The sequence below is a fragment of the Pongo pygmaeus genome, chromosome 10 (assembly GCF_028885625.2).
Source record: "Pongo pygmaeus isolate AG05252 chromosome 10, NHGRI_mPonPyg2-v2.0_pri, whole genome shotgun sequence".
In the NCBI taxonomy this organism is placed as follows: Eukaryota; Metazoa; Chordata; class Mammalia; order Primates; family Hominidae; genus Pongo; species Pongo pygmaeus.
This window is the reverse complement of record NC_072383.2, coordinates 33,715,548-33,859,726: the sequence shown is the minus strand read 5'-3', so window position 1 is coordinate 33,859,726 and position 144,179 is coordinate 33,715,548. Positions and strand designations below refer to the sequence as shown.

Below are 144,179 nucleotides of genomic sequence, written 5' to 3'. Positions count from 1 at the left end.
GAAGGCCACACAATAAGTAAGCACTGAGAACACTAGCATTAGTATTTGAAGCAGGTCCCAAACTCCCAGCTCACTGATATGCCAATGGCTACCACCATGTCCTGACTGAGATCTGTTAGCCATGGCCAAGGAGAACTGGAGAGTTAAGATTAAGTTAAGGAGAACTGGAGAGTTAAGAGTTAAGTGTAAGTACTGAAAAAGCAACACCAAAGGTTAAAATAATAACGATAAAATAATACAATATTAATAATATCATCTATTGATTACTTACTATTGTACTGAGCTCATATTATACATATTACTTCATTAATCCTTACAATAATCTTCTGAGATAGCTATTATTAGTTTCCCCTTTTTGCAGATGAGAAAATCAAAACTTACAGAGTTTGAAAGACTTGCCCAAGATCACACTGCAAATAAATGATGGCATATCTGATTCTATAGGTTTTGCTCCTGGCCACTACTTTAAACTGCCTCTACTGATGAATCTGAGATCAAGACTGCTTCATTTGCAATATTCAGCTATTTCATTACTCAGGAGCTTGAACACCTGTTGGATAATGGCCTGCCACTGGGGCTAGCTTTACAGGTGGTCTGTGCCAATTTTCCCCACATGCCTCAATAGGATTTAAACATTCAACACCAGGCATTTTTAAAAAGAAAAGAAAAAATGCAACATACAAATAACCCAATTTAAAAATGAGTAAATGTAGCCAGGCATGGTGGCGGGCACCTGTAATCCCAGCTACTTGGAAGGCTGAGGCACGAGAATCGCTTGAACCTGGGAGGCAGAGATTGCAGTGTTGCAGTGAGCCAAGTTTGCGCCACTGGACGCCAGCTTGGGGGACAGAGCAAGACTCTGTCTCAAAAGGAAAAAAAAAAGCCAAAGGCAGAGAGAAAAATTTAAAAAAAAAATAAAGGATTTGAATAGACATTTCTCCAAAGAAGATATGCAAATGGGCACATAAAAAGATGCTCAATATTACTAATCATTAGGGAAATGCAAATCAAAACAATAACACCTTACACTCATTGAAATGGCTACTATTTAAAAAAAATGATAAGTATTGGCAAGGATATGAAGAAATTGGAACACTTGTGCACCACTGGTGGGAATATAAAGCAATACAGCCACCACAGAAAACAGTATGGCAGTTTCTCAAAAACTTGGAAATAGAATTAACACATGATCCATCAATTCCACTTCTAGGTATAAACCCAAAAGAATTGAAAGCAGGGTCTCATAGACATATGCCATTCATAGCACCATTATTCACAATAGCCAAAAGGTAGAAGCAACCAAACTATCCATCAACAGATGAACAGATAAACAAAATACGATGTGTATGTGCAATGGAATGTTATTCAGCATTAAAGAGGAGGGAAACTCTGACACACACTACACCATGGAGGAACCTCGAGGATATTATGCTTAGTGAAACAAGCCAGACACAAAAAGACAAATATTGTATGATTTCACTTATATAAGATACTTAGAGTGGTCAAATTCACAGAGACAGAAAGTAGAATAGTGGTTGCCAAAGGCTGAGAAGAGGGAGAACTAATTGTTCAATAGGTACTGTCAATCTAGAACAATGATGAGGCAAGTTTCAATCATTTTAGGAGGTTTATTTGCCAAAGTTAAGGACGCAGACCCAGGAGATAGGTCTATGCCTTCTCTGAAGATGATGTGGGGGACTACAAATTTAAAGGGGAAAGGGTGAGATATTGAGAAGTACACAATTTTCATGTAAGAGGGGGGCAAGGAAAAATACTCATTCATGCCTTTGTCTGTCTCAGTGAATCTGCATTTCTTACTTAAGATGACATAGACAAAGGGGGCAGAGGAAAAATCCAGGGAATCTGCATTTTTACCTAAGATAACATAGACAAAATGGGGCAGGGGAACAATCAGATATGCATTTGTGGCTGGTGGGCAGGGGGATGACTGTACCTGTAAAGATAAACTATCAATTTACATTGCCATGGTGAAATTTTAACAGAAACACCTTAGGGTAAAGATCTTGGAACTCACTAGGAATTTCCTTGTGGGCAAAATATCAGGGAGGTGTGTGTCTTTTCATCTTGTAGCCATCTTATTTGGGAACCAAAAGGGGAGGCAGGTTTCCATGACCCAGTTCCCAGCTTAACTTTTCCCTTTGGCTTCATGAGTTTGGGGTCCCTAGATTTATCTCTCTTTCACAATACAGAGTTTTTGTTTTGCAAGATAAAGAGCTCTGGTGATGGTTGCACAACAATATGAATGTATTTAATGTCACCGAGCTGTACACTTAAAAATGGTTAAGATAGTACATTTTTGTGTTACGTGCATTTTACCGCAATTCAAACATTTTTAATGAAGTTAAAATACAAAGCCTAAACACTTAAAAGAAAGGAAAGGAGATGATTTTGAGTGAATGGACAAAAAGCAAAAAAGAGAAATGGCATTCCATTGCTTACTTCCCACCCCTGACGCCATGTCTTTGCTCCTCTTGTCACTTTGCACAGCTCTCCCCTCCCCTCCATGTCAAATCACATTTTTCAAAATCCATCTCAAATATCATATCTTGATTTCTTGATTCATTCAAATAAAAATCCTTCCCACCTGTGAATTTCTTTTTTTTTTTTTTTTTTTTTTTGAGACGGAGTCTCGCTCTGTCACCCAGGCGGGAGTGCAATGGCACGATCTCAGCTCACTGCAACCTCCACCACCTGGGTTCAAGTGATTCTCCTGTCTCAGCCTCCGGAGTAGCTGGGACTACAGATGCACACAACCACACCAGGCTAATTTTTGTATTTTTAGTAGAGACGGGATTTCACCATGTTGGTCAGGCTGGTCTCCAACTCCTGACCTCAAGTGATTCGCCCACCTTGGCCTCCCAAAGTGCTGGGATTACAAGCATGAGCCACCGAGCCCAGCCCCCACCTCTAAATTTCTATAGTCCTTTATCTATACCTCTCATTTATCTTCTCAGTGCATTATACTTACATGCAAGCTTTAGCTCCCCTAAAAGATGAGATATTCTTCGATTGTCTAACCCTGTGTGGTTACTTCAATATCCTGTCATACCAGTGTCCATATAAACCTTAATTCTAAACTACTCATCCTCTTTCCTTAAAATGAATTTCATCCTGTACTTCATTCTCCTAGCTCCCGACTTTCCTGACCCTTACCACACATGTTAAATTTGACTCAGCACTGTCCCTTATTCAAGGGACTCAGCACTGTCCCTTATTCAAGATGTAGTAAGTATTTACTGTGATCCTGTGTGCCAGACATGAGCTAGACTTTGAGGACATTGCCTGTGTCCCTTTACTCTCAGCCCCCAACAATAATTCATTTTCTTCCACTCGCTGCACTATTTCAAACTTTCCTTAGTAAACAACCTCTCTGAATTGACTCAGCTTTGAAACTCGCCTTTTCCGCATCTAGCTACCCCTTCCCTCATAGACAAGGCTTCCATTAGGATACTTCCAGATACAAGTTACAAAAAGAAAAAAGTCTGACGAATAGAGGCTTAAGCCACAAAGATATAATTTTGTGAGCAAAAAGTCTAGAGGTAAGTGGCCCCAAGCAGTTTAGAGGCTCAAAGTTGTCAGCGCTCCAGGGCAGAGTCACTGAGATTCTCTTGGCTTTTACTGGAAGGTCACAAGATGGCTGCCATAGCTCCAAGCAGTACTTCCTCCTACTAATGTACTTAGCAAAAAGGAAAGGAAGAGTCAGAAAGTACCCCCAACCCCAATGTTTTCTCTATTATCAAGGAAATAAAACAATTCTCACAGACTTTCCAGAGGCTTGCCTTGTATTCCATTGCCATAACCGGAACTAAGCCCACTCCTTCCCACCGGCAAAGAATGAGGTTAACGTGATTGCTTTAATCGGTTAGGGGTTAAGACCTTGCACCATGGGGCAGGTCTAACTTCCTTGAGCCCACTGCTGCCCAGTACCTCAATAAAAGCAAGATTCAGTTAGCAAGAGGGAAGACAGGCCACCTTTGTTAGGTAGATGAACATTTGCATCTGCCACAAAACCATCTGAGACTCCAGGAGCAGAAATCAGCCCACACCAGCCAGTCATATCTGACTCACTTAACTTCTATCACTTTGTCACACAGGGTGCTCAGTCCTGTTTCAAATGGATGAAAGGCTTAAAGATGGCTTGAGAAGATGGCAAACCATAAGAACAATGTTTCAGTACCCATGTGTGGGGTCAGGGATGGTGTGTATGTGTGTCTAGTAAGAGATATTAGGGTTGGATACCATAAACATGAGTGATACTGATCTCCGAAAGACTAAATTTTTTAAAACTGCACATACAAAGTTATATAATAATTATTCATAATTCTAAAAAGTCATGTATGGGATACACAGAAATATATAATAAGATGATTATAGTTAGGAAAATCTTCATAGAGATAGTAAATGTTCAAAGGGAGTCTGAAGAAGAAAGGAAACAATAAGGAAATTAGTTGGAAGGGGACCCAGGAATGAGGACTGAACTAGAACAAGAAATGTCATGTAAAGGTTGTGTTTTCACCCTTCTTTTTTTTTCCCCTAATTGCATTATCTTCCACTCCTAGAAACCTCTCATCATTCTGTGCCAAACTTATTTTCTAAATAAATAGTCAATCCACACTCTTTCACTCCTCACTTATTAGTCACTCTTCCACCCTGGGCATTTTAGCTTTTACCCTCCTCATTCTACTAGAATAGAAAAGGAAACATGCTGGGTGTGGTGGCTCACATCTGTAATCCCAGCACTTTGGAAGGCTGAGAGGGGAGGATCACTTGAGGCCAGGAGTTCAAGACCAGCTTGGGCAACATAGCAAGACCCCATCTCTAGAAAAATAAAAAAGTAAAAGAGAAAAGGGAACATCCATGGACATTACCTACTCTACAAGCCATCTCTTCTCCCCCTGCTCAACTATCTCAACACATAGAACCTCATTCCAGTGATAAGATGTACAGAAGAAACTGCCTCTGCATGATGGGAGACACTAAAAGACATTTTGAACTTTAAAATTATAGAACTTGTTATATCCACAAACATGCGATGAGTAATGTTTTTCTCTTTCATCCCTCAGTGCCAGTTTTTCTTATCAAAATCTGCCTCTTAGATTTTCACATTCCCTAAATTGATGTGGTCGGAAAGCAGATTAGCAGGCCAGGCACAGTGGCTCATGCCTATAATCCCAGCACTTTGGGAGGCCGAGGCAGGTGGATCACAAGGTCAGGAGTTCAAGACCAGCCTGGTCAACATGGTGAAACCCTGTCTCTACTAAAAATAGAAAAATTAGCTGGGCATGGTGGTGCATGCCTATGGTCCCAGCTACTCAGAGGCTGAGGCAGGAGAATCGCTTGAACCTGGGAGGTGGAGGTTGCAGTGAGCCGAGATCGCACCACTGCACTCTAGCCTGGGCAACAGAGCGAGACTCCATCTCAAAAAAAAAAAAAAAAAAAAGAAGCAGATTAGCTCAGAAATTCTTTATTAAAAAAAAAGACAAATACAAGACACAAGTCTGAAATGAAAGAAATACAGAGTATTAGATAGCGCTCCTAGAGACTGGGCAAACCCCTCAAATTCTTGGGTGTCAGTTTTCCCAAGAAAACATTTCCCAGTTTTTTAAATGTGGAAAAATTGACACCCAAGAATCTCTAGGATTCTTGAAAGAATCCTAGAAGTTTCTCCTAGAAGGAGAAAGAGAGCTAGATCTCTGTAGGACCTTTCAGCCCCAAAGGTTTATAATTTTATGAAATGTCTGTCTCAAAAAAAATCACCAATGACTCTTTTAATTGTTACATATAGAATCCTTTAGTCTCTTTTCATTTTTCTTTGCATCTACAGTATTTGGCACTCTTAACCACATTTTCTTCCTCCCCTTGACTTAAATAAAATGTGATTTTCTTTCTTATTTTTTTTTTGAGACAGAGTTTCACGTTGTCACCCAGGCTGGAGTGCAGTGGTGTGATCTCAGCTCACTGCAATCTCTGCCTTCCGAGTTCAAGTGATTCTCCTGCCTCAGCCTCCTGAGTAGCTGGGATTATAGGCGTGCACAACCACGCCTGGCTAATTTTTGTATTTTTAGTAGAGACGGGGTTTCACCATGTTGGTCAGGCTGGTCTCGAACTCCCAACCTCAGGTGATCCGCCCACCTCAGCCTCCCAAAGTGCTGGGATTACAGGCATGAGCCACCGCACCCGGCCAGACAGACACTTTTCAAAAGATATACATGTCGTGAACAAACATTTGAAAAAAAGCTCAACATCACTGATCATTAGAAAAATGCAAATGAAAACCACAATGAGATACCATCTCACACAAGTCAGAATGGCTATTAATAAAAAAGTCAAAAAAAACCAGATGCTAGTGAGGTTGCAGAGAAAAAGGAACACTTAAACACTGTTAGTGGGAGTGTAAATTAGTTCAACCATCGTGGAAAACAGTGTGGTGATTTCTCAAAGATCTAGAGGCAGAAATACCATTTGACCCAGCAATCCCATTACTAGGTATATACCCAAAGGAATATGAATCTTTCTATTATGAAGATATATGCATGAATATGTTCATTGCAGCACTATTCACAACAGCAAAAACATGGAATCAACCCAAATGCCCATCAACGAGAGACTGGATAAGGAAATGTTGTGCATATACACAGTGGAACACTATACAGCCATAAAAAGGAATGAAATCATGTCTTTTGCAGGGACATGAATGGAGCTGGAAGCCATTATCCTCAGCAAACCACTGCAGGGATAGAAAACCAAACACCACATGTTCTCACATATAAGTGGGAGCTGAACAATGAGAACACATGGACACATAGCAGGGAACAACACGTAGTGGGGCCTGTTGGTGAGGGCAGAGGGAAAGCATCAGGAAGAATAGCTAATGAATGCTGGGCTTAATACCTAGGTGATGGGATGCTCTGTGCAGCCACCACCATGGCACACATTAACCTATGTAACAAACCTGCATATCCTGCACATGTACCCCTGAACTTAAAATAAAAGTTGAAGAAAAAAAAACATTGTTAATGAGGGAGATGACTCTGGAGGAAATATTTTGCAAAACCATCCAACAGAATGCCTCCTCATCCCTAGAGGACCTGGTTCCTGGTCCCTCAACTGCTTCTTATGTTTCTTTCTCACCTGAAAAAATAAAATACAGTGGACAGTAACCTTTTAATCAAAACGCAGCATGGTAGTTAGAGACATTAGGCCCTAACAGAGGATGGAGGTTGGGAGGAGGGAGATAAATCAGGAAAAATAACTAATGGGTACTAGGCTTAATACCTGGGTGACAAAATAATCTGTACAACAAACCTGCGCGTGTACTCCTGAACTTAAAATAAAATTTTTAAAAAATTGTTCAAAGTTGGCCAGGCGCAGTGGCTCACGCCTGTAATCCCAGCACTTTGGGAGGCCAAGGCGGGTGGATCACGAGGTCAGGAGATTGAGACCATCCTGGCTAACACAGTGAAATCCTGTCTCTACTAAACATACAAAAAAAATTAGCTGGGCGTGGTGGTGGGCACCTATAGTCCCAGCTACTTGGGAGGCTGAGGTAGGAGAATCCCAGGAGGTGGAGGTTGCAGTGAGCCGAGATTGCGCCACTGCACTCCAGCCTGGGCGACAGAGCGAGACTCTGTCTCAAAAAAAAAATTGTTCAAAGTTATGATTTTAAGATTAAAATTGAAGTGTCAGTAGTATGTGAGAAAGGTTAAAGGTGAAATAAAACTATGTGTTGGCCCTGACCAATTAGGAAGTCATTGCTACTGCCCAATCGAGAGAACAAAACTTGGGAACTTGTTGTAGAAGGCAAGAGAGGGAGAAAAGAAATGAACCATTGGGTCAAGATTTTGAGCCCGAGTTTCCCTAAGAAACTGAGAGAAGCATGAGCCACAGACAATTTTAGCAAAGTCAAGAGAAGGACCAAATGTTGATGGACACAGAATGAGTTTGGGCTTAACCCAGTGTGATGGTTTATATTGACTGCCAACTTGATTGGATTGAAGGATGCAAAGTATTGTTCCTGTGACGGTGTTGCCAAAGGAAATTAACATTTGAGTCAGTAAACTAGGAGGGCAGACCCACACTCAACCTGGGTGGGCACCGTCTAATAGCAGCCAGTGCAGCTAGGATAAAAGCAGGCAGAAGAACTTGGAAAGACTGGACTGGCTGAGTCTCTCGTGCTGGATGCTTCCTGCCCTCGAACATTGGACTCCAAGTTCTTCAGGTTTTGGACTCTTGGACTTACACCAGTGGTTTGCCAGGGGCTCTTGAGCCTTCAGCCACAAACTAAAGGCTGTACTATTGGCTTCCCTACTTTTAAGGTTTTTGGGACTCCGGCTGGCTTCCTTACCCTTCAGCTTGCAGATGGCCTACTGAGGGACTTGACCTTGTGATGGTATGAGTCAATACTCCTTAACAAACTCCCTTTCATATATACATCTATCCTATTAGTCCCTCTAGAGAACCCTGACTAATACGCCTAGCTATTAAGACTTGAAACTTCACCATCATCTTTGTTTCCTCCCCTCAACAAATAACCAGTATGCATTCAACTAACTTTTTTTTTTGAGACAGAGTCTCACTCTGTTGCCCAGGCTGGAGTGCAGTGGCATGATCTCAGCTCACTGGAACCTCCACCTGCTGGGTTGAAGAGATCTCCTGTCTCAGACTCCCGAGTAGCTGGAATTACAGGCACGTGCCACCACGCCCAGCTAATTTTTGTATTTTTAGTAGAGATGGGGTTTCACCACGTTGGTCAGGCTGATCTCAAACTCCTGACCTCAGGTGATCCACCTGCTTCAGCCCCCCAAAGTGCTATAATTACAGGCATGAGCCACCACACCCAGCCTCAACTATTTTTTGAGCATTCATTCTTTCTAAATTAAAACAACAAAAGACAGCAGTTCACAGAAGCCACACTTCGTAATTTCTACCCTCCTTTCCATTTTATCAGCCATGGCATTTCCCAGTCTCCCCACCTTTGGCCTCATCCTCCAGCAGTATGTCTTACACACCACTGCCAGTTACATCTTCCCAAAGCACAGGCCTGATGGTGTCTTTTGTTTCCTTGACAACTTCCATTTATTGCTGAAGAAAATATCAAGCCATCCACGATGTGCTCCCAGTCTACCTTTGCTGCTTTCTCTCATGTTTAGTGGGTGCTTAAGAAACACTCGTGGGTCATGGGGGTAGAGGGATTAGGAGTACAATGGTTTGGCAAAAGGACAGTCATTATTGGCTATGATACAAATTTTTATGCTCCAGTCTATAATCCAAGAATATGTAATTTTGTTCAATCCACTTTAGCATCTAATTGGGTAAAAGTGAAAACTCAGTCCTCTTATTTGGGGCTTTTAAACAATGTCTTAGGGATTTATAAAGTTCCCAGAGTTTCAGAGTTAGGAACACTCAGTTTAAGGCAAAGCCAGCTATTCTTTCCTCATCTTGGAACTGTTTCTTACTCAGAAGCTGAAGAAAAATATTCATTAATCCCTACCAGTTTTTCACATACTAATGTGAAATGCAGAGGCATTTTAGATTGATGCCTCATCACTTAGTCATTCATAAATGTTAGAACATTCAGCTCAAAAATAGATAAAGTTCTCGCCCTGTTTATTATTTCTGATCATTCCATTGTCTACAGCAGCAAGTCCATGGCCCACCAGATCAGCTGACTGCTGTTTTTAGTTTCTATACAAATTTTTCTCTTCACAGTTTTCTAAAATGTTCTGCCAACCACTGGTGACATAAAATTAGTAAGCATTAAGGAAATAAACTGAGGACTAGTTATTTCCCCCATATAGAAGATGGTAAAAGCTACGATTTAAAATGAAGGGCCACACGCGGTGGCTCATGCCTGTAATCCCAGCACTTTGGAAGGCCCAGGCAGGTGGATCACCTGAAGTCAGGAGTTTGAGACCAGCCTAGCCAACATGGTAAAACCCTGTTTTTACAAAAATATTTTAAAAAATTAGCCGGGTGTGGTGGCACATGCTTGTAATCCCAGCTACTTGGGAGGCTGAGGCAGGAGAATCGCTTGAACCCAGGAGGCGGAGGTTGCAGTGAGTCGAGATTGCACCACTGCACTCCAGCCTGGGTGACAAGAATGAAACTCCGTCTCAAAAATAAAATAAAATAAAACATTTCATTTTATGTTCAGATTGTAGAAGCATAGGACAGATATAATGAATAAAAGGTAAGTAAAATGACATTTGAGAAACACGAGGAGGAAAAGCAACCAACATTTCTCGGGCATTGAGGAATATGTCCTGCAGTTCCCACACTAGCCTGTGATTAGTGGCTAATCTAGCTGCATTGTCTTTAGCAGAGTGTCCTTAACCAAATCTGTTGGTTCCACCTACACAATGATGGTCCCTGGAACCAACAGTAATCCCATTTCCTCTGTGTGCTTTTCTTTATAATTGATTGTTCTTCCTCTGCATAACTACATATACTTCTCTGGTCTACTTGCCAGTTAACACCCTAACTTCCTCTTCTTTCTTTTGTTTGTAATTTGTGTGTGTCCATGTTACTTAGCAAATGTATTTCTTAAAAGTTTGTATATCAAATATTTATGAACTTAGTCATAGTATAAATGTACTGGTGAAATTGCCGTTTAAAGAAATCTTTGATGATGCTATTATAAGGTAAAAATCCTGAAAGTGGGCCTGGCACGGTGGCTCACGCCTATAATCCTAGCACTTTAGGAGGCTGAGGCAGGTGGATCACCTGAAGTAAGGAGTTCAAGACCAGCCTGGGCAACATGGTGAACCCCGTCTCTACCAAAAATACAAAAATTAGCTGGGCATGGTGGCAGGCACCTGTAATCCCAGTTACTCAGGAGGCTGAGGCAGGAGAATCATTTGAACCCAGGAGGCGGAGGTTGCAGTGAGCCAAGATCACACCATTGCACTCCAGCCTGGGCTGGAGTCATGAGGGAAGAGACCCCATGAATGAGATTAGTGCCCTCATAAAAGAGACTCCAGGCCAGGCATGGTGGCTCACACCTGTAATCCTAGCACTTTGGGAGGCTAAGGCAGGAGGACTGCTTGAGATCAGAAGTTCCAGACCAACCTGGCCAACATAGTGAGACCCCATCTCTATTTTTTCAAAAATAATTAAAAACCAAAAAATTATAATTAACAAAAAGGAGACAACAGATAACTCATGGCCCTATCTGCCCTGTCTGTGAGGAAGCAGGCCCTCACCAGACACCAGTCCTTTGATTTTGGACTTCCCAGCTCCAGAATTGCGAGAAATAGCTTTTCCTTATAAGCCACCCGGTCTATAGTAATTTGTTATAGCAGCCCAAACTAAGACTCGAGCTTTCCAAACCTACTTTTACTTTTTTTTTTCCTAAGCAACACATCTTAAGCATTGTTATTCTTTGGATACCTAAGTTTTAGCTCGCCACAGATGGTTATGAAGGGAGTCTCGACCTTCATCACAGACTCATTGAGTTTTCTTGGCATCAGTCTGCAGCATTCTTACTTTTAAGTTCACAGTACTCTCTTTTTATGAGTCACATAACTTTAAATGCACTGACAGTTTCATCATCATTATCATAGTTTTAGCATGTAGAGTTTAGTTTAGGCTTTCTTTCAATTCGCTGAAACCACCTGGTCCTAGAAACAACTAAACAAAGGTGTTTATATTGGAAGCACTCAAAAGATCAAATGTCAGGGTCAAATCCTGTTTGTTGTTTTCTTCATTCTTTTAGCATTTCTGGTGAATGTGGTATGCAAGAACTGAAGAATACATGCTCTAACTGATGGGAAAGAGAAAGAAGGCAAACAACATTTTATTTCAGTCATTTAAAAATCACGAAGTTTCAAATGAAAAGGAAAATCCCCTAAAACAACCACTTGGTGTCACTGCTGTAGCTCAGCCCCGCTTTAGAGGAGAAAAGAAGCCGGTGCCCTCCCAAATCAGTCGCAGGAAAAGAAAAACAAGGGGAATAAGGTTATATATTTTCATGGATATTTTTTAAAAGGTAATCTTTTATTTTATTTTATTTATTTTATTTTGGCTGAGTCTTGCTCTATCACCCAGGCTGGAGTGCAGTGGTGCGATCTCAGCTGCAACCTCTGCCTCCTGGGTCCTGCCTCAGCCTCCTGAGCAGCTGGGATCACAGGCAACCGCCACCACGCCCGGCTGATTTTTGTATTTTTAGTGGAAACAGGGTTTTGCCATGTTGGTCAGGCTGGTCTAGAACTCCTGACCTCAGGTGATCCTCCCGCCTCGGCCTCCCAAAATGCTGGGATTACAGGCATGAGCCACCATACCCAGCTTCAATTTTAAATTGGGTTATTCCATCATGTTTCTTTTTCTTGCTCTGTAGAGACAGGAGAATTACAAGAAGGGACTGAACAGATACTACTGGACACAGGCAAACATTTAGGGCCCATTTCTGCCATTCTCAAATGTAGATGTGCATCAAAATTCATCTAAGGATCTTTTTAAACACACAGATCACTGGATTCCACCCTGGAACTAAGAATCAGAGTCACTGGGGTGGGGTACGGGCATTTATATTTTTATAAGTTTCTCAAAGTGATTCTGAATATTAGTGAGGTTGAGAAATCTCTGTTCTACTTTGCCCTACATCTCTCTTAATTTATAATATTAGAGAATGAAAGCTGACCTCTCTGATTCTATAAAACCCAACAACTTTATATTTTCACATCCTCACATGTCACTCAAAATGAAGTTTTGGATGTACACTATCCTTCACTCATCCCTTCTTTCTTTCACCTTCTTTTCTTCATGTCACCTCTTTATTTTTCTCTTCCTTAATTATTATATAGTGTATACTTGCTTCATAACAATAATTATATATTATGCTTTACTTACATGTCTATTTTCTAACTGAAGGAAAACTGAGCTGGCCTCACATCCCTTTGTTATTTGGTTCTCTCTTCTATGATGAACACTATCTTAGTTGCTCATCAGCAGCATTATTCCTCATTAAAAAACAAAAAACATCCTTTGTTGGCCAATTATATGCCTGATTCTATATAAAACATTTCACATACACATATTTTTTCACAAAACTGTATGTGGATAGTACCATTAACATACCTTTACAGATGAAGAAATTTAAGCCAAAATAGTGCCTCTCCACCCTTAATTAACTCAGTCTTAAAGTCTGAAATACTAATGCAAATACCTTGTCTGGTTTTCACTCTCTCCTCTAGATGCTGCTTTGTCTTACTAGAACTATCACCTTGCTGCTGACCAATTAATTGTCCAGTGTGCAGACTTCAAGGAAAATTAGACTGAAAGTTAAATATAAAAAGCTCTATATAATGGCTGGGTGCAGTGGCTCACACCTGTAATCCCAGCATTTTAGGAGGCCGAGTGGGTGATCAGTTGAGGTCAGGAGTTCAAGACCAGCCTGGCCAACATGGTGAAACTGCATCTCTACCAAAAAATACAAAAATTTGCCGGGCGTGGTGGTGTGCACCTGTAGTCCCAGCTACTCGGGAGCCTGAGGCACAAGAATTGCTTGAACCCTAGAAGCCGAAGTTGCAATGAACTGAGATCATGCCACGCCATTACTCCAGTCTGGGCAATAGAGTGATACCCTGTTTCCAAAAAAAAAAAAAAAAAGATCTATGTAATGACATAAGATGCAGTCTTCTTGATGAGTCGTATTGTTTTTAGTTGCTAGGGAAGAAAAGCCAGGGGCAAGCCACAGAACTGTAAGCCAACTGCTCTTCAATAATCCAATAAACTTAAGATATTTCACAAAATTTTGCTGGGAGTGAGGGACAGAACAACCTGTACATTGGACAAAGAACCCAATAAGTGACCCCCACCTTTGGATAATAAATTGAAGGTGTTGAAGTTGATGCATTTTTGGTTGATAAATCTTGTGGTCTTTCAATAACAGTACATTTTAGCTCTTCTGTGGGAAATGTCAACAGTCTCAAATTTCTTGCTTGCTTTCAGACTTCAAAGGAGATGGGTGACTAAAAACAGACTCACCCAACCAATCATTTATGTAAGAAATACTGATTTGATTTTAGCACACTGCCTAATTCTGCCTTCTTCCTGACACAACAACTGGGAAGAATATCAAAGCAAAAATTGCATTGCTAAGTCTGATAATAGCCAAAATAATGATTATACTAGCACCAGATACTCGAAACACTGCCAACAGAAAGAAAACAGATATTGTTCATTTTGCTTACTTGAGTAAAACCGAAAAAGAAATTCTGAATCCCTGCCGAGTGCTAGGGCCTATATCTGGTGATCATCCAGCTGTGATTTTTTTTTTTAATTGAGGTGAAATTTATATAACATAAAATTAACAGTCTTAATTCAATGGCATAATTACACTCACAGTGTTGTACAACCACCACATCTAACTAGTTCCTAACTGTTTTTTATCACCCCAAAAGGAAACCCTATACCCATTGAACAGTCACTCCCCATTCCTTTCCCCTCCAGCCCCTGGCAACTGCCAATCTGCTTTCTGTCTCTATGGGTTCACCTATTCCAGATGTTTCATATAAATGGAATCATACAATATATGACTGTATTAGTCCATTTTCACACTACTGATAAAGACATACCCCGAGACTGGGAAGAAAAAGAGGTTTCATTGGACAGTTCCACATGGCTGGGGAGGCCTCAGAATCATGGCTGGAGGTGAAAGGCACTTCTTACATGGAGGCAGCAAGAGAAAATGAGGAAGATACAAAAACGGAAACCCCTGATAAAACCATCAGATCTCATGAGACTTATTCACTACCACAAGAACAATATGAGGGAAACCGCCCCCATGATTCAATTAACTCCCACCGGGTCCCTCCCACAACATGTGGGAATTATGGGAGTACAATTCAAGATGAGATTTGGGTGGGGACACAGAGCCAAATCGTATCATTCCGCCCCTGGCCCCTCCAAATCTCATGTCCTCACATTTCAAAACCAATCATGCCTTCCCAACAGTCCCCCAAAGACTTAACTCATTTCAGCATTAACCCAAATGTCCACAGTCCAAAGTCTCACCCGAGACAAACCAAGTTCCTTCCTCCTGTGAGTCTGTAAAATCAAAAGCAAGCTAGTTACTTCCTAATACCTGTAGCGGGGGTACAGGTATTAGGTAAATACAGCTGTTCCAAAACGGGAGAAATTGGCCAAGCAAAGTGGTTACAGGGCCCATGCAAGTCCAAAATCCAGTGGGGCAATCAAATTTTAAAGCTCCAAAATGATCTCCTTTGACTCCAAGTCTCACATCCAGGTCACAGTGATGCAAGAGGTGGGTTCCCATGGTCTTGGGTAGCTCTGCCTCTATGGCTTTACAGGGTACAGCCTCCCAGCTACTTTCAAGGGCTAATGTTGAGTGTCTGTGGCTTTTCCAGGTGAATGGTGCAAGCTGTCGGTGGATCTACCATTCTGAGGTCTGGAGGACGGTGGCCCTCTTCTCATAGCTCCAGTAAGTGGCACCCCAGTAGGGACTCTGTGTGGGGGCTCTGACCCCACATTTCCCTTCTGCACTGCCATAGCAGAGGTTCTCCATGAGCGCCCTGCCCCTGCCGCAAACTTTTGCCTGGGCATCCAGGCATTTCCATACATCTTCTGAAATCTAGGCAGAGGTTCCCAAACCCCAATTCTTGACTTCTGTGCACTCACAGACTCAACATCATGTGGAAGCTGCCAAGGCTTGGGGCTTGCGCCCTCTGAAGCCACAGCCCGAGCTCTATGCGTTGGTCCCTTTCAGCCATGGCTGGAGCAGCTTGGACAAAGGGCACCAAGTCCTTAGGCTGCAAACAGCTTAAGTTTCATGGGCCCAGCCCATGAAACCATTTTCTCCTAGGCCTCCAGGCCTGTGATGGCAGGGGCTGCCGTTAAGACCTCTGACATGCCCTGGAGACATTTTCTCCATTGCCTTGGTGATTAACATTCAGCATCTCGTTGCTTATGCAAATTCATGCAGCTGGCTTGAATTTCTCCTCAGAAAATGGGTTTTTCTTTTCTATCACATTGTCAGGCTGCAAATTTTTTGAACTTTTATGCTCCGCTTCCATTACAAAACTGAATGTCTTTAACAGCACCCAAGTCACCTCTTGAATGCGTTGCTGCTTAGAAATTTCTTCCGCCAGATACCCTAAATCATCTCTCTCAAGTTCAAATTCCACAAATCCCTAGGGCAGGGGCAAAATGCCACCAGTCTCTTTGCTAAAACATACAAGAGTCACCTTTGCTCCAGTTCCCAACAAGTTCCTCATCTCCATCTGGGACCACCTCAGCCTGGACCTTATTGTCCATATCGCTATCAGACTTTTGGAGAAAGCCATTCAACAAGTCTCTGGGAAAGTCTCTGGGAAGTTTCAAACTTTCCCACATTTTCCTGTCTTCTTCTGAGCCCTCCAAACTGTTCCAACCTCTGCCTGTGACCCAGTTCCAAAGTAACTTCCATAATTTCGGGTATCTTTTCAGCAATGCTCCACTGTACTGGTATCAATTTACCGTATTAGTACATTTTCACGCTGCTGATAAAGACATAACCAAGACTGGGAAGAAAAAGAGAAGAGGTTTAATTGGACTTACAATTCCACATGGCTGGGGAGGCCTCAGAATCATGGCAGGAGGCAAAAGGCACTTCTTACATCATGGCAACAAGAGAAAATAAGGAAGATGCAAAAACAGAAACCCCTGATAAAACCATCAGATCTCATGAGACTTATTCACTACCACAAGAACAGTATGGGGGGAAACCATCCCTATGATTCATATTATTTTCCACCTATTCCCTCCCATAACATGTGGGAATTATGGGAGTACAATTCAAGATGAGATTTGGGTGGGGACACAGTCAAACCATATCTCCGATCTTCTGTGTCTGGTTCATCTACTTAGCACAATGTTTCCAAGGTTCATCCATGTTATAGCATATATCAGTACTTCATTTCTTGTTATGGCTGAATAATATTCTAATGTATGTATGTATCATACATTAGATCTAATTAGATACATTAGATCTAATGTATCACAATTTGTTTATCCTTTCATCTGTTGATAGATATTTGGGTCTCCACCTTTTGGCTATTGTAAATAGTGTTGCTATGACATGTGAGGGCCGGGCGTGGTGGCTCATACCTATAATCGCAGCACTTTGGGAGGCCAAGGTGGGTGGATCACTTGAGCTCAGGAGTTTGAGACCAGCCTGGGTAACATGGCAAAACCCCATCTATACAAAAAATACAAAAAAAATTAGCCAGGCTTGGTAGCACACACCTGTGGTCCCAGTTACCCAAGAGGCTGAGGTGAGAGAGTCACCTGAGCCTGACAGGTCAAGGCTGCAGTGAGCCATGATCATGCCACTGCACTCCAGCATGGGCAACAGAGTGAGACCCTGTCTCAAAAAAAAACAAAAAAAGATGTGTGCTTATGTATTTGTTTGACTATCATTTTTCAGTTCTTTTTGGCATATACCTGCTATAGTCTGAATGTTTGCATCCCCTCAAAATTCATAGGTTGAAACCTAATCCTCAATGCAATAGTATAAGACGTAGTTGGAAAAGGGAGAAGTAGGTTTATAGCCTTTTCAGATAATGTGGGCATTTGCTTTAATGTTACATGAAAACTCAACAGATAGAAGAATCTTAAAGGTTGGTTGTGGCAGGGCACGGTGGCTCACACCTGTAATCCCAGTAAGTTGGGAGGTCAAAGAAGGCAGATCACTTGAGGTCGAGAGTTAAGACCAGCCTGGCCAACATGGTGAAACCCTATCTCTACAAAAAATACAAAAGTTGTCCAGGTGTGGTGGCACACACCTGTAATCCCAGCTACTCAGAAGGCTGAGGCAAGAGAATTGCTTGAACCCAAGCAGTGGAGGTTGCAGTGAGCCAAGATCACACCACTGCAGTCTAGCTTGGGCAACAGCATGAGCTCTGTCTAAAGAATTAAAAAAAGGTTGTTTGTAATGTGGAATCTGAAACTATATTTTCTTAATCAATTACATTAAAATCTATCTGTCTATTTTGCACTTTGAATAGATCTTTCAATCATGCATGATCATAACATTATAGATGTTGGTACCTTGAGTTATGTGTCTCCTCCACATGTTGATACATATATTATACAATGGCAAAAAAATCATATTTGTTAATACAACCATTAATCTCATTAGAAAAATATGGGAAGCTGGCTGGGTATGGTGGCTCATGCCTGTAATCCCAGCACTTTGGGAGGCCGAGGCAGGCAGATCACCTGAGGTTGGGACTTCAAGACCAGCCTGGCCAACATGGAGAAACCCTGTCTCTACTAAAAATACACAATTAGCCGGGCGTGGTGGCACATGCCTGTAATCCTAGCTACTCGGGAGGCTGAGGCAAGAGAACTGCTTGAACCCGGGAGGCAGAGGTTGCAGTGAGCCAAGATCACGCCATTGTACTCCAGCCTGATCAACAAGAGTGAAACTCTGTCTCAAAAAAGAAAAATATGGGAAGCTGAGCTTTCCAGGTCACAGTGGTGATAGATACATGTTGCTATGGTTTGGATGTTGTTTGCCTGTCCCCAAACTCATGTTAAAACTTGATTCCCAATGTGGCAGCGCTGGGAGGCAGGGCACACTGGGAGGTATTTGGGATATGGGAACAGATACTTCATGAATGGCTTGGACTGTTTTCCCAGTAGTGAGTGGGTTCTCACTCTTAAGAAACCGGATTAGTTCTCTTGGGAATGTAGTAATTCTTGTGAGAAAGGGTTGTCATAAAACCAGGATAGGGTGGGTGCGGTGTCTCACGCCTGTAATCGCAGCACTTTGGGAGGCCAACGCGGGTGGATCACGAGGTCAGGAGATCGAGACCATCCTGACTAACACAGTGAAACCCCGTCTCTACTAAATAATACAAAAAATTAGCCAGGCGCGATGGCAGGCGCCTGTAGTCCCAGCTACTCGGGAGACTGAGGCAGGAGAATGGCATGAACCCAGGAGGCGGAGTTTGTATTGAGCTGAGATTGCGCCACTGCACTTCAGCCTGGGTGACAGAGCAAGACTCCATCTCAAAAAAAAAAAAAAACAGGACAACGCTCAGATTTTCCCCTCTTTACACATGTCTGCTTACCTTTTGACCTTCTCAACCATGTTGTGATCCAACATGAAAGCCCTTACCAGAAGCCAGGGCCAAGCCTTTGGACTTCTCAGCCTGCAGAACCATGAACTAGATAAACCTCTTTTCTTCATGGATTGCCTAGTTTCAGGTATTCTTTTGTAGCAACACAAAATGGACTAAAGACACATGTTTTCCAAAATTCTAATTTTTTACTTAAAACCTTGAATCTTGCAATTTGTAACAAATATTTGTAGTTGATATCCTTGAATTGACATGTTTACTTCACTAATTTTCAAGAAAATACCTGCCAGTTACCCAAGCCTGAATAACTGTATTGTGTCAGTCATTCTTACAAGTAAAAATTGATATCAAATGAACAAAGGTGCTAGTTTCACTTAGAACTCAAACATTGTACAAATGCTTCTCAAAACAATCCTCACACTTCTAAGTGCAGCAGAAGTAATTCATGTGTAATTCTAAATTCATCATATAGAATATTTTTTAGTTTTGACACGGAGTTTCACTCTTGTTGCCCAAGCTGGAGTGCAATGGCATGATCTCGGCTCACTGTAATCTCTGCCTCCCGGGTTCAAGCAATTCTCCTGCCTCAGCCTCCTGAGTAGCTGGAATTACAGGTGCCTACCACCATGCCTGGCTAATTTTTGTATTTTCAGTAGAGACAGGGTTTCACCATATTGGCCAGGCTGGTCTCGAACTCCTGACCTCAGGTGATCCACCTGCCTCGGCTTCCCAAAGTGCTGAGATTACAGGTGTGAGCCACCATGCCCAGCCTAGAATTTTTAAAAGGTATGTACTTGAGGGTCAAGCTTTAACAGAATTAATAATTTGTATGGTTCCATCAAGGAGAACTCTAAATAAAACTGGTATCTCCGTTTTTACTGCAAGGATGTGGCAACGAAGAATACAATGACTACTAGTCCATTGCTAGCAATTTTACCCACCATTGCTTTTTATCATCAGGGCAAATGTCAACACAGGGAAAAAGGTAGATAAAGTCTCTGTATTATTATGAAAATAGTTTTACTTTGCAGAACTCTCTGAAAGGGTCTCAGAAATCCCTAAAATTCTGTGGACCATGATTTTAAAACCATTAATTTAAATTTATAGACTGGCTAGAAAAATGTATACAGGAATAGCTTTTTAAGAACAGGACCAGAAATTTGGAATTCCCAAGAAAATAAGTTGAAAAACTGTCTTCTATCAGTTAATTTACATATATTACATAGATCCACAATTCGTCTGTATTACAAGAGTTGCTTGTGTTAAGAGCTATAGGAGATTGAGACTGAGAAGGGAAAAGATGTAGTCTTTTTTTTTTTTTTTTTTTTTTTTTGAAACTGGGTCCCACTCTGTCACCCAGGCTGCAGTACAATGGTGTTATCATGGTTCACTGAAGCTTCAATGTCCCCGAGGCTGAAACGATCCTCCCTCAGCTGAAGGGATCCTCTCTTCTCAGTCTCCCAAGCAGCTGGGGCTATAGGGGAACGCCACCATGCCCAGCTAATTTTTTTCTACTTTTTTTAGAGATGTGGTTTCGCCATGCTTCTGAGACTGGTCTCGAACTCCTGGGCTCAAGCAATCTGCCTGACTCCCAAAGTGTAAGATTACAGGTGTGAGCCACCACGCCCAGCCTAAAAGAAGCAGTCTTTTTTTTTTTTTTTTTTTTTTGAGACAGTCTCGCTGTTTTGCCCAGGCTGTAGTGCAGTGGCACCATCTCCACTTGCTGCAACCTCCGCCTCCTGGGTTCAAGCAATTCTCCTCAGCCTCCCGAGTAGCTGGGATTGCAGATGCATTCCACCACACCCAGCTAATTTTTGTATTTTTAGTATAGAGACAGGATTTTGTCATGTTGGCCAGACTGGTCTCAAACTCCTGACCTCAGGTGATCCACCTGCCTCAGCCTGCCAAAGTGCTGGGATTACAGGGGTGAGCCCCGACACCCGGCCAAAGAAGCAGTCTTTACCTTCTAAACCACCAAACTTTTCAGGGGTCTTATGAATGGTGCTAAACATCCACCCTATATAACAAGTGCTTCTGCTACCATTCCCTCCTCTGTATCTGGCTGAGGAAACACAGGCTCTAGAGCCCTGAATTCTCTTTTTGATCCCATAATTCCTACACTGTACCTGTGGTCTCTTAGTTTATCAATCCATCTCCACTTTCTTTTTCTTCCAGCCCATTCCAGGATGACAAATAGACTGATATCTCAGAATTATACCTCTGAGCACGGTCAGTCCCCCAAAACTTTCTGTGACTCTCCACTGAATTCTGCGGTTTCTTATAGAGTCCCTAGAGACATTTTTCCCTTTAAACAATATCCATACATTACTAAAGTTTGAGAATGTTGTTAAATACAATCCACAGTCTTAACATTCAAGGCCTTTGGAGTTTGAACCTTAATTAAGTTTATTGCTTATAAACTACTAATCCTTTTTATCTGTGATTTCCAAAATTGGCTATTCCTTAGAATCACCTTGAAAGCTTTTTGAAGCTACAGATTCCAGACTCCACCCTTCAGAGATTCTAATTTATTTCATCTGCAATGGAGCTCAGAAATCTGTATAATTTTTTAAAGTTTCCTCTTTGATTCTAATATTCAACTGAGTCTGGGAACACTAGCTTGAATTACTCTAGTCACACTGGTTTCCTTGTTAACCTTCCAACTATTACCCTTTTCCACCTCCACACTTCTGCTCTCTCATACCCTCTACCCACTTTCCACCTAATCAAATCCTACCTACCCTCAAGCCCCTGCTCACTTAACACCCAACCATAGCCTCTACAAATCCTCCCTGATTACACCAATCTGAAAGCAATCTCTTACTCCTGGGACTTCAGAAATATTATTTATCTTTCCAATTTTTTGACACCCTGTACCACCTCCTTTATTTTTGCCTGAGTAATTTTTGACATACTATTGTTATTTCACTTTTGACATATTTCTGCTTTATGAGGAGACATATTTTGTCCCCCTATCTACAGTGAAAGCCCCTCCAGGGAAAGAATGTGACTTCTTCTCTTTGGATGCCAAGTTCATAGCTATTGTCTTGCATGTTGCTGGCTTAAAGAGAATCTGTAGGCTGGGCGTGGTGGCTCACACCGGTAATCCCAGCACTTTGGGAGGCCGAGATGGGTGGATCACCTGAGGTCAGGAGTTTGAGACCAGCCTGGCCAACATGGTGAAACCCCGTCTCTACTAAAAATACAAAAAATTAGTCGGGCATGGTGGCACAAGCCATTGTAATCCCAGCTACTGGAGGCTGATGCAGGAGAATTGTTTGAACCCAGGAGGTGGAGGTTGCAGTGAACTGAGATGGCGCCATTGGACTCCAGCCTGGGCAACAAGAGTGAAACTCTGTCTCAAAAAGAAGAAAAAAGAAATCTGTTACTCTGATGCCACATATATAAAAATTCTAAAATATACAAGATAATATTTAACATTAATATAGTATTTTATGATTTTTGTTTTTGAGACAGAGTCTCACTCCCTCACCCAGGCTGGATGGAGTGTAGTGGCACGAACTTGGCTCACTGCAACCTCTGCCTCCTGGGTTCAAGCAATTCTCCTGTCTCTGCCTCCCGAGTAGCTGGAATTACAGGCCCGCACCTCCACGCCCGGCTAATTTTTGTGTTTTTAGTAGAGATAGGCTTTCACGATGTTGGCCAGGCTGGTCTCGAACTCCTGACCTCAGGTGATCCACCTGCCTCAGCCTCCCAAAGCTGGGATTACAGGTGTGAGCCACCATGCCTGGCCTAATTTTCATATTTTTAGTAGACAGGATTTCGCCATGTTGGCTAGGCTGGTCTCAAACTCCTGACCTCAGGTGATCCATCTGTCTCGGCCTTCCAAAGTGTTAGGATTACAGGCGTGAGACACCACGCCCAGCCCTTTTATGATTTATAAAGAATTTTCATATATGTTATTTCACTTGTTTTATGATTTGTAAATATTTTCATATCTGTTATTTCACTTGTCACATTTACCCTATTAAACGTGTACTACATATTACCCTCCTTTTCAAGGTAGGAAAATAAGGCTTGGAAAAGTCTAACAACCTAACCAAAGTTAAACAAGTAGTAAGGGGCCAAGTAAGGAAAATAATTCAGGTTTCTGTAACTCCAGAGGCTATGGTCTAAACCATCATGCTATATTTCTTCATACCTCGTGCATTTATTATTCATTTTTAATACTCCAGTTTTTGTTTTCGGTATGTTATATATGCCAACAAACAAAAAAGGGGCATCTTTTTTCAGGACACTAGGCTGAGCTCTTTAAAAATGTTATGTCATCTCCTTTGATTATCAGGAAGCAAAAACATGACTCTAAAAATTCTAGGGAATTGGACAGGAGGAGCCCATGAGGGCAGATGAAGTCAGCCTTACTAAAGAGAGGAAGCATGAACTGGACCTTAAAAGATGGGCAGAAATAAACTATGTAACCACCAAAATAAAAGGAAATGAGCACCAATAATTTAGGGTATAATAAGAATTTTGGCCTGGCTGCTTTTGAATGTTTATGCTGAAGAGTTCCATACATTGAGATAAAGTCAGCTTGGTAAAGTGAGGCCCAGAAGGAAGGTCTTGGAATGCCATGATAATTAATGCTGTCTTGATCACTTAAGCAATGAAGACTTCAATGGGGTAACTTCCTCACTTAGTACTTTTCTGATAACATCCCTGACATTTTGTTTATTGAGTCAATAATTGCCTTGTTAATTCATGACTCAAAAGATCATTTTTTTCTGCTGAAGTCGACAAAATTGAAATATTCTCAAGGTTAATCAAAATAGCTAGCACATCATTTGAACCATTTTCTTTTTTTTTTTTTTTTTTTGAGACAGAGTTTCGCTCTTGTTGTCCAGGCTGGAGTGCAATGGCTCATTCTCAGCTCACTGCAAACTTCACCTCCCGGATTCAAGAATTCTCCTGCCTCAGCCTCCCAAGTAGCTGGGATTACAGGCATGCACCACCACGCCCGGCTAATTTTGTATTTTTAGTAGAGACAGGGTTTCTCCATGTTGGCCAGGCTGGTCTTGAACTCCGAACCTCATGTGATCCACCCACCTTGGCCTCTCAAAGTGCTGGGATTACAGGTGTGAGCCACCGCACCCAGACTTATTTGAACGATTTTCATAGAAGCTGTTGCCACAATCACAACTACAGAAGAATGTTCTTATATCCTCTTTTGTACCACAAAGTAACCACTCGGATTTCTATTTGACTTTGGCTCTGTAGCAAGAATATCCCTTCAAAAAGTTTCCTGCTACCTAAGCAAGAACACTTCAAGCTTAAAAAGAGTATAACTGAATAGGTTTTAAATTTGAACTAAGTTCAATCCAGTGAAAATATTGGAGAATTTCAGTTGCTGCAGGAAATCTTGGGCTATAAAGATAAAACAAATGACCTTGGGGATTCAGAAGTATGTATTGTTTAGACCTATCCCTGAAACCATGAAAATCCAGTTTCCCAAAAGGCCTTTGCCCTTTAGAGAATTGACACAGAAGCCCTAACTAAAGGGTAGTGGTTCTAGGAGATTTGCCAGAACTCAGCACTAAGCTCTGGGTTTCAGGTTCCAGAATCAAAACAGATTGGGAACACAGGTGATTGCTTAAACTTACCTTCACTTAACACACTGTTATTCACAGCATTAAGTAAAATAATAATAATGAAATCATATAAATGTCTCAGAATCTCATCTTCATTATAAACCATCTTTCAGAAAAATACGAAAAGGTTTGTCCCCAGATTTAAACTCTATTTAAAAAGAGAGAAGCAGGCCAGGCGTGGTGGCTCACACCTTTAATCCCAGCACTTTGGGAGGCCGAGGTGGGTGGATCACCTGAGGTCAGGAGTTCAAGACCAGCCTGGCCAACATACTGAAACCCCGCTCTCTACAAAAATTAGCTGGGCGTGATGGTGGGTGCCTGTAATCCTAGCTACTCGGGAAGCTGAAGCAGGAGAATCACTTGAACCCAGGAGGCGGAGGTTGCCGTGAGCCAAGATAGTGGCATTGCACTCCAGCCTGGGTGACAGAGCGAGACTCTGTCTAAAAAATTTTTTTTAAAAAAAGGAGAGAAGCACTAAAATTAAAATGTCTTTCTGTTATTATTCATTTAACACATCTTGTAAGCTTACTCTATGTATGGATTCTAAGAATTACAGAAGAATTGGTAAACAAGATACAGTTTCTGCTTGCTTAGATCTTACATTCTACTAGGAAAGATAATACATATGAACACATACACCTCTGCAAACAAGAACATTATCAGTCATGCTAAGTACTTTGCAGAGAGTGACAAGTTGGCTACTTCAGACTGTTGGCCAGGGAAATTCTTTCTGAGGAAGAGATATTTAAACAAATTTGAACAACAACAAGTGAAGCCCATGGAAATCTGTGGAAAACATATTCCAGGAAGTGGAAAGAATTAATGCACAGGTATATTTCTTCAAGAAATAATGAGGGAATCCCTACCTCTCAGCCTCACGTGGACAACTTTTAAATTAGGATCCTACTGCAGACCTAATAAAAGAGAACAAAACATAATGGGAAAGCAGTGTAAAATAATGGGATTGGACAAATAAATTGCTGTTATTCTGAAATACAACAGCTATACTCCAAATGAATAGCACACTTTCCTTCTTACTATTGTAAAGGTATCATGTATTTTTCTCTTATCATTGTAAGTAGGGATACCACAATAAGAGCATATTATTAATCAGTTTTGAGGTTCAATTGTGCATTTAGTATTTTCTATTATTAATAAATGTACTTTGAATAAAATACAAGATAGTGACTGTTCAAGCATCAGTGACCTTACTAAGACGGGGAACAAATTGGAACTCCACTCACTTTTGAACCAGCAGAGGAACAGCAGGGACTTCTTCACGTCTAGTAAAACGTCATGATTCCTAGATACCCAAGGTTCCTGTGAATAGAGCTTAAGCTCCACTGATATCACAGGCAGAGAGCTATGTAAGAGACAATGTATCTCATCATGGGTAAATCAAGATTGCCTTCCTTTGACTTATTTCCTCCAGCCATCAAAAAGTAATAATAATCCTGACAACCTGTGAGAGATATGCCAACTCTAAAATAAAAAATAATAATAATAGTTACCATTTACCGAGCATTAAGGTGTTAAGATGGTTTGCAAAGACTGCCACAATATCTCCTCCCATACCTACATGCATACCCCTTGTAATACAATTTTGTCTTTTCTCCCTTAAAAGGTGATGTCTCTTTCCCTGCCCTTTGAATGTGAGCTGGTCGTGTGACATGCTTCAATCAATAGAGTGTGGTCAAAATGAGGCCGGGCATGGTGGCTCATGCCTGTTAATCCCAGCACTTTGGGAGGCCAAGGTGGGCAGATCACCTCAGGTCAGGAGTTTGAGAACGGCCTGGCCAACATGATGAAACCCCGTCTCTATGAAAAATACAAAAATTAGCCAGACATGGTGGCAGGCGTCTGTGATCCCAGCTACTCGGGAGGCTGAGGCAGGAGAATCGCTTGAACCCAGGGGGCAGAGGTTGCAGTGAGCCAAGATCATGCCATTGCACTCCAGCCTAGGTGACAGAGCAAGATTCCATTGAAAGAAGAAAGAAAGAGAAGCAAGGAAGGAAGGAAGGAAGGAAGGAAGGAAGGAAAGAAGGAAGGAAGGAAGGAAGGAAGGAAAGAGAAAGAAAGAAAGAGAGGAAGGAAGGAAAGAAGGAAGGAAGGAAGGAGAGGGAGAAGGAAGGAAGGAGAGGGAGAAGGAAGGAAGGAGAGGGAGAAGGAAGGAAGGAAGGAGAGGGAGAAGGAGGGAAGGAAGGAAGGAAGGGAGGGAGGGAGGAAGGGAGGGAAGAAAAGAAGAAAAGAAAAGAAAAGAAGGGAGGGAAGGAAAGAGAGAGCGAGGGAGGGAGGAAGGACAGAATGAAGGAAGGAAGGAAGGAAGGAAGGAAAGAAAGAAAGAGAAAGAAAGGAAGGAAGGAAGGAAAGAAGGAAGGAAGGAAGGAGAGGGAGAAGGAAGGAAGGAAGGAGAGGGAAAAGGAGGGAAGGAAGGAAGGAAGGGAGGGAGGGAGGGAGGGAAGAAAAGAAGAAAAGAAAAGAAAAGAAGGGAGGGAGTGAAAGAGAGAGCGAGGGAGGGAGGAAGGACAGAAGGAAGGAAGGAAGGAAGTCTGTCAAAATGACATTTTGCTGGGAATCTAGACTTAAAGAGATCTAGATTGCTTCTGCTGTTGTTGTCTTAGAATGCTACTCCTACTCAAGACCACCTTGTGGAGAAGCCCAAACTAGCCTACTGGAGGATGAAAGGTCGCATGGAAGGAGAGGCTCAGTCCTCGTAGTTGTTCCAGTCATACCAGTTACAATCCCAGACGTGTGAGTATGGCTGTCTTAGACTATCCAGCCCCAGCCAAGTCACCTGCTGGCCTTAGCCACAAAAGTGAAAAAAGCCCAGGCCCACAGAACTGGATCAAACACAAAATCATGAAAAAGAGATCATTTTTGTTTTAAGCTCTTAAATGTTGGGAAGGTTTTTTGTTTTATGTGTGTATGTTTTTCTTTTGCAACTATAGATAACTGATACACTAAACTAGGAGATCTAAGTACCTTATATTTAGTAACTAAGTGAATGTTCTGCCAGTTCTAAGATGCCAATACTATTAATAATACCCTATTACAAACAAAAAGCTTGAAGCTCAGTGAATATAAATGACTTGCCCAAGGTCACATAGCAAAGCAACAAATCTAACCCAGCTCTGTCTGACATCAATAATATATTTTATCACTCTAGTATGTTATGATGATGTTTCAAATTTGTGAAAGAAAAAAGGGTGTCTGTGTGGGGCAGGGGGGCTTTTAGAATCCAATCCAGATTATTAGTATTACTTTTCTATATGAAATGTAATACTTCAGTTTTTTAATTTCAAGGAAATAATAGTGTGTATGGGGAAAAAATGAGACGTATTAAAAACGCAAATTATTTGAGAATTTATATACCTATATCCATCAATATATACAGATAATATCCAAACAATTCAAAAATATATACAGTGCAGTATTATTTAAACAATGCATGACAATGAGGTGCTATATTCTCTACAGAGTTAGGAAAATCAATCCTACTGAGTTTCTCTGATATTTTCATAAGCTTAGAAGTCACTAAACATTGTGTTCCCATAGCCGGCACTCAATTCACTTCGGCATATTGTTTCAGGCCAGGCCATGTCCTTCGGGATGTTTCCTTCTGCTCAGCTGCAGCTGGGCCCACAGGCAAACTAATTAATTGAAATACCTATAGGTGAGATATTACACTCAATTCACTATTCATTTGAGCACCTGCTAGCTATCTCAGTGCTGGGTTCTATGGTAGAGACAAAGGAGTTCTGACCATGGTCCCTATTAAAGCCAAGAACCTATGGTAGGACTTGTCCATGGTGTGCTCGCCCTTCAGCATCTCTGAACATCAGGTGAAAGATCTGACAACCATTAATGGGGCAGCTGTGGTCATCCATCCAGAAGGTATTCATTTTAACTAATGTACTGTGCTTCTGCATGCCCATGAGTCATGATTAAAGGGACTGTTTTGAAGCCTCCGTGACTATGAACAAATTGTTCATTGCCAGCCCTTAGGGTTGCCCACCTGATTTCCACCTCCTACACCACATTTGGGGTCTTTCAAAAAGAATAGGTTTCAAACCTACACGCCTACAATATATCCAAAATTGCAGACAAAATGAACATCTGAATGACATATAAACACCTTAACCCCCACTGCTGTTGAAAGTCCCCATCAGAGAGTGGTTTTCAGCATCTTACATGTGAATAGCTTCCTTTTCTAGCCCTGATCCAGTTTCATTACATGTGGTTAATGATAAAACTGCTACCGATTGCCTTGGCAACATATCTGTTTGCTAAAAGAGGGACTAAATTATGAGGTTTATTTTAAATTTTCTACCTGCCAGGTCCCTTACACTAATTTAGGAAACATTTTTTTAAAAAGCAATATATATTAATAGCCTAGAGATAGTAGCAGAAAATATTTCGAGTAAGTTAACATTCATGAGAATGTTAGTTTATTATTTTTAAAATATAAATCAAAGAGCTTTGGTGCCATTAATGTTCTTTCCATTAAAATATTCTTTCTGCTCCAACATTTATACTATATTTAGTCTTCTAATAACTTCCTGAATTTTTTGAATATTGAAATTTCTCATATAGGAATTTATGTATGGTTAAAGAAAATAAAGATTACTCTGTGGAAGCCCTAACTGTAGATTTTAAAACGATAAATGATTATTGCTTGAGGCTATATAGTGTATAAATCAAATAAAAATGCAAGGTTTAAACTCAAGAATTTCTGAATCTTTACTGTAGGTTCAAAGCAAAAGGAACTGTAGCCTCATAATTTGGTTATCTGTTATTTACATTCCAGTTCAACATTCCTGTGGTTTTGCCTTTTATTTTTCTTTTTTCAGATTCCGGTGGTAAATGAAAACCAAAGAAATGGAAGAGTTTTTAAAACTGAACCTAAATACTAAAAGGTGGCAAATCGTAAAACAGCCAAACACCACAAAAGGATTCAATAAAAGGAAGCATTTTATTCCATGCTTCGCTTTGTTAGCTAGAAGCTACCTTTCACTGTTATCTCAGGGTTTGCTCACAGTTTAGGAAGTTGGGTAGGCAGCTTTCCCAAGAAATGAGAAGAACATGACAGGGCCTGCTCGCTGTTGGAATATAAGCACATCTAGGCTACATTTAGGAGCACAACACTAGAGTCTGCATACATCCTCACCCTGTGGGTGAGGTTCTCACCTCTAAAAAGATCATTTTTTCTTTTTTCTTTTTTTGAGACGGAGTCTTGCTCTGTCACCCAGGCTGAAGTAATCACAGTGGTGTGATCTTGGCTCAATGCAACCTCCGCCTCCTGGGTTCAAGCGATTCTCCTGCTTCAGCCTCCCAAGTAGCTGGGATTACAGGCGCCTGCCAGCATGCCTGGCTAATTTTTGTATTTTTAGTAGAGACAGGGTTTTGCCATATTGGCCAGGCTGGTCTCGAACCCCTGACCTCGTGATCCATCCGCCTCAGCCTCCCAAAGTGCTGAGATTATAGGCGTGAGCCACCGTGCCCGGCAAAAATATCCTTTTACGTTGTTTTTCTGATTTTCAAAGGTATTGTTCTACTGAATCATTGCATTCTGTGAGTATTCAAAAATTTTAAACTTTATTTTGGTTTAGTTTGTTTTTTATTTATAAGGATGATTGCATAGCTAATTAGCAGACTACCTAGCATATAATGGTATCCATGTGACTTTTTGTTGTTGTTTTGTGGGTTTTTTGAGACAGGGTCTCATTCTGTCACCCAGGCTAGAGTACAGTAGCAATCAGGACTCACTGCAGCCTCAACCTCTCAAGCTCAAGTGATCCTCCCACCTCAGTCTCCCAAGTAGCTGGGACCTCAGGCGTGCACTGTCACCACAAGCAGCTAATATTTTTTTTTTTTTTTTTTTTTTGTAGAGACAGAGTCTCCCTATGTTGCCCAGGCTGGTCTCAAACTCCTGGGCTCAAGCATCCTCCTGCCTTGGCCTCCCAAAGTGCTAGGATTGCAGGTGTGAGCCACTACACCCAGTCCTAAGTGACTTTTTAAAAGATAAGAGTTGCCAAGAGTTTGAAAGCCTAAATCATTATTACTAACAGTTGTTAAGCACTTATTATATGCCATGTAAGATACTAAGAGCTTTTATGTATGATTCATTCATTCCATGTATTCCTATTGCCTACCTATTCTAGGTCCTGGAGAACAGCAGTAAGCAAAACAAAATCCCTGCTTTCACAGAGTTTATATTCCCCGCAAGGAAACAATCAACAATTAAATAAGTAAAACATAAAGCATGTGTGATTAAAATAAGTGCTATGGAGAAGAATTAAGTGGAGAAGGGAAAGAGTGACTGTATATGAAAGGGTCTTATCCAGTAAGTTGACAAAAAAGCAGAGACCTGAAAGAAGTGAGGTGGTCTAAAAGTGGATCTCATCCTGGGCAACATGGCAAAACCCGTCTCTACAAAAAAAATACCAAAAAATTAGCAGGGGGTGGTGGCACGCGCCTGTGGTCTCAGCTACTTGGCGATGGGGGTGAGGGTGCTGAGGTAGGGGGTTTGCTTGGGAGATGGAAGTTGGAGTAAGCAGAGATTGGGCTACCGCACTCCAGCCTGGGTGACAGCAAGACCTTTTTTTTTTTTTGGAGACAGAGTTTCGCTCTTGTCATCCAGGCTGAGTGTAATGGTACCATCTTGGGCTCACTGCAACCTCTGCCTCCTGGGTTGAAGCGATTCTCCTGACTCAGCCTTATGAGTAGCTGGGATTACAGGTGTCTGCCACCACGCCCGGCTAATTTTTGTATTTTTAGCAGAGATGGGGTTTCACTACGTTGGCCAGGCTAGTCTCGAACTCCTGACCTCAGGTGATCCTCCTGCCTCAGCCTCCCAAAGTGCTGGGATTACAGACGCGAGCCACCACACCTGACCTGAGACCCTTTCTCACACACACACACATGCACACACACACACATAAAATGAAAAATAAAAAAAGAAAAGAGGATCTCTGGCACCACTAAAGAACTTACTCATGTAACCAAATACCAACTATTCCCCAAAATCTTATGGAAATAAAAAATTCAAAAAAAAACAAAGGAAGTAGATGTCTGGGCTGGGTGCAGTGGCTCACGCCTGTAATCCCAGCACTTTGGGAGGCTGAGGTGGGTGGATCATCTGAGGTCAGGAGTTCAAGACCAGCCTGGCCAACATGGCAAAACCCAGTCTTAAAATACAAAAATTACCCGGTGTGGTGGTGCATGCCTGTAGTCCCAGCTACTTGGGAGGCTGAGGCAGGAGAATCACTTGAACCCAGGAGGCAGAGGCTGCAGTGAGCCGAGATCACACCACTGCACTCCCACCTGGGCAACACAGCGAGGCCCCGTCTCAAAAAAAAAAAGAAAAGAAAAGGAAGTGGATCTCTGGGGAAGTTGAACATGTCTAATGTACTACTTATTGTTTAACTTTTACAACAACACTATTGATATGGTTTCACTGTTTCCGCACCCAAATCTCATCTTGAATTGTAGTTCCCGTAATCCCCATGTGTCATGGGAGGGACTCAGTGGGAGGTAATTGACTCATGGGGTGGATGGTTTTATAAGGGGCTTCTGCCCCTTTGCTCGGCTTTCATTCTCTCTCCTGCCACCCTGTGAGGAGGTGCCTTCTTGCCATGATTCTAAGTTTCCTGAGGCCTCCCCAGCCTTGAGGAACTGTGAGTCAATTAAACCTCTTTATAAATTACCCAGTCTCATGTAGTTCTTCACAGCAGCGTACAAACAGACTAATACAACTATGTAGTAGATACTTTTATTGCTCCCATTTATAGATAAGAGAATGTACAGAGGTATAAAAATCTAAAGAAACTTGCTTGTGGCCATATACTTACAAGGGGTAAGCTAAGGTTAAAACCCAGATTTTCCTCACTCACAAGCTGTGCTTTTAATCACCTTCCCTCCCCTCAAATCACCTAACAATCCAACAAGATTTCTATGTGCCCAATTATTGGTACCTACCCAACAGGATAATCAATTCCAACATCACACTTTAAAAAAATTAATTTGAAAGGAAAAAAGTATCTGAGGTTTGTCTCATTAAAATAAATGAGAAAAATTTCTCTCTATTCTCCTGGTGAGGAATCTAATTGGAGGCAGAGCTGACATTTTAAGTCATGGCTCTTCAGGTACAAAATAACAAGGAATGCCCCAACTGACCCTGTATGGACAGATACTGAAATTGTCTCTCAAAGCAGCAGATTCTAGTCTGCCAGAAGAGGCCATGAAAAAAGAGAGAGAGAGAGAGAGAGAACCAGAACGTTGCTGGACGTTTCTATCATCACTTACCTTCAGTTCACCTCTCTTTTCAATTACATCTCAGCATCATGGTTGGATGTTTCCATCTGGCTATATAACCAAGCTTTACACAAGGTGTAATTTGCCTAAATAGTGGTCCATTCTATTGGGGTGGGAGCAATTGCTTCCAGGACTCACATCCATATGGCTCCCACTTAGTCATGTGGCCTGCTGACAAAGGGTGGCAGAACTGTCACTATTCTGTTGTCCACGCTTTCAGTCCTTTGGTTTCCTCTTTACTCCCTGGACGCTCAAGTAAAAAGGGAGGCCATATACCTGTGCACTGTGTGTCTAAGCATTCAGTGTGTGTCTAAAGGCAGAAGGGTGTGGGTAGGAAAACAAAGACGAGGGAAGCTGCGTTCTCCAAACACTTCAGACTTGAGTAAGTGGGGTTTTGCAGCAATTGAGTGATTCGAGGGAAAGTGAACATACAAACCCAAGCAATCAAAGGGAAGATTATCTTACTTAATACCAGGGATACATGTTTTTCTTTCTGCCTCTTAAGTCCAAAGAGGAAAATCAGGACAAGTGGCTTTGGTTGTAAACTTTAAGGTCAAGGATCCTTTCTGTTGAGCTTAGCTCTCAAGTTCTCAGTAGTAGACTGCGGTGAAACATAATTAATAGCATGATAAATACAAGTTGTGGAAGATTCGATTGAAAGTTGGAGGCCCTCTCCGTGGATCTCTCTACAAAGAGCCTGTAATAAAGAGGACTTAACGTTAGCAGGGCTCTTTAAAAAGCATCGCTACTAAAATTCATTTCTTCTCTAGAGCCTCTTGTTGGAGTTTCTCTGTGTGGGTGTGTTCGTAAGAGAGGAATGGGTGAGCAAGAGTACTGGGTACAATTTGTGTATCCAAGAGAAAACAGAAGCTCTCAATGAGGAAGAACATATGTTTCTGGGACTGCATCTGTGCAAAAAGTACATAGTCCTGAAGTTGTACTAAGAAAAAAACACTCTCTTTAGAAAGTCTTTTATTTCACACTTTATCTTCTTGGCCCATTTCCCTCATATTGCCCTTTCTGCCTGACCAAATAGCCCTTTCTCACCCTCAGGTCCAGGAAAACCAGGAAATGTTTCCAACAGTGCGACAAAGCCTGACTAACCAGACATACTACTCGCTCGGGGATCCCAGAGGCAAGCCTCAGTCCAAAAACAGGAGTGACTCTCGAAGGCTCACCTGCCTGCAGGGCAGCCCCTCCCTGCACCGAGCGGAAATCCATCCTGTCCAGCGCGGGGCGTGGGCACAGCGGGGCGCGGCCCCGGCAGGCGGTATCCGCCGGGACTCCGACAACGTGCGCGACCCCGGGCGAACCGCGCCCCTCTCCCCACCTCCCCACGGGCGGGTACACGTCTCCAGGTGTCCGCGCGCGCAGCGGGGCCGGCCCGCCCCCACCCCCGCCTCCCCCGCCCCCCCTGCCCCCGACTGCGCGTGCCCGGCTGGAGCCGCGCCCCCTCCTCAGGGAAGGCCGGGCGTCCGGCCCACGAGGCCGAGCTACCCCCGGCCCGGGCCTCTCACCGGCGTGGAGGGCGGGCCAGGGGCGGGGCCGGACCCGAGTGGGGCGGGGCTCGCGCCAGGGCCCCCAGCTCCGCGGCGGCTTCGCCCGCGAGTCCAGAGGCAAGCTAGCGGCTCAGTCGCTACCACCGGCCCCATGGCAGCCCCCGGCGCCCCAGCTGAGTACGGCTACATCCGGACCGTCCTGGGCCAGCAGATCCTGGGACAACTGGACAGCTCCAGCCTGGCGCTGCCCTCCGAGGCCAAGCTGAAGCTGGCGGGGAGCAGCGGCCGCGGCGGCCAGACCGTCAAGAGCCTGCGGATCCAGGAGCAGGTGCAGCAGACCCTCGCCCGGAAGGGCCGCAGCTCCGTGGGCAACGGTGAGTGGGGCCCGCCGCTCCCCGGCGCCGCCCCTGCCCCGCACCCGGTCACCTCCTCCTATCCCGCCCTCAGCCCGCGTGCTGGGATTGCGGGACCCTGTGTTCTGCCCACCTGTTGCTCGCCGTCCTCGGTATGACCGACTTGCTTGTGGAAAGCAGTCTTTTCCATAACCTATTACTCAGCTTTGTCATATAGGTACCTATGTATATTAAATATTGTACATATCTATCAATGTTAAAGAACTCGCTTCAAGATTTCACCCCTTTCTTTTTCTACTCCGCCGGTCCGCGCCCCTCACTGGTGCGGACTTAATTTGAAGGTTCAGGGAGTCTGTAAACACCTTGAGATGCTATGCAGAATTTTTGGTGTGTACGATCTTTTTCTGGGAGAAGGAGCCCTTCACTTTTATTAGATTTGTTAAATAGTTCATGACCCCCATAAATATCTTGGGGAAAAAAACCGACAGCATTGGCGCTCCTATAACCTATAAATTGGGATTGTGCTGTCTTGTGCAAGTACTTCGGGGCGCTCCACCCTGTGTGGGAGGCGAGTGGTGGATCTAGGAAGTGAAAAAAGTGGCTAGGAGGCTTTGGTCCAGGGAACAAACACGCCGAGGAGGAGGTAGGGGACTTTGGCCCTGCCGGCAACAGCCCTGCCCACCTAGCTGCGCTTCCCACCCCCACCAGTGCGGGCGTGGTGCAAGTCTGATCCCTCCAAAAAATTAAACCCGAAGGTGAAAGGGGTGTAAGCACACACATGCACACTATGTTCATGATTGATAGACGGGGGAGGTGGAAGGGAAAGAAAATGGCAAGCCACTTGTGAAAATTAGAGATCATGATGTATCCTTTTCTCTCCTGCTGAAGTCAGGTGATGGGATCAACTCAGTAACCCTTGTTTTACTTCTTGTTGTTGTGTATGTGACTTTGCATTATAAAAGCACTATGTTGGTTTATAGCAAAAAGAAGAGGAAAGAAATTGAGCAATTAAGTTGGAATATCTGTTTCCTGCAACGTTCAGTTGTTTCTGTATGAAGTAACTTGGGCATTGGCGAATGTAGGCTAACCCATTCTAATTTCTATTAGGAAAACAGAAAAATTCTAACAGGCCAGACCACAGGTTTCAAACAGCAGAGTCTGGGAGGCTGTACTGTGTGTGTAAAAGAATCTTAAAGGATCAGGTAGTCAATGTTAACATACTTGAAAGGTAAAGAGAAGATGTTCAATGATCGTAGTTAATATAACTGAATGCCTACTATGGGCAATGTGGTTTGCATTCGTTTGAGAGAGAGAGAGAGAGAGAGAGAGAGAGAGATTTAAAAACTTGTGAGTTAGGTATTTTAATCCTCATTTTACAGATGAGGAAACTAAGCACTTAAGTAACACTGAAGCTCTCATAGACGGTAAGTGGCAGAGCTGGTATTTAAACTCCCAAACCTGAATTTTAAGCTTATCAGTTTTATCATTAAGTTTTAAAATGATTAATACAAAGTGGGATTTGTTAGATGCTAAGCCTCTCCATGGCCCCCTCCCATTTTTCTTTAAATAAAATTGAGGAAGTTCTGAAAGGCTGGGGAGGTCTAGAAAACACAGAACTGCTGCAATACATGGAGGGAAAGACCTTATATTTATTTAGACTTAGGAGTCTGACTGAAGACTGCAGGATGAGTGAGGCCAGTCTTTGAAAAGTGGAGCCATTACACCCATTCATTCTCTGCGCCCATAGGTCCAGTGCTAAACTGAAACCAAATCAGCTTCCTCTGCATAGGAGACACAGGAGGCATATTAGATATTCTTTCTTATCCTCTGAGAATGGCCAGCTAGGAAGAGAGCAAGCAGATACAACTCTTCCATAAATGGAGGGAATGGAGCCATGGACAGAAGGAAAGGGAATGTTGCTGAGCATCTACTATGTGCCTATTCCAGAATCTTCATTATATCCTTGAAACAATTGTGTGAGATAGATATGAGAATCCGTCTCACATATGAAGTATGTGTCTGTCAGCAATGGTTGGAAATTTAATCCCAACTCCACACATAATCTGTTCTTTCTACAAAGTAATGCATCACCTGTGTGGTGAATTCAGCAAGCATCGAATGAGTATGTTCTTCATGCCGGGCACTGTGCAGGTGCTGAATTAAACACAAAGACTCTGCTTGCTTTAAAGCAAAAAGTTTAAAGAAGGAAGCCAACCGCTAGAAAAATACATTACCAAATAAAAAGTAGTAAGTGACCCAAAAGAATGGCTAATATATTATGGAGTTTAGAAGTGTAAATTGGCCAGGCGCGGTGGCTCATGCCTGTAATTGCAGCACTTTGGGAGGCCGAGGTGGGAGGATCACCTGAGGTCGGGAGTTTGAGACCAGCCTGACCAACATGGTAAAACCCCATCTCTACTAAAAATACAAAATTAGCCGGGCGTGGTGGCGCATGCCTGTAATCCCAGCTACTCGCAAGGCTGAGGCAGGAGAATCGCTTGAACCCGGGAGGTAGAAGTTGCAGTGAGCGGAGATCTCACCATTGCACTCCAGCCTGGGCAACAAGAGCGAAACTCCGTCTCAAAAAAATAAAAATAAAAATAATAATAATAATAATAATAAGTTACTCCTGGTGGCAGGAAATTTTGAAAAGCTTCCTGGAGGTAGATCTCAAAAATTCAGTAGGACTGGACATAGGGAGGTGACTGGAGAAAGATCATTCTAGGAGGGAACAGAATGAATATTTCACAGTTCACAGAGTTGATATGGTAGAACAAAGGGCACTATCTTGGTCCTTCTGCTATAATGCTTGGGGCAACTACTTGACTGGCTCTTCCAACTAAGGAACAAAGCGTTTGAAATATTTTGATGGCAACAGCAGCTTTCCAGTAAGCTGAAATACACTGCAGCCTACACAGAAGTACAAATCAGGCAGAGAGATAAGGCAGCAAACAACACCTACTTACTTTAAAGCCTCAGCTTTCTGAGACTCAAAAAGGAAATCAGCTTCAAAGGAATTTAACATTAGCATGCCATGAAACAATTACCAGGGGTGGTTCGTATGTATTGTTTAATTAAAGTTCTTTGAAAAGGTCTGGGGGCTCGTGGTGGTTCTGAGTATAATTTTTATTATTTCCATGTTACTATCCTGTCTCTCAAGTTGAAACAGACAAGCAATTGTTGAAACAGTGCTGGTCTGGAAAAAATCCTGTATCAACACAAGAAATTCCAGGAAGAAAAGACCCTGATGTTAACTGCTATTAGCTCCAGGGCCCTGGAGAATTCTGAGTTGTTGACAAACCTATAAGGTTGAGACAGTGGATAACCTGCTGAAAGCAGAGATGAGATAAATGTGGCTGATTTGTTGATAAGTATCTTGCAAGAGTCTTTAACCCTTTGACTTCTTTCCAATGCCTTAGTATAGCTGGGTGATTTTCATTGTAAATCACTCAGTGACTTTTGGTGTTATTTTTAACTGTGCTGAACATTTTAAAGTTGGCTGTAACTCTTTGGGAAGCGGGCCTTCAGAGGTGTATAGCAGCATGGTGAAGTAAGTCTGTATTGTGGCTAATAGTTAAAATATTTTTCTAAAATAAACAGAAGACATTTAAGAATTGCAAGTATTGGCAAAGGGAAAAATTGAAAGCGTCCATATCCTATTTATTACACTTGCCTTAAAAGTACTACTTGTTACACAGTTCTCTCCCCCAGGTATCTGAGTGGAGAGAAAGTTATGTTTTAAATTGTATTTACTACTTATAAAGGACAGTGAACAATCTCCTAATGCAATTATATTTACAACCTCTTTGGAAATCCACCACAAAACTTGAGGCACACTATTATCTTAGGTGATTTCCTTGGTGAAGCTGCTTTTCAATATCTGTGATCAAAGTGAATTCTGGGCTGGGCACCGTGACTCATGCCTATAATCCCATCATTTTAGGAGGCCGAGTCGGGTGGATTACCTGAGGTCAGGAGTTTGAGATCAGCCTGGCCAACATGGTGAAACCCCATCTCTACTAAAAATAAAAATAAAAAATTAGCCAGGTGTGGTGGTGCATACCTGTAATCCCAGCTACTGGGGAGGCTGAGGCAAGAGAATTGCTTGAACCTGGGAGTCAGAGGTTGCAGTGAGCCAAGATCATGCCACTGCCTCCAGCCTGGGTGACGGAGTGAGACTCCATCTCAAAAAAAAAAAAAAAAAAGTGAATTCTGGAGAGAGAATTGAAAATTAGCTCAGGGTAGCAAAAGAAAGGTAGTTACTAGGTGCTACTGTTAAAAAAAGTTAGACATTGTTCAAATTCTGCATAAATTCTTCCTTTGACAAAAAGGAATCCCAGGAATGAAGCAATTCTGGGGAGCAAGGTGACTAATGGTTCAGAAAGTAGGAGGGATCAGGAAAGGGAAAAAAAGAGTGAGATGGCGGGTGGCAGGGTCATGGCCCTCTGCTCTGAATGTGAGGTGTCAGTAGCACACTGGATTAAATGAACCTCTGTGTCTGTGTAATATGGCCTGTGAGCCACTTTTTGTCCAGGGCCAAGCAGATTGAGTTCAGTAAGTCCAAAAATAATTAAAGAAATCCTTCTGATTATAGTAAGTGAAATGAAATAGAATGTTAACAAAATGGTAGTCACAAAAAAAAACTTCACATCCCTGGAAATGTTGAGAACACATCTCTTAGGGGTGAAGTTTTGTGTGATGGTAAAGTAAGGATGCTTCAGAATCCATGGAACTATAAGAAACCACAAGTAGACCCAGAGTAGCAGGGTTTGATTATGAAAGTACATTGTTCTATGTGTGACAGATAAGACACAAGAAATTACCTTAAAGGGAGGAAGACTGTTCATTTAAGCTTTTAAAAGACTGTTAATGTTATCTGTATGCCCTGTGCTAAGAGTTCCACAGTCATGGGAACAGAGGGTAGCTTTTGTATTAAATATTCTGGGTATTTGTAGTTCACATTTCCTCAAAGTTTTAGATAGCAACTTTACAGTTTTTTCTCATTTATTAAAATAAGGCTATACATACTTACATTATTTTATCTTCACATTTTAACATTGATTTTACCCTACCATTGAATTCCTAGTCTGATCAATACAAATCATTAAAAGTTTTGATTTTTTTCTCTGAAAGAACAAGCATATTATTGGCAACCTATCTATGATAGTAATGAAATATAATAAATATGTTGCTAAAACCTCTGGAGTTTATAAATCAGATGATTAATATGGCCTGTAAGATGATTTATTTCCATCTCAGATGACATTCAACAAGTTTAAATTATACAATTCTGAGACAAATGTTGGACTTCAGGTATTTTGTGCATGTCTGCAAATATATGAAGATAAATACCCTACTTCTCCTGGGGAAGTAAATTAGCAGTAAAAGGCAGCAATGCAAGTGGGAATAGACAATAAATTAGGAGAAAACTTTATTTTTCTATTAAAGTGAACCACCTGGCTCCCCTGACTAGTAGAGTAAGACTACTAAACAGACTATCAAGTGCTCTCATAATAAAAACATTAAAAACCTGTTGTGTGTCTTGTCTTGTCTTTTTTTTTTTTTTTTTTTTTGAGACACAGTTTCGCTCTTGTTGCCCAGGCTGGAGTGCAGTGGTACGATCTTGGCTCACTGCAACCTCTGCCTCCTGAGTTCAAGTGATTTTCCTGCCTCAGCCCTCGGCCTCCCGAGTAGCTGGGATTACAGGCACCCACCACCAAGCCCAGCTAATTTTTTGTATTTTTAGTAGAGACAGGGTTTCACCATGTTGGCCAGGATGGTCTCGAACTCCTGACCTCAGGTGATCCGCCCGCCTCTGCCTCCCAAAGTGCTGGGATCACAGGCGTGAGCCACCGCACCCAGCCTTTGTATCTTTTCTGTAATGCCATTTCTGGTGATTGGATATTGGACATAAAAACAGTTGTAATGTTCTTAAAGTGTTTAAAGACAAAAGCTTGAGATTTCAATATGTAGATTTAAATAAAAATGGACAGTTGGAAAAAAGAAACTTAAGCATTTGAAGATACAACCTGCCATTACTATTAAAATAATTCACATATTTATATTCTTAGAATAATCAGCTTTAGACTTAGTAACATTCGTTAACCAAAGCAGTCATAATCAAAGTTCTGCAATTCCTTGATTTCCAGAATTTGTGGATGAAAACATTCATTAGAAGCTTAATGGATTATTTTTTCTGAATCTCTCAGTAAGCTATTCATGGGGTGGGTGTAGGGGAGCATCAAGCTTATTGGATCTTGATTACTCTTTCTCATTGAAGAATGAAAACAAATGGGAACTTTTCTTGACAGATAATATGAACTTATTATAGGCCACCAAAATATTACAGATAAATACACAAGCCATACAGATAAAAGAATGATAGTAAACATATATTATTCAAATGTAGAAACAACCTTGCCAAAATGAACAAAGTCAGCTTTTCTTTTTCTTTTTTTTTTTTTTTTTTTTGAGACGGAGTCTCGCTCTATGCCCAGGCTGGAGTGCGGTGGCACAATCTCAGCTCACTGCAACCTCCGCCTCCTCGGGTTCAAGTGATTCTCCTGCCTCAGCCTCTCGAGTAACTGGGATTACAGGTGTGTGCCACCATACCCAGCTAATTTTTGTATTTTTATATTTTTAGTAGAGATGGAGTTTCACTGTGTTAGCCAGGATGGCCTCGATTTCCTGACCGATCCACCCGCCTCAGCCTCCCAAAGTGCTGGAATTACAGGCATGAGCCACTGCACCCGGCCCAAAGTCTGCTTTTCTAATAACTTAAGAAGAAAGTCTGCCTACATTTTGGGGAAGCAACTTTTCTTCCTCTCCATATACCCAGAATGACAGAGAATAGTCAAAACTATTTGAGCACCTTCCATCTACCCCAAGACAAAAGCATGTATGTGACGATCATACTCACATTTTAGTTCCATTCTGGTGAGCCACAGAATAGATACCTGCCTGAATGATTAAGCACAAACTGAATTTGTGTAACTAGGATATTTCTAATGTACAGGTAATCTGACTAATCAACAATTAACTTGTCAAGTACTGATGCAAGACTGTGCTAGAGGTGGTAGTGTAAGATACAGTTCTTTCTGTCAAAATCTCTTTGGAAGAGAAAATAACCTCTTTTTGTTTTAACGTGGCCCCGCTCCAATCCATTCTCCACACAGCTGCTAGAGTGAACTTTCTAAAATCTCATTGCACCATTTCCCAGTTTAAATTCCTTCAGTTTCTTGCTGTTATCTACAAGAGTAAAATTATTGAACACAGCATTCCAAGTTCTTCGTGATCTAATGCCTGCAACTTCTCAAACTTCATCCCTGGGGCCACTACCCTTGCTCCCCACCAAACACACACAGGCAGTTTATCTTGCTTGGTATTTCTACCCCTCCCTGTCTCCCTCCCTTCCTTCTCTTGCCGGGTTAACTTAGTTCAGTGGTGTCCCTTATAGGCAGCCTCCTTCACCCCTCTCCTCTGATCTTGAATGCAAGTTAAATAATTTGATAATTGTGAGTCACAGATATTTCCACAGGGAAGAAACATGAAAAGTGCAGGAGTTTTGTGAAAATACATTTGACAGATTTGGTGGATTTAAAGTATGAACAGACCTAGCACGGTGGCTTTTTCCTGTAATCCCAGCACTTTGAGAGGCTGAGACTGGAGAATCGCCTGAGGCCATGAGTTCAAGGCTGCAGTGAGCTCTGAATGCACCACTGCACGCCAGCCTGGGTAACAGAGCGACCCTGTCTCAAAAAAAAAAAAAGAGGCCAGGCTCTTACAGGCTCACGCCTATAATCCCAGCACTTTGGGAGGAGGCTGAGGCGGGCGATCATCTGAGGTCGGGAGTTTGAGACTAGCCTGATCAACATGGAGAAACCCTGTCTCTACTAAAAATACAAAAAAAATAAGCTGGGCGTGGTGACGCATGCCTGTAATCCCAGCTACTTGGGAGGCTGAGGCAGGAGAATCACTTGAACCCGGGAAGCGGAGGTTGCAGTGAGCCGAGATCGTGCCATTGCACTCCAGCCTGGGCAACAAGAGCGAAACTCTGTCTCAAAAAAAAAAAAGGAAAAAGAAAAGTTGGGATAGCAGTTATGAATCAGTTGGGAGGGGTTAGCCCTGGCAAGTGAGAGGCAGGGGAAATATAATGACTTGAAAGTCATTATAAAGAAAACCTGTAGTAAGTATTTTAAAGCAAAAAATAATTTGTGAGTTCTATAAATTCACCTTTTTTTATATTATTGGGAGTATAATGTGATATTTGCCATGGAAGTTATAAAGTCTTACAAGTCTTAAAGTCTTATGAGATATCTCAGCAAATAATTGGCAGGAATGCCAAAGTAAAGACACAGTTACAGAAATGAACAGTGTATTCATTCATTGATTCATTCATTCATTCATGAGACAGCGTCTGTCTCTGTTGCCCAGGCTGGAGTGCATCTTGGCTCACTGCAATCTCTGCCCCCCCGGGCTCAAGCCATTCTCTCACCTCAGCCTCCTGAGTAGTTGGGACTACAGGTGTACGCCACCACACCCGGCTAATTTTTGTATTTTTTTTGTACAGATGGGGTTTTGCCTTTTTGCCCAGGCTGGTCTCAAATTCCTGGACTCAAGTGATCTGCCCACCTTGACCTCCCAAAGTGCTGGGATTACAGGCATTAGCCACCACGCCTGGCTGAGAAATGAACAGATTTAGATACTTTCAGGATATTTCTATTTAATACTTCACCAGGATGCTAAATTACCAGTTTATAATAACAAATTCTACAATTACATATTCTAATACCTCAAACAAAATATGACATGAACACCTGTGATATAAAAGGGCCATTTAATGGCTCACGCCTAAAGCGCTGGCACTTTGGGAGCCCGAGGCGGGTGGAACTCTTGAGGCCAGGAGTTTGAGGCTAGCCTGGCCAACATGGCAAAACCCCGTCTCTACTAAAGATACAAAAATTAGTCAGGCATGGTGGCACACACCTGTAGTCCAGCTACTCGGGAGGCTGAAGCACAAGAATCGCTTGATCCTGAGAGGAAGAGGTTTCAGTGAGCCAAGATCGCACCACTGCACTCCAGCCTGGGCGACAGAGCAAGACTCCATCTCAATAAAAAAAGTGGGAGGGGGACATTTAAAATGTATTTTTGTCATTACCTAGAGCAGTGATTTGAGGATTACCCCCCAAATGTCATAAATTGGTATATCAGAGGATAGCTCTTGAATTGCTTAGGGGGCTCCTGAAAAATAAGGACTCTAGTGGCTGGTATATTGTGTGAGTGATAACAGCGATGGATTAGTCAGTCGCACACTGGCACGTGGAATGTGTGGCCCACTCTTGCAGGAGAGCTGTTCTGTCCCTGGCATATTCAACTTTGTAAGAACTTAGCCAGTACTATGTTCAACTATGTAAGAACATAGCCAGTACTTTCTAGCATATACCTGATACACCAAGTTGTTTCTCAAAGTTGTTTCCCATGGTTGATTATGTGAGCTAACTGGTCACAAAATATAGCACAGTACAACTGTTGGTTAAATTTTCAATAGTATAAAACTTTATTAGACTTTCATCTGCTTTGAAACAATTCTTCACCATAGTGTTCCCATTTTTTTTTTTCCTTTTTGAGACAGAGTCTTGCTTTCTGTCACCCAGCCTGGAGTGCAGTGGCCCAACCTCAGCTGACTGCAACTTCTGTCTCCAGGCCTCAAGCAATCCACCCACCTCAGCTTCCCAAGTAGCTGGGACTACAGGCCCATGCCATCATGCCCAGCTAATTTTTAAATTTTTAAAATTTTGTAGAGACGAGATCTCACTATATTGCCCAGGCTGGTCTCAAACTCTTGGACTCAAGTGATCCACCCGCCTCAGCCTCCCCAAGTGCTAGGATTGCTAGTGTGAGCCACCCTGCCCGGCCAACTATAGTTTTCTAAACCAACAAATTCTACTTATTTTCCAGCCTAAGCAAATGCTTACTTGGGCTGTTGTGGTTTCCATCAATATCTGGTTGTTCTTCATGGAAAGTAAAAATAGAAGATAAAATATACTTTTAAAAAATATGTAAGTCCAAGGAAATGAATCATATGTTTTATGCCAACACAGGCAGACAAAAAACAAAAAAAAATTCCTTCACCAACTCAGGAGTACGGACATACATATGGTCTTTGATGAGTCTCAGTATATTTTTTGCTTTCTTTTAAGCTCCTACTTTTGCTAGTAAATGACTTTAAGGATCCATTCAAATATGAATTGCTATACAAATTCCTCTGAATAAGTGTCAAGATCCCATGTCTTACCTGGAATAACATGTCCTCAACTTTACTGTAATGGGAGAAGTTAAATCTTTTAAGATTTGTGGAGAATGAGAGCTATTGCAAGCCAGAGATTACTGTAGAAAGACCAAATAACAGTAAGATGATAAGCTTTTAGACTTTCAGGCTCTCTTTCCTTCTAAAAGACCATCATGAATCCACACTGTGAGGACAACTGCTCATGGTTGTTAGCCCAATTACCTGCAGCATTTAAATCAATACTAATAGTGAACACCTGCTGATTTCTGTGGTTACATTTAACCACACCTGTTTTTGTGGGAACCTCTACACGTATCTTCATCTCCAGAAATCCTCCTTTTAGAGCTCAGCGTGAACCAAATCACTTTTTTTAAACCACACTCAGTGCTAGAAGATTGAAAGAAAAGACACTTTTCTGAATGTGAGTGCACCTCTCTTCTCTCTAATAGAAGCCGGCTATATAAAGGTCTTGCTTGTTTAGCAGTTCTCTGTCATCTGCTTACTGTAAAAGAAACTTGTTGGTTTTTTATAAATATGCCCAGAAACAGGTAATGGAACCACAATAGAGACTTGTCAATTTGATTTCATAAATATATTAAATCTAACCAATTACATAATAAAATTGTTCACAAAACTGTGATTATGAAAATCAACTTAGTTTTTTGTTTTTTGTTTTTTGTTTTTTTCTGAGACGGAGTCTTGCTCTGTTGCCCAGGCTGGAGTGCAGTGGCACGGTCTCTCCTCACCGCAACCTCTGCCTCCCAGGTTCAAGCAATTCTCATGCCTCAGCCCCCAAGTAGCTGGAATTACAGGTGCCTAACAGCACACCTGGCTAATTTTTGTATTTTAGAGACAGGATTTGTATTTTATGTTTTACAGCCAGGCTTTCCCCATGTTGGCCAGGCTGGTCTCAAACTCCTGACCTCAAGTGATCTGCCCACCTTGGCCTCCCAAAGTGCTGGGATTACAGGCGTGAGCCACTATGCCTGGCCTTATTGACTATTTTTAACCCTGACAATAATTCATTATTTCGAGCAATGTTTGTATTGGTGACCAAACACAAAGCTCCTTTTTCCATAACAGCTGCTTAGGAATCATATCATTCCAATGAACATTCAGATTGGGAAAGGGAGAAAATTACATTGTCCTGTGACGGCTTCACCTCTGCAATTTTCTGAGGAATTTAGAATCCTACCACCATCCAAACAGACCTCCTTCACCATTACCCGCCCCCGCAATTGGTTTGACCTGAATTGCTTGTTATTTGAGAAGGGTGGAATTTAAAGTTGCTCTGCAACTACCTACTTTATTTTCCTTAAAATGGGCTCCATAAAATGTGCATGGTGTTTTTAGAAAAAACAATGTAGGTAATGTTGCCTGAGCCCATGTTAATTTTAAATATTTCCTAGTAAATCATCCCCTTCTTTAGGAAACATCGAAAGCACATTATGCACTGTGCAAGTGAAATGAATGGCTGGAAAACACAGTAATGTCATCGTGCTCCTCAGTGGCGGGTCAATCAGAAACAACCAGAAAAAGTCCAATTCAAGACCAGTAGTAAACTTAGCAGAAAGAAAAAACTGCTCTACAACACAGTGTAAAGCATGCACACTAGTTTATCCCTGTTATTAGAATAGACTAATTCATGAAAAAATGTGAAAAACAAATTTTTATGACTCAAATTCTATTTAAAAACCTTATCTCATTTTTGCATATTGCTTGTGTAGGAGAGAAAAGTTTTGTTTTCTTACCCATCGCCAGGTTTATGCCTGAGACCCCTATAACAAAAGACAGATTAAAAACAGAAAAGCATAACAAATTTATTTAATATAAGTTTTATGTGGCATGGGAGTCTTCAGAAATGAAGACCCAAAGAAACAGGGAAGACTGTATTATTTATTTTTTTTCTTGAGATGGAGTCTCACTCTGTTGCCCAGGCTGGAGTGCAATGGCGTGATCTTGACTCACTGCAACTTCTGCCTCCTGGGTTCAAGTAATTCTCCTGCCTCAGCTTCCCAAGTACTTGGGATTACAGGTGCCTGCCACCACGCCCGGCTAATTTTTGTCATTTTAGTAGAGACGGGGTTTCACCATGCTGGCCAGGCTGGTCTTGAACTCCTGACCTCAGGCGATCCGCCCACTTGGGCCTCCCAAAGTGTTAGGATTACAGGCGTGAGCCACCTTGCCTGGCAGAAGACTGTATTTTTATAGACAGTCATGCAGAAGTCTGATTAGACAAAGGTGGGCCTGATCTAATGGTAATAAATTGAGGGAATTTAGCAAGGCTTGTTTGTTCAGATACTTCCCTTTGTGACATTCCTTTCCTCCAGGTATAGGGAGGATCCTTCTGGAATGAGTCTTTGACCTAATTCAAAGGAAGGTCAGCTTGATTTTATATGGTCTGCTTCAAGGGAGAAGGGATGAGAGGAAGGCGTAAGGATGCACTTCCTGCGCCTGCTGCTTCCTCGAGTGCCAAGTGCCATATTTTGGGATGACATGTCCTGAAACCTATCACTTCACAATTTTGAAAGCGTTTGAGTCTATGCTTTCTCAGGTAAACCTCTCTCTCAGCAGTCCTGTTAGTAGCTGGAATTATGGGAAACAGGCATCTCAGTGATTTGTCCAGACACATACAAAGCGGTAGAATAGGGGTTCCAGATGAAGCCTACGGATTTCTTCAACGTAGGGAAGATGCCTACTTCTTTTTCGAAATAAACAAATCCTTTGAAACAGAATCACACCTCAATTTTCAGTGTAAGAAAATCTGGATTTTCGTGTTGGATTTGTTTAAAGCAGGATGCACCTGTGTGTATAGTATGTTTTTGTTTGCTTTCTTGCTTCTATTTTCAGAAAAGGACATGGCTGAGTTATTTTATATGTTCAACAGTCATCACAATATCATCTTATTCTCTGATTGAACAGAAAATGACTTATCTTAAAGAGATTCATTTCCATCCTTATTAGTATTTACTTTAAAAAAATTTTACTCAGTCCAAAATTGCTTTAAAATCTTAGAACACAGCTATTAATTCACCTTTAATCCAGCATACTGATCTCAAACTCATGACTGCCTAGGCAAATTAGTCTGTAGTATTTGTTGTTTGAGATTGGCTGTTTATCCAGAAAAACCATCGATTGTGCCAACTTGCAGGCTGAATATCTGGAGTCACATCTTTCATGTGTATTCCACAGGAAGAGTGTCTGTGATTTAAAAATTCAATCTTATTTTTTTCCCTGTTTCCAACTACTTCGTAATTATTTGGGGAACCATTAAACCAGTCTCAGTTCATTCATCTGAAAACTGAAGAAGCAGCTTTCTTCTAAGAGCTTATGTTGGCAAATAAAGAATTAATATTTACAGAGTATTTGGAGTTGCGTAAGTGAAGGTTTTAGAGGAAAGAAAAATAATTTTTTTGTCCTCATATCAAAACTATAATACTAATACCTCTAAGGCCTTGATAAATGACAATGTCATAATAGCCACCTTGCAGTCAGACAGCAGAGACCGGGGCAAGGAGGAACCCAGGTTGATTTAATAATCAACCCTGACTATTAAATCTCTTTGCAATTTAAAGCAGGTAATTTAAGTTTCCCTGTTTATAAACAGAGATGATAGTAGCTGGCTCCGCATCACAGAATATTATAAAGGAACATAAAATAATTTGAGCTCCTTAAAAGAAAAGTCACATTAAAATGTAAGGAGTTCACACAAGTTGCTTTAAAAAGCCTTAAAACTCACAGCAACAACTTGAATGTTTAATGTCAGTTAAACATTTTAGTTCAATAAACCTGATTATAAATCTCACTGATTAATTAGCTATTTGATAGGATATACTGTTTCACTGGGTCCTGTCCAAAGATTCTTACACATTAGAAAACCTTTGCAGGGATCTCAGCTTAAAGATGGAAGAAGCACGCTATTAACTGTTCCTGAATATCTACCTACTCCTGGAATTAGGGCAAGGGTATATTCCAGGTGATGATGGGCTAAAGGGGCTGATTTACAGAATTTTTCTTGAATTCCTAAAATTGCCTGCTTTCATCACCTGCCATTTTATTATAGAGTAACAGGAATTAATGGTTCCAGCTACGGTCCATAAATGACCATTAGTATTTTGCCATTCTAGATTGTCCCTGACTTTCCTAATTCAGTTTTCATTGGTCTAAAGGTTTGAACATGGACAGCCCTAAACTAATTTTTATAAAGACAGTAAATTGGATTTCTTACGTATCAGCTAACTAATAATGTTCTGCCTGGCTGTGGCCTTTGTACAAAGGCTTGTTTTATTGGGGGTGGGGGTAGTGTAAGCACTTTCCCCAGCCACTCCCCCTACCCCGAACCCTTCCCCTTTCTGCATATTCCCAGTGCTGAGGGTACTCTGGTCCCCGGACTCTTCAGGATTAGAACCTTTTTATGTTCCCTGTACCTGGCCTGCTAGCCTCCTTTCCCACACCAGCCGGGCCCTTGCAGGCCAACCTCCCTAGTGGCCTGGGGAAGAGAGAAGGAGTGCAGAGTAGAGGATAAAGGGTTAGCCTAGGCGCGGGCCTCAGCCAACATAAAATAATAATATGAGGCCGGACACGGTGGCTCACAGAGGCTGAGGCAGGAGAATTCCTTGAACCCGGGAGGCGGAGGTTGCAGTGAGCTGAGATCGTGCCATTGCACTCCAGCCTGGGCAACAAGAGCGAAACTCCGTCTCAAAAAATAATAACAACAATAATAATATGAGTTGCTTTCTACTTATTTATAATAATAAATGTCAGCATCCTTAAGGATCCAACTCTTAATGTGTCCTTGATTTCTCTCTTAAATTGGCTGTGGGGTCATGTAAAAGATTGCTTTCAAGTAAGGGAGGCTGAGGCAGAAGGATCACTTGAGCTCAGAGGTTGGAGTTCAGCCTGGGCAACATAGCGAGACTCCATCTCTAATAAAATTTATGGAAAAAAATTTTTTTTCCTTATTTAAGGTACAAGTTCCAGCCGTTCTTTGCCACAGAGATTAAAAATTAAGTGGCTGCTTGACCTTTTGCCAGCCCTTGTGGAGAAATCAAGCCCCTGGAAACAGGAGATGCGTGGTTTATCTCAACTGCTGTTGTCTCTAGGGTGACAGTTACAAGCCTGCCACTGCCTCCTCACAAGACTCCTTGAGGCCTGAAAATTGTTTATCAGGCAGATAGTTTGGCTGTAGGAAATAAGGACATGTGTACAAACATAATTTGGGATGGATTTAGACTTTTTAGCTCTCTGACAAAAATAATTTCAAATTACCGTTCTCCCTCCCCTTGAATGTATCATCAGTATTTTGAAATTTTGTCTTTATAACAGTTTATTGGAAAAGTTATGTTGATGTGTTCCTATTGTACTGGAAAGGAGCACCCTGTGTTGTTGTATTCTCAACATCTTTCATGAGTCTCTGAAGCCTAGAAGAGTTAATTGAGTATATTTTCCCTCCGATTTCTAAAAAATGCTACATGATAGAAAAAAATTTCAGTTAAACGTAAGAAAGTAGATATTATTTGGCTTTTGGAGATTGTTGATTATTTTGATTAGCCTTTTTTTAAGGCAGTAAGAGAAAACTCAAAAGAGAACAAAAAAGCTGAGAGAAGGATAAAGGAGGCAGAAGAGGGACACAACATACTGCTTTCCATCACTCCCCCCTCCTCAGAGAGGAGTATGTGAAGATGTATGAGACAGGCATCAGTTGAATCCCTACAGGCTTCACAGAGGTGAGCACAAAGGGCTGGCTCCTGTCTGTGTTTTCATGAGAGTGGGCTGGCTATTAGACCACCAAACAAAGGCGGGGCCAGGTGATTCCACAAAAGCAGCCATTTGGATGGAGTATAGAGGTTGATTTCCTTTCCTGCCTAACTCTCCTGTTGCCAAATATCTCAACCCTAGCGTTGGCCTGAAGTTGATCCATGTTTCCGTTGATCATGCTGATCTACCCTGTTGTTTTTCTTGTTTTTGTTTTTGTTTTTTTGAGACGGGAGTCTTGCTCTGTCGCCTTGGCTGGAGTGCAGTGGTGCTATCTCAGCTCACTGCAACCTCCGTCTTCCGGGTTCAAGCGATTCTCCTGCCTCAGCCTCCCGAGTAGCTGGGATTACAGGCGCCCACCACCACCCCCGACTAATTTTTGTATTTTTAGGAGAGACCGGTTTCACCATGTTGGCCAGGCTGGTCTCAAATGCCTGACCTCATGATCCACCCACTTCAGCCTCCCAAAGTGCTGGGATTACAGGTGTGAGCCACCACGCCTGGCCTATCCTGTTGTTTATACAAGCTGTCTTATCTAGTAGTGCTGAGTCACCATTATATTTATTGCCTACACCTGCTTATTACAAGAAGCTTCCGAATTCCTGCCTCGGGAACAGAGTTCTGTGACTCAGGAAACTGAATTTTATAGTCTAGACCACCTAAACCAGACAATGAGTCCCAAATTTTTCAGCACTATAACAACCAAACATTTTTAGATTTTTGTGAATTTCCTCTCCCTTGTTTTTCTTTTTTTAAATTCAACTTTCATTTTGAAAACTTTTTTTTTTTTTTTGAGACAGAGTTTCGCTCTTGTTGCTCAGGCTGTAGTGCAATGGCGCAATCTCAGCTTCACTGCAACCTCCACCTCCCGGGTTCAAGCGATTCTCCTGCCACAGCCTCCCGAGTAGTTGGGATTACAGGTGCCCACCACCACGCACAGCTAATTTTTTGTAGTTTTAGTAGAGAGGGGGTTTCACTATGTTGGCCAGGCTGCTCTTGAATGCCTGACCTTGGGTGATCCACTCACCTCTGCCTCTCAAAGTTCTGGGATTACAGGCATGAGCCACCGTGCCCAGCCAAAACTTTCTTTTTGAGACGGAGTTTCGCTTTTGTTGCCCAGGCTAGAGTGCAATGGTATGATCTTGGTTCACTGCAACCTCTGTCTCCTGAGTTCAAGCGACTCTCCTTCCTCAGCCTCCTGAGTAGCTGGGATTACAGGTGCCTGCCACTATGCCCAGCTAATTTTTGTATTTTTAGTAGAGATGGGTTTCACCATGTTGGCCAGGCTGGTCTTGAACTCCTGACCTCGGGTGATCCACCTGCCTCAGCCTCCCAGCGTGCTGGGATAAGAGGCATGCGCCACCACGCCCAGCTGAAAAACTTTTGTAGAGAATGTTTTGATAACCTTTGATCACTTGCCATATCCCAGGGTGGTGTGAAACTAGCATTTAAAAACATTAACGTACATTTAATACTTGTTCTTGGCCTCCGCTACTTAAATTTAAAAGTTTAATACATCATTGTTATACAGTCTGTAAATATTAATTAGTCCACTTGTATTCTGAGTTATTTTAATATTTGCTTGATTGCAGGAAATCTTCACCGAACCAGCAGTGTTCCTGAGTATGTCTACAACCTACACTTGGTTGAAAATGATTTTGTTGGAGGCCGTTCCCCTGTTCCTAAAACCTATGACATGCTAAAGGTAGGATATCAAAGAATGTAACCCTAGTGATCAGATTACTACCATGAAAATATTTTCAAACTTCCTAAGATTATTTTTGAGTGTTTACTTTTCCCAAGTATTATCATTTCCTAAATGAGTTTTGAGAAAATTGATATTTGTGAGGATACCATGGAAAACTAGGGATGTGAAACATTCTTACATCCTAGTGCAAATAAATATGACTCAAGTCAACCAAGTCTTATTTTCAAAAAGCCTTTACCCAAAAAGGGGCAAACTTCTCGTCATCTGATTCAGAGAAACAGACATGTTGGGTAATAGTCCCTGGGTAATTAGTCCTCAGCAAAGTTGAAATTTGATTTATGCCTCCTTTAAATTTTATTTCTCTCATGTGCAGGCTGGCACAACTGCCACTTATGAAGGTCGCTGGGGAAGAGGAACAGCACAGTACAGCTCCCAGAAGTCCGTGGAAGAAAGGTCCTTGAGGCATCCTCTGAGGAGACTGGAGATTTCTCCTGACAGCAGTCCAGAGAGGGCTCACTACACACACAGCGATTACCAGTACAGCCAGAGAAGCCAGGCTGGGCACACCCTGCGCCACCAAGAAAGCAGGCGGGCCGCCCTCCTAGTGCCACCAAGATATGCTCGTTCCGAGATCGTGGGGGTCAGCCGTGCTGGCACCACAAGCAGGCAGCGCCACTTTGACACATACCATAGACAGTACCAGCATGGCTCTGTTAGCGACACCGTTTTTGACAGCTTCCCTGCCAACCCGGCCCTGCTCACGTACCCCAGGCCAGGGACCAGCCGCAGCATGGGCAACCTCTTGGAGAAAGAGAACTACCTGACCGCAGGGCTCACCGTCGGGCAGGTCAGGCCGCTGGTGCCCCTGCAGCCCGTCACTCAGAACAGGGCTTCCAGGTCCTCCTGGCATCAGAGCTCCTTCCACAGCACCCACACGCTGAGGGAAGCTGGGCCCAGTGTCGCCGTGGATTCCAGCGGGAGGAAAGCGCACTTGACCGTTGGCCAGGCGGCGGCAGGGGGAAGTGGGAATCTGCTCACCGAGAGAAGCACTTTCACTGACTCCCAGCTGGGGTAAGTCCCCTCCTGACTCTGCAGCTCAGTCATTGCCAGCACATTCTGTTCCCACAGCCCTGACAGCATGAGCTGGCACTTCTGGGGCTTGAGAGAAAGGCTTCCAGAGATAAGTGATTAAAATAATGACTTTTCAGGCAGCTGCCTAATTGACAGATCAGCCTATTTACCTCAGGGACAGGGGCCAAGCTACCTGCTCACATGGCAGCTTTGTGTGGAAATGTGACATTTAGTCCATCTGTTCCAGATTAGATGCTGGCTGAAGGGACCCTACCCCTCAGCCACATGAAAATCTGCTCTAAACTCCAAAGTAGGCCAAGAAATGGAGAATTGCACGCGTATTTTCTTCATCATCCCATGAAATAAAAGGAAAAAATGCTTATTCTTAGCGCTAATGCCATTTGGATAACTATGACTGTAAAAAGAGCTAAGGAAAGATGGCTGACTTCTAGATGTCTCTTTTCTTCCTTTGGTACTTGGTACCTTTTAGATTTATAGTGTCAGTAATTTGAAGGGGTATTCCTTTGGCAATATTAAATTATTAAAATAACTGAATTTTTAAGTCATTCCTTTCCGTTCCTACTTTATAGCTTGACTAATTTAGTGTTTGGAACTTAACCCTTATTCAAGTTTAATGCCTGATCACAAATTTTATAAACTGAGCATGTTACTAAGAGAAAGATTGAGAAATGGATGGCTGCTTAGATCAGTAACTCCTGTAATAATGATCATCATTAGGATAAAACATTAGATATGTTATTGTCATTTGATTGCTAAAGTTGTCTAATGATAGTTGCTACCTCTAAACGTCCCTTCAAGTGAAATTGTACAGAGTGCTCACTGACCAGGTAGGCATCATTACTAAACTACTTCTCAAAATGATGAGGGCTAATCTAATCTTAACACAGGAAATATTTTTTATGATGTAAAATTCACCATGAGATTTCTAACATTTCTTACAGTAAGCAGACCTTTGGCAATATAAGCATACTTACAAAGAGGAAAAATAAACCGGGAGCAGTGGCCCATGCCTGTAATCCCAGCACTTTGGGATGCCCAGGCGAGCGAATCACTTGAGTTTAGGAGTTCAAGACCAGCCTGGGCAACATGGTGAAACCCCATCTCTACAAACAATATAAATATTAGCTGGGTGTGGTGGTGTGCACGTGTGGTCCTAACCACTCGAGAGGCTGAGGTGGGAGGATTGCTTGAGCCCAGGAGATGGAGGTTGCAGTGAGCCAAGATTGTGCCACTGCACTCCAGCCTGGGGAACACAGTGAGACCTCATCTCAAAAAAAAAAAAAGAGAGAGAGAAAATGTGTCAGGTCATTGTTTATGGAGGAAAAAGCTGATAAAGGCTTTTAAACAGGTAATTCAAATTTTATGGAATGCCTACCATAGCCTAGGATTTGTGATAGCCACAGTTTTAGCAAAATGATTTTAACAGTAACAAAATTATTATCCGACATCCTCCAACAACTGGCATTCTCTTCCTCCGTCTCTGTGTCCCTTGCTTCTTGAACCACCCTGTCACTTCCCAGTCTCTCGTTAACCCACTGCAATATGATTTCAGTCCCCTCCATTCCACCTAAACAGTCTCCTGACAAATGTAGCAATGACGGCCTTATCTGCTACATCCTAAGCAGACACTATATTGAGTAATATAAGCACTGCTTATATTACTCAACCTGTGGGTGGTGTTTGAGACACCATGAAATTCTCTCATCCCTTGGTTTTCAGGGCGCCAGCTTCCCCTGGTTTTCCACTCACCTCTCCAGCCATTCTTTGTTAGTCTTCTCTGTGTGCTCCCTTTCTGCCTGCTTAAGGAAGGCATCTTCAGTAACCCTTCTATTCCAACTCTTGATGCTCTTCCAGAGAGGCCCTGTGTACCTCACTTTTATCCTTATGGTTCTCAAAGTTTTGTCTGCAATTCCATCCTTGATGGCGAATTCTGGACCTATATGAAAATGTAACAACCTCCTGGAAATTTCAAACTCACTATATCCTAAACTAAACTCATCGTCTCCCTATCCTCAACTTCCACCCATCTCCTCCTGCTGTAGTCTACTATTTTCAAACCTGGAAGTCATTCTTATCTTCTCCCTCTGTAGTCACCTATCACCTAGCCATATTTTTCCTTCTATAATGGGTCTTGAATTTTTACCCTTCTTTCCATTTCCATTACACAGGCCTCTCTGCCTCTGGTCTTGCTCAGTCAGAACCGTTCTCTAGGACTGTCAGAATTATCTTTCCACATCTGATTGTTTATAACCCTTCCATAATTCCACTAAGTGTTCATGCTTTTAGGCATGACCTACAAGCCCCATTGTGTTTTCAGCTCTGCTTATCACTTCAGCCTCTTCTCCTTCTACTCTTCTCTGCCTTCATCACCACCATCCCCAAACATACCCACATACCAATACCCAAACCACCTGGAACCTCTTTACTTTCCTTAATGCAAGATATTTATCCATATTCATTCTCTCTCTCTTTCCTTCTTTTCCCCCACTCCAGACCTTTACATATGCAACTGTATTTTTGTCTGACTACTTATAATTCTGGATTTAGCTCAGATACCACCTTTTTTCTGACCACTTCCTTCCCAGTCTAGCTTAGGTGCCCCAGATAGCAGCCTTGTGTGAGTGTCTCTATCAGGATGATATATTGTGGCTATTCATTTGCTTATCTGTTCTCCCTCTGGACTTTGAACTTTTTGTGAATGCTCAATCATCTTTATATTCTCAGTACACTAAAATGGAAGTAGGTCTATAGTAGGCACTGTATAAATATATGATGAGGCCAGGCACAGTGGCTCATACCTGTAATCCTAGCACTTTGGGAGGCCCAGGCTGGAGGATTGCTTGAGCCCAGGAGTTTGAGACCAGCTTGGGCAACATAGGGAGACCCCACTTCTATTAAAGATAAACAACTTAGCCTGGCATGATAGTGCCCACCTGTGGTCCCAGCTACTCTGGAGGCTGAAGTGGGAGGATTGCTTGAGCCAGGGAGGTTGAGGCTACAGTGAGCTGTCATTGTGCCAGTGTACTCCAGCCTGGGCAACAGAATGAGATCTTCTTTCAAAAAATAAGTATATGGTGAAAGAGTGAAGGAATTAAAGAAGGAGAAATGAAATATAAACTTTACGTTTTGCCATCTAGGTTCTTTTGTTGCTCAAATTCTAGAAGTATTAGTCATACTATTTTTGGATTATTGTTTTAATAGGGTAAATTGTATTAGACTATTTAATCATATTTCCAAGAATAGAAGGAACACTCGGGTCAATAAATTTAAAAATAATGAGTAAGAAATCTCTTCCTGAGATTTCCCCAGATTCTAGAGAGTAGAAATCATAGAAATCAAGTTTTTTTCTCTGATTATGAAAGGAAAATTTGGCTCTCTGTGAAAAGGAGAGGGAGCCAGAAGTATTTTGTGTAATGAGGAAGATAGATGCCCAAGGTGGTGCCTGCGCCTGCCTGACCTCCCCCTTTCCTCTGCTGGGCCCCACGCCTCATTTCAGTTCCCCAGGCTGCTCCCTGGGACACCTGCCCTGAGACCACACACTGTGTTCTCCTTGGTCCCGCATTGTCAAACTTTCTCCAGCCCCTTTTTTGGGGGGATTTAAGTTTTTATGCCTAGTGAAACTCCCACATGTAAAGGAGTATTCTGTCATATATGTTGAATATTAACTGGACAAAACCATAAACCTGCATAATGACCTAAGGTATTAAACAATGGACCTGGCTTTCCAAAAGAAGAATGGCTGGTTAAACAGTTACTAATGCAGCTAAAAACTGAGACTTGGAGTATGAGAGAGACAAACTGATGAAACCGATGTTCTAAAGCAAACTGATGAAAAAGGTTTTTAAGAATCACCACAAAAAAATTCTAGATGAATTTTTCTAAAACCATGATTTATAACCGGTTGGAGACTGATGGTTCTGCAAATGAGTATTAGGATCTTCATAGGTCCTTCCCAGTAAGCATCACAAAAGATGAAAATGGGCTGGGCGCGGTGGCTCACGCCTGTAATCCCAGCACTTTACGAGGCCGAGGTGGGCGGATCACTTGAGGTCAGGAGTTCGAGACCAGCCTGGCCAACATGGTGAAAACCCGTCTCTACTAAAAATACAAAAATTAGCCGGTCATGGTGGTGGATGCCTGTTATCCCAGCTACTCAGGAGGCTGAGGCAGGAGAATTGCTTGAACCCAGGAGGCGGAGGTTGCAATGAGCTGGTATCGTGCCATTGCATTTCAGCCTGGGCGAAGGAGCAAGACTCAGTCTCCAAAATAATAATTAAATAAATAAAAGATGAAAATTGAGTGAGATGTGTGATGGTCTAGGAGAGGAGCAGTGAAAAATCGGATATATCATCAAGTGCTAGGTTATGTGATACATATTAGTGTCTACAGAAATTTAAAGAACACAAGAACAGGGCCAGGCATGGTGGCTCACACCTGTAATCCCAGCACTTTGGGAGGCTGAGGCTGGCAGATTGCTTGAGCCCAGGAATTTGAGACCAGCCTGGGCAACATGGCAAAACCCCACTTCTACAAAGTACAAGAATTAGCTGGGCATGGTGGTGCATGCCTGTAGTCCCAGCTACTCGGGAGGCTGAGGCAACAGAATCTGGGAGCCTGGGAGGTCCAGGCTGCAGTCAGCCATGATCGCGACACTGCACTCCAGCCTGGGCAACAGAGTGAGACCCTGTCTCAAAGCAAAACAAACAAACAAACAAAACCCACAAGAGCATTGTGCTCTGGAATTAGTTGAGGGAGACTAAGCAGAGAGGGTGGATCTTCTCTAGGATTGACAGTCAAATTTGTGACCAAGAGCACCACAGAGCAGAAAACAGATCATATTGACTTCCCTCCACATCCTCTTAATTACTACCTGCTTTAGTTCTTTGATTTTTCATCTCTTTCAACTCTACCTTTTTTTTCCATTTCCATTTTTAACAGCCCAGTTCAAGGCTTTTTTGCCTCAGCTGAACCTTTTATAGTGCCCTCAACGCTGTCTCTTTCTTTCAAGAAACACATATCCATTCCAGAGTCATATTTCCAAAGCATTGCTTTCATCATACTTTAAAATATTTGTGGGGATTTGCATTTACTGAGCATCTGACAACACTTGTAGGAGCTATCCATTCATTATTTTATGTTTGCTTTGCCTTCAGAGGTGTAGCCATATTCTAATATCAGGGGAACCAGCCTGGGCAGGGCTGTGTTGTTAGTTGGCAGGAATGCTGGCTACTGGGAGATTACACAGACACACAAGTTACTGGGTTGTTTTGTTTTGTATGTTTGAGACAGAGTTTCACTCTTGTTGCCCAGGCTGGAGTGCAATGGCACGATCCCAGCTCACTGCAACCTCCATCTCCCAGGTTCAAGCAATTCTCCTGCCTCAGCCTCCCAAGTAGCTGGGATTACAGGTGCCCACCACCACGCCCAGCTAATTTTTTGTATTTTTAGTAGAGATGGGGTTTCACCATGTTGGCCAGGCTGGTCTTAAGCTCCTGACTTCAGGTGCTTCAGCCACCTCAGCCTCCCAAAGTGCTGGAATTACAGGTATGAGCCACCACCGCCTGGCCAAGTTACTGGGTTTTTTTCTCCCCCTGTAATGTCTCATATTCTGACCAGTGATATTTTACACTGCTTTCTCTTACATTTTTAAATTTATACTGATATCATTTTAAAAATTGTTGAAATGACTTACTTCTGGAGAATATGTTCAGGGGTCAGTGGGGCTAGGGAACAACTTCTCTTCCTGATCCTCCAGCCCAGGCCCATCGCCATCTCCCAAGACACATTTCTGCAGCCTTCAAGAAATGTTTTATAAGTGAATGGGGAGAGAGAGAAGGAGGGAGGAAGACAGAGAAAAGGAGCTAGAACGGGGGAATGCTATAGGAGAATAGAGGAGGAAAGAATAGCTCTAGCTGGGATAGGGGCACAGAAAAGATTTCACAGAAATGAAGATATTTGAGCTGAGAAAGGAGGATTGCTTAAGACAAGGAGTTGGAGACCAGCCTGGGCAATATAGGGAGGCCTCATCTCTACAAAAAATTTAAAAATTCGGCCGGGCACGGTGGCCCACGCCTGTAATCCCAGCACTTTGGGAGGCTGAGGTGGGTGGATCACGAGGTCAGGAGTTCGAGACCAGCCTGGCCAACATGGTGAAACCCCATCTCTACTAAAAATACAAAAATTAGCCAGGCGTGGTCGTGGGTGCTTGTAATCCCAGCTACTCAGGAGGCTAAGGCAGGAGAATTGCTTGAACCTGGGAGGCAGAGGTTGCAGTGAGCCGAGATCGTGCCACTGCACTCCAGCCTGGGTGACAGAGCAAGACTCCGTCTCAAAAAAAAAAAAAAAAATTAAAAAAATTAGCCAGGTATGGTGGCGTGCACCTGTAGTCCCAGCTATTCAGAAGGCTGAAGTGGGAGGATCGCTTGAGCCCAGGAGGTTGAGGTTATGGTGAGCTATGATCACATCACTGCACTCTCACACCTGAAACAGAACAGGACTGTGTCTCTCTAAAAAAAGAACAAGAAGAAATGAAGATATTTGAATTGAGTCTTGAAGAATGGGTAAGAATTAGGTAGTATGATAAGCTTCCTGGAAAAGTCAAAGAAGATGGCTTGTGAAGAAGGTGGCAGTGTTTAGAGAAGGATTAAAAGCCTGGTGTGATTGGAGAGGTGTAGTAGATCCAAGGAGGGAGAGGAAAAGAGGTTGAGGATGACAGGAAATAGAGTCAGACTTGGGCCAGAATGTATGCCGTGTTATGGAGTTGGACTTGATAGTCAAACAGAAAGTTGACCCCCTGACAGCTGCAGTAAACCTTGCTGAGGAAGTCTTCACTTAGTTTAGGAATTTTTTTAGTGATAAAGTGAAATCGCATTGGGTTGCCTAAGTGTGAACACAGAGCTTCTATGTGAATCATGTTCAGGAGAATAAAGGATTAGAGTAGTGGAATTATTTGTGGGTGTTAGAGATGGGAAATTCAAACTTTCCTGAGTCATGTATGGCTTATGAAATGGATTAATGGCTCAATCTTTTTTTTAAAAAAAAAGCTGCATAACAGAAGGCTGTTCTTATGAATGATCTTTCATCAGTTAAAACACCCGTGATGGCTGGTAAAGACTTTGCCATTGAGCTTGAGACTAGACTTACAGAGTTTTAACTTCTCTGTAAAGGCCTCAGAGTCCATAAATGTAAAATATTCCCATCTCCTTTAAAAGGTGTGTGTGTATTAGATAAAAATATTAGATAAAAGGGACTCAAATTCTATTTTTAATGGTAATAGCCTGCATTTTTTTTTACTAATTATAATTGACTCGTGAGGCACATTAAAAATATGAGATCATTATATAATTCTCAGTATAGATGCCAGAGATTTTCTGCTTCACTTTTAATACCCTTTATATTTATGAGGTAACCCTTCTGTGTTTGAACATGTGTTTCAGAAGCAGGGGGTATTAGTTTTTAGTCATGAGGCGCATTACTTCTTATCACCCCACCTGCACCACACCCACCCACACACAGGCACACCCTTCATAACGCTGCACACACTAACACCTGTACACATGTGCATGTATTCATGGGTTAGGCTAATAGAAAAGAGTATTTACTCACTATGCTTGCTAGTAGATATTGGAAAACTCCTTCTCAGGATGTCTCCAGTGTCTCTATTACCTGGAATGAATCAGGTATAACCCTCTTTGAAGCCAAAGAACAGTCCTAAATTACCTTTAAAGCATGTCTTTAGTCATTATTTTGTTTGTTTGTTTGTTTGTTTTTGAAACAGAGTCTCGCTCTATTGCTCAGGCTGGAGTGCAGTGGCGTGACCAAGGCTCATTGCAGCCTTGACCCCCCAGGCTCAAGCGATCCTCCCACCTCAGCCTTCCAAGTAGCTGGGTTTACAGGCACATGACACCACACCCAGCTGATTTTGTTTGTTTGTTTTTTGTAAAGACAGGGTCTCACTATGTTGCCAGGGCTGGTCTTGAATTCCTGGACTCAAGCAATCCTCCTGCTTCGCCCTTGCAAAGTGCTGGGATTACAGATGTAAGCCACCATGCCCAGCCTAGAAATAATTTTTAATTTCTGTAAACAGATTTCTTTTGGATTCTTTTAAAAGTCTTATTGTGCCTTTAAAGTTGCTTTTAAAGGTGTAAGAATCATAGGATACATATTTATCTTTTTTCCTTTTTTTTTTTTTTTTTGATATGGAGTCTCATTTTTCCTCCTAGGCTGGAGTGAAGTGGCACTATCTCTGCTCACTGAAACCTCCACCTCCCGGGTTCAAGTGATTCTCCTGCCTCAGCCTCCTGAGTATTATAGTATTACACCTGAGATTACAGGTGTATACCACCACACCCAGCTAATTTTTTGTATTTTTAGTAGAGATGGGGTTTCACCATGTTGACCAGGCTGGTCTTGAACTCCTGACCTCAAGTGATCCGCCCACCTCAGCCTCATATTTATTTTTAAAAGTTCAGCTCTTTCTTTGGTATATGGTGTAATTCAATCAAATGACATCGTCCAATGTCTCCTATCTGATCAGAGCTGGAGAATTTCTAGCCAGTAGTCCCTCTGCCTTGTGATCTTGGGTGCTGATTTTTCTTTTGGCTGAAGAAAAGCCAAGGTTTAGATGGGCTTCCCAGTATTTGCTGAGTCATATCTGAAGGACCAAGTTGGTAGGCAGGAGGAGGGAGGTCTGGAATCTGGCTGAATCTGTGCCTGTTTGTCTAGGAATGCAGACATGGAGATGACTCTGGAGCGAGCAGTGAGTATGCTTGATGCAGACCACATATCGGCGTCCAGGATTTCTGCTGCAGCCACTTTCATACAGCACGAGTGCTTCCAGAAATCTGAAGCTCGGAAGAGGGTGAGTGTCATCTTCAGTCCATTGCAAAGCGCAACACACTTTCACTTCTGTTATGGTGACCTTGCACACTGAAACCAATAATTTATTTAAATTTTTAAAAATTGGGACTGGGCGCGGTGGTTCACACCTATATTCCCAGCACTTTGGGAGGCCGAGGCAGGTGGATCACAAGGTCAGGAATTTGAGACCAACCTGGCCAACATGGTGGAACCCCTGTCTATAATAAAAATACAAAAATTAGCTGGGTGCAGTGGCAGGCACCTGTAATCCCAGCTACTCGGGAGGCTGAGGCAGGAGAATCGCTGGAACTAGGAGGCAGAGGTTGCAGTGAACTGAGATCGCGCCACTGCACTCCAGCCTGGGTGACAGAACAAGACTCCATCTCAGAAAAAAAAAAAAGAGAAGAAAAGAAAATCGACCGGGTGCAGTGGCTCACGCCTGTAATCCCAGCACTTTGGGAGGCCAAGGCGGGCAGATCACTTGAGGCAAGGAGTTCAAGACCAGCCTGGCCAACATGATGAAACCCCAACTCTACTAAAAAAAAATACAAAAATTAGCCATGTGTGGTGGCACATGCCTGTAATCCCAGCTACTCAGGAGGCTGAGGGAGGAGAATCGCTTGAACCCAGGAGGCAGAGGCTGCAGTGAGCCAAGATTGCACCACTGCACTCCAGCCTGGACGATAGAGCAAGACTCATCCTGAAGAAGAAAAAACAAACAAAAACTTCATTGAGGTCTTTTACTTTAAAAGAAAACAGCCACTCATTACCAAAAATATTTCCTGCAATTCGGAAATGTAGAAAGTAAGTCACTACACAAACCTCCCTCTTCTTTTCCTGTCTCCTCAACCTCTCCATTTAGAACCATCCCCAGAGGTGAGGGTTTTGCACCTTTTTTTATTCAGTGATTCCATTAACGTTTGTGACAATTGTTCAATGAATTGCTTTGTGCATATGTTTTGACACTTCTGTTCCTGTAGGACAGATCCTCAGAGATGGAATCAATATGTTATTTTATATTTGTTTTAAAAAGTGATACATTTGTGAGGGAGGAGGAATCACAGCTCAAAAAGGTGTTCAGTGAAAAGTTAAGTCTCTTGTACTCCAAACTCCAGCCTATATATTGTCTCTGTTCTGTCTCTTTCACTCTCTCTCACACACAAACACATATGTCAATTTTTTCATCTTTCCAGAGAGATTTTATACACGTAGAAACAATTGTTGAAACAGTTGATTGAGTATCCTTTTTAAAACATGAAATCATAAATGATAACTTACTACTTACAGTACTTTATTTTTTCACACTGTATCTTGGAAATCTTCAATATATATTAATTTTACCTCATTCTTTTAAGATGCTGCATAGGTTTCTGTTGTCTAAATGTATCAGTTTTGTTGGTTCATTTTTTAACTACCTTATTGAGGTACAATCTGACATAGTTTTGACAGGTTTGACACTATAAAACCATCATCACAATCAAGATAACAAATGTATCCATTACCTCCAGCATTTTCTTGTGCCCCTTTGTAATCCATATATCCCACCTGCCCGCAACCTACTAACAGCCTCCCAAAACAATCAGTGATCTGCTTTCTTTCTGTGTTTTGAGATAGGGTCTCACTGTGTCGCTTAGGCTGGAGAGCAGTGGTGTGATCACAGCTCACTGCAGCCTCAACTTTCTGGGCTCAAGCAATCCTCCCACCCCAGCCTCCTGGGTAGCTGGGACTGTAGATACACACAATCATGCCCAGCTAAGTTTTGTATTTTTTGTAGAGATGGGGATCTCACTATGTTACCCAGGCTGGTCTGGAACACTTGGCTCAAGCAGTCCTCCTTCCTCGGCCTCCCAAAGTTCTGGGGTTACAGGCGTGAGCCACCATGCCCAGCCATGATCTGGTTTCTGTCACTATTGATTGAATTTTCTCGAATTTTATATAAATGGAATCATATAGAATATAAGCTTTTTTTAGTTTGAATTATTTTACTCAGAGTAAGTCTTTCGAGATTCACCCATTTCATGTTAATCCGAAGTTTTGGCTATTACAAATAAAGCTACCGTGAACATTTGTATACAAGTCTTCATGTAGATGTATGCTTTTATTTCTCTTCAGTAAATACCTAGGAGTAAATGCCTGGATGGTATGGTAGGTGTATGTTTGACTTTTTAAGAAACTGCTAAACCATTTTACAAAGTAGCTGTGCCATTTCACATTCTCACTCGCAATTTATGAGAGTTCCAGTTCCTCCTCATCTTAACATTTGATGTAGTGAGCCTTAATGTTAGCCTGTAAGTTTGTACAGGTGTTTTATTGTGGTTTTAATTTGCATTTCCCCAATGACAAAGGGGTTGAACTTTTTTTTTTTGAGAGAGGATCTGCCTCTGTTGCCCAGGCTGGAGTGCAGTGGCACAATCTTGGCTCACTGCAGCCTCCACCTCTCGGGCTCAAGTGATCTTCCCACTTCAGCCTCCCAAGTAGCTGGGCCTACCGGTGCACTACCACACCTTGCTAATTTTTGTATTTTTTGTAAAGACGGGGTTTCACCATGTTGCCCAAGCTGGTCTCCAACTCCCAAGTTCAAAGGAGCCAGCTACCTTGGCCTCCCAAAGTGATGGGATTACAGGCATGAGCCACCACACCCAGCCAAAACATCTCTTTATGTGCTTATTTGCCACTTACATATCTTCTTTGGTGAAATGTGTATTCAATTCTTTTGCCCATTTTGTTTTGTTTTGTTTTCTTATTATTGAATTTTGGAAGTTTTTGAATATTTTCTATACACAAGACCTTTTCTAGATATATAATATGAAAATATTTTCTCCCAGTTGTGCTTTGTTTTTTCATCTCCTAATAGGTTTTCATTTTAATGGGATTTAATTTATTCAGTTTTTTCCCTTTATGGTTTGTGCTTTTCGTGTGTATCTAAGAAATCTTTCCCTATTCAAAGGTTAGAAGATAATCTATATTTTATCCTAGAAGTTTTGTAAGTATTATATATTTTAGTTGTTCTGTGGTCCATTTGTGGTTAATTTTTTATATATTGTAAGATGTGGACTGAAGTTCCTTTTTTTGGTATATGTAAATTTAATTGTTCAGGTATCATTTGTTGCAAAGACTTTTATTTCACTGCTAAATTGTCTTTGTATCTTTGCTGAAAAGGAATTGATCAAATATGTGAGTCTATTTCTGGACTGTGTATTCTGTTCTATTGATCTATTTGTCTTTTTTTTGAGACGGAGTCACTCTGTTCCAGGCAGGAATGCAGTGGCGCAATCTTGGCTCACTGCAGCCTCTGCCTCCCAGATTCAAGCCATTCTCCTGCCTCAGCCTCCCGAGTAGCTGGGATTATAGGCATGTGTCACCATGCATGGCTAATTTGTGTATTTTTTTTTTAGTAGAGTTGAGGTTTCATCATGTTGGCCAGGCTGGTCTTGAACTTCTTGCCTCAAGTGATCTGCCCACCTCGGCCTCCCAAAGTGTTGGGATTACAGGCGTAAGCCACTATGCCCAGCCGATTTTTTTTTTTTTTTTTTTTTTTTTTTCTGAGATGGAGTCTTGTTCTGTCACCCATGCTGGAGTGCAGTTGGCATGATCTTGGCTCACTGCAACCTCCGCCTCCTGGGTTCAAGTGATTCTCCTGCCTCAGCCTCCTGAATAGCTGGGATTACAGGTACCTGCCACCACACCCGGCTAATTTTTGTATTTTTGGTAGAGACAGGGTTTCACCATGTTGGCTAAGCTGGTCTCCAACTCCTGACCTCAAGTGATCCGCTCACCTCAGCCTCCCAAAGTGTTGGGATTACAGGTGTGAGCCACCACACCCGGCCTGTAAGATTATTTTTGAATGTTTACTATTCCCAAGTATTATTTCCTAAATGAATTTTGAGAAAATTCATTTTTGTGTGGATACCATGGAAAACTGGGAATGTGAAACATTCTTACATCCTAGTGCAAATAAAAATGACTCAAGTCAACCACGTCTTACTTTCAAAAAGCCTTCACCCAGAAAGGGGCCAACTTCTCATCATCTGATTCAGAGAAACAGACATGTTAGATAATAATCCCAGAGTAATTAGTCTTCAGCAAAGATGAAGACTATTTGTCTGTCTTATTCAAATTCCACAGTCTTGATTACTATAGTTTTATAAGTCTTGAAATTAGGTAATGTTAGTCCTCCCATTTTATTCTTTTTCAAAGTTTTGGCTATTCTGCATCTTCAGCAGTTCCATTTGAAGTTTAGAATCAGCTTGTCAATTTCTTAAAAAATAATTGCTGGGATTTTGTTAGAGATTGCACTGAATCTGTAGATCAATATGGAGAGAACTGACATCTTAACAATATTGAGTGTTGTGACCCATGACCATGGTACATCTTAACATCTATTTAGGTCTTCAGTTTTTCTCAGCAGAGTTTTATAGTTTTTACTGTAGAGGTCTTTCATGTCTTTTCTTAGATTTATCCCTAAGTTTATCATATTTCCAAATGCTATTATAAATGGTACTTTTTAATTTCTATTTTTTGTTGTTCATTGCTAGTATATAGAATAGATTATATATATATATTATATATATATTTACGTGTGTGTGTGTGTATAGTACTGGCTAGAACTTCTCCTACAATCTTGAAAAGAAATGGTAAGCGTGGGCATATTATCCTGTTTCTAATCTCAGGGCAAAAGTATTCAGTCTTTCTTTCACCCTTAAATATTATGCTACCTGTAGGTTTTTTATAAATGACCATATCAAGTTGAAGAACTTCCCTTCTACTCCTGCTTTAATGGAGTTTTTGAATCACGAATGGATGTTGGATTTAGTCAGATGCTTTTTATGCGTTTATTGAAATATTTTTTATGGTTTTTTATTTTAATTTTGCCATTATGGTAAATTACCTTGATTGACTTTAAAATGTTATTCCATTCATAAACCCCACCTGGTTATGATGTACTGTCACTTTGTAGGTTTTATGACTAGATTTGCTAAAATCTTGTTAAGAAATCTTATATCTGTATAAAAGACATGATCTGTACTTTTAGTGTCTTTGTCTGATTTTGAGTTGAGGGTAATACTAGTCTCATAGAATGAACTGGGAAGTATTCCCTTCTTTTCAGTTTTTGGAAAGAGTTTGGTTAGAAATGGTATTATTTCTTCCTTAAATGTTTGGTAGACTTCAGCAGTGAAGCCATCTCAGCCTGAAAATTTTTATGTGTGGGAAGGTTCTTAGCTGCAAATTCAGTTTCTTTAACTGCTGTGGGGCTGTTTAGGCTATCAATGGCTTTTTTAGTGAGCTTTGGTAGTTTGTGTCTTTCAAGGGAGTCTTTCAAGGGATTTGTCCATTTGATCTAAGTTGCTCCAGTGCTCTTTATTTGTTTCTGTAGATAGTGTGATCCTTTACCTTTACCTGAAATTTTTTATTTTGTTTTGTTTTTTACAAATCCACTTTTATTTATTATTGTTTATTATTGTTTAAATCCTTGAGGGGTACAGCATCACTCGGACTCTGTGTCCAATAGCTCTAGCAGGAAGATTCCTTCAGAATTTGGCACAAACCATGCCACTGTTTTCATGGGCCTGAGTTACCTTTCCCCAGATTACTCTGGTTTTGTTTGGTTTGCTGCCAGGAGTCACCGTGTTGTTCTTTGCTTTGTATACATAAGGACATCTCTTGCCCAAATAGAATTCTGTTTCATCTCGGGCATAAACACCTTTAATTTTAAGAAGAGATGTGTTCCCTTTTGTTCTGGAGACCCCACTTATAGCCAGCAAAAATGGCCTCGGACTACAGCCTGCTTTCCAGTCGTATTTCCGTTTAGAAGTCCTGTTCCTAGCAGGTCTCCACAGGATCCAAGATGGCGAGGCAAGAATATTTATTTATTTATGAGACAGAGTCTCACTCTGTCACCCAGGCTGGAATGCAGTGGCGTGATCTTAGCTCACTGCAACCAGTGGCGCGATCTTAGCTCACTGCACCTTTCGTGTTCATGCGATTCTCCTGACTCAACCTCCCGAATAGCTGGAATTACAGGTGCCCGCCACTACGCCCGGCTAATTTTTGTATTTTTAGTAGAGGTAGGGTTTTGCCATGTTGGCCAGGCTGGTCTTTCACTCCTGACCTCAAGTGATCCACCTGCCTCTCAAAGTGATCCATTTGGGTCCTCCTCAAGTGATCTACCTCCCAAAGTGCAGGGATTATAGGTATGAGCCACCATGTCCAGACTACCTGAAGAATTTTCTTTCCTTTTTTTTTTTTTTTTTTTGAGACAGAGTTTCACTCTTGTTGCCCAGGCTAGAGTGCAATGGCACGATCTTGGCTCACTGCAACCTCCACCTCCTGAGTTCAAGCGATTCTCCTGCCTCAGCCTCCCGAGTAGCTGGGATTACAGGCATGTGCCACCATGCCCGGCTAATTTGTATTTTTAGTAGAGATGGGGTTTCTCCATGTTGGTCAGGCTGGTCTCAAACTCCCGACTTCAGGTGATCCACCCGCCTTGGCCTCCCAAAGTGCTGGGATTGCAGGTGTGAGCCACCATGCCTGGCCTACCTGAAGAATTTTTAAAAAATATTTATTTTAGTTCATCACCAGCAAACCTGCATTATTTCGGCTTCTGTATGTCTGAAAAAGAATTTCATCTTTGCTTTTGAAAGGTATTTTCACTGGCTTTAGAATTCCAGGTTAACAGTTTCTAAATATTAGTACTGAAAGTTGGCCACGGCATGGTGGCTCACGCCTGTAATCCCAGCCCTTTGGAGGACTGAGGTGGGCAGATCACTTGAGGCCAGGAGTTCAAGACCGGCCTGGGCAACATGGTAAAACCCTGTCTCTACTAAAAATACAAAATTAGCCAGGTATGGTGGCGGGTGCCTGTAATCCCAGCTACTTAGGAGGCTGAGGCAGGAGAATCGCTTGAACCCAGGAGGCGAAGGTTGCAATGAGCTGAGATCACACCATTGCACTCCAGCCTGGGCGACAGAGTGAGACTCTGTCTCTGTCTCAGAGAAAGAAAGAAATTGATCCACTGTCTTCTCACTTGCATCACTTGCATTGTTTCAGATAAGAAATCTCCTGTCATCCTTATCTTTCTTCCTCCATACATGAGTCTTTTCTTCCCACCTCTGGCTGCTTTTAACATTTTCTCTTTCTTACTGGTGTTGATCAGTTTGGTCACATGTGCCTTAGTGTAGTTTCTCTTAGTTTTTTTGTGCTTGGGAGTTCACTGAGCTTCATAGATTTGTGAATTTCTACTTTTCATCAAAATTAGAAAATTTTCACATTTTTTCTATTCCTCCTTTGGGAACTACAATTACATACACATTAGGCTTCTTTAGGTCTTTCTTTTTTAGTCTTCTTTCTCTGTGTTTTTAGATAAGCTCAATTCCTATGCTTTAAGTTTGTTAATCTCTTAATATGTGTTTAATATGCCATTAATACATTAATATGTGTTTAATATGCCATTAATCTTATTCAGTGTATTTTTCTTCATACCTTGTAGTTTTCATCTCTAAAATTTAGATTTCAGTGTTTTTATGTCTTCTATGTTTCTATTTAACATGTTCTATCTTTGCTCAAGATTTTTGAACATATGGAAGACAGATAAAATTGCTACCTTAATGTCCTTGTCTGCTAATTCTAACATCTGTGTCTATTCTAGGTAGCTTTTGATTGATTGGTTTTTCTCCACATTATGGGTCATATTTTTCTTCTTCTTTGCATGCCTGGCAGTTTTTATTGGCTCCTAGGCATTGTGAATTTTATCTTGTTGGATGCTGGATATTTTTGTAAATATTCTTGAGCTTTGTTCTGGGTGCAGTTAAGGTACTTGGAAACAGTTTGATCCTTTCAAATTCTGGTTGGTTGGTTGGTTTGTTTGTTTGTTTGTTTGTTTGTTTTGAGACAGAGTCTTGCTCTGTCACCCAGGCTGGAGTGCAGTGGTACGATCTCAGCTCACTGCAACCTCCACCTCCCGGGTTCAAGCAATTCTCTTGCCTCAGCCTCCCAAGTAGCTGGGATTACAGGCGCATGTCACCATGCCCGGCTAATTTTTGTATTTTTAGTAGAGATGGGGTTTTACCATGCTGGCCAGGCTGGTCTTAAACTCCTGACCTCGTGATCTGCCCACCTTGGCCTCCCAAAGTGCTGGGATTACAGGCGTGCGCCACCGCACCCAGACCAAATTCTACTTTTTAAAAAAAGCTCTGGGATACATGTGCAGTGTGTAGGTTTGTTATATAGGTATACATGTGCCATGGTGGTTTGCTGCATCTATCAACCCGTCATCTAGGTTTTAAGCCCCGCGTGCATTAGGTATTTGTCCTAATGCTTTCCCTCTCCTTGCCCTCAAATTCTACTTTTAAGATTTGTTAAGTGGAACCAGAGCAGCACTTATTCTAGAGATAATTAATCCCTACTTCTTAAGGCAAGACACTTCTGAGAACTCTATCTAATGTAGCAGGAATTTGTGAGATTTTTCTGGCTGGCTGGTAAGAATAGTCATTGTTCCTAGGCCTGTGTGAAGATAAGGAGCTGTTCCCTTAAATCCTTTTGGATGATTATTTCCCTGGCCTCAGACAGTTTCCTCATACCACATGTACTAATTAATACTCTACTGAATACTAGCAGGCAGGTCCTCTGCAGATCTCAGGAGTTCTCTTTCTGTTCAGCTCTTTTCTCTGTGGTACTCTTTTCTACAAAAATTAGCCCCTTTGGTCTTCTCAAACTCTGAGCTCTGTGCCCTCAACTCTGTTGAGTTTCACTTAAGTTTTCTCTCACTGCCCCATAGCCTGGGAACTCTCCCGAGGCAGTGATATCTAAGGGATTGCTATCCATCATTTACTCATTTTCAGTTATTGAAACCATTGTATGTTTTGTCCAATTTTTGTTTCAGGCAGTAGGTAAGTTGAGTTGTTAATTACTATCGAGTCATTTTTAATTTTGGTAAATAGCTCCCCAATAAGTCCTCCCAAAAATTGTACAAATTTACACTCCCATCAACATTTTATCAGAGTGTTCATTTCCATGTACCATTACTACCACAAGGTATTATTCTTTTGTTTGTTTTTGTTAATCTGATAAGCAAAAATAGGCATTTCATTATCATAGAAATTTTCTTATATTTGAAATCAAGACTAATAGTTGTCCAATCAAAGAGTTATTGAGGGCCAGGTGCTGTGGCTCATACCTGTAATCCCAGAACTTTGGGAGGCCAAGGCGGGCAGATCACCTGAGATCAGGAGTTCAAGACCAGCCTGGCTACCATGGTGAAACCCCATCTGTACTAAAAATACAAGAATTAACTGGCGTGGTGGCATGCACCTGTAGTCCCAGCTACTCAGAAGGCAGAGGCAGGAGGATATCTTGAACCCAGGAGGCAGAGGTTGCAGTGAGCCAAGATCATGCCAGTGTACTTCAGCCTGGGCAACAGAGAGAGACTCTGTCACACACACATACACACACAAAAAAGTTATTGAGAAAAATATTTTTTTAAATGATAAAATAAACCCTTTTATAGAATTTGTCATCGTCTTGTATGCATAAACTATGCCCATTATATATCATCTGCCATTTTTAGTTTAAGTTTAAAGTGTAATGAGAACTTAATGGAACTAATTCATCTGAGTTCAAATCCTGGTCTCTTACATTAATTCTATCCATCACTAATTACAGAGCTCTCTTAAGCTTTTCACCTTTATCTAGTCTTTCTAAAGCATTCAAGTTAATTTTCAGAGAAATAAGTACTCTTTCTATACTTATATTTCATCCATTTATAGAATAGGTAAGTAAATTACATAATTACAACAAATACAATTGACATAAATACCCTGGGAAGCAAACCTAAATTACTATTGGTAAACATGTAACTCAATTGGTAGAAATAGAAGTGCAAAGGCTCAAATAGAGTAACCTACCAGCTTTGATAGTACTCTGAGAATCAAGGAGGTTTCACAGAGGGAAAAGAGAATGTTGTTGGTTAGCCTTGCAGGTCAGTCAAGTAAGGGTCACACAAAAGAGCTTCTGCTGATTTTTTTTTCACTTGCATTTCATTAATTATTCATGAAGTTGAGCAACTTTTGGTGTGGTTTTTGACTTTGTATTTCTTCAGTGAATTGTCATTTTTAATCCATTGTGTATTTTTTCTACTAAGATATATCTCTTTCTTAATGATTTACAGTTCTTTACATATTACACATACTAATTTGTTGTTACATATGTGGCAAATAGTTCTCTTGCTTTATTTTTGTTGTTTTTAACTTTGTTTTTTGTATCTTTCATCATGCAGGATTTTAAAATTCTTGTGAGATCAAACTAAATATTTTTCATCTCGATGTCTGTATTTTAGATATTGCTTTAAAAGACCTATCCCTACATCTAGACTTTGCCATTTCAAAAGTTGTATAATTATGGAGCATTTCTCACTGACGCTTTGCCTATTTGTTCCGTAGGAAGAATGAATAAGGATTTTAGAAGACATTTAGCTAGTGATGAATATTCTTTATACGGTGAAGGGAATGGGGCTGAATATTGATCCTTTAATAGCTAGTCAGAGATAAATCTTTAAATCTTTTATTCCTGGTTTTTTGGGGCGTATTTTTTTTTTTTTTTTTTTTTTTTTTTTGTAGAGATGGGATCTCCCTGTGTTCCCAGCTGGTCACAAACCCCTGGGCTCAAGCAGTCTTCTCACCTCGGCCTCTCAAAGTGCTGGCATTATAGGCATGAGCCACCACACCAGGGCCTATTCCCAGTTTATAAAAACTGGGCATCATTACGTATGCTTCGATTTCGTAGTACAAATTACCGGGATTTTTATTCTGTTTCCCAAGTTGGGCTAGATTTCTGCTCTCTCTTAAATTACTAATTTGATTAAAAATATCATTTTGCTTATACATAGGATTGAAGTTGTGCTTGCTGGCTTGACTGTCACTTGGAGATAAAGGTAGAAGAAAGACTGGTTTTGAGAATGATGAAACATGAAAATTATATGCAAACCTGAAAATGTATATGCTTCATAGAAAATCTAAGAATTATAATATCATAACCCAAGAACATTTGAAAAATCCTTCTTAGATTAAACATGGTGCTATAGTTTTTAAATGTATGTATAAAAGAAAATTATAATTTGGACATAGAGATCAAAATTTTAAATCATCATACTTTTAAAACCAGTAGCAGCTTTTCAGTCCTCATTTTGTTTGATTAGGATTCTTTGTGTTTGATGCTGTTGATCTCTCTCTCTCTCTTTTTTTTTTTTTTTTTTTTTTTTCTGAGACATGTTCTCACTCTGTTGCCCAGGCTGGAGTGCAGTGGCACTATCATGGCTCACTGCAGCCTCGACCTTCTGAGCTCAAGCAATCCTCCTGTCTCAGCCTCCCAAGTAGCTGAGACTAAAGGTGCATGCCACTGTGCCCAGCTAATTTTTAAACATTTTTTGTGCAGATGGGATCTCCCTGCATTGCCCAGGCTGGTCTCAAACTCCTGGGCTTAAGCAATCTTCCCACCTTGGCCTCCCAAATTGCTAGGATTACAGACGTGAGCCATCGCGCCTGGCCTGAACATATTATCTTCTTTTGCTTTTCTTCTCTACTCTCCAACCCTCCCTCTGTCCTGTTGGGCTGGGAGGCAGGACATTGGTGGTTTAATTATGGACTCTGAAGAGTCACTGCTAGCTGAGTTTGAATCCCAGCACCCTAATTACATAGGTGCCCTTGGGCAAGATATTTTACTTCTCTGAGCTTTAGCTTTCTTACTTACAAAGTGGAAATAGTTCTACCAAGAGTTGTCCTGAGAATGCAGTCAGATAATGGTGCACTGCCTGCCCCAAGGCAATAACTCCGAGCATATTGTTCCCTGTCAGAGTGAATGGTAGGAGGGTAGTTCACCCAGGTAATTTGACACCAAAACTTCAATACTCTTTGAATCTTCTTTTTTTTTTTTTAATTATACTTTAAGTTCTAGGGTACATGTGCACAACATGCAGGTTTGTTACATATGTATACGTATGCCATGTTGGTGTGCTGCACCCATTAACCCGTCATTTACATTAGGTATATCTCCTAATGCTATCCCTCCCCCTTCCCGCCACCCCATGACAGGCCCCAGTGTGTGATGTTCCCCATCCTGTGTGCAAGTGTTCTCATTGTTCAGTTCCCACCTATGAGTGAGAACATGCGGTGAACCTTCTTTTTTCCTTACCTCTCATAGTCACTCAGTCTTCAGGTCCTATTAATGCTACTTCTAAAAGTATTTGGAATCTACCCACATCTTTCCCTCCCTACTCAGAGATACTGTCTTGGTCCCAGCACCATCTTCTGTTAATCCAGCTTTCTCCAGATTAACATCCCTGTCTCCATTCTTATCCATTCCTAATAGTCTCATGCCTCACAGCCCCCAGGGAGACCTTTCCAATAACTGCCCCCATTGCCTGCAGGATAAAAGACAAATCCCATAATTTAGTCTGTAAGACCCTTCTTAACATGGCCTTATTTTCATGCCTGTTTCATATCTCATCACTGAAGTAGTTACTGCCATAAATGTCTTGCAAAAACTTATTATAAAACAAATTCAAGTTTTTGATAAGAAATTTGAGAAATTAAAAAACAAAAAAGAAAATGCACCCATAATCTCACCATTATCATTTTGGTTTTGTTCTCTAATTTTTAATGCATATATTTACATATCTTCAATCAAATTGCATAGCTTTCTTTGTCCCCATAAAAAAAAAATTTATTTCGATTTTTAAAAGTGTACAGAAATACAGGCTCATTATTTGAAAACATAGAAAATGGCAGATCCTATTTATTATTCATACATTTAACACTTCTCCCAAATTCCCCAATCTCATTTCCTTTTGGCCTGTGTTTATGAGTAGAAATTCATAGATATTTTCTTCCTTTTTTTTTTTTTTTTTGAGATGGAGTCTCGCTCTGTCGCCCAGGCTGGAGTGCAGAGGCTCGATCTCGGCTCACTGCAACCTCTGCCTCCCGGGTTCAAGCAATTCTTCTGCCTCAGCCTCCCCAGTAGCTGGGATTACAGGCTTGCGCCACTACGCCCAGCTAATTTTTTGTATTTTTAGTAGAGACGGGGTTTCACTATGTTGGCCAGGCTGGTCTCGAGCTCCTGACCTCAAGTGATCTGACCTGCCTCAGCCTTCCAAAGTGCTGGGATTACAGGCGTGAGCCATCATGCCCGGCCTTATTCCATTTTTTAAATGACATATGAATTTTTATAGTATTAATATTTTATAAATTTCAGTTAACATTTTTAAAGGTGATGGTAGTTGCTACCTTGTGTTGAGTAACTACTGTGTGCCTGACATGTAACTGCTCATCTTACACAGTAATTCCCATTTGACTAATGAGGGAACTGTATGGCTAATAAAGTGCCTGTCAGCTCTGCCTCTCCCGTGGATACCTCAACATGTGGGTATGTGACAACCATCAACCAGTCTTCCCCCATTGCTGGATGTTAATGGTTTCTTATTTTCTGCTATTATAAAAGATGTAGTCACTATTTTTGCATGTTAGTCTCTGTCTTCATTTCACATTGTTTCCCAATAAAAGTTACTAGAAGTGAATATTTTAAAAGTTTTGACACATATTGCCACTTGCCTTCCTGAAAGGTTATGCCAGTTTACAGGGAGTGATTAATTCTAATGGGAAGGAAAGCAGAGAAAGGGAGTGACATTTCATAGAGGAGGTGACATTTGAGCTGGATCCCACAGGATGAGTAGGGCTTTGCCAGAAGAGAGGCAGAGTGGACTGAACCTTCCAGACAGGAGGAGGAAGCGAGAGCAAAGGCTCCAGGTCTGGAGAGAGCCTTTGCCTCAGCAGAGGCTGTGTGTTCCCTATGCTTATTTGCAACCAGAAGTCCTCATCATTTACTTATTTTATAATTGACAGGGAAGATAGAATAAAGCCACAGAGAGAGTTAAAATTCTCATATGTAACTCTGCCCTTTCATGTATTTAGAAACGAACTCAAATGAGAACTTTTTTGAAGTTCTGAAACATTCATGGTAGTCTATTTCTTTTTTCCTTTTCCCAAAGGAGGGAAAAATACCCTGAGGATTCAGTATAATTGGGAAACTCATCAAACCTCCCTGGTTCCAGCTGCTTCACTGAATGTTAAGGGACAAGAGCAGCATATTTGACATTGGTCCTAATGTGGATAGGATTCATCACCTACCATCTTCTAGTTACATGCAAGGAGAAGGTCATTAACTTTTTGCATTTAGCAGGATTTATATCCATTTGCTTGATAAAATGGATGAAAGCAACTAAAGTCTATTTTTAAGCTTGGGATAAGTGCCAGACACTAGGGAGTCGAGTTTTACAGTAAGTAGAGCTGTAGCCGGATTTCGGCCTTTATCTGAGCACTGGTGTGTCTATAGTTCTCTCTTTCCGGGCTAGAGCAAGTGCTGAAAGCCAAAGTGATAAAGGTGACAGGGTAAGGGAGCAGGTCTGAGCTGGGGAGGCTTCTGTATGCCACTTCTTACTAATTCTATCATTTCAGCTTGAAATGCAATATGGCCAGTAAGTCATTTCCCATCATATTTTGAAGAAAGCAACTTATAAATTATGAATTAAGTTAATAAAATATTTCTAAAGCTTCCAAAGTACCTCAGGACAAATAGGATTTTGTTTTTGCATCTGATATGTATACTGCTACTGGGAGGATTTGGTCTACCTGGCATTCATGAAGCTTATAAAGTGTGAATTTATATTATGAACTTATATTTTCTCAAAAACTTAAAAACAGGCACTGTGGCATGGTAACAGAATAACAGATCTCACCCAGAAGACACGGGTATATATCCCACAGTGCTATTTTGCCAGTCAAGGCCTTTCTTTCTGTAGTTTAACTTATTAAAAGGAGGAAGCCGGCTGGGCGCGGTGGCTCACACCTGTAATCCTAGCACTTTGGGAGGCCAAGATAGGTGGATCACTTGAGGTCAGGAATTCGAGACCAGCCTGGCCAACATGGCAAAACCCCATCTCCACTAAGAATAGAAAAATTAGCTGGGTGTGGTAGGGCGTGCCTGTAATCCCAGCAATTAGGGAGGCTGAGTGAGACAGGAGAATTGCTTGACCCAGAGGGCGGAGATTGCAATGAGCCAAGATTGTGTCACTGCACTCCAACCTGGGCGACAGAGCAAGACAACGTCTCAAAAAAAAAAAAAAAAAAAAAGTATGAATTTACCTTAAAACCTTACCATGAAATAAAAATTAGAGAATTAGGAAAACGTGAATTACAGATTGTTTTAACATAAATTGTGTATTTTGTTTTTTTTTTTTTTTCGTTTAAGGAAATGTAATACAGGTTAAGTATCACTTATCCAAAATGCTTGAGACCAGGAGTATTTTGAATTTAGGGGTTTTCAGATTTTGGAATATTTGCATTACATTGGTTGAGCATTCCTAATCCAAAAATCCAAGATCTGAATTACTCCCTTGGAGCATTATGTTAGCATTCAAAAAGTTTCAGATTTTGAAGTATTTCAGATTTCAGATTTTCAGATAAGGGATACTTAGCCTGTAATAGGAATAGATGAAGTGATGAAATAATCTGTTGGACCAGATTTACTTGACAGCTAAGAAATCTTTTTTTTGAGATGGAGTCTCACACTGTCGCCCGAGCTAGAGTGCAGCGGTGCCATTTCTGCTCACTGCAAGCTCCACCTCCTGGGTTCAAGCAATTCTCCTGCCTCAGCCTCCCAAGTAGCTGGGATTACAGGTGCCCACCACCATGCCTGGCTAATTTTTTTGTATTTTTAGTAGAGATGGGGTTTCACTATGTTGGCCAGGCTGGTCTTGAACTCCTGACCTCATGATCCGCCCACCTCGACCTCCCAAAGTGCTGGGATTACAGGCATAAGCCACCGTGCCCCGCCAGCTAAGAAATCTTTATCATGCATTTAAATGGCTTTAGACACAGTCCAACAGAATTGCTGTGGCCACTCTCCCATGTCTCTTGTTCTGCAAATGTCTCCTCAGAAGGGAGCCAGCAGGTGGAAGTATTTACTCCTTATTATGTCCAGTGAAGCCTTAAAGGAATCAAGAGTACTTTCTTCTTAAGGTTCTTGCAATCTATTAATTAGATAATGTATATAAAACTCCTAACATTATACTGACGCTTCTTAATGTTAGAAGTAGGAGGGAGAGGAGTTGTAATTTTTGCTTTATGATGATGACTGTGGTTGTTATTGTTGTGGCTATTATTTAGATTGTTTTACAATTCTGATATTTATTTCCACCTTTCTAGTCTTTTCTCCAGTCCTGTCAAAGGAATATGTAATATTGGAGGGCTGTGTCCTAAATACCATTTACCTGTCTATGAAAGGGAGGCTAGAGCTTGGTACATAGAAAATATGCAAATCTGCCCTGGGCCAGGCGTGCAGCTCTCCACTGAGCATAAGCTGCTGGCAGTTAGGGTGTCCTTCCTAAGTGACAAACTTCATCTGAAAGGCAAGCTCATGCCCATTGATGAAAACTTATTTCCTCAAAATTTCTGCATGAAGATAGTTAAAATGAGATCTTTACCAACAGCTCTTGGCAGCTTAAAAGTTTCAAAATCAGATGTGAATGGAAGCCTAAGAGAAGGAAAGCCTTCAGTCTACAACCTAATGTTTTATTTCACCAACGCTGTGTCTACCTTTAATTTCTTTAGATAATATTTTCTGACTAAAACAGAAAATCTCCCTGCTTAGATTAGGATTATTTGGCCCCTTCTTACATCAATTTGTTTCCCATTCCTGGTTGTGCCCTTTCTCTAATAGCATGCGCTTTCTTATGTATTTGGATAGAAGGAATATTTTTTAAATAACACATTTAAAAGTGTAAAATTATTTTATCTGCTTAAAGTGCTTGCATAAGTTTTATAAGTCTTTTAAAATACTCCATGCAATTGATTATAAGAATTTAGGGTTAGTGGCCGGGCGCAGTGGCTCACGCCTGTAATCCCAGCACTTTGGAGGCTGAGGCAGGCAGATCACAAGGTCAGGAGATCGAGACCATCCTGGCTAACATGGTGAAACCCCATCTCTACTAAAAATACAAAAAATTAGCCAGGCATGGTGGCTGGCGCCTGTAGTCCCAGCTACTCGGGAGGCTGAGGCGGGAGAATGGTGTGAACCTGGGAGGCGGAGCTTGCAGTGAGCTGACATCCCACCACTGCACTCCAGCCTGGGTGACAGAGCGAGACTGCGTCTCAAAAAAAAAAAAGAATTAGGGTTAGTTTGCGTTACTACTGAGGTTGATATGGTAAATGCATTTTTATTTCTGTTAATGAAAGTGATACTATTCATTTTATATGGACTATAAAGTTTTGTCTTAGGAAAAAACGTACGTAATTTTGGATTCTTTAATAAAAAAACTCTCCTTACTGCCTAGATTCTCAATTCTCTTCATTTCTATTATGCTCCAAGCTTTTATCACTTAACTTTGTTTAACTAGTACCCTTTATCACTTAATCTTCCCCTGCAATTATTTCCTAGGTTTCAGTCTTAACTTCCCAAATTTACTATAAGTTCCTTGATGACAGATACTGCCTTATAGCCAGGGTATATTCTACAAGAGCCTCAGTTGTGCTACACATAGTTGTTGATGAAGAAGGGTTATAATCAGCATCAGTAAACTTCATCTATTTGTATTACATTGAATGCCTTGATGCCACATCAAAATTAATATTAGAAATATGCATCTACTTCTTCCCCAGGTTAACCAGCTTCGTGGCATCCCCAAGCTTCTGCAGCTCCTAAAAGTTCAGTATGAAGATGTTCAGCGAGCTGTGTGTGGGGCCTTGAGAAACTTAGTATTTGAAGACAATGACAACAAATTGGAGGTGGCTGAACTAAATGGGGTACCTCGGCTGCTCCAGGTGCTGAAGCAAACCAGAGACTTGGAGACTAAAAAACAAATAACAGGTAGTGCTTACTGAACATTGAAGAACCTAACAGATTTGTGCTCCAGCCAGATGCCTTACATCATCTCCTTTTCTTAAGTTTCATGGAGCAAATGATTGATGGGCTCATTGTTATGCTAGAGATGGCTTTAAAGGAACATTGTTACCTGCTGGCTTAGACTCCAAATTTGAGCCATATTCGAATTCCTTTTTTTTTTTTTTTTTGAGACAGACTCTTGCTCCATCACCCAGGCTGAAGTGCAGTGGCGCAGTCTCAGCTCACTGCAACCTTTGCCTCCGGGGTTCAAGCAATTCTGCCTCAGCCTCCCTAGTAGCTGGGATTACAGGCATGTGCTACCACACCCGGCTAATTTTTGTATTTTTAGTAGAGACCATGTTTCTACTAAAGTTTAGTTTCACCATGTTGGCCAGGCTGGTCTCGAACTCCTGACCTCGTGATCCGCCCGCCTCGGCCTCCCAAAGTGCTGGGATTACAGGCATGAGCCATGAGCCACTGCGCCCAGCCTGAATTCCTTTTTTCTAAAGGGGAAAATGTTCTGCGGCTTTTGCTTAATATTCTTAATTAGAAACTCTATGCACCTTTGACTAAATGGCTTTAAAAACAACTTGACAAGACTCATTGCAATGAAAATTCTGCTTAAATTCACTGACAGCCCACTTTGTAGTTTAAGAACGTGTAGGATTTCACTGTTATCCTAGGTGTCCCAAACCTTCTAAAGAAAACTGACAAGAGCCACACCCAGTTGTTTGTATTATTTACTCAACAACCAGCTTGCTGGATCTATAGAAAAAGAAAATGAAATGGAGTGTCACATAGTTTTCCAATGTGGAGGATCAATTTAATCAAATATCAGAAACTGTTTTTTCCAATCTTTCCATTATCTGGACTCCTCTCAGTACCACCTCCTTAGCTCACGGCAACCTTAAAGAAAGAAGAAAAGAGTAACTGGATATGTTTGTTTTTTTAATTCTCTACTTCATATTTTTGTTCAAATACTGATTTGAGCAAATGTCTCCTTTTTATGCAATGAATTGGAGAGATGGACTAATCAGATAGAATTAAAACAGCAGTGTTAGTAATATGTCCTCTAAGCATGAAGAGAAGGGGCTAGTTTCATTTAAATGAACGACTGTTTTTTTATCGTATGATAAAAGAGAAAATGATTTATTCCAGAGAAAATGATTTAAACCAGAGAAAATGATTTGTTCCAGAATAAGCACTCTCCCCGCCATCACCATCAGCTCTCCGCTTGTGTTCCCTGCACATAGTACAAAGAGTACAGGAGGGGCTGGGTGCAGTAGCTCATGCCTGTAATCCCAGCACTTTGGGAGGCCAAGGCAGGAGGATTGCTTGAGCCCAGGAGTTCGAGACCAGCCTGGCCAACATAGTGGGACCCTGTCTCTACGAAAAATAAAGAATTAGCCAGGTGTGTTAGTGGTGTGTGCTTGTAGTCTCAGCTATTCGGGAGGCTGAGGTGGGAGGATTGCTTGAGCCCAGGAGGTTGAGGCTGGTGCAGTGAGCCATGATTGCACCACTGTACTCCAGCCTGGGCAACAGAGTGAGACCTTATCTCAAAAAAATTAACAAAGATTGCAGGAGGCATAACTGAGTGCAATCATCAGTAAATTTTTGTTAAATATCTTCAGTGTCTCAGTGATATACGTACATTTTCTAATTTAATTATCACAAAAACCTTGGGTTTCTAGGTACTATCAGGTGTTATATCTCAATTTTACAGGTGAGGAAACCAGTGCTCAAAGAATATATACCATAGAAGAGGTTTTTCTTTTTATTAACTATGTGTAATAGTTGACAGTGTTCTGGTAAATACTTTTAAAGGAAGTACTCCACAAATATTGTTTTAAAGTGAATTGAATATATTTTGCTCTTCTACCTACTTCATTTAGTTATACAATAGGTTTAATTTTTCTATAAAGATTTTGTCATTATGTTATCTCTACTCGCTTTATATCTTAAAATATCACATTTTAAAAAAATTCAACATTCATTTTAGATATGGGGTTACGTGTTCAAGTGTGTCACATGGGTATATTGTGTGATGCTGAGGTTTGGGATACGAATTGTCCTGTCACCCAGGTACTCAGCATAATACCCAACAGATAGTTTTTCAACCCTTGCCCCCATCCTTTCCTCCCTCTTTTATTCATCTTTATGTGCGTGTATCCCCAATGATTAGCTCCCATTTGTAAGTGAGAATATGTGGTATTTGATTTTTTGTTTTTGCATTAATTTGCTTAGGATAATGACCTCCAGCTGTATACATGTTGCTAAATATCACATTTTAAATTCTGATATATTTTAATGTTATAAAACTATGTGAGGTACCATGCTACTCTGTCTACTCTCTTTTTCTTTTTGAGACGGAGTCTTGCTCTGTTGCCCAGGCTGGAGTGCAGTGGCATGATCTCAGCTCACTGCAACCTCTGCCTCCAGGGTTCCAGCAGTTCTCCCTGCCTCAGTCTCCCAAGTAGCTGGGATTACAGGCGCCCACCACCACGCCCAGCTAATTTTTTGTATCTTTAGTAGAGACGGGGTTTCGCCACGTTAGTCAGGCTGGTCTCGAGCTCCTGACCTCAGGCCATCCACCTGCCTCCACCTCCCAAAGTGCTAGGATTACAGGCGTGAGCCACCGCGCCTGACCAGTACCGTGCTACCCTCTTGCCAGCATTCTGTCATGTCCCATGAGGGATTTCTTTTCATAGCCATGATTTGTATTAAAATGCCTGTAGAAATTAAAAGTGATTCCATTCATTTAACCAACATTTACAGAGTGGCTTTCAGGGGTCAGGTACTGAGAATCATAGCCTAGGGAGGGTGTGGATTTGGGGTTTTTTTGTTTTTGTTTTTTTTAAAGGATGGGGATCTCACTGTGCTGCCTAGGCTGGTCTCCTGGGCTCATGAGATCCTCCTGCCTCAGCCTCCTGAGTAGCTGGGACTACAGGGACATGCCACTGCACCCGCATTGGATTTTGTTTCCCCATCTACTAGTTTTATAGTCAGGAAATACTTCCTGAAGGGGTTATGTTTCATTGTGGACCTTAAAAGAGGAATAGGCTTTGGATTGGTGTTTTGAAGGAGGATGAAAGTTATTCCTCACAAAGTGAGCATCACTAGCAAGGCAAAGAGGCAGAAAGAAACTAGCTGCCGGTCATTTAGAGGAGACATGGAAAATATCGTGATTTGGAGTTAGAGTGCCTGGTAGTTAGAGAGCTTGGGAAGTGTGTGTGTGCTTGCATGTGTGTGTGTGTGTGTGTGTCAAGGGAACAAGCCATTGAATCACGCTTCCTCCTCTACATAGGCAATAGGAGACTAACATCAGAGAACATTCTGTGATGTTGATGCTATATGAAACCATTCAGGCATCATTAGATCATCTATAGAGTTGATAAATGGAAGTTGATTGTGCAGCACCCAGGATTTCTGGTATAAGCCAAACATCCCTACTGGAGGGTGTTCATTACATGCTAATTGAACCGAACAGACATTTGAACATCTGATACAAATCCTTCTAAATTACTCCCTTTGGCTCTACTAATAGAAGAGCTAAATAAGGGCTTTCTGGGCCTCAGAAATAAATTGTTAACCTAATATAGACATATTTATTTCTTTGTTTAGAAACACAAAGAAAGTAAGTATATATGTGAATCTTACTGGTCTATTTCTTAGACCTTTTTTTTTTTTTTCTGAACCCCTATTATGTGTTGGTCACTAAGCTAGGGCTTTCTGTTTTTTTATCCCTGTTTCTCCTGACAACTCCGTAAGAGGTGAAAGCATAATTGGTGATTTACATATGATCAGTGTGAGACTCAGAGGGGTTAAGTAAATTGCCCAAGGTTGCATAAATAGTAAAGAACAAAGCCCAGGTTTGAACCTAGTTGTATTTGAGTGTTTTGCTGGCTCACCACCTACTTTTGAGGCACGTGATGACTCATTTGTATAGTCTTTCAGAAGGGGCTTGTCTTTGAGACTCTGATCAGAGAGCTCTTCCTCGCTCCTCTTTGACACCCTTCCTCTCTCTTCTTTTTTTTTTTTTTTTTTGAGAAGGAGTTTCACTCTTGTTACCCAGGCTGGAATGCAATGGTGCGATCTCAGCTCACCGCAACCTCTGCCTCCCAGGTTCAAGCAATTCTCCTGCCTCAGCCTCCGAGTAGCTGGGATTACAGGCATGCGCCACCATGCCTGGCTAATTTTGTATTTTTAGTAGAGACGGGGTTTCTCCGTGTTGGTCAGGCTGGTCTCGAACTCCTGACCTCAGGTGATCTGCCGGCCTCGGCCTCCCAAAGTGTTGGGATTACAGGTGTGAGCCACTGCGCCGGCCCCTCTGTCTTCTTGTCTCTGCCTTGGTTCAAGCTGTCTTCATCTCTCGCTCTACTTCTGCAGTAGTAGCCTAGGATCTTCTCTTCTAATGAAAGAACTTCAGAATCAAAGACACCCCCACTCCCCCCACCCCGGTGAGATTGTTCTTTCTCCCTTACTAAGTGAGTGTGGTAGTGTTCCCGTAATTGAAATGAGAACGGCACATCTTGGTCTCAGAAGTTCATCTTCAAGGTCACTGAGTAGTGAGCATTAGCTGGAGTGAGCAGGGATATACCTTGGATTAAAACGGACAAGTCATGATAAGAGTGCAGCAGGGATTCTTATCCCTCTTTCATTACATATGAAAGAGTCAGGGGTGATTGTCAGTGAAATGTGTTGAAACTGCATATTAATCCCTGCATGTTTTATAAAAGTACTTAATTGGATTGCTGTATTTTAATAAAATACTCAAAATGTTTTGCTATAAAATATTTATTATGCACTTTCTTTAAGTAATTGTATATTATTTTATTCTGCATTCATAATGTGTAACAAGGTACCCTGGGTTTATATATAACTTGGCAAACATGGCCGTTTCAATAATCTGATATTCCAGTTAAGATTTGCAAAATTTAGGTGAAAGGAGGGGTATATCTGTACAAGGGAAATTGTAAAAAAGAAAAAAAAAAAAAAAAATTCCTCCCACTCTTTGACCACTTTGAAAAACACGGTTAAAAAGAACCAGTTTTCTTTCTTGTCCTTGTCCAAGCGGTCATTGTCCTCATCTTTTCCCTCCTCATTCTTTTTCACTGAAGATAGGGATTTATTTAATCATAAAATTTGTAAGTTTTGCTGCCTAAGTGTTAAGGCAGATTTGTTAAATTACTGTATTTTCTGTCCTAGAGGTCATTATTATTATTTTTTTAATTTTTATTTATTTTTTTGAGATGGAGTCTCGCTCTGTTGCCCAGGCTGGAGTACAGTGGCATGATCTTGGCTCACTGCAAGCTCTGCCTCCCGGGTTCACGCCATTCTCCTGCCTCCTGAGTTCACGCCATTCTCCTGCCTCAGCCTCCAGAGTAGCTGGGACTACAGGCGCCCGCCACCACACCTGGCTAATTTTTTTTGTATTTTTAGTAGAGACGGGGTTTTACCACGTTAGCCAGGATGGTCTCAATCTCCTGACCTCGTGATCCGCCCGCCTCGGCCTCCCAGAGTGCTGGGATTACAGGCGTGAGCCACCACGCCCGGCCGAGGTCATTATTATTTAACATGAGTTGTAATATCTAAGATCCCTTTACTGGTTAGCTATTTTTTGCAAACATCACAGTTGGCAGTAAATTTCTGGATAATGCAGTTACTGTCTCTTATAATTGATAATTATTCTAATTATATCCCTTAACAGAGTCCGGATCCCTTTCTTTTTGGCTAGAATGAGAGCCTCATAGTAGAAAATTACAGGCAGACAGACCATCTGCAACAAAGAACTATACTAGTAGACATTAAAACACTATGAATAAATTGACCAGCAGTTAAAGATGAGACACATGAAAACCCAAACCGTAAATATTATATTAGGTAATCCAGAATCTGATCATTGAAGGGACATCTATTCAGAATCATCTAGTCCATTGGTTTCCTCATGCCCAAAACTGGAATTTTTTTAAAAAATATAAGTTCCTGAACTCCATCCTGAGATTCTGGCTCAGCAAATTTGGGGCATGGCCCAAGACTGTGAGTCTGTTTTGTCACCGGGCTCATTTGGAAACTGCTCATCTAGTCTAACACTTTAATTTCAGGGTAAAAGCCCTCATCTACTTTCTGATAAGAGATAAGCTAATTTTTATTCCCTCCAGTGATAGAGCTGGGTCTTACAAGTAGTTCCTTCTGTTTTCTTCAAAGCTCTCTTAGAAGTTTATACTTTCAGTGAGCCAAAATCTCCTTCTTTAGAATTTCCACTCATTGGTTCTGGTTTTGCCTCCTCTAGTCATGGAAAATGATATCTAGTTGTTTAAATTTGCATTTCTTTAGTTACTAGAGAACATGGATTCCTGTGTACATTAGCTCCTAATATCAGTTGGTTTTGTGTTATGTACCTTCCCAATTTTTCTACTGGTGTTTCACTTTTTAGTGATTTATAAGAACTCTATATATTAAGAGTATTAACCTTTTATCTCATACTGTACATATTTTCCCAGTTTGTAGTTGGTTACTCACTGATTTTGTGTGAGGGTGTGTGTGTGTAAGCATATGTAATCCTGAATCTCTATTGAACATCTTAGTTCTTTCACAGCTTTCATGCCACCCAGAAATTTGACAGGCATGACATTTCTATGTAAAATCCTATATTAGAAATTCTAAAATTATACTGAAACTTCCAAAATCATATACTTTTGTAGAAATAATGGAGCATGCCAAGCTCTGAAGGATACTGACTGTTGAAGGAAAATTCCACTCCCTTTGTTCCAATTAATCCTCTCTGGTTTTTATTGTAAGGTGTACTTTTCCTTTGAGTGCCCTGTGTGGTCCTTTTTAAAAGGAGGAAATGTCATTATGCTTCACATTCTTAAGCTTCTGGCAGGCAGAGACTATTAATTTGTTTGCTTATTTAGGACTAAAGAAGCTTTTTTTTTTTCTTCATTTCTCTCTTCTTCCTAACTTGCTTTTGTAGCTTAGTAACCAAAACTCAACCTCAGACTTGCCTTTAAATTGTTTTCAACCACCTTCTGAGTTTTATCTGTCCCTCTTCCAGGGCCTCTTAAGGAGAAGTGGGAGGAATGAAGTCATTGTGTTGCAAAACCTGTGGCTGAGGGACACTGCTCCTTAACCCCAAATGCTAGTTTGATCAGGAAAATACCTCCTCATAAGCCAGAAATCTAGTTCTCACAAGACACCAGACCCAGTGTCACTGTATCTAATGGAAGCTCTGTGTAGGCTCCAGTGGAAATCTGGTTACAGTTTCAAAAAGTAGCTACCTGTGCACAGCAGAAGCAAACTGTTTAAGCCCAAAAGACTGCATGAAGCCTAATGTGTTCTAATTGGTTGGACCAAATATAAGTATGCTGAGTAATTACCAAGCTTTAACTATACAGACTGTTATTTCAGGGGAGGCGATGTTTGCCACATAGTTGAGCCAAGTCTGCCACATTTGCTATGTTCATAAAGGAGCCAGCCCTGAGTACCTGTGCTTCCTTTTTCCTTTGCACAGACCATACAGTCATTTTAAGAAGTAGGAATGGCTGGCCGGGCGCGGTGGCTCACGCCTGTAATCCCAGCACTTTGGGAGGCCAAGGCGGGTGGATCACGAGGTCAGGAGTTCGAGACCAGCCTGACCAACATGGTGAGACCCCCCCGTCTGTACTAAAAATACAAAAAAATTAGCCGGGCGTCGTGGTGTGCGCCTGTAATCCCAACTACTCAGGAGACTGAGGCAGGAGAATCACTTGAACCCGGGAGGCAGAGGTTGCAGTGAGCCGAGATTGTGCCACTACACTCCAGCCTAGGTGACAGAGTGAGATTCTGTCTCAAAAAAAAAGAAAAAAAAGAAGTAGGAATTGCTGGGCCAGGCACAGTGGCTCACATCTGTAATCCCAGCACTTTGGGAGGCCGAGGTGGGCGGATCACCAGGTAAAGAGTTCGAGACCAGCCTGGCCAACATGGTGAAACCCTGTCTCTACTGAGAATACAAAAATTAGCCAGACTTGGTGGTGTGTGCCTGTAATCCCAGCTACTCGGGAAGCTGAGATCGCACCACCGCACTCCAGCCTGGGCAACAAAGCAGTACTCCATCTCGGGTGAAGAAAAAAGAAGTAGGAATTTTTGCCTGGGCAGTGAGAAGGATAGGGTAGAAAGGAAAGAGTCATCCATCCCTTCTCTTTCTGCCCCTCTTCTCCTTTTCCTGGGCATTAGTGAGTTAGTGTAACCTATTACGGTATGAAAGATGATGAGGCGGGCCAGGCAATGGCTCATGCCTGTAATCCCAGCACTTTGGGAGATTGAGGCAGCAGATCATTTGAGGTCAGGAGTTTGAAACCAGCCTGGCCAACATGGTGAAACCCATGTCTATTAAAAATAGAAAAATTAGTCAGGCATGGTGGCGGGCACCTGTAATTCCAGCTACTTGGGAGGCTGAGGCAGGAGCATCGCTTGAACCTGGGAGGTGGAGATTGCAATGAACCGAGATCAAGCCGCCACTGCACTCCAGCATGGGCAATAGAAAAAAAAAGAAAGAAAGATGACGAGGCAACTTTACACCTGCTGGGAGTCCCTGGAATAGCAAGCAATTGGTGTACAGCCTTCCTTCCACTGAATCAGAAGGATTCGAGCTCCAAATTTCAGAAACAAAAAAATCCTAAATGTATATGCCACTTTCTATTTTCTCTCAGTACCCAGCCTCAGTCTGTATGTCACAGTATATACCTTGTAAAGTACAACATGCTATTATCTCAGTTTCTTCTGGATTGGCCTATATGGTCTTTCTCTTTAATATGGGGGATTCAAGAGGAAAGAGAAAATTTAATGAGTAAATAGGGTACTAATCTTTAAGCAGTACTTAGGCCATGCAAGTTGGCCGATAGGGAAGATGCTCTTGTCTCTCCTTCACTGCCAAACTATAACATAAGAATACATGAGGTAGCCAGAATAAATTGCTGGAGGACGTGATTCTGTCATTGGGTAGCAGTCAATAACATTAATTGGTGATGTTGATCAGCTTCCTGTTGACAGGCATGGAGAAAGGCTTTCTGCAGACCTTCCCTGCTCTTACCGGGAGGCACAATGTCAGGTGAAAGTTACAGTTAGTGAGAAGGAGGCAGGGAAGATATTTTCCCATGTGTATCTAAGGGAGAAAAAAATATGACTCTTTAAAAATGTTGATGTTTTAGTTACAATAGGACCATTTTAAGCCTGCCTATTGGTGAGCCCAGACTTTATTATCCCGGTCAGGTCAGCTTTGTGGTAGGGCCCTTTAAGAGAAACAGCAATAAATGCTTAAGTATGTCTGGCCTTTATTTGTATATCTGATTAGTTTAAACCTGCACAATTTGTAACCTAAGCCATGTATTTATTGCTCATGTGGGTCAGCCTCCATCACCATCTAATGAGTTCTAATTGGGTTCTTCCAGTTGAGAAAGGGGCTGGCCCCCCCACCCCCAAATTTTTTTATGACTAGTCATAGCCCTGGAGTTGATGGCCTTAACTGAACTTTTCAGCGGTCATTTTGGTCCCACCCTGCACTGTTTTCATGGTAACTCTGTGCTTTTCTAGGTTTGCTGTGGAATTTGTCATCTAATGACAAACTCAAGAATCTCATGATAACGGAAGCATTGCTTACGCTGACGGAGAATATCATCATCCCCTTTTCTGGGTGGCCTGAAGGAGACTACCCAAAAGCAAATGGTTTGCTCGATTTTGACATATTCTACAACGTCACTGGATGCCTAAGGTAATGCTACCTGTACCCTGCCCTGATAGAAGATGCAGTAAAAAATTAGGTAGCCCCAAGGAAGTCAGGATATATTCTGCCTTTGGTTCTTTTCTAGTTACACAGTTTGTTTGATTGTTTGTTTGTTTGTTTGTTTTATTTATCTTTTTTAAAACAGAGTCTCGCTCTGTTGCCCAGGCTGGAGTACAGTGATCTGCCCGCCTTGGCCTCCCAAAGTGCTGGGATTAGAGGCATGAGCCACCATGCCCGGCCTACACAGTTTATTTTTTGAGAGACTTTATTTGGATGGTAACTGAAAGAATTTATTATGATAAGATGTTTATTTCTTCTCCATAGTTAATCACATAGTAATAGATATCAAATACCAATTTTGTGTAAAGCATTATGTTAGCTACTGAAGGCTATACAAAGATGAATAAGAAAACCCTTGGCTGGGTGCGGTGGCTCAACCTTGTAATACCAGCACTTTGGGAGGCTGAGGCAGGAGGATCAGTTGAGGTCAGGAGTTTGAGACCAGCCTAGGCAACATAGCAAGACCCTGTCTCCACAAAAAAATGAAAAAATTAGCTGGACATCATGGTGTGCACATGTAGTCCCACCTACTCAGGAGGCTGGGACAGAGAATCTCTTGAGCACAGGAGGTTGAGGTGCCAGTGAGCCATGATTGCACCACTGCACTCTAGCCTGAGTGACAGAGCAAGACCCTGTCTCAAAAAATACAAAACAAGAATATCCATAAGGAATGTTTAGTGGAGCGGGGGACACAGATAAGCAAGTGAACTAGAAGACAGCTACAATGAAATGTGTTAGAGCAGCAGTTCTCAAAGCTGGCCACAGGTCCAGCACCACCTGGAAGTTGTTAGAATTCTCAGGTCCCACCCCAGACCTCCTGAATCAGAAACACTCAAGGTTGGGCCCAGCAATCTAGTTTTAACAAGCCTCTAGATGATTCTGACAGTCACTGAAGTTTGCGAACTAGGATGTCAAAGGTACAAGTGAAGTGCTGCGGGAATGCAGAACAAAGGACCATTCATGGCATCTGGTGAGATCAGAAGGGCACTAGAGAAGAGGTGTCAAGTGAGCTGGGCCTTGCTGGACTATTTTGGTAGTCAGAAATTCTCTAAAGATAAAGGACCACATTCTTGAAAGGCATAAGAAGTGCCTAAGTGGCCTTCCTCGAATCCATCTTCTGTACTGCCCATTGAATCTGCTTTTCTAGTGCACTTTGATCCATCGCTCACCTGCTTAAACACATTTCATGTCTTAAAGTTTCTCTCCAGCTCCCATTGCCTTACCACATAAAACAGAGTTCTTAGTATGGCAGATGTGTTAGGACTCTTTCCATTGAAAATGGTGGGAACCGAACTTAAACTCACTGAAACAAGTCAGAATTCATTGGCCCATGTGGCTGAGATATTGCAGGTCACTTGAGGAAGTGAAGGAAGTATACCAGGAACCATGGCCGTATTCCCTTTTTGGGACAGAATTCAGCTTTCCTGGGACTCACTCTTTTTCTGTTTGTATCTCATCTCTGCTTGCTCTTCTTTTTTCATAGTGGGCTCATTTTCTGCAAATGCAAACAAGCTTTCTCTACTGAGCAGATAACCTAATTGTAGGCAGCCCTTGCTTAGCCACAAAAAAAAAAAAAAGTGCACATCTTTCTTAAAATGATTGTGCCAGTCACAGGGAAAGTTTTTTCCTGGCCTTGATTCAGAAAGGGGCACATCATTTGAGCCACTGTTGGCCTGGATTGTCCAAGCCTGGATCAGATAACCTCCTTTCATAGCAAGGACAGCAAGATCTGTTACCATAAGAAAAGGGGTGGAAGAACTTACTGGGTGAACCAAACAAAAATGGAAGACACCTTGGTCCATCACAGCATACACAGCCTTTTTCAGTCTATCCACAACCTTCATTACCACCTTTTTTCCCACAAATATACTTCACACCCACCGAAGTGCTTGCTTTTCCTTAGATGTCATAGTACTTTCGTATCAATACTGTATTTAATTTTATTTGCCTGGTAAACATTTTCTGTTATCTGCCTGTTGAATACTTAATCTCCTACTGATTTAAAACTGAAGATAAAGTTCATAATGTTCATAAATGTTCTATGAAACATTTTCCAGCTTCCCCAGCAAAAGCTAGTGCTTGTTCCTGAGGGTTCAAATGGGAATTCATAGGCAAGTCACCACTGTTACTGATTTTGTCACATTGTTGTTATATGATAGTTGTTTACATACCTTTGCTACTATTAATAGATTGTGCCATAAAAGCTAAGCCTATGCATTTATAAAACATTTTTAATGCCTAACACTTAGCAAAGTTTTTAGCATATAGTAAGTAAGGTATTTGAATAAAATGAATAAAGGAATGAGTGAACAAATGAAAATACATGGTGAATTTGGTGAATAATCAAGTCTGATAAGAGTATGGAGTTTATGGTAGAAAGTAATCAAACAAATTGGAAACATAGGCTAAAGCCAGATAGTGGGGATCTTGAGGATCACATTAAGGAGTTAATTTTTTTTGTTTTAATTTTCGATTCAGGAAGTACATGTACAGGTTTGTCACACAGGTACATTGCGTGATGCCGAGGTTTGGCCTTCTAATGTGCCCATCACTCAAATAGTGAACTTAGTACCCAATAGATGGATTTTCAACCCTTTTTCCTGCTCTGTCCCTCCCTGCTTTTGAAATCCCCAGTGTTTATTGTTCCCATCTTTGTGTCTATTTGTACCCAGTGTTTAGCTCCCATTTTTAAGTGAGAACATGTGATATTTGGTTTTCTGTTGCTGCATTAATTTGCTTAGAATAATGGCCTCCAGCTGCATCCATGTTGCTGCCAAGGACATGATTTCATTCTTTTTCTTGGCTGTGTAGTATTCCATGGTGTATGTGTACCACATTTTCCTTTTCCAATCTCCTATTGATGGGAACCTAGCCATGTCTTTGTTATTGTGAACGGTGCTGTGATGAACATACGAGCCCATGTGCCTTTTTGATAGAACAATTCATTTTCCATTGTATATACACCCAGTAATGGGATTGCTGGATTGAATGTTAATTCTGTTTTCAGTTCTTTGAGAAACAGGAGTTAATTTTTTTCTTCTGTAAGCAAAATTAGCTAGTATGGAGGACAGAGATATGATAATTTTTGTGGGAAGAAGAAGAATAATAGTATCAACAGGAAAGGTGTACTGTGAAGGTAAAAATCTAAAGGCAACGATGTTAGTTACAAATCTCTTCCTGTAGTCTCCCCTTATGATTGATGAGTAGAAGATATACATTGGTTGGTTGTAGCAATGCCCTGGTTGGCACACATTTTTCAGAACATATAGTAGCTGAATGCACTCCAGTCAGAATAGCACCGTTTTAAACAGTGTTTGCAAAACAGTCCAGACCACTCTTTTGAATTTCACCTTCCAAAAGCAGAATATAGCCAAAATCTGGGAAGTGAGTGCCATAATGTATACGCTTACTAAACTGTCCATTCCGATTTCATCTGTATATCTCATTTATAACAATAATAGCTAACATTTATTGTTGTTATGTTCTCGAAACTGCTCTAAATGCTTTATGAGGCTTTTCTCAGTTTACTCTCAGCAGCAGCCCCTACAAGGTAGGTTTTCCTCATTTTATAGATGAGGAAACAGCCTCAGAGAGGTTGAGTGATTTTCCTAAAGTCATATGGCTAGTAGTAGACAGAATTGAAACTCAAATGCCGGAAGCTTGTCTTCAAAGCCAAAGGTCTTAGTCAGTATGATACATTAGTATTTGTCACATGTCTACAGATTGTGATTTTGTGGATAAAGCCCCTGCCCTTCATAGTCTCAAGACATCACAGGGTCAGATATTGCCAATTTACAGACATATTCAGTTGTCATTATGGGCATTGTATCAGCATTTCAGTGTTGTTCTTTTTGAAGTTCTGTACATGTAGAACTCTGCACTGCATTTCATATAATCAAAGAAGATACAAAGATGAAGCATATGAAATGGGACACCTTTCCAAAGTAGGAGATGGCATTGCAGACGACTTCAGGGTAAATGTTGTCACAATGAATAGAAAGGCCACTAGGAGAATATTCAGGATATGAGTCAGAATGTAAGAAAAGACCTCCATGGAACCTGCAGTCACGTAGCATTGATTTCCAGGACATGAAAGTATCTGCTGAGTAGTTGCTCATTTATGTCTACAGCTCACTCTTAAAAATTATAAGACAGATGTTGACTGGTTCTAGTAAGAGTTAATCTTAGCTATATTTTTAAAAATCATGAATGTTACCAAATATCTTAATTGCCACAAATTCATTGGTGTTATTTTCAGAGCCAAGAGTGTATTCAGAGCCGACAGTGAACTAAATTGAGTAGTATTTTGGGCATTGTGTTTGATTTAGATTACTATAGCAAATTATTTCCGTCCATTTTGGAGAAAAACTTGTGCATACAACAGTGAACTTTCTCCGTTTACTAGACTTGACATTGAGATCATTTCTGGTCTGCATGTGGCAATGGTGCTGAGTAAATCTGCTCTGCATGTAAAATGTTTGCTTAACTAATGAACTTGTGTTAGTGACTTCAGTTCTGCCCACCTGAAGCTTCTATGGTGAGATCACTCATCTAAGAGAACATGCATAACTTATCCTTCAAAAAAGACTAGCACTGTCAGGTCCACCACCTTGAGGATGTATCGGATCATTTGTCTTTAGGATGAGCATGTGCCCACAACAGCATTTACCACAGGCATCGGTGCTGTCTTTAGGTCCCTTTGGAATTACATACTTTTCACAATTGAAGTCACTCACTTAAAGGTGATACAAATTTTGCAATAGGGATAACCATGTGCCCACGTAAGTTTCCAATTTTTTCTTAAATAATACTCCACTAGCTTAATGAGTGGTAAAATCCAAGATAGGAGAGGAAAATAAATTGTACACTCCAATGTGTTGGAGCCAGCAAGTGAGAGTGATTCTTGGCATTGCAGCATAATTCCGTGTTCAGTGACATCATGTTGGTAGCTTGAAACTAGCCATGATGGGAGTATTTTACTAAGAAACTGGCAAACACAAGCCAGGCATGGTGGTGTGTGCCAGTAGTCTCAACAACTTGGGAGGCTGAGGCAGGAGGATTGCTTGAGCCCAGAGGTCCAGCCTGGGCTACATGGACCCATCTCTAAAAACAAAGAAAGAAAGAAATTGGCAAACACTGTAAGTCAGACATCTCCCCCTCCCCCGCCTCAGAAAGCTGGTTGTTAAACATTTATCAGCACACTGCTAGCATTGAATTTCCATTAGTTGATTACTTTAACATCACAGTCTAGATAACTAAGGTACAGGCATATTTCTCTAAAACATTCCTTTTCAAAGAAGAAACAATTCCTTTGTTTTCTTGGACAGTATAATGAAACTTCAGCATGTTTTCTTCTTCTTTCTTTTTGTCCTCTTTTTCTTCTTCAGTGGAGAAAAGCTGCTAAAATATCTCTTTTTTTTCACAGCATCCTTTATTTACTTGGAGTAAGAAGTATAACTTAGTTAAAATATGTATTGCAGTTATCAGATTGCTCTTCCAAATATTTCAAATTCCAAAATATTTATATAATAGGCCTAGAATTTTAAATTACCCAAAAGTAGGTGGGCCCGGTGGCTCATGCCTGTAATCCCAGCACTTTGGGAGGCCAAGGCAGGCGGATCACAAAGTCAGGAGTTCAAGAGCAGCCTGCCCAACATGGTGAAACCTCATCTCTACTAAAAATACAAAAAATTAGCTGGGTATAGTGGCGGGCACCTGTAATCCCAGCTACTCGGGAGGCTGAGGTAGAATAGCTTGAACCCAGGAGGCGGAACTTGCAGTGAGCCGAAGTCGCGCCACTGCACTCCAGTCTGGACAACAGAGCAAGACTCTACTTCAAAAAAAAAGAAAAAAAAAAAGGAATGGCTGTCTTCTTTGATTCTATACTCCCCTAGACACACACACACACACACACACACACACACACCCCTATTTTGAGTCCCTTTTTTTTTTTAATTTAATATGAATTTATACTGTGGCTCATAGTATCAGTTCCTAGGGAATTGGTGTGACCTGACTATTAACTCTGTTTTCTACATCACTGATTGGAAAACCTCTGGATGTAGCATAAATAAAACCAATGGTTAGTATTTGGGATAAGTCTGAAATTGCTGCCAAAGTTTTATCATCATTTCTGCATATTATTCTTATAGCTTCTTTCCTCCTCTTTCTTTTCTTCTTTCTTCCCTCCTCCCCCCAAGTCTTCTTTCTTCTCTTAAAGGACAAGACCTGGAAGCAATTTAGAGGTAATAAATTAAAATGCCTCACGGTTCAGGTAGGCACTTAAGTGGGCAGGTGTAAGACCGTGAGGAATGGTAGGGGCTTCATCAGACTAGAGAAGGGAAAAAACACTTGCCCCAAGAGCAGTGAGAGTCAAGTTTTGGAAAACATTTAAGTCAAAAACAAACACATCTAGGGAGCTTCTGTTAGTGGCCTCATTCTTCAGGTGAAGAAATTAAGTCCCCAAGACTCTTCCACAATTGTAGAACCAGCTATCAGAAATTTGAGAATGACAGCTAGTCCAGCCTTCTTGGTATTCTGCCACTGGTCTGCCTTTATTCTCCCTCTTATCCAACCCTATTGTTATTCCTTGAGTACTTGTTGAAGACCTGCTCTATCCAAACCACTATTTAAATTTCTGAGATTTCAAAAGGGAATGGGACCTGTTTTTGCCCTGGAGGAACTCTGGGTTTCATGGAGGAAACTGGCACCTGAAGAGATCATGACAATGCATTTGGTAAGAGATTTAAGAGAGGGATGAAAGTTGCTTCACTAACTTTGCCTTGGGAGTTGGGAATTTTTTCTCGAGAAAGTCAAACTTAAAGAGCTGTTAAAGGATGAGTAGGTGTTTAAATGTCCTCTCAGTCTTTAGTTCATCATTCTATCATTAGGTCATCACCAACATTCTTAAATACTATAGTCATATTTAAAATGTGAGTTCATAAAGCCCTAAAAAGTCACTTTCCTGAGTTACTATATTTTCTTGACTGTCTACTTACGAGACAGGCTTATAAAATTGCCACCTTAAGATAAAGGTGCAGTCTGCTTTGTGAAGCCCTCCCCAGAATTTGTCATTACAGATTTTAAAATATATTCTTTTTTCTCAATGCATTTTATGCCTGTGTATGCTGGTTAAAGAAGAAAAGCAATTTGTAATGCATTTCTCCTACAAATGGCATAAATTTCACTTTTCCCCACCTGTCATCGTATAGTAAATGTGTTTTGAATGTATAATATCCTTTTATATATTAAATTTTATTACTTAAAATTATTTAAATTCTTAAAAGAAATTTTCATTGTCTCTTACACTGGAAATCTAGCTGGAGTGGGGAGTCGTCAGAGGAAGCAAACTGTACCTTTAGAAAGAAAGGCTATAACTATCAGTCTTGTTTCTAATTAGTCACAGAGTTAAAGGCAAGTTGTTTTGGAATATCAATATGAGCTACTCTCTGGAAAATGAATGTCTTCATGTACATTTTTAATGCATTCAGTTACAACTGTCTTCTCCAGCACATACACACCAAAAAAACCACATACCGAATATAATTTTTAATACATATCTTGGTACCAAACTTTAGAAATTTACTGCATCTACATTTTCATGATTATGCATTTTCTTTTCTTTCTTTTTTTATTATTTATTTATTTATTTATTTATTTATTGAGACAGAGTCTTGCTCTGTCACCCAGGCTGGAGTGCAGTGGCATGATCTCAGGTCACTGCAACCTCTGCCTCCCAGGTTCAAGCGTTTCTCCTGTCTCAGCCTCCCGAGTAGCTGGGACTACAGGTGCATGGCACCTCGCCCAGCTGGGTTTTATATTTTTAGTAGAGACGGGGTTTCACCATATTGGCCAGGCTGGTCTCAAACTCCTGACCTCGTGATCCACCTGCCTGGCCTCCCAAAGTGCTAGGACTACAGGTGTGAGCCAGCGTGCCTGGCCTGTATGCATTTTCATTCTAGTTACCTTTGCTCATCCATATCTTATTCTGAATACTCATGACTTATTTGATCTAGCCTTGTGCATAATCCCAGATAATTCATAAGATAATTAAATCAGGATCTAATTTTCTTGACTATCAAATAGCTATTTTTCTTTTTTGTAAGATGGAGACCCCAAAAGAGGCCAGAACTTACTATTGAAGATCAGAATCTAAATGCATTTACTTCTGGAAAAGAATTTACCATAAAACTAGAAGAGTAATGCTAGATGAGATAGTGCAAACAAAATGGAAACTTGATGAAAGTATCTAGATAGTTCAGCCCAGAGACTGGCTTTCCCAGAAATAGAAAGACAACTGAGTCATCAACTTCAGCCTCAGTTATTTGGCTAATTATTTAAACTCTTTATGTTTCATGTGTAAACATAAGCAATATAAAGTTAATCAATAATGGAATTGGCAATATTTCTAATGTTACACTGTCATAACCAGTCATAACCATATTTTCTGTTGGTTACTTTAGATATACAAACAAGTACATGGCTTAATTAATTAAATTACTTTGTAAATTTTTCTTTTTTTTTTTTCTTTTTTTTTTTGAGACAGAGTCTCATTCTGTCACCAGGCTGGAGTGCAGTGGCACAATCTTGGCTCATTGCAACCTCCGCCTCCCGGGTTCAAGCAATTCTCCTGCCTCGGCCTCCTGAGTAGCTGGGACTACAGGCGCTCACCACCACGCCCAGCTAATTTTTTATGTTTTTAGTAGAGACAGGGTTTCACCATGTTGGCCAGGATGGTCTCGATCTTCTAACCTCGTGATCCGCCTGCCTCGGCCTCCCAAGGTGCTGGGATTGCAGGAGCCACCGCGCCTGGCCAGCTTTTTCTTTAAGTAAATTTAAAAGGTGGAAGTGGTATTTAAATGGGTAAAGAAGATCCTGATTTTTAAAAATGATTGTTTTATGAACTAAGCTTCAGGGTTTTAGGCCATTATTTTGAAATCTCTCAACAGTTCTTAAGTTGTTAAAGCAAACAAAATCAAAACAATTGTGGCTATGCTTACCTGGTCACCCATGGTCTTCCTGAACCCAGTGTTTTTAAGAGTACATGTCTCACTGAGATCCTGAAGTAGCACATCTACAACCAGTTGACCACCTTACAAAGGTCCCTGTTCTTCAGACTAACATTTTCCACTGTCCTATTCATATCTTTACCAGATTGGTCCAGATTAAAAGTTGTACTTTACAGAAATTATGTAACACTTCTCTTTGCTAAAGAGACCCTTTATTCTTATCAATCAGTGCATAAATATTGACTGCCTGAAAATACATGAATAGGAACAATACAGAGGAATAAAAATCAGGAAACGAAACAAAAGATTAATTTTTACTCATTATATCAAGTGGACTCTTTTTGCTGGGCTTTCTTAATCAGTTAGCTTATGAGTTGAGTCTTGGGCAGAAAAAAGAATTCACAAGAATGTCTTTATCAGATACTTTTAATACCATCTTCATGTTTAAAGAAAAATATCTGTGTATAGCTCAAATTGGTGTTTTATGAACTGTATTTTGTGACACAAAGTCTTTTTCCAAAAAATTTAAGACTATCATCATAATCAAAGTGACTGCTAAAATTTTTTTTATTCATTATTATAAAAAGTGAGTGGGTTGATACATCAGGATAAAGCAGCTGATGATTTTGTCACTATCGTGTGGTTAAAATCTGTGCCTATCTTGGAGGTATGGATTGAGCATCATATTATTCTACTCTAGGTCTTAAACATCTTTCTTATTCCTGGTCTGACATTCCAAACATCTCCTTTACGTGTCAAGAATGCTTATTCAAGTTGCAGTAGCTCTTAGGTATATTTTTAAAATTACAGTTTGCTGTTTATAATTAATTTTAAATGGAATTTGGGATTCTGTCCTACATAACATATTCTAGCTAATTGAGAGGAAATTAATGTAGCCTACCAGCCAGATGATTACTGGCTGAATTAACTATTCAGAATGCTTTTGGAAAACCTGAAAATGCAGGAAAGCAGAGCTAAAGTATTTTTTTTTTTTTTTTTTTTTTAGATGCAGTCTCACTCTGTTGCCCAGGCTGGAGTGCAGTGGCACTATCTCGGCTCACTGCAACCTCTGCCTCCCGGGTTCAAGTGATTCTCCTGCCTCAGCCTCCCAAGTAGCTGGGATTACAGGCATGCGCTACTACACCCAGCTCATTTTTTATTTTTAATAGAGACAGGGTTTCACCATGTTGGCCAGGCTGGTCTCGAACTCCTGACCTCAGGTGATCTGCCCACCTCGGCCTCCCAAAGTGCTGGGATTACAGGCGTGAGCCACCGTGCCTGGCCAGAGCTAAAGGATTTTTAAGGTTAGATTTTCTCCTCTACCACCTTCTGGTTTCTTGGTATGGAACAGATGACAACATAGCTTTGTTCCATTAATTTTGCTTGTCCCCGTAGGACCAAGATATGTAGGCTGTAGGGCCTTGTTCTACCTCCCAGTGTTCTCTATTTGTAGATGAACAGCTGACTTTGCCTGATGTTTGCTGATACCTTCAGGAAATAATGTTGACTTTAGAATAACAGACAAGCCTTCTTTTGGCATCGAGTTTTTCTTCCTCTGCCAGTTCAAATGAGGCTCCCCTTTTGTTGTGTGCAACCACAAGCTGACTGTACTGCTTCTCTTAGTTAATCACAGACAAGGCCCAACTGTTTGATGTGTATCAGGTGGGAGTTAAACAAAAGCCCAAGCCTAAATCTCAAATAACAAGAGGAAGAAGGATGCCTCCGTATCAGCTGATGTCTTATCAAGTACCTACTTAGTCTTGGAATAGATTCTTAACTTTGCCCACCAAGTGTTTATCTGACTGGTACCACTTAGGGTCTTACCATACAATTTACATTACACAGTATTAGGAAGCCTATACTTGTTGGTGATGCTTGCATAATTTTTTAAAACCATTGAAGTGATCACTATCTCAGAGTGCTGATTAGAACTTGAAGACTGGTCCCAGGCCAGGTGCAGTGGTTTACACCTGTAATCCCAGCACTTTGGGAGGCCGAGGCAGGCCGATCACCTGAGATCAGGAGTTTGAGAGTATCCTGGCCAACATGGTGAAACCCTGTCTCTACTAAAAATACAAAAATTAGCTGGGCACAGTGGCACACACTTGTGATCCCAGCTACTCAGGAGGCTGAGGAAGGAGAACCGGTTGAACTTGGGCGGCGGAGGTTGCAGTGAGCCAAGATTTCACCACTGCACTCCAGCCTGGGCAACACAGTGAGACTCCATCTCAAAAAAATAAAAAAAAAAAAAGACTGGTCCCACAGCCACCAGGCCTTGTATACAATACATGCACATAAACTGTGTGTTAGTAAAAAAACCATACCTATTATCAAGTAGCAATAGTCCCATTTAAAAAGCAAAATTTTGGCTGGTCACGGTGGCTCACGTCTGTAATCCCAGCACTTTGGGAGGCCAAGGCAGAAGGATTGCTAGAAACCAGGAGTTTGAAACCAGCCTGGGCAATGCCATGAGACCCTGTCTCTACAAAAAATAAATCCACTGAGCATGGTGACATGCGCCTGTAGTCCCAGCTACTCAGGAGGCTGAGGTGGGAAGATCCCTTGAGCCTAGGAGGTTAAGGCTGCAGTGAGCTGTGATTGTGCCACCACACTCCAGCCTGGGCAACAGAGTGAGACTCTGTCTCAAAAAAAAAATAAGAAACAAAAAAAAATAAAAAAAGAAATTTCTGGGCCAGGCACAGTGGCTTACACCTGTAATCCCAGCACTTTGGGGGCCAGGTGGGAGGATCACATGAGGCCAAGAGTTCAAGACCAGCCTGGGCAACACAGATTCTGTCTGTACAAAAAATAAATTAGCTGGGCTTGGCGGTGCATGCCTATAGTCGCATCTACTCAGATGGCTGAGATAGGTGCACCGCTTGAGCCTGGAAGGTTGAGGCTGCAGTGAGGCATGATCGTGCCACTGCACTATAGCCTGGACAATAGAGTAAGACTATCTCAAAAAAACAAAACAAAAAAAATTTCTGCCTCCTAAAGTTATTTATTTTGTCTGGTGGTGAAGTGTCTTGAAAAGATGCACTCAGACGTTATTGTTGCCGGCCATTCTCATATCCTGGAAACTAACTGTAGCCTTTTACTTTAACCATCTCCTTCAGCTCATTGTTTCCCCAGACCAGCTGACCACACACTGTACACTGAGCTTGGATGTTCTGTGTTGTAACAAACTTCCTTTCAGCGCTCGTCAATTAAGCGTATTTGACAGCACCCCTGCACATAAGCCACAGACAAACTACTTTATATCCTACCTTATATGGAAGAGCCTGTAACAATCCTGTTAGAGCAGTTAATTCTGATTTTAAATGAGAAACACAGGTCAGAATTTCCCAGAATGAAATTCTCCTAATTTCAGGAATTTTGTGAAAATTACAGATCATGCTATTTATAAGTTGCCTACCATAATGTCTAGTGCAAACACTAAATTGCAGCTGTTTTTTTCCATTTGTCACTGTCCATTCTTCGGTTTACCATATGAATCTAAGATTTAGTCACACTGTCATTAATCTCAACCATTAACATACCATTCTTTCTTTTAATTCTATCAAGGTCCAGGGTGTTGTGTTTTCTTTTCTCTTTTTCATTGTGACACTCAGGAATGTGTGAGATAAGAGGTCCTAGAGGGAGTGAAAAGTCACAGATTTGCTTTCTGATAAAACACCTGAATCCTCCTAAATATGTGAAGCTCTGTGACCATTTCAGAGACACACAGAGGTTCAGATTCTATTTCTTCCCCCATTACAAGTCATATTGCTGGAGAGATTCTTCCCGATATCAAGCACTGGCCACAAGTCAAACTGGTGTCTTCCCATTTGGGACCAGTGGAGGTGAAGAACTCCAAATAATTCCTGCCTTTATGTGAAGAGTAGTTTGTCTCCTTCCTCACTCTACCTCTCCTAAGGCCCTAGCCCCTTGCCTTCAACCCCTAAGGACCTGTTTTTAAATTTCAGTATATAACAGTATACAGTTTTAGTTTTCTTAAAGGTATGCAGATATTTACTCAGACTTAGGCTTGATTATACCAGGGGAAATAAACCCATCGTTTAATCAAATGCAAACAACAGGCACTAAATTACACATTTTTAATATATTCTATTGGTAACTTTAATAAGCACTATTTATTGAGTAACTACCATGTTTGTATGCTCATTCTCTTTTAATTTTCAATAAGGTAATTGTTTCAGTATATTTCACTTACAGTTTTGAGATATTTTTCTATTGAGCCACCATTGGGTAATGTATGGGAAACTAATCAATAAATAGTTCTTATGATTCAAGAGATATGTTATAAAAAAGATGAATTCTGCCTAAGGGTATCCATGTTAATTTTCTGATTCCCACAAGCTTAAGTACTAGCTGTTAAAAAAAAATATTTTAAGATGGATGTATCATTTTCTATAGTTATTGGTTATTTTTGGAGTGGTGCAATAACAAATTACTTTCTGTCTAATGACTTCTATTCATGGATGCAGTGGTATAAAATAATCTGCCCTTATCATTCATATTTCTGTGTAGTTGAGTAAGGTGGGAACTATTTTTGATATGCAGGAGCAAATACTAAAGCAATGGGGTTCCATGCACTTTCTGTCAGCAAAAGTATCAACTGCCAGAAACCCCTGATAAGTCCCATTTCAAGCAAGTAGAGTCTGGATAATACCAAACAGCAAGACAACAGTTAGTACTTGTGAACTGGCAGTACTGCCAACTTGACTTACCATTCTAACCCGAAATAAACACCCTGGGGTTAAACAAAGCTAAGTCATCCATCTGCAAGGTATGTAGTGGGCTTAGCCAGGAAGAAAGACCCTTTGATTTGTCAAAGCAATTTTAAACTACTGCCATTTATCCTGGCCAGAGGTTGAAAAGGCCAAAGGGAAGCTTTTAAACATTTGATAACATCACGTAGTTGGGGACATATGGTATTTGCAGACTGAATGAATGCTAGATGGGATTTGCTCTGTTCTGGGCCACCCTGGGTGCAGAATAAAGAACAGCCCTCTTTTCCTGACTTTACCACTAATTTGCTGTCACCAGGAAAAGTAACGGAAACTCTTTTGGCTTCTAGTTTTTCATGTATAAAATAAGGAGACTGGAAAAGATGCTTTTTCAGTTTCTTTTTCAAGCTTCTGAAGCCCCATGATTCTTAGAGGGCTCACAAAGTAGATAGAGGATCTTGGTTGAAATGATCATTCTTTGAAAAAAGCTAAGTAAAAAATTGTTTTATTTCCAGCTTATGAACCCATTCATTTTTTTTTAAATGAACAAACTGTCCGAGTTTTTCAGGTACAGTAAAAATTAATAAGGAAGTAGAAGGGTCAAATGAGAATCAGTTACAGAAGAGATTTTGTTAAAAAATTCACTGTATCAATTCAGCAACCATTAAATTGTTAGTATATTCTTAGTTTTAGGTATGTTATCTCCTCAACTGTCAGGTTGAATCATGAAATTGCCATTTTTGAGGGTTAAAACAGTCTGGTTTTGTCAGTTTCCAGAGTTCAACCTATAGATGTGATCTCCGTGAAAGCAAGGTATAATATTGTGCATCTTCCTCTCATTCCCTTTAGTTTTTTTTTTCTTTGAGACGGTGTCTAGCTTTGTCGCCCAGGCTGGAGTGCAGTGGCGCGATCTCGGCTCACTGCAAGCTCCACCTCCCGAGTTCACGCCATTCTCCTGCCTCAGCCTCCCGAGTAGCTGGGACTACAGGTGTCCACCACCAAGCCTGGCTAATTTTGTTTGGTATTTTTAGTAGAGACGGGGTTTCACCATGTTAGCCAGACGGTTTCGATCTCCTGACCTCGTGATCCGCCCGCCTCTACCTCCCAAAGTTCTGGGATTACAGGCGTAAGCCACCACACCCAGCCACCTTTAGTTCTTGATATAATGCTTAGGCACCTTTGTTTCTTTGACAAACATGCACTGAAAGCAGTATTTTAAGGCAGAAGGTCTTTTGGAAATCACTTATATTATATTACTTTATTTTGTTAATTTTTTAGACAGGGTCTTGCTCTGTCACCCAGGCTGGAGTGTAGTAATACAATCTCGGCTCACTGCAGCCTCAACCTCCAGGCTCAAGCAATCTTCTTCCTCAGTCTCCCAGGTAGCTGGGTCTACAGGCACATGCCACCATGCCTAGCTAATTTTTTGTATTTTTTCGTAGAGACAGGGTTTAGCCATGTTGCCCAGGCTGGTCTTAAACTCCTGGGCTCAGGCAGTCCTCCTGCCTTGGCCTCCCAGAATGCTGGGATTACAGGCATGAGCCACAGCTTCTGGCCTATATTATTTTAAAGATGAAGAAAATAAGGCTCAAAAATGTCTCAAAGTTGCAGTTCTTTTTGATGTTCAGAATGACACTAACACATTACAAAGAAAAAGTCCCGAACATATTTTGGATATTCTACCTACCAGTAAAAGAAACTGATCTGGGCCAGGCGTGGTAGCTCATGCCTGTAATCCCAGCACTTTGGGAGGCCGAGGCGGGCGGTTCACAAGGTCAAGAGATAGAGACCATCCTGGCCAACCAACATGGTGAAACCCCATCTCTACTAAAAATACAAAAATTAGCTGGGCGTAGTGACGCACATCTGTAGTCCCAGCTGCTCGGGAGGCTGAGGCAGGAGAATCGCTTGAACCCGGGAGGCGGAGGTTGCAGTGAGCCGAGATCACGCCACTGCACTCCAGCCCTGGTGACAGAGTGAGACTCCGTCTCAAAAAAAAAGAAACTGATCTGATACATTTTATAGGGACAGTTCTTAGCAATTAAAGTTGGGAATAGAGGTGATTCTCAAGTTCTTAAAACCTGAAGGCCCTATTTTTTGTCATTCTTGTTGACTAAGGTATTGACATTTTTGGAAAAAAAAATATTTTTAAGTAGTTAATGCTAGTAAGAAAAATTTAATCTAAGGGAAGGTAGTAACAATAATACCAGACTATAAACATGATCCGAATCTGCACTGTAATCCCCAAATGCATTACTTTCCTGTATTTGATAAGTTTCATTTCTCTTTCAGTAAATAACTTCCAATTATAGGTTTAGTTACTGTTTATAGAAAGGTGTCATGACTTAGCAATATTAGAAATAGACTAAGTGTAAAGATGTTTATAGATCATACTTTTGACTGAAGCCTTACACACTGCAAGCTCTTTCATGTTTTCTGTAACATCTCTCTGCCTTTTAATGATAAAATCGCATTTTAGAGCATCTGATTTAATATTTGTCAATAACAGTTTATACTGAAACTTAGAAAACCACAAAGAATGTAGTCCAACACACTGTCTTTACAAGTGAGGAAACTGAGGCCCAGAGCAACTTTAAGTTACTTAGAGTTAAAATGTGGGGCAAATTGGGACTTGGCATCCAGTATATTATAATGTCTAATGTGCCATTTGCTCTTGTTCTAGTTGCAAAAACATTTGCCTCATATCCACACTCAAAATGGAGTGAAGATTAAGTAAATAATGTTTTGATCATGGTACCTGGAGTGAAGTAGAAGACTTATGACACGATTATGTGTTGTTTGGAAATATTTAGAAAGCGTGTTCATAGTTGATCCATTAGGCAGTCAATGATTTGTTGACTGGGCAAGTCTGTCACACTTTTACAAATTTGCCAGTTTCCAAACACCTGGAAGAAGCATCAAGTAAAACGTCAAAACAAAGACCTGTTGGATACACAGCCTAGACTTACTTTTTTTGTTTTTTGTTTTTTGTTTTTTCTGATAGAAACATGAGTTCTGCTGGCCCTGATGGGAGAAAAGCGATGAGAAGATGTGAAGGACTCATTGACTCACTGGTCCATTATGTCAGAGGAACCATTGCAGATTACCAGCCAGATGACAAGGTAATTCAAGAGATAAATATCCTGTTTTGTCTTACTAAGATGCTTCAGAATATTCTTAAGATAGCCACTTGGTTTTAGGTTTATTCACTGATTCATTTGCTGAGCCTAAGATTTTCCATACATCCTTAGAAATATTAAAACCTAGGCCAGGCGTGGTGGCTCACACCTGTAATCCCAGCACTTTGGGAGGCTGAGGCAAGCAGATCACAAGGTCAGGAGATCGAGACCATCCTGGCTAACATGGTGAAACCCCATCTCTACTAAAAATACAAAAAATATAGCCAGGCGTGGTGGCGGGCGCCTGTAGTTCCAGCTACTCAGGAGGCTGAGGCAGGAGAATGGCGTGAACCCCGAAGCTTGCAGTGAGCAGAGATTGCGCCACTGCACTCCAGCCTGGGTGACAGAGCAAGACTCTGTCTCAAAAAAAAAAGAAATATTAAAACCTATTGCCTTATTTTTCTATTTTCTAGGCTCCAGTGTCTGTCTGTCTAACCGCACTATGTGGATATTTGAAAGGAGCCCAAATGCTACATGTTCAGCAATGAATTTTAATGTATCTCTTTTTTCATTCCCAAACTTGCTCCTTCTTTTTATAATCCTTTTTTTTTTTTTTTTTTTGGAGACAGAGTCTAGCTTCATCACCCAGCCCAGGCTGGAGTGCAGTGGTGTGATCTCGGCTCACTGCCAACCTCTGCCTCCTGGGTTCAAGCAATTCTCCTGCCTCAGCCTCCCAAGTAACTGGGATTACAGGTGTGCGCCACCACGCCCAGCTAACTTTTTTTGTATTTTTAGTAGAGACAGGGTTTTGCCATGTTGGCCAGCCTGGTCTTGAACTCCTGACCTCAGGTGATCCATCATCTCAGCCTCCCAAAGTGCTGGGATTACAGGCGTGAGCCACAGCACCCAGCCTATAATCCTTCTTAATAATCATCACCAACCACCAAAAGAAGATGGAAATCTGAGTAATCGTGTGCTGTCTACCTCTGAAAAGGCTTTCAGTTCTTACACTTCCCTCTAATGCTTCTAATGTTTTCCTACATTGTGCATCTTTCATGCCGATTATTGCAATAGCCTCCTAGTTGGTCCCTATAAACAGTATCCCCTCCTCTTCTCCAACTCAATATGGCTAGTAAGTTACGTATCTAAGCTATACAGTTGTTCTGGACACACTCTTTAGAAAGTAAACTAAAAAGACTCTGCATTGTTTAAGAAATTCAGCCTCTACTTCTTAGCATTGTACTCCTGACTATTCATGATAACCTTAGCTTTTCTAGCCATACTCATTGCATTTCCCCCAGGCAACCCGCAGTTTAAGCACACCCAGTTGCATCTGGTAAACCTTGTAAGAGCTAAAGCCTGTGTCCTGTGATATCACACCAGCAAGGATATCTATATGTATACAATCAATATTCTTGTCCTGTTTTCTCAGGCCACGGAGAATTGTGTGTGCATTCTTCATAACCTCTCCTACCAGCTGGAGGCAGAGCTCCCGGAGAAATATTCCCAGAATATCTATATTCAAAACCGGAATATCCAGACTGACAACAACAAAAGTATTGGATGTTTTGGCAGTCGAAGCAGGAAAGTAAAAGAGGTATTTTGGGAAGTTTTTGAAAGAATGAGAAAGAGAGGGAGAGAATGAGAGAGAGTGTGTGTTTGTGTATACGTGTATGTCTAAGTACTTGGTATATATCGGCACTATTTTAAGTTATTTTAATTCTTACATCAACCTTTTGAGGTGTGTATTATTAATACCGTCATTTACCAGTGAGGAAACAGAGACACAGTAAGATTAATTTTCCCGGAATAATTCGCAAATAAGTGGAAGAGATTGAATACAATCCCAGGCAGTCTGGCTCCAGATTTTCATGGCTACCCATGAACCATATTGCTTTATGCCTTATAGGTTAGGAAATAAGCTTAATGCAGCATAGCTAATTGTATATAAATTGTTTTTATTAAAGTCGACCCTGATATTTGGCCTTGGGTATTCTAAAAACAAACTTTGGACATACTAAAAGCAAACCTCATAGGAAGGAATACATATTTATTTCCATACTGATATGAAAACTAAAAGAATGTAACCTCCCCTCCTTCTCTGAGTATCATGGTATTTGTGGAGACCAGCTGGTAAATTTAGAACCCTGGCGTTATCCTGGACACTTTCACAAGACTCTGAGGGAACAGGCCTGTTTTTCTTATCTACAGGGTGGTTGTGACTAATTTAGCTTTTAGCTCAACAGCAGCCTGAAAACCATTCTAGAATGGCCTATGCTTAATTCTCTGAATTTTCTCTCACTGGGAGAAATATCAAGTTAGGGGTGTGGAGTGTTATTAGGAAGAAATAATCATTATGGGCTAAAAGTTAAGTGATTAGAAATCATATATATTTGCTTTTAAAATTTCTATTTCAAGGGCTTCTTATGCAAATTATGAGCCTTTCTAGACAGTATTTCTGGTCTCCTGGTTTGAGTGTGAAATTATAGCCATCACCTGACATGCATTAATTCTGGATTCCTTTTGTGTGGGGTCAGCAATACCAGGACGTGCCGATGCCAGAGGAAAAGAGCAACCCCAAGGGCGTGGAGTGGCTGTGGCACTCCATCGTGATAAGGATGTATCTGTCCTTGATCGCCAAGAGTGTCCGCAACTACACACAGGAAGCATCCTTAGGAGCTCTGCAGAACCTCACGGCCGGAAGTGGACCAGTGAGTATTGGGCCTGATTTCCCACTTTTTAAAATAATGATATTGTAGACATACCTACATTCGATTCAGAGATGAAACAGTGAGGGAAGGGAAAAACGTTTCTTATTTTAGTCAAGACAATTCTCAGAAATTACAGAAGGTTTTGGTCTCAGCTTATGCAAAGTCAAGTCAGGCTGCTATTGGTCAGTACTCTTTCAGTTACAGATCTCAGAATCCTGCCTCAAGCTGGTTTAAGCAAAAAAGAGGAAATTTTTGGCTTATGGCACTGAAAAGTCCAGGGTGGGCCTTCTTTCTGTCATGACTGGACTTAGGTGCACCAGTGATTACAGTTGATTTTCTTCATCTCCGGGCTTGGTTTTCCTCTGCTGGTTTTGTTCTCAAAGGCTCTCTCCATAGGGTAACAAAGACAGCCATGAATTATTTCAGGCTCACGTTTTATCAGCCCAATGTGTCCTCCACAAGAAACAAACTACCATTTTCCCAATAGTGTTGTTAAGCAGTCGGAGAATATGTCTCACGGGCTGGCTTGGGCCTCTTGCCCATTTTCGAACCAGTACCTGTGTCTATGAGGTTGTGATGTTCTAATTGGCCAAGTCTGGATCATATGCCCAGATGTGCACTTCCAGGGGATGGGTTTGATTGGATGAGGGCCACTGCCACTTGTACCACATGGGCTGAAATAGTAAAGGAGTGCTCCCTAATGGAAAATGAGACTGTTACTACCAAAGGAAGGAGGAATAAATGCTGGGAAGGCAAAAACAACAGCAGATGTCTACTGCAGTGTGGAGTTGGAAAGGCCATCTGTGCTTTTGTGTCCCAGAAATTCAACTACAAAATAAAGAGCTGATCCTCTTTCCAGATGCACTTACTTTATACCAGCAAAGTCAAAATAATTAAAATAGTAAAAGCTTATTCCCTTCCCCATGTATTTTATACCCTTCCTATATATTAAGGTATTCTATAAGTATTTAATGATTTAAACTAAGCTTGTGTTCTTTGCCTTGGTCATGAAACGATCAGAATAAACTCCCCCCAAATAGCTCATTGTCTGTCTAGTCTCCAATTATCTCTGTAGAGAAAAGTACTATTGTAAGTAGTGAAAAATATTTATGTTTTCCTTGAGAAACCATATTTATTCTTTAATATGTGTGTTTACACAGAAGCTCGTTCTCTGTTTGAATAAAATTTTGAAATGCTAAAACCAATATTTCTCTTACCTTAGCATTGTGGTTAAGAATGCAACCAAACTTTCATCTGTTTGGCTTTCTGCAAAATGTACATTGAGAAAGAAACTGGAAACTACCAAGGAGCCCTTAATGACACAGGGACGCTAATGAATCACGTTATTTCCCATTTTCCTATGCTAGGTTTCCCAAAACCATTTCTCTTACTTTGCTAAACTATAGAAGCCCTCTTATTAATTCTCAGCTAACATAAAAGAAAATTAAATGGGGGTGTGTGTGTGTGTGCCTGTGTGTGTGTGTGTGCGTGTGTGTGTGTGTGTGTGTAAGCTTGCTGTGGTCTGAGTCTAGTTCAATATAAGCTAACCCTTTAAGCTTGGATTTTAGCCTCTTCCATTCCAAGAGCCTCCCACAGAATCCAGACCAGGGGTGCTTTCATTTTTCTGAGGATACAGGGATATTTATGCCACTTAATCTCTGAATATTGGTGTATTACGTAGTTCCTAAGTTCCTACATTCATTTGCTGAACAAACGTTCTTTTGAGCATATTACATAACAGACACTAGCAGTTATGGTGTAGGTTACACAGCAGTAAATAAGACAAATCCATGTGTTGAGTAACAGTGTTACTGGGATGAAAAACAGAAATTTAAAGTACTAGGAAAAATTTAAGGTACCAGGTCCATAAAGGGCCCAAGTCATACCTAAGGGGCCTAATAGGCCATCCCTAAAGGGAAGCTTACACTAAACTGATACTGATTCATACCCAAGGTTGTTAGAATTGGACTTGATTGGAGATTTATAAGAGAAAATCATTAGCAGCATGGGACAAATATGAGGCCCCTTTATTTTATTTTATTTTATTTTATTTTATTTATTTATTTATTTATTTTGAGATGGAATCTCACTCTGTTGCCCAGGCTGGAGTCCAGTGGCACGATCTTGGCTCACTGCAACCTCTACCTCCTGGATTCAAGCAATTCTCTTGCCTCAGCCACCCGAGTAGCTGGGATTACAGGTGCCCGCCACCACGCCCAGCTAATTTTTGTATTTTTAGTAGAGATGAGGTTTCACCATGTTGGCCAGGCTGGTCTCAAACTCCTGATCTCACGTGATCCACCAGCCTCAGCCTCCCAAAGTGCTGGGATTACAGGTGTGAGCCACTGCACTCAGCCTCCCTTTATTCTTTTAAGTTACGGGATGCTTTTTAAAATTTTGACATATGTGTTTTTTTTAATAATTACTTTTCCTACTTTTCTATGCTTACATGCTGTGATAAAGATCTCTGGCTTTATAATTTCAAACAAGGAATCATTGAATAGGAAAACATGAAAATTAGGTCATACACATAGTACCAGAAAATATCAAGTCCATTGGCCATGTGATCATAACTGAGATAGCACTGAGCAATTAATGACCGTGCACCTTACGTGGCAAAGAACCCAAGCTGAAATAAATGGCTTCCTAAAAGACAGAGTATATAATTTACATACAGAATTACAACAGTAATTTCTAGTTAGTAAAAGTATGTTTAAGCTTTATTCGTTCAGATATAATGGTCACTCTAGTAGCAAAAGGATGGAATAATAAAATTTACTTATTTAGCAAGCTCTTTAAATATAATATAAATTAAAAGATTAAACATTGTGTAGTAAAAGTTAAAAGTCATTGAAATAAAGTTTTGGTTTTTTTGGGGTTTTTTTTGTTTTTGAGACAGAGTCTCATTCTGTTGCCCAGGCTGGAGTGCAGTGGTGCAATCTCAGCTCACTGCAACCTCTGTCTCCTGGGTTCAAGTAGTTCTCGTGCCTCAGCCTCTCGAGTAGTTGGGATTACAGGCATGTGCCACCACTCCCAACTAATTTCTGTATTTATAGTAGAGATGGGTTTCACCATGTCAGCCAGGCTGGTCTCGAACTCCTGACTTTAAGTGATCTGCCGACTTCAGTCTCCCCAAGTGCTGGGGACAGGCATGAGCCACTGCACCCAGCCTGAAATAAACAGTTTTAAAAGCCCTTTATTTAATATCGATCGGAAAAAAATGAAACATATTCCCTCAGCGGCCCCCAACGTTTTTGGCACCAGGGACTGGTTTCATGGAAGACAGTTTTTTCACAGACTAGGCTGGGGAGAGATAGTTTCAGGATGAAACTGTTCCACCTTAGATCAATTAGATTCTTATAAGGAACACACAGCCTAGATCCCTCACATGTGCGGTTCACAATAGGGTTCGTGCCCCTGTGAGAATCTAATGTCACTGCGGATCTGACAGGAAGTGGAGCTCAAACACTAATAATACTCGCTCACTGCTCACTTTCTGCTGTGCGGCGGGTTCCTAACAGTCCACAGACTGGTACTGTGACCTGGGGGTTGGGATCTTACCCACTACCGCATACCTTACCCAAAAATAAATACCAACAGGAATGAAACCTAAATATGAAAGGTAAAATAATAAAGATGCTAAACAATTACATGGAAGAATATCTTCATGACCTGGAATAGGGAAAGACTTCATTAAAATGGACACAAAAAGGACTAGCCTTAAAGTAAATATTTGATAAATTGACTAAATTAATAACTTATGCTATCAAAAGACATGTTAAGACATTAAAAAGGCAAACCACAGAATGGGAAAAGATTTTTGCAACATATGTAAGTAACAAACGTGGGTATCCAGAAAATATAAAGAGTTGAGGTAACAATACATAAACAAGACATGGACAGCCCAATAGAAAAATAAATGTACAAGAGACTTAATAGACACTTGATGAAAGATAACATTGAAATAGCCAACAGTTATACATTCTTTCCCATGGCCAATGTCCAGAATGGTGTTTTGCAGGTTTTCACCTAGGAGTCTTACATTTTGAGGTCTTAATTAAATCTTAAATCCATCTTGAATTAATTTTTATATATAGTGAAAGGTAGAGGTTCAGTTTTGTTCTTCTGCATGTGACTAGCCAGTTATCCCAGCACCATTTATTGAATAGGGAGTCCTTTCCCCATTGCTTATTTTTGTCAACTTTGTCAAAGACCAGATGGCTGTAGGTGTGGAGCTTCATTGCTGGGTTGTCTATTCTGGGACCTAATTAAGCTAAAGAGCTTCTGCACAGCAAAATAAACTATCAACAGAGTAAACAGACAACCTACAGAATGGGAGAAAATGTTCACAAAGTATGTATCTGGTAAAGTTTTAAATCCAGAATCTGTAAGGAACTTAAAAAATTTAGCAAGCAAAAACTAAATAACCCCATATAAAAAGGGAGCAAAAGACATGAACAGACATTTCTCAAAAAAAGATATTACCAGTGGCCAACAAACATGAAAAAATGCTCATCATCACTAATCCTCATTAATCATCAAATCAAAACTACAGTGAGATGCCATCTCATACCACTTAGAATGGCTATTATTAAAAAGTCAAAAAACAACAGATGCTGGTGAGGCTTAGGAGAAAAGGGAGCACTTACATACTATTGGTGGGAATATAAATTAGTTCAGCCACTGTGGAAGGCAGTTTGGAGGTTTCTCAGAGAACTTAAAACAGAGCTACCATTCCACCCAGCAATCCCATTACTGAGTAGATATCCAAAGGAAAATAAATTATTCTACCAAAAAGACACGTGCACTCATATGTTCATCACCATGCTATTCACAATAGCAAAGTCGTGGAATCCACCTGGGTGCCCATCCATGGTGGATTGGATAAAGAAAATGTGGTACATATGCACCCTGCAATGATATGCAGCCATAAAAAAGAGTAAAATCATGTCCTTTGCAGCAACATGAATGCATCTGGAAGCCGTTATCCTAAGTGAATTAATGCAGGTACAGAAAAACAAATACCACATATTCTAACTTATACGTGGGAGTTAAACATTGATTACTCATGGACATAAAGATGGCAACAATAGACACTGGGGACTGCAAGAAGAGGGAGTGAAGGAGGGGGAAAGGGATGAGAAACTAACTCTTGGGTACTATGCTCACTACCTGGGTGACGGGATTATTCATATCACAGACCTTAGCATCACACGGTATACCCATGTCACAAACCTGCACATCTACCCTCTGAATCTAAAAGTTGAAATTTTTTTTAAAGGCCAATAAACATTTGAAAACATTTTTCAACCTCGTTAATGATCAAGGCAATATGAATTAGAAGTGTTATTTGCAAACAGTTGACCAGCTAATTAACAGTCATTCTCACGTACTTACAAAAGCTAGAATATAGAATCTCTATTTGGTAGCACTCATTGCTTATTTTCCTTATGGAGCAAATTCTAAAGGTCATCCTACTTCAGGCATTCTCATTTCCCTCAGCGAATCGGAATTAGTGAAATTTTGCCACGCTGTCCCCAAGCTGAGCAAACAGCATTTAAGGAATCAGACCTCATCTACAGTCACATGTTTTCAATGATTGTTCTTACAAATTAACATGAACACATTAATGCTCTTTATTATATCTCAGCGTATATCATTAAATAGTATAGTATGATATATCTATAAAGTGAGATTTTAATTCTGAAGAAATTCTCATGTTTTAAAAGAAAACAAAAATTTTAAGAAATATTTTGTGACTATTTGATTCCTCATCTTGTTTTCAAGTACCTTCTGAGATGATAAATCTTCAGGGAAACTTGATAGCATATTATTTATACAATTCAGGTCAGTAAACATTTGTATAGGACCTATCATGTGCAAGGTACTATACAAGGCACTGAGGTGGAGAAAAGATGGATAAGATACATTCTTTCAAGAGGCTAATGAATGGTCTTGTAGGAGAGATAGGCAGTTTAGGAGAGTTGTAATCTAGAGAATTAGGGAGTAGTGGTAAGGAAGGAAATGAAAGAAAATGTCAGGCTACAGAGGACTGTATGAGCCATACTAAGATGTTTGAACATCATTCGGAAGGCGATGGAGAGTCATGAAAGGGTTTAAATCTGAGGTGTGGAACATAATCAGATTAAATTTTACAAGGGTGATTCTGGTGTAAGGCTTTGAAACCCCCACTGGTGTTTAAGAGACGACAAGTTTACTAGCAACATTGAGTTCCTTGTAGAGATTGGAGGCCATAATTTGCAGATTGGTTCTTCTGCAAATGCATTGTTTGCCCTAGCAATATTTGGTAGACAAGTATAAAATCAGAAAAGAAAAAAGTTAAATGAACCCTATATTGCAGTTTTGATGGGTAAGAGAAAAATAAACCGGACTGACAAGATTGTTGAGAGTATTGGAATTTTTTTTTTTTTTTTAAGACAGAGTCTCACTCTGTCGCCCAGGGTGTAGTCCAGTGGCACGATCTCAGCTCACTGCAACCTCTGCCTCCCGGGTTCAAGTGAGTCTCCTACCTCAGCCTCCCAGGTAGCTGAGATTACAGGCGCCCACCACCATGCTCAACTAATTTTTTGTATTTTTAGTAGAGATGGGGTTTCACCATGTTGGCCAGGCTGGTCTCGAACTCCTGACCTCAGGTGATCTGCCTTCCTCAGCCTCCCAAAGTGCTGGGATTACAGTCTTGAGCCATAGTGCCCAGCCTGGAAAGATAATATTTAATGTAATGGTTTGTGCACTGTAGTCTAAATAAGAAATTTAAGACAGGAGAGAATTGATAACTTGAGGTATAAGGAATGAAGGTTGGGTAAAGGGACTAAAGTTCTTGATGAGGCTGAAGAGAAACATGGTAGGAGGGAGGGAGGGAGAGCAAGGAGAACGGGAAACTATGTTCAGAGCCTGACGTTGCTGAGTTTATGTTTTCAGAGGCAACATGTCTCTGAGTGAACACAGGCTCTGTGTGACCATGGAAGTGAGTGGCTGATGTATGGAAGAGATGAAAGTCAGGGACTGTGGGGAAGTCTAGGAACTGTGAGGTAATCATTTTGATGAGGTACATGAATAGGAGGTGGAGAAGGCTGTGAACTGGGCTCCAAAGCCTCCAGCAAATGTTAAGGAAAGAACAATAGGCCTTGTGATAGCAAAGAAAATGCTGTGGGGGGGTGGTAGAGCTGGACGGTGGTGACTCAGAAGAGCAGGACTTACGCATTTGAGGGAAAACAGAATAGTGCAGAAGCGCAGCTGGGAAGAGAGAGGAGTACCAAACGTCCCTCCTGGCCCAGGATACAGGAGTGGTGTCCAATAGTCTCCTCCTTGGATGGCTACAGGGGAAGGATTCTTCTCAGAGGAGAGCAAATAGTCTAATAGAATGTTCTGCAAATTAATGAAAGACAAATTTTAATTTGTTTATAATAGAACAAAAATTATAAAATAGTAATTAAATTCCTTTGAGTCATGGACACTTTGAGAGTCTAATAAAAGTTACGTTTTAATAACTAATAGAGTATTGCAATTGTATCTAACAATTACATGTTTTCTTCCTCCTTACTTTTTTTTTTCCCCAAGATGAGGTCTTGCTTTATCACTCAGGCTGGAGTGCGGTGGTGCAATCATGGCTCACTGCGGCCTTGACCACCAGGGTTCAAGTGATTCTCTCCCACCTCAGCCTCCCAAGAAGCTAGAACCACAGGCACATACCACAACACCCAGCTAAATTTTTTTATCATTTATAGAGACAAGGCCTCACTTTGTTGCCCAGGCTGGTCTCAAACTCCTGGCCTCAAGCAATCCTCCTGCCTCAGCCTCCCAAAGTGCTGGAATTACAGGCATGAGCCACCAGGCCCAGCTTCTTCCTACTATTTTTAATATTGAAAAAAAGATACTGACTAAATTATAAAAACAATAAGCCATGACAATTATTTGTTTCATTATATATTAAGCAGGTTCAGTTTAAAGTAAGTTGATTAGCATTAAAGTCATATCTGAAGGCCCAAAATGAACTTGAAATGATTCTACTTCTCAATGTTTATACATTTTCTCCCACTGATCTGATAATCCTGTTCCTAAAATCCAGACATCCATATGACAGTTCACAAGGGGTCCTTATGGCTTAGTCCATTTGTTTGGTTGTTTGTTTGGGGGTTTTGTTTTGTTCAGTTTTTTGCTTTGGTTTTGTTTACATTTTTGTTTTATGTTTGTTTGGTCACTATTGGGCCAATACTGACCATTATTTAGATTTATAACCTTCAATCTTGTGATGAATTGGTTTTGAAAACTGCAGGCTACATTTTTTTATTTCTCTAGTAAGCTCCTGGAAGTCAAGATATTTTATATTTTCAAAAATAAAATTCTCACCTTCAGACTGACTGTGCCCATGATAGTTTACAGCTACAACCAGGAATAACAAATGCAAGGACTGCGATCAAGTTAACGTGGATTTGACCGAATATACATCCAAACTTATAAGTGGGTTACAGAAAGTCAATTGGCAAGTCATTTGTATGGAAATAGTGATGAGTTTTCCCATTTAAAAGTTAATAATGGCCAGGCATGGTGGCTCACGCCTGTAATCCCAGCACTTTGGGAGGCCAAGGCAGGTGGATCACTTGAGGTCAGGAGTTCAAGACCAGCCTGGCTAACATGGTGAAACCCCGTCTCTACTAAAAATACAAAAAATTAGCCGGGCATGGTGGTGGGCACCTGTAGTCCCAGCTACTCAGGAGACTGAGGCAGGAGAATCACTTGAACCTGGGAGGTGGAGATTGCAGTGAGCTGAGATCACGCCACTGCACACCAGCCTGGGCGACAGAGCAAGACTCTGTCTCAAAAAAAAAAAAAAAAAGAAAAAGAAATGAGTAAATTAATTAGTGTGTGTAAATTGCCAAAACTTGAACAAGAAGAAACAGAAAAGATGACTAATCATCAACCAGTAAATAAACTGAAATAATGAAAGACATCTCCCTTTAAGATTTTTTCTCAGCTCAGTTAGCTTTCTGGGTGAACACAGATTCCATGTCACCGTGGAAGTGAGTGGCAGATATACAGCAATGTAGGTTGAGCATCCCCAATCCAAATTTTCAAAATCTGAAATGCTTCAAAATCCAAAACCTTTTTAGCACCAGCATGACACCATGCGTTGAAAATGTTATACTTGACCTTATGTGACAAGTCACAGTCAAAACGCAGGCACACAATACACAGTTTACTCAGCATCCCCAAGCAGAAAAACAAAAACCTCCCAGCTCTCTTCAACTGCCATATATATCTTCTCCACATACACCCAGTTTCCCCCACGCAAGCAAGCACACCCACAAAGGATAGTAAAATGGCATGTGTGCAGGCCAGGCATGCTGATGGCAGGTTTCCCACAATGCCCCACATGGAGCCAAGACCTACATGCATGACTCAACTGTGTTTGCTTGCTTACTCTCTTTGCTCTGTGATGTAAAGATATTGTTGAAAATGACAAAATGGCCTGCAGATACCCCTCAGGGTAACTGATAAAAAGAGGAAGCATTTATGTTTACCCCTAGCACAGAAAGCCAAGCTGTTGGAGAAACTGGACAGGAGTATATGAAACATCCATATATGACCTGAAGAAACAGAAGGATACACCGTTGAAGTTCTATGCCGAAACTGATTCACAGAAGTTAGTGAAGATTAGAAAACTGCATAAAGCCAAACTTGAAGATCTTGATCATGTATTGAAAGTGCAGATCTGTCCACGTCACAGTGAACACATGGCACATAATGGTATGCTGACCATGAAACAAGCAAAGGTCAGTGATGAACTGAAAATTAAAAGGAACTGTGAATAATCAATAGGCTGGTTGCAGAAATTTAAGAAAAGACACAGCATTACATTTTTAAAGATTTGTGATGATAAAGCATCTGCTGATCACAAAGCAGTGAAGAAATTCATTGAGTTTGCCAGAGTCATGGCTAATGAAAATCTGAAGCCAAAACAAGTCTATAATGCTGATGAAACATCATTGTTTTGGCATCATTGCCTCAGAAAGACACTGACTACAGCTGATGAGACAGCACCTACTAGAATTAAGGCTGCTAAGAACAGAATGTGCTGGGATGTGCTAATGCATCAGGCATACATAAGTGGGGTGATAGATTAAAAACTTGTGTCCTCACTGTTTTCAAGGAGTGAATTTCTTACCAGTCTGTTATTATGCTAACAAAAAGACATGGAGCACCAGGGTCATCTTTTTTGATTGGTTTCACAAACATTTGGTACCAAGTGGCTCATGCTTGCTGCAGGGAGACTCAACTGGATGATGACTGCAAAGATTTTGTTATTACATGACAACTGTTCTGCTCATCTCCCAGCTGAAATTCTCATTTAAAAAATGTTTATTCTATGTACTTTCCCCCAAATGTGACTTCGTCAATTTAACCATGTGACCAGAGTATCCTTAGATCAATAAAGAGTAGATTAAAAAAACACTTTTCTTGAATAGCATGCTAGCTACCAGCAGTGTGCAGAGGTGTGGGTGTGAGAAAGTGTCCAAAAGGAGTTTAGCCTGAGGATGCTCTATATGCTGTTACCATTGCTTGAAACAGGTGTGCATGACTGGCACAACTCTGGCCTACAACTATGTCCAGTAGTAATGAAGTCACCAGATGGTGACTTTGAAGGATTATATATGTCAAGTGAGAAAAAAAATGATGGCTGAACTTCTTACCTTTGCAAAAAAATAGACCTTCACAGTCCGTCAGTAAGCTGGAAGAAGTGAATACTAAAGAAGTTTCTAACATTGATAACAAGGCTCCACTTGTTCATTCATTGATTAATGGTGAAATGGCCAAAATGATTCTGAATAAGGTAATTGTGGTAATAGTGATATTGTTAACACTGCAGAAAAAGTGCCTGTAGATGACAGGGTGAAATCGTGTGATGGGCTTGTTGAAGAACTAGAGCAGCAGGCATTCATAACAGAACAACTCATGTCTATTTATAAAATCAAAGAGAGACTGCTAAAATAAGAGCCATTGTTGAGATGGGGGCCAAGAGGGCCCATTAGAAGCAGCTGCAGTCCACAGCACAGAGAGGAATGAAAGCATCAAGTGAATTCAGCACCTTCAACTGAAATATCCAGGTTCTCGCATTGGGACTGACTAGATAATTATCCTGACCCAGAGAGAATAAAGAAAAGCAGAGTGGGTCAGTGGCCCACCCAGGAGCCTCATGGAGCCAACAGAACACCCACCCCCAGCAAAGGGAAGCAGTGACTGATTGTGCAACCTGCCCAGGAAACCATGGTTCTCCCACAGATCTTTGCAACTTGTGGATCAGGAGATCCCCTCATGAGCCCATGCTACCAGGGCCTTGGGTCCAATAAACAGAGCTGTGTGGAGTCTCAGCACAGGTACACACAGAGACAAGAGTTTTACATACTCCGGCCCCAGAATTTCCAGCAAGGCAACAGATCCCTTTGTACATTCCCCTAGGAGGGGGGCTGAATCCAGGGAGCCAAGCAGCATTGTTCTGCGGGCCCCACTTCCACAGCACCTCACAAGTTAAGTCCCACTGGCTTGGAATTCCAGCCAGCCAATGGCAACACAATGAGTCTCTGTGTGAAACAGGATGGAGTTCCCTGGGGGAGGAGTGGCTACCATTTCTGTGGTTTGGTCAACTGCACATTCCAGCCTGCCAGCTCCAAAGAGTCTGGGTGGTCCAGATGAGGAAGGGATACCCCCCAACACAGCACAGCTGCTGTGCCAGATTGTGCCCAAACTGCTTTAAAGTGGGACCCTGATCCATTCCTCCTCACTGGGCAGGGCCTCCCTGTGGGGCGCCTTCAATCACTCCAGCCAGGCTTATATGGACAGAGAGCTCTGATCTCTCCCTGGGATGCAGCTCCCAGCAGGAGGGAAGGCCGCCATCTCTGTGGTTCAGTCAACTGAGCTGTTCCAGCTTGCCCACTCTAGAGAGTCTGGGCAGTCCGGATGAGGAAGGGTCCTCCCCAACACAGCACACCTGCTCTACAGCCAGACTGCTTCTTTAAGACACCTCTGAAACGAGCATTTGGGCCAACAGCAGGTCAGTACCCACCCTGGGATGGAGTGTCCAGAGGAAGGAGCAGGCTGCCATCTTTGCTGCTTCACAGCCTTCACTGTTGATACCTCCAAGTACAGGAAAAGCAGAGGGAACTAGGGTCTGGAGCAGACCCCCAACAAACCACAGCAGCCCTATGGTTGCTAACAGTCAGTAGACTGACTGTGAAAAGAAAAAAAAAAAAAACAGAAAACAACAACAACAACATTAACAAAAAAGACCCCACAGAAACCCCTTCAGAAGTCAGCAGCCTCGAAGGTCGAAGGTAGATAAGCCCACAAAGAAGAGAAAGAATAAATGCAAAAATGCTGAATACTCAAAAAGACAGAGTGCCTCTTCTCCTCCAGGTGAATGCAACACCTCTCCAGCAAGGCCTCAGAACTGCGATGAGGCTGAGATGGCTGAGTTGACTGAAGTAGGCTTCAGAAGGTGGGAAATAACAAACTTCGCTGAGATAAAGGAGCATGTCGTAACCCAATGCAAAGAAGCTAAGAATCATGATAAAACAATACAGGAGCTGATAACCAGAATAGCCAGTTTAGAGAGGAACATAACTGACTTGATGGAGCTGAAAAATATAACATGAGAACTTCACAGTGCAATCATAAGTATCAACAGCAGAATAGACCAAGTGGAGGAAAGGATCTCAGAGCTTGAAGACTATCTTTCTGAAATAAGACAGGCAGACAAGAATAGAGAAAAAAGAATGAAAAGGAATGAACAAAACCTCCAAGAAATGTGGGATTATGTAAAGAGACGGAACCTACGACTGATTGGGGTACCTGAAAGAGACAGGGAGAACAGAACCAAGTTGGAAAACATACTTTAGGATATCATCCAGTAGAATTTCCCCAACCTAGCAAGACAGGCCAACATTCAAATTCAGGAAATGGAGAGAACCCCAGTAGCATACTCCATGAGAAGATTATCCAAGACACATACTTATCAGATTCTAGGTCAAAATGAAAGAATAAGTGTTAAGGGCAGCCAGAGAGAAAGGCCAGGTCACCTACAAAGGTAAGCCCATGAGACTAACAGCAGACTTCTCAGCAGAAACCCTACAAGCCAGAAGAGATTGGGGGCCAATATTTAAAATTCTTAAAGAAAAGAATTTCCAACCCAGAATTTCATTTTCAGCCAAACTAAGCTTCATAAACAAAAGAGAAATGAGATCCTTTTGAGACAAGCAAATGTTGAGGGAATTCGTCAATACCAGGCCTACCATGCAAAAGCTCCTGAAGGAAGCACTAAATATGGAAAGGAAAAACCATTACCAGCCACTATGAAAACACACTGAAGTACACAGACCAGTGACAGTATGAAGCAACCACATAAACAAGTCTGCAAAATAACCAGTTAGCATCATGATGACAGGATCAAATTCACACATAACAATACTAGCCTTAAATGTAAATGGCCTAAATGCACCAATTAAAAGACACAAAATGGCAAACTGGATAAAGAGCCAACCCCCATTGGTGTGCTGTGTTCAAGAGACCCATCTCACATGCAAAGACACACTTAGGCTCAAACTAAAGGGATGGAGGAAACTTTACCAAGCAAATGGAAAACAGAAAAAAGCAAGGGTTGCAATCCTAGTTCTGACAAAACAGACTTTACACCAACAAAGATCAAAAAAAGACAAAGAAGGGCATTACATAATGGTAAAGGGTTCAATTCAACAAGAAGAGTTAACTCAGCTCTGGATCAAGCGGACCTGATAGATATCTACAGAACTCTCCACCAAAAAACAACAGAATATTCATTCTTCTTCTCACCCTACAGCACTTACTCAAAACTTGTTCACATAATCAGAAGTAAAACACTCCTTAGCAAATGCAAAAGAACCGAAATCATAAGAAACCATCTCTCAGACAACGGTGCAACCAAATTAGAACTCAAGATTAAGAAATTCACTCAAAACCACACAAGTACATAGAAATTGAACAGCCTGCTCCTGAATTACTTGTGGATAAATAACAAAATTAAGGCAGAAGTCAAGAAGTTGTTTGAAATTAATGAGAACAAAGAGACAGTGTACCAGAATCTCTGTGACACAGCTAAAGCAGTGTTAAGAGGGAAATTTGTAACACTAAATGCCCAGATCAATAAGCTAGAAAGATCTCAAGGTAACAACCTAACGTCACAACCAAAAGAACTAGAGAACCAGAGCAAACGAACCCCAAGGCAAGAAATAGCCAAGATCAGAGTGGAACTGAAGGAGATACAGACACACACACACACACACACACAAAACCCTTCAAAAAATCAACAAATTCAGGAGCTGTTTTTTTGAAAAAAAAATTAGTAAAATGATCTGCTAGCTAGACTAATAGAAAAGAGAGAAGAATCAAATAACACAATCAGAAATGATAAGCGGGATATCACCACTGACCCCACAGAAATACATACAACCATCAGAGAATACTATGAATACCTCTATGCACATAAACTAGAAAATCTAGAAAAACATGGATAAAATCCTGGACACATACACCTTCCCAAGACTGAACCAAGAAGAAATTGAATCCCTTAATACACCAATAATGAGTTCTAAAATTGAGGTAGTAGTAAATAGCCTACCAACCACAAAAAACCCAGGACCAGACAGATTTACAGCTGAATTCTGCCAGATGTACAAAGAAGAGCAGGTACTATTTCTACTGAAACTGTTCCAAAAAATTGAAAAGGAGGGACTCCTCCCTAACTCATTGTATGAGACCAGCATCATCCTGATACCAAAACCTGGCAGAGATACAACAAAAAAAGAAAACTTCAGGCCAATATCCTTGGTGAACATAGATACAAAAATCCTCAGTAAAATACTGGCAGACTGAATCTAGCAGCATATCAAAAAGCTTATCCACCACCATCAAGTGGGTTTCATCCCCAGGATGCAAGGTTGGTTCAACATTCGCAAATCAATAAACGTGATTCATCACATAAACAGAACTACAGACAAAAACCACATGATCTCAATAGATGCAGAAAAGTCCTTTGATAAAATTTGACATCCCTTCATGGTAAAAGCTCTCAATAAACTACCGCCCAAAGTAATTTATAGATTCAATGCTATCCCCATTAAACTACCATTGACATTCTTCACAGAATTGGAAAAAACTATTTTAAAATTCATATGGAATTGAAAAAGAGCTGAATAGCCAAGACAATCCTAAGCAAAAAGGTCAAAGCTAGAGGCATCATGCTACCTGACTTCAAACTGTACTACAAGGCTACCATAACCAAAACAGCATGGCACTGGTACAAAAAGCAGATACATAGACCAATGGAATTGAATAGAGAACTCAGAAATAAGACTGCACACCTACAACAATCTGATCTTCAACAAACCTGACAAAAGCAAGCAATGGGGAAAGGATTCCCTATTTAATAAATGGTGCTAGGAGAACTGGCTAGTCATATGCAGAAAATTGAAACTGGACCCCTTCCTTATACCTTATACAAAAATCAACTCAAGATGGATTAAAGACTTAAATGTGAAAACCAAAACTATAAAAACCCTAGAAGAAAATCTAGGCAATACCATTCAGGACATATGCACCAGCAAAGATTTCCTGACAAAAACCCCAAAAGCAATAGCAGTGAAAGCAAAAATTGACAAATGGGATGCAATCAAACTAAAGAGCTTCTGCATAGCCAAAGAAACTTACCATCAGAGTGAACAGATAACCTACAAAATGGGAGAATATGTTTACAATATATCTTCCTGACAAAGGTCTAATATCCAGAGTCTACAAGGAACCTAAACAAATTTACAAGACAAAAAAAAACAACCCCATTAAAAAGTGGACAAAGGACATGAACAGACTCTTCTCAAAAGAAGACATACATGTGGTTAACAAACATGCGAAAAAAAGCTCAACATCACTGATCATTAGAAAAATGCAAATCAAAACCACAGTGAGATACCATCTCATGCCAGTCAGAATGGTGATTATTAAAAAGTCAAAAAAACAGCAGATGCTGGCAAGGTTGCAGAGAAAAAAGAACACTTTTCCACCATTGGTGGGAGTGCAAATTAGTTCAACCACTGTGGAGAACAGTGTGGTGATTTCTCAAAGATGTAGAGGCAGAAATACCACTTGACCCGGCAATCCCATTATTGGGTATATACCCAAAGGAATATAAATCATTCTCATATAAAGATACATGCATGTATATGTTCATTGCAGCACTATTCACAATAGCAAAGACATGGAATCAACCCAAATGCCTATCAGTGATAGATTGAATAAAGAAAATGTCATACATACACACCATGGAATACTGTGCAGCCATAAAAAGGAATGAGGTCATGTCCTTTGCAGGGACATGGATGGAGCTGGAAGCTGTTATCCTTGGCAAACTAATGCAGGAACAGAAAGCCAAGCACCACGTGGCCTCACTTATAAGTGGGAGCTGAACAATGGGAACACATGGATACTTGGCGGGGAACTACACACACTGGGGCCTGTTGGGGGATGGGGGAGAGCATCACCGGAAGAATAGCTAATGGGTGCTGGGCTTAATACCTAGTGATGGGATGATCTGTGCAGCAAACCACCATGGTACACATTAACCTATGTAACAAACCTACACATCCTACACATGTACTCCTGAGCTTAAAAGTTGAAGGAAAAAAAGCCATTGTTAACGAGGCAGATGACTCTAGAGGCAACATTTTGCAAAACCATCCAACAGAATGCCTCCTCATCCCTAAAGGACCCAGTTCCTGGTCCCTCAATTGCTTTTCATGTTTCTTCTCACCTGAAAACAAAAAATACAGTGGACAGTAACCTTTCCATCAAAACACAGCATGGTAGAGACGGAAAGCCTGCCGTGTCTGTTGCTGTCTAACAGCTGAGACAGGTATTCTGGTGATGCTACTGTGCTGCTTAGTTACCTGAACACATTCTTTTTTTTACCTGTATTAATGGCGTATCATATTTTTAACTGTTAAGTACATGTGTAAGTGTAAGAAAATGATTGCTTATCAGTAGTACATGAATTCAGAGTCAGGAATAATGGTGATGCCAAACAACCACAGATTGTCCACATGGGTGGCTGAGTTAGTGACACCTTTGCTTTACAATGGCTCCTCGTATACAAACTATTTCATGCACAGAATTATTACAAATATTGGATAAAATGACCTCTAGGCTATGAGTGTAAGGTGCATATGAAAGATAAATGAATTTCATATTTAGACTTGGTTCTCATCCCCAAGGTATTTCATTATATATTTGCAAATATTCCAAAATCTGAAAAAAACCAAAACACTTCTGGTCTCAAGCATTTCAGTGAAGGGATATTCAATTTGTATGGCCAAATTCTACCAAAAGAAGAGATTACTTGTATTACACAAATAGCTAAAGGAGATAGAAAAAGATTAAATACTACCCAACTAACTTAATGATGTTAGTATAACCTTGATTCTAAAAGTGAAAAGGGTAGTATAAGAAAAGGAAAAGGGAAATCCATTTTATTTATAAACACAGATGGAAAAAAATGTTAATAACCTAATTAAATCCAACATTGCATTGCGTTTGTTTGTTTGTTTAGACAGTGTCACTCTGTCACCCAGGCTGGAGCACAGTGGCATGATCTTGGCTCTCTGCAACCTCTGTCTCCCAGGTTCAAGCGATTCTCCTGCCCCAGCCTCATGAGTAGCTGGGACTACAGGCATGTGCCACCACGCCTGGCTAATATTTTTGTATTTTTTGGTAGAGACAGGGTTTCACCATGTTGGCCAGGCTGGTCTTGAACTCCTGGCCTCAGGTGATCAGCCAGCTTTGGCCTCCCAAAGTGCTGGGATTACAGGTGTGAGCCACCACGCCTGGCCCCAAGATTGCATTTAAAAGTACTGAATAAACAGTTTTTATCTAGTAATTGACTTGAAAACCTAATAAGAGTTTAAAGAAAATACCTTTAGACTAGTTTCATCACAGTTCTAATTTTTAAAACATCTTCGGCTGGGCATGGTGGTTCATGCCTGTAATCCCAACACTTTAGGAGGCTGAGGCAGGTGGATCACCTGAGTCAGGAGTTCGAGACCAACCTGGCCAACATGGTGAAACACCATCTCTACTAAAAGTACAAAAAAATTAGCTGGGCGTGGTGGCACACACCTGTAATCCCAGCTACTCTGGAGGCTGAGGCAGGAGAATCACTTGAACCTGGGAGGTGGAGGTTGTGGTGGGCTGAGATCACACCACTGCACTCCAGCCTGAATGACAGAGAGAGACTTTGTCTCAAAATAAGTAAATAAGATAAAAATAAAACATCTTCATCAACCTCTGGTAATCTACAGAAAACTTAATGTTATCGTGAAATCAAATACAATAGCACTTATAGGATACGTCTCACAAAACAGATGCCGACATCAGTGGCTCAGACAGTTGTCCAGAAGGAAAGTGGCCTGCAGCACACCCGAAAGATGCTGCATGTTGGTGACCCAAGTGTGAAAAAGACAGCCATCTCGCTGCTGAGGAATCTGTCCCGGAATCTTTCTCTGCAGAATGAAATTGGTGAGTGGGTATAAGTATCTATGTGTAATATGTACATGCTGAAGATACAATGCAATGAAATGTTGTCTGTATCACCTCCCGTTCACAAAGATGCACGGGAAATGGGAGTAAGGAGTAGGTGATAAACCGGCCTGCCTTCTGTGTCGCCAGATATCACAAACAGGCTTTCTCAGTGGATCTCACCAGAGATTTTTTTTAAATATCCAACATTTTTAAAAAAAATTACTACAAAAGAGAAATTTTAGAGCATACTAATAATTAACAAGATAAGTAATATTGTTGATATTTTTCACTGGGCGGCACCCTCAGTCATACCATCCAGTGAAGTCTTTCCATATAGTTGTCTTTCAGAATGTTCTCTCTGTGGCTCTCTTAAGCACCACAATTCTAGAACATTTGAAAAACACATATAGTGGTGGTTTACTTTAGTAGTTTGGCAGTGTGTTGGACTATTTAAAAAATGGATAAACAGATCACAATAAAAAGACAAAAAAGGAGTCACCGAATATAGCAAATTTGGCATCGATTTTTTTTGAGTAACTGTGATGAGACATATTTTGCCTTTGACTATATTGTTGACAGAGATGATAACGGTGTTACATTATCAAATAACATAATTTTTTATTTGTTTGCTTATACCAAGAAGTATGTGATAAATGTTTGTTGTATCTAGTAGAAAATTACAAAATGAGATGATAGAAAGATAATGCTAAAATTAAACATGCTTCATAATGCTCTGTAAATCGGTCGTTTCTAACAACTCAAATTCAGTTTTTCACAGCATTTCACAAAAATTATAAACAATATTTTGCTTGTTTTAATGGATTAGATTTTTAAATATGCACATATTTAGCCCCAGAGATATTAAAGGCTGCAGTTATGTTTTAGTAATGTCATTTTCAAAGCCAGCCAGCAGCACATTTGACAGGAGGTTTTATACAATGGTTTCATGCTCATTATGAGTAGAGATAGCCTGGAACATATTCAGTGAATCTGAAAGAGACCTCGCCATAGGCACTCTCAGAATTATTAAAATGCTCTCCCCGTGGTCTTTTGTGCTGAACTTCAATAGAGGTGTATTATCCTCTCCCTTTTTTGTTCTTTTCCCAAAAGAAAAATTGACTCCATCTTTAAAACACCACCAAGGTAAATAACAGCGCTATACACATTAAGCATGTACCTTCAGGGCAGAAATGCTGTTGGCCTCAGGTTCTGCAGTCCCCTAAATGTCGGGAAGGTATAGCTGTAGCCACATGGTTTATATTAGATGATTCTGTTGATAAACTTCACTTTAAGGATAGCAGAGAAAAGAGGCTTCAGCAAGATAAATGCAATTTTAAAATTCCAAATTGGCTTCATGTCAAATATATAAGTAAAAGGACTTCTCTTAATTCAGAATTTTAATAGCAAGAAATAAGTGAAAGTCAGCTTGAACACATGCTTTGCGTTTCTCATGAGAGCTTTCTAAGCCAGGTAACTTTCCCTGTTCTTACCTGCAATAAAGTTGTTATGTTTCACTTACATCTAGAGAAATAAACTTGAAACTTACATTTTCTCAAAAACTTAAAGACAGGCAATGGAGCATGGTAACAGAATAACAGATTTCACACAGAAGACATGGGTTTGTATCTCACAGTGCTATTTTGCCAGTCAAGGCCTTTCATTCTGTAGTTTAACTTATTAAAAAGAGGAAGACTTCTGATAATAGCATCCACTGAGAGCTTACCACATGCCCACTACTGCAATACATTTAACATGCATTGACTCATTCCCTCAAAACAACCCTGTGACGTAGACATTATTATCCCACATTGCAACTTAGGGAAAAACAAATAGAGACATTAAGTAGCGTGCTCAGGCCATAGAGCCGTAAAGTAGCAGAACCAGGACTGAAACTACAGCACTCTGGCTTTAGATGAACACTGAGCTCTCCACAGTATGCTGTGTGCTTGAACCACAGTCAAAAGGAAAGTGTTCAGGCCTGTGAGCAAAAGGTATGCCTTACCTGTCAATCAGGTCCAGGTATTATGATGACATATCATTCAGTGCCTTTGATTGAGTACTTGTCCATTACAGGAATAATGATCGATGCTGGAAACACAGAAATAAGATAATTGGCTTCAAGGAACCCACAGCCTCATTTGAAGTTGAGACAGTCACACAATTCATTACAATCAGTATCATAGAGAGAAAAATGTGCTTCAAGATGCCACATGAATGCAGATGAAGGCACACAATAAAATTAGGCAGTATTTGTTAATTCCTGATAAACACAACACGTATTTGGAAGCTGTGGGGATCAGCAAAAGCAAAAGATGCATGCTCTCTATCTTTTAAGAAGAGTATAAAGTGGTTAGAGGAAAAAGAGGAAAATATACATGAAAATAACTATTACAAAAAGTTTAAGCACAAGTTCACATTGACCAAAATATGTACCACAGGACAAGTTCCAGTAGATTTGTCAAATATTAACACCTTTTAAAAATTTTCAATAGATTTTTGGGTACAGGTGGTGTTCAGTTACATAGAAAAGTTGTTTAGTGATTATTTCTGAGATGTTGGTGCACCTGTCACCTGAGCAGTGTACACTGTACCCAATGTGTAGTCTTTTATCCCTCACCCCTTCCTACCTTTCCCCCAAGTCACCAAAATCCATTATATCAGTCTTATTCCTTTGCATCCTCATAGCTTAGCTCTCACTTATAAGTGAGAACATACAATATTTGGTTTTCCATTCCTGAGTTATTTCACTTAGAATAATGGTCTCTAATTCCATCCAATTTGCCGCAAAGGCCATTATGTCTTTCTTTTTAATGGCTGAGTAGTATTCCATGGTGTGTATATACCACATTTCCTGTATCCACTTGTTGGTTGATGGGCATTTAGGTTGGCTCCATATTTTGCAATTGTGAATTGTGCCGCTATAAACATGCATGTACAAGTGTCTTTTTCATATAATGACTTCTTTTCCTTTGGGTGATACCCAGTAGTGGTATTGCTGGATCAAATGGTAATTCTACTTTTAGTTCTTTAAGGAATCTCCATACTGTTTTCCATAGTGGTTGTACTAGTTCACATTCCCACCAGCAGTGTCGAAGTGTTCCCTTTTCACCATATCCATGCCAACATCTATTATATTTTGATTTTTAAATTATGGTCATTCTTGCAGGAGTAAGGTGGTATCTCATTGTGCTTTTAATTTGCATTTCCATGATAATTAGTGATGTTGAGCATTTTTTCATATGTTTGAGGCATATCAAAAAATTTTTCATATGCCATTTGTATATCTTCTTTTGAGAATTGTCTATTCATGTCCTTAGCCCACTTTTTGATGGAATTATTTGGCTTTTTTCTTGCTTTTTTGAGTTCCTTGTAGATTCTGAATGTTAGTCCTTTGTCGAGTGCAGTTTGTGAATATTTTCTTCCACTCTGTGGGGTGTCTGTTTACTCTGCTGATTATTTATTTTGCTGTGCAGAAGCTTTTTAGTTTAATTGGATCCCATTTACTTATTTTTGGTTTTGTTGCATTTGCTTTTGTGTTCTTGGTCATGAACTCTTTGCCTAAGCCAATGTCTAGAAGAGTTTTTCCAGTGTTATCTTCTAGAATTTTTATGGTTTCAGGTCTCAGATTTAATCTTTAATCCATCTTGAGTTGATTTTTGTATAAAGTGAGAGATGAGGATCCAGCTTTATTCTTTTACGTGTGGCTTGCCAATTATCCCAGCACCATTTGTTGAATATGTTGAATAGGGTGGCCTTTCCCCACTTAATGTTTTTGTTTGCTTTGTCGAAGATCAGTTGGCTGTAAGTATTTTGCTTTATTTCTGGGTTCTCTATTCTGTTCCATTGGTCTATGTGTCTATTTTATTTTCTATAGCCTAATTGTGAAAGTGGCATGTCTATTTTTTTAATACCTTTCTTGTTAGTATAAAAAAAAAGCCAAACTCAAAGCTTATAACCAAGAAGTTATATACATAGTAGAAAAGTACATTTAAAATAGTTTATTTCTCTTTTTAAAACAGTAGGCCAGGCACAGTGGCTCATGCCTGTAATCCCAGCACTTTGGGAGGCTGAGGCGGGCAGATCACCTGAGGTCAGGAGTTCAAGACCAGCCTCAACATGGAGAAACCCCGTCTCTACTGAAAAAAAAAAAAATACAAAAAATTAGCCAGGCATGGTGGTGCATACCCATAATCCTACCTACTCGGGAGGCTGAGGCAGGAGAATTGCTTGAACCTGGGAGGCGGAGGTTGTGGTGAGACGAGATCACGCCATTGCACTCCAGCCTGGGCAACAAGAGCAAAACTCCGTCTCAAAAAAAAAAAAAAAAACCAAGAGTAGTATTACTCATGTATTGGAAAAACCTTGGGAAGCAAAGATTATTCATTTATTATTTATTTACTGTTTAATTTTACTTTTTTAAATAGAGACAGGGTCTCATTATATTTTCTAGACTGGTCTCAAACTCCTGGGCTCAAGTGATCCTCCTGTCTCAGCCTTCTAAATTGCTGGGATTACAGACATGAGCTACCTTGCCTGGCCTTAAAAATGATTTTAGCTCGGCCAGGCGCGGTAGCTCACGCCTCTAATCCCAGCACTTTGGGAGGCTCAGGCGGGCGGATCACGAGGTCAGGAGATCAAGACCATCCTGGCTAACAAGGTGAAACCCCATCTCTACTAAAAATACAAAAAAATTAGCCAGGCGTGGTGGCGGGCACCTGTAGTCCCAGCTACTCCGGAGGCTGAGGCAGGAGAATGGCATGAACCCCGGAGGCAGAGCTTGCAGTGAGCTGAGATCGCACCACTGCACTCCAGCCTGGGTGACAGAGCGAGACTCTGTTTCAAAAAAAAAAAAAAAAAAAAAGATTTTAGTTCACTATTAATATTGTTGTAGAAAAACAGCTCCTATTAACATTTTTCCTCAGGTGGGTTTTTTGGTAATATTATGTATTCTTTTTTTTTTTTTTTTTTGAGACAGGGTCTCTCTCTGTTGCCCAAGCTGGAGAATAGTGGCGTGATCTCTGCCCACTGCAACTTCTGCCTCCCAAGCTCAAGCAATTCTTGTGCCTCAGCCTCCTGAGTAGCAGGGACTACAGGCACAGGCATGTGCCACTACACCCAGCTAATTTTTGTATTTTTAATAGAGACAGGGTTTCACCATGTTGGCCAGGCTGGTCTTGAACTCCTGACCCTAAGTGATCCACCTGCCTCGGCCTCCCAAAGTGCTGGGATTACAGGTGTAAGCCACCGAACCTGGCCAATAATATTATGTATTATTTATATAAATATACTGATTTTTCACATACACTATTAACATAATTATTTTCTTTTTATTATATATGCTTCATAGATAGGTTTTGTGATGAATAATAGTCTTTGCAGGTGTGTTTTAGTTAATCATATTCGTATTATAAGGATATTCAGACTTTTTAGTTTTTCAGTTACATGTAGTACTGTCATAAAGATCTCTGTAGAAAGCTTTTTTCGTTTTCAAAGTGATATTTCTAAGATGTATTCCTAGACATGGAATTACCGAATTGAAGAAGATGAAAATGTTTTAAGTTCTTGACATTTCTGCCAAATTACATTCTGAAAAGATTTTCAATGTACTGAGCACAGAGTATCCTCTTTTCAGATATTTTTAAAAAATTTGTTATTAGGGAAATTACATCTTTCCATGTGTTGTTAACCAGCTGTGTTTCTTTTTAAGAATGTTCTTGGCCAGGCGCGGTGTCTCACGCCTGTAATCCCAGCACTTTGGGAGGCCGAGACGAGCGGATCACGAGGTCAGGAGATCGAGACCATCCTGGCTAACACGGTGAAACCCCGTCTCTACTGAAAATATAAAAAAAAAAAAAAAAAATTAGCCAGGCTTGGTGGCAGGTGCCTGTAGTCCCAACTACTCGGGAGGCTGAGGCAGGAGAATGGCGTGAACCCGGGAGGCAGAGCTTGCAGTGAGCCAAGATGGCACCACTGCACTCAATCCTGGGCAACAGAGCAAGATTCCGTCTCAAACAAAAAAAAAAAAAAAAGAATGTTCTTTACCCAAAATATATTGGGATCTTGGGATTAAGAAACAATCTTTTTAATCAAGTGTCTTTTTTTTTTCATTTTGTAGCCAAAGAAACTCTCCCTGATTTGGTTTCCATCATTCCTGACACAGTCCCGAGTACTGACCTTCTCATTGAAACTACAGCCTCTGCCTGTTACACATTGAACAACATAATCCAAAACAGTTACCAGAATGCACGGGACCTTCTAAACACCGGAGGCATCCAGAAAATTATGGCCATTAGTGCAGGCGATGCGTAAGTCCTTCAGCTTCTGCCCGTCAGCTGCCTCCCTTTCCCCTCACCAGCCTGTGTGTAAATAATCCGGTGTGAATGTGCAGTCATGATCATCATGTGCAACATGGCAGCAAACAGGACATAAAGCCAGGCCAGATCATCTGGTCAGCCCTCAGTGATTAGCCAAGGAAAGAACTGATTCCACCACACCACATGCTTGTCCCTTCTCTTCTAAAGTATCAAGAGAGGGTCAGACTCCAGAGCTTCTCTTGGTTGTGCATTCCAGCATTGTATTGGCCTAATGAATTAGTTTCCCAAAGCCACAGCTGTGATTTAATAACAGCAGAATGTAGGCAAAGCAGGAGTCCTCTGAATAGGCAAGTGCCCTTTTCCTCACTTCCATCTTAGGAGGGGACGTCACACCAGGTGGCTTAGAAGAAGCAGTGATGGGCTGGGCACGGTGGCTCATGCCTGTAATCTCAGCACTTTGGGAGGCCCAAGCAGATGGATCACTTGAGGTCAGAAGTTCAAGACCAGCCTGGACAACATGGCAAAACCCTGTCTCTAGTAAAAATACAAAAACTAGCTGGGTGTGGTGGTGCGTGCCTGTAATTCCAGCTACTTGGAAGACTGAGGCTTGAGAATCACTTGAGCCCAGGAGGCAGAGGTTGCAATGAGCCGTGATCGTGCCACTGCACTCCAGCCTGGTTGACAGAGTGAGATTCTGTCTCAAAAAAGAAAAAAAAAAAAAGCAGCAGCAGCAGTGATGGCACAGGAGAAGCAGTCGGGGGGGTAGCCTGATGAGGAAGTCTTGCTTTCACAGTTTTTTCTCTATCTTATCTCTTCCGCATCTTATTCCCTTTTGATAATAGGAGGTCCAATGCATGTCATTCCACATCCGTGTTCCTGTTTTCAACTTTTGCCCATTAAAAAAAAAAAAGGGAGGAGAATGAAATACCTTGTATAACCAAATTATTTACTATTAGTTAATTTAGAGTGATGAGATTGGAAAGGGGCATGAAGATTATCTTTTTCTCTTTATACAATTCTGAATTGTTTGACTTATTACAAATAGATATGTTACTTTTGTAAATAACCAAACAAGAAAAGAAATGGCTACGATAGCCTAGTTTTAATGAGTTACAAAGCAGATGACTTCACCTGTACTGAAGAAATGTGTGCTTGGCTGTACAGGGATGTACATATTACCTCTACTACAGCCCCACTCAATTTAGGCCCCTTCTGCTCTGCAGCCCCACTCTGCAGTGCACACAAGGAAGGAAGACTGCATTCAGAGTCAGATTAAAACAAGCCCTGAGCACTGGCTGGAGTGTCAGTTCCCCAAGAATATTCACCCATCCCCAGAGGCTGGCAGATAGTATTAGAGTTGCTCAGTCTTTGTGGAGTGAATTACTGCTGCAAAACAGAAATGACTTTTCTTCCAAATAGTCATCCAAACTTCCAAGCAAATCACTGTAAGACAGTATGATGCTCATTATTTGAGTATTCAGACATAACAATTGTTGCACATGGGAATATGCAATTACTTTTGGAAACTTCTGGTAGCTTAGCAAGATAGGGGGTGAGGTACTCTGTTACTTGTTTATTGCCCTGAGTGTCCACTTGTGAGTCCTCACATGCCCTGTCTCAAAAACAAAAGTTAACAAGGAGCTTCTTGCCAGTGGTGTCTGCTGCTCTTTCCTGACTAGATAGCTGACCTATCATTTGTGGACTAGCCTGGGAACTAATTATCATTTATAACATTACATCTTTGAATAAAAGAGTACCAAGTATCAAACAACCAACTTATAAACAAACATGATGAATATAACAGCCTTGCAATTTAATAACTTTTTACAGTTTTGAATATTAGAGACCCATCACTTTGATGGATTTATTTGCCCTTCAGTTATTACCAAGTGATTCTGAAAAGTCCAGGGGTTACTAACAAGTCTGTGAAGTGCTGATTTGACTGCTCCTCCCTGCCAGGCTAGTATGGAGGAGAAAAACTTTTCACTCTTGAAGGAACACACCATGCTCTTCTCCATACATCTTTGTACTCTCTGGTTTTGGTTTTATGCTTACAAATGCCTATGATATGGGGGGAAAAAAATCTTTGTTTAAGAAAAAAAATCAGCCATGTGCTAATCAGGTGATAGAAGAGAAAGAGATCTAAGGCGGCACTAATCTAAAGCCAGAGGTGGGACATTTAGGATAAATGTAAAAGCAGAACATGGGCTGGGCACAGTGGCTCACGTCTGTAATCCCAGCACTATGAGAGGCCGAGGCAGGCAGATCATGAAGTCAGGAGATCGAGATCACCCTGGCTAACACAGTGAAACCCCGTGTCTACTAAAAATACAAAAAATTAGCCTGGCGTGGTAGCATGCGCCTGTAGTCCCAGCTACTTCGGAGGCTGAGGCAGGAGAATCGCTTGAACCTGGGAGACGGAGGTTGCAGTGAGCCGAGATCGCACCACTGCACTCCAGCCTCAAAAAAAAAGCAGAATATGAAATACTAAGTACAGTTCAAATGCAGTGGTGACTTATATTTATAGCAGGAACAAGTTTTCCATTTGCTCTATATGGAAACGTAAAGAGATTTTGAAACTGCTTTAACAAGGGCTGCCACAAGAATTTCTTTTATTGACTTGAAAAATTACTTTACTCCTACATTCATGATGTCACAAAATCGTATGTATTTTTCAGTCATGGTTTCATGCATTTTTATTCTATAAACATACATTATAAGGATACAAATATAGATTATATTCTATAAATAATTCAAGGATTTATAACATATCTAAAGATACATTCCTTATAAATATCAAGGATTTTTCTGTATAAATTACTTGTTTATTTATTATTATTATTATTTTGAGATGGAGTCTAGCTTTGTCACCAGGCTGGAGTGCAGTGGCGTGATCTCGGCTCACTGCAACCTCCGCCTCCCGGGTTCAAGTGATTCTCCTGCCTCAGCCTCCCGAGTAGCTGGGATTACAGGCACACACCACCACGCCCAGCTAGATTTTGCATTTTTAGTAGAGACGGGGTTTCACCATGTTGGCCAGGATGGTCTCGATTTCCTGACCTCGTGATCTACCCACCTCAGCCTCCCAAAAGTGCTGGCATTACAGGCGTGAGCCACCCCACCTGGCCTATAAACTATTTATTTATTAGCACTGTGCTAGTGGTTTAAAAAGAAAACAAAAACAGATATGGTCCCCGCCTTCCAGAGCTTGCTGCCTAATTGTCTGGTCACCGAGTGGCCTGACTTCGTGGAAGGCTGCTGGGGAGTAGCAGTTGAGGAGCGAAGAGGTCTTACAGAACGCCCACAGGCAGCATCCAGAAACCTCACTCATTCTCCCTGATCTCAGAATGTCCTTTTCTTTTCAGCTATGCCTCCAACAAAGCAAGTAAAGCTGCTTCCGTCCTTCTGTATTCTCTGTGGGCACACACGGAACTGCATCATGCCTACAAGAAGGTAAGAACATGAACAAGGAATGTGTCATAGTTAACAGAGCCAGGTAATAATGGCCCACTTGACTTGACCCTAGTAAGAAATCACTAAAAAACTGCATTTTATCATGTGCCAGTTTTGTTACCTTTCACGTTTCTGTTTGCTTATTCCAAAGGCTCAGTTTAAGAAGACAGATTTTGTCAACAGCCGGACTGCCAAAGCCTACCACTCCCTTAAAGACTGAGGAAAATGACAAAGTATTCTAGGCTGCAAAAATCCCCAAAGGAAAACACCTATTTTTCTACTACCCAGCCCAAGAAACCTCAAAAGCATGCCTTGTTTCTATCCTTTTCTATTTCCATGGTCCCCTGAATCCAGAAAACAAATAGAACATAATTTTATGAGTCTTCAGAAGACCTTTGCAAGTTTGCCACCAGTAGATACCGGCCACGGGCTCGACAAATAGTGGTCTTTGTTATTAGGGCTTATGGTACATGACTTCCTGGAATCAAAATGTGAATTCATGTGGAAGGGACATTAATCCAATAAATAAGGAAAAAAGCTGTTGCATTACTGGGATTTTAAAAGTTTGATTTACATTTATATTCCTTTTCTGGTTCCCATGTTTTGTCACTCATGTGCACATTGCTTTGCCATTGGGCCTCCAGTGTATTGTTCTGCAGTGTTGAAACAGAATGGAAATGACAAGAAATATCTGTAGTTATCCAGAAGAAAGTATAATGGCAAAATTATTGGTTTCTTTCTTTACTTTGTGCCTGTTTTTATCCCCTTGGGTTTTTTTCCTCTGATTTTTAAATAAACTTAAGAAATTTAGATTACAGAGTATGCATGACTATAAGAAAAAGAAATTGAGAGGAAGTTATCATAGCAAATTAAAGAAGTCTTTTCCTCCCAGAACTTAAAGTAAAATAAAAAATAAATAAATAAATAAAATCTTTTCCACAGAGAATGGCAACTGTGATTATAAAATTTAACGTTCCCCCAAACACTGAGTGAATGAGATTTTTCTCAAGAAATACTTTACCTATAACAACGCCATTAAATCCAAATCTCTTCTAAACGATGGCATTCTATGTAATGCCTTTCCTGGACTTTTTTGGCCACTGCCCTAGACTAGTGAAAGAATGGACTCTATCTTTATCTGCAAGAGGAACTAAGGCCTTCTATCAGACTGTCCGGCCAGCCTGGGGCACTGAAAATACAGCTCATGTTAATGAGTTACATTATCAACCAGCCCAGCCTTGCCCACCATTTAAGAAATATCACAGAGCCACTAGATCTCATATGATCGTCTTCAAGCCATTATTTTAACTCAAGAAAACTCTAGAGAAAAAAAGTGAAGAAGTCATGTTGAAGAAGATATAAGAATGTGTCAAGACCATTCCAGAAATGATATGAGAAATACTGATATTTTAAATGGTGACATCATCCAGTGAAATGAATCTACATTAAATGTTGTTTTAACTGCGCTATGATTAAAACCATTCATATAGAGTTAGTCTTTACAACTACTATTCTGTTTTTTTTTTAATCTGACAACATTTGTCCTAAGTAAGATAAGCAAAAAAATTCTTCAACTCCTTTTGGCAAGAAAAGTGTAATAGAAAATAAATTTTGAATGTGTACTTAAGTCTTTATTATATTTGAAACAATTTTTTTTCAATTTTAAAAGCTGAATGAAGACAACTTAGGTTACTAACCTAGTTCAAAATGAAATTATTTAGATACCAATTTTTAAAATACTGGAGAGAATTTATATGTCTTTTTCCAGAGTTCTGATGATAAGCATTTGGAGTGCATTTATTCCTCCAGATAATAAATGTGTGTTCAGAACTTTTTGTGTTTTTTAAGGCATTAATAAAGCCTTCGATAATATTAAATACAAAATGAGACAAAAGTAGTGTTGCTTGCATTGGCGTCTGTGTATATCTGGTTTATTTGTGTATCTTGGAATATATGGTATGAATGACATAAAATTTGAGGATTTAACCTTGTAAACTTCAATTACTAAGGGTTTGATACTTTGTAATTACTTATATTTTCCCCCTAATTAAAATCCTAAATTTTTTACCAAGAGACATTTCCTGTAAGAATGGTGGGACTAGATGGTGACCATAAAAATGAGGACACATGCAGACATGTTAGCTGTGGTTAGATTTTAGTATATTATTGGGTGATTCTGTGACTGTGAAAAGACAGACTACGTTTGATTTCCATGTGCTGCTTTGTCCACTCTGTTTGCAAACACCTCACTACTTTACAATTTGTGAACACCTCTCAGGGAGGTTCTTCTGTGAATGAACAGTTTTGATCACAGGTCTATACATAAATGTGTTTGTTTTCCTATGTGTCCCAGACAGGGCCCATGCCTTCAGAGAAACTAATGGGCAAAGCTGGGCCTTTTTGTTTATTTGTGTTTATTTGTTCCAAAGGGCTGCTCTCTGTCAAGAATTCTTAATGGTCTTCTGGGATGAAGGAGGTTGCTGCCCTAGATTTCCATCACTGGAAACGTTTGTTTAGATCTGATGGCAATAACCAAAGGGTTATCTGATAAAATAGAGAGGGGATTAACATGTCAAGTGGGAGAATAAGCAGCAGGACTAGATAAACCACTATAAAACCAATTTAATCACCTTCTGAAGAAGCAATTTCTTAGAAGAAAACAGGAGATGGGAGAGAGAGAGATATATATATATATACACACATACGTTTATATATGGACACCTACATATATATGTGTGTGTGTGTGTATGTGTGCCTATATACTATAGTTATAAAATGAGATTTCCCCTAAATAAAATGTCTAATGAACTTACTGCTTTGCAATAAGGAGGACTTCAGTATGTGTGTACATTGAACAAAATTGCAAAAGAAGCCTCAAATCACAGAATCTCAGGATTAAGAGGGAATTTAGAAGGCATTTGGTCAAATCCTCCTCAAAGTATCATCTTGCATGAAAAAGACTCAGTTCTTATTAATGTGACAGAAAAGAAAAACATACAGTCATACACTCAACTAATGCTCAACATGACCATATAACTGGCTCTTTTCAAGATCACTGTTGGATTAAAGTATTTCTGTGGGAGGGAAAATAGATAAAAAAGGGAACAAACTTCAAAATAAAATTCTGCTTTAAGTTTCATGTTTTAGTTTATAGTGACACTGACAGTTTCATCACTTATGAAGTAAATGTTAACCTTTGAAGGACTATAAGAAAAACTCTTTGTGATATGATGTTCAGGAAAGAGCTCAAAAATCCCAAGCATTGGCATAAGAATTGCTGAAAATATGAGCAGAAGGGAAAGTGCCCTGAAGGCCCTAGTCTGGGAGACTCAGTGAAAGGATCCAGCAGTCCTTAGCCTGAGAAGGGTGTTGTGTCACCTCTCTGTACATATTTGAAAGCCCACTGTAGAGAAGGTGATAGGCTTGTTCTGGCATAACATAGAGGATGAAACCAGGATCAATAGGGGGAGGCTGTTATGAGACTAGCTTTGATAGGATAATAGTGGACATATATTGAGTACTTCTCACAGCCTCATGAAATCATCCGTTTCTTTTTTTTTTTTTTTTTTTGAGACAGAGTCTCGCTCTGTGGCCCAGGCTTGAGTGCAGTGGTGCCATCTCGGCTCACTGCAAGCTCCGCCCCCCAGATTTGAGCAATTCTCCTGCCTCGGCCTCCCAAGTAGCTGGGACTACAGGCGCATGCTACCACGCCCGGGTAATTTTTTGTATTTTTAGTAGAGACAAGGTTTCACCTCATCTTGGTCTCCTGATCTCGTGATCCACCCCACTCAGGCTCCCAAAGTGCTGGGATTACAGGTGTGAGCCACCACACCCGGCCTACTTTTTAACATTTTAAAAAGCGTGAGAAAGAAAACCTCGAAGCAGACAGAGGTTGTCATAGCTGGAAAGTGCAGAGGGGCTTTGTGAACCTAAATGGTCTGGCTCCTCTCTGGGAGTCCCCTGTGAACCAAGAATGAACAATCCATGTCTCCATGCTGGTGAACAGTGGAGGTCTCTTTGGCTTTGCTATCTTTAGAGAGTAAAGAGTTCAGTATGACATCATGGTTAAGAGGGCTCATTCTAGAACAGCCAGCCTGCGCTCAAATTGTGGTTTCTCCACTTATTAGCTGAGGCACATCTCATTCTCCCTGAGCCTCAGCTTTCCTTATCTGTAATGTACGAGTGACAGTAGGATTTACCTCATTGGGTTGTTTTGAGGGTTAACTATGTTAATAAATACAAAGCATTTGAAACAGTGCCTAATAGTATCTACTCAATAAATGCTGATATGGTTTGGCTGTGTGTCCCCATCCAAATCTCATCTCAAATTATAATCCCCACATGTTGCAGGAGGGACCAGGTGGGAGGTGATTGGATCATATTGGCTCATAAGGGCGGTTTCCCTCATCCTGTTCTGCTGTTAGTGAGTTCTCATGAGATCTGATGGTTTTATAAGGCAGTTTTCCCTGCTCTTACTTGCTCTCTCGCCTGCCACCATGTAAGACATGGCTCTTCCCCTTCCACCATGATTGTAAGTTTCCTGAGGTTCCACCAGCCATGTGGAACTGTGAGTCAATCAAATCTCTTTCCTTTATAAATTTCCCGGTCTCGGGTATTTCTTTATAGCAGTGTGAAAACAAACTAATACAAATGCTAACTAAATTACTTGCAATTCCCTGGTTTGGAGGTCTTTGCTTTTCGTTTTAAGTTCATCTCTTGTGAATTTCTCTTTGTAGATATGGCTGGTTCAGTTAAAAGCCCCAATAGAAGGCCAGGTAGAAACGAGGAAAACAAATATGGCCCAGGCAAGTGACTCTGAATGTCCATTCCTCAGAACGTGAGTCCTCTGTGGGTAGTTAAGTGTTACAAGAAAAGAAATATCCCATACTTAAATAAGTATGTTCTTTATGAAAAAAGCATAGTTATACAAAGATCAAAAGATTCTTGGCCATGGCATGACTTCTCAGCATGCCATGAGTGCACTGTAATTGTAAAATCTCCAAGGAGGGACAGCTTATGCTGCGTGTCAGAGACCTATTCTTTGAAGCTGTAAGCCCTTTTTTTCTTAGACAACTCTTGAAGCTATGCCACTGCTGTAAACTCTGACCAACATCCACCTGTGCCATACGCAAGAGGACAAGGGGTGTTTATCTGGCTCTCAGTACAGTTCATCAAGCTCAAACATTCCATCTTCACAGAGCCATGTCCAAAGGCCAGAAGAATAAACCTTTCTTGAGCCCTTTTTTATAAGTAAATTTTTCTAGAAATCTCCATCAAACATCTTTTATTTCTTATTGCCCAGAATTGCGTTGCACATCCATTCCTAAGCCAGTTTCTGGTGAGAAAAGTGCGACTACTATGCCTTTAAGCCAATTACATTTCACCGAAGGCTGGGCCTACCTCCCGAGGCTCACGGAGGGTTTTACTGAGCAAGGGGGGAAAAATGGCTGTAGACTAGTTAGCCAACATTGATAACTGGATGTAGTTCAGAGAGACACTCAATGAAGGAAGAATTCAACTTTTTTTTTTTTAGCAAATTGATTTCACCTGGCCTATAAGAGAACCTTGCTTTTTCAAACCCTGCAGGTGTGTCTACTGTAAGTTTTTCTACTATGATTGTTGTGTTGCATTTAGGACCCAGTCCATGAAAATCTGTGGGTAAAGAATGATGGGCGAGCTAGGAACTGCAGTTAGCCCAGTGATTTCAGGGAGAATAATAAAAGTGATGCTCAGTTTTACAACAGGGAGTAGAAAAGTCATTTCAGAAGCTATGGTGCCTCTTTTTCATTCTCTCCTTTGCTTGACATCCACCATTTCTCACCTTTAAGTTGTAATTATGGACCCGAAGTTGTACCTTCATTGACAGAATCATTCTGAAAGAAAGTCGGTCTGCGCCTGAGGTTGTTGGATAGTCTAGT

At 41.0% G+C, this 144,179-nt stretch overlaps 1 protein-coding gene and 1 pseudogene across 1 annotated transcript; one reads left to right on the top strand and one right to left on the bottom strand.

Annotated features, from left to right (window-relative positions):
- Nucleotides 1-34,542: 34,542 nt before the first annotated feature.
- On the top strand, nucleotides 34,543-140,372 carry PKP2 (plakophilin 2). The gene is made up of 13 exons (XM_054444306.2): nucleotides 34,543-34,895; nucleotides 52,509-52,621; nucleotides 52,998-53,695; nucleotides 62,441-62,576; nucleotides 80,275-80,482; nucleotides 90,065-90,242; nucleotides 107,057-107,174; nucleotides 108,604-108,768; nucleotides 109,709-109,882; nucleotides 128,338-128,491; nucleotides 134,610-134,799; nucleotides 138,174-138,261; nucleotides 138,413-140,372. Exons 1-13 carry the CDS (start codon nucleotides 34,673-34,675, stop codon nucleotides 138,479-138,481), a joined length of 2,514 nt encoding a protein of 837 aa, XP_054300281.1. The 5' UTR covers nucleotides 34,543-34,672; the 3' UTR covers nucleotides 138,482-140,372.
- On the bottom strand, nucleotides 68,038-68,380 carry LOC129009841 (large ribosomal subunit protein eL33-like; annotated as a pseudogene).
- Nucleotides 140,373-144,179: the final 3,807 nt, after the last annotated feature.

Coding starts and splice junctions, on each gene's coding strand:
- PKP2 (XM_054444306.2), top strand. CDS start 34,673: ATGGCAGCCCCCGGCGCCCCAGCTGAGTACGGCTACATCCGGACCGTC. Junction 34,896..52,508: donor CCGCAGCTCCGTGGGCAACG/GTGAGTGGGGCC, acceptor GCTTGATTGCAG/GAAATCTTCACCGAACCAGC. Junction 109,883..128,337: donor TCACGGCCGGAAGTGGACCA/GTGAGTATTGGG, acceptor CTCACAAAACAG/ATGCCGACATCAGTGGCTCA.